A 144,179-nucleotide genomic window follows, 5' to 3' on the forward strand; every position below is an offset into this window, starting at 1 on the left:
AATAGCGCGATCGTGCGAATTATCGCTCCGTTTAAAAGTACCACTATTCAATGCGAACGATTAACGATAAAAATAGGTCCAGGTCTTATGAAGCAATCAACGATTTCTCGTTCGGTCGTTAATCGTTAACTGCATTTCAACCGAACAATTATAGTTTAGATTCAAACGATTTAACGATAATCTGAACGATAATCGTCCGGTGGAATAGGGCCCTAAGGCTGGTATTACACGAAGCGATTATCGTTCGAAAAATCGTTAAATAGTTCGGATTTGAACGATAATCGTTTCCTGTAATAGCAGGCAACGATTAAACGACCAACGAGAAATCGTTGATCGTTTAATAGGATCCGGACCTATTTTTATCGTTTGACTGTTCGCACATCGTTCGCACATCGTTCGGTGGAATAAGAATTCGCAGCTGAAATGTACGCAATACCGACGACTAAACGACCACAAGAACGATCATAAATAACGATCATCGTTCCATGTAATTGGGTGAACGATTTCGGGTCGTTTGCCTTGGCGGTCGTTTAAGATCGTTTATCAATAATCGCCGAAAAATTGCTTGGTGTAATAGTACCCTAATGCTAAGTTTACACGAGGCGATTATTGGCCCGATCGTGCGATCAACGATTTTTTTTATAACGATCAGCGTTTAGATGGAAAGATACATTGTACAGAAAATTTGTTTTGCGATCGTTTTGCGATCGCTTAACCCCTTAAGGTCCAAGCCAATTTTCGTTTTTGCGCTTTTGCTTTTTCCATTTTATGTTTAAAAGTCCATAGCGCTTGCATTTTTTCACCTAGAGACGTATATGAGCGCTTATTTTTTGCGAAACCAATTGTACTTTGCAATTACAGGCATAAATTTTCCATAAAATATGTTGTGAAACCGGAAAAAAATCATTTGCGCTGTCAAATTGAAAAAAAAAACGAAATTGTTTTGATTTCGGAGAGTTTTGCATTTACGCCGTCCGTCCTATGGTAAAACTGACTTGTTATGCATGTTCCTCAAGTCGTTACGATTACTATGATATATAATATGTATAACTTATATTGTATCTGATGGCCTGTAAAAAATTCAAACCATTGTTACCAAATATACGTGCCTTACAATCTCTCCATTCCCAGGCTTATAGCGCTTTTATCCTTTGGTCTATGGGGCTGTGTCAGGTGTCATTTTTTGCACCATGATGCGTTCTTTCTACCGGTACCTTGATTGAGCATATACGACTTTTTGATCGCTTTTTATTACATTTTTTCTGGATTTGATGCGACCAAAAATGCGCAATTTTGCACTTTGGGATTTTTTTGCGCTGACGCCATTTACCGTGCGAGATCAGGAATGTGATTAATTAATAGTTCGGGCGATTACGTGTGCGGCGATACTAAATATGTTTATTTATTTGTTTATTTATTAATTTATATTTATAAAATGGGAAAAGGGGGGTGATTTGGACTTTTATTAGGGGAGGGGACTTTTTTTTTACATGGACTAGAAGCCCCCCTGGGGGACTTGTATATACACAGCACTGATCACCCTGGGGGACTTGTATATACACAGCACTGATCACCCTGGGGGACTTGTATATACACAGCACTGATCCCCCTGGGGGACTTGTATATACACAGCACTGATCCCCCTGGGGTACTTGTATATATACAGCACTGATCCCCCTGGGGGACTTGTATATACACAGCACTGATCCCCCTGGGGGACTTGTATATACACAGCACTGATCACCCTGGGGGACTTGTATATACACAGCACTGATCCCCCTGGGGGACTTGTATATACATAGCACTGATCACCCTGGGGGACTTGTATATACACAGCACTGATCACCCTGGGGGACTTGTATATACACAGCACTGATCACCCTGGGGGACTTGTATATACACAGCACTGATCACCCTGGGAAACTTGTATATACACAGCACTGATCCCCCTGGGGGACTTGTATATACATAGCACTGATCTCTCATAGAGATCAATGCTGTGTATATACACAGCAAAGATCCATTAGATCGGTCATAGATTGCTATGGCCTGCTGCAGGCCATAGCAATCTATTGCCGAGCCGGGATCAGCGTCATTCCGACGCTGAGGCCCGGCACGGGCAGAAGAAGATCCGACCCACTAGACACCAGGGATGTTGTGCATAAAGCACTTCAATGCAGCTGTCAGGTTTGACAGCTGCATTGAAGTGCTTAATTAGCCGGCGCGGCAACGGGACCCGCGCCGGCTAACAGAGGCACTGCCCGGCTGCACGTGTCAGCCGGGATCAGCGCCGTTCAGAGCGCTCTGAACACCCCCCGCGGCGCCATGACGTATCAGATACGTCATGGGTCGCTAAGGGGTTAAGCCTATCTCACGCAGAGGTAAAATCAGTGAACGACTGTTTACACGGAACGATCGGCAAATTTTTTGCGAACGACGATTTCAGAACATGTTAAAAGATCAAAATGAACGAATTATCGATCGTTCGCCGCGTTTACACGTACGATTATCGTTCAAATTCGATCGTTATCGCGAAAATTCGCCCGATAATCGTTCCGTGTAAACGTAGCATAAGACCTGGCCTGGACCTATTTTTATCGTTGCTCGTTCGCAAAACGTTTGCAAATCGTTCGCATTGAATAAGACATTGTTCGGTCGTTCGCAATAGATACGAACGCAATAGAGAATAAATAACGAAGAAAAATGATCGCAAATACGATCATAAGTAACGATTATCGTTCCATGGAAATGAGTGAACGTTTTCAGTTCTTTCGCAATAGCGGACGTTTGAGATTGTTAATCGTTAACGATTATGCAAACGATAATCGTCCGGTGGAATAGGGCCCTTTGAATAGCGATGAGTGAATCATTAGGGCAGGTTCAGACTACTGAATTCTCGCCAATAAATTCCGCTGAATTCTGTTGCCCGTACGCGCTCACGGCCGCGCGCTCTCCTTGTCACTGTAAGCTCTATCCTGAGGGCGACTCACGTAATACCCGGTTTTACCTATTGGTTAAAATATAACTTTTATTCTTCAGTTTAAAAGGTAAAGAAACGAAAAAATTCACCTTAATGTGCAGTTTTAAAATATTGCTGCCTCTAGTAACACTATGCAAAGAACGGCCGACACTGTCACTGCTAATGGTTGGTCTCCGGTATTGTTAGACTTGCCGACTTCCCCGGGGTATATAGTGTGAGAAGTGCGATTCCTGTATACTCCTATGCTGTCGGAGCTATACTCTGAGCCCAGCCGGGGTATATAGTGTGAGAAGTGCGATTCCTGTATACTCCTGTGCTGTCGGGGCTATACTCTGAGCCCAGCCGGGGTATATAGTGTGAGAAGTGCGATTCCTGTATACTCCTATGCTGTCGGAGCTATACTCTGAGCCCGGCCGGGGTATATAGTGTGAGAAGTGCGATTCCTGTATACTCCTGTGCTGTCGGAGCTATACTCTGAGCCCAGCCGGGGTATATAGTGTGAGAAGTGCGATTCCTGTATACTCCTGTGCTGTCGGAGCTATACTCTGAGCCCAGCCGGGTATATAGTGTGAGAAGTGCGATTCCTGTATACTCCTGTGCTGTCGGAGCTATACTCTGAGCCCGGCCGGGGTATATAGTGTGAGAAGTGCGATTCCTATATACTCCTATGCTGTCGGAGCTATACTCTGAGCCCGGCCGGGGTATATAGTGTGAGAAGTGCGATTCCTGTATACTCCTGTGCTGTCGGAGCTATACTCTGAGCCCAGCCGGGGTATATAGTGTGAGAAGTGCGATTCCTGTATACTCCTATGCTGTCGGAGCTATACTCTGAGCCCGGCCGGGGTATATACTGTGAGAAGTGCGATTCCTGTATACTCCTATGCTGTCGGAGCTATACTCTGAGCCCAGCCGGGTATATAGTGTGAGAAGTGCGATTCCTGTATACTCCTGTGCTGTCGGAGCTATACTCTGAGCCCAGCCGGGGTATATAGTGTGATAAGTGCGATTCCTGTATACTCCTGTGCTGTCGGACCTATACATCTGAGCCCAGCCGGGGTATATAGTGTGAGAAGTGCGATTCCTGTATACTCCTATGCTTGTCGGAGCTATACTCTGAGCCCAGCCGGGGTATATAAGTGTGAGAAGTGTGATTCCTGTATACCTCCTGTGCTGTCGGAGCGTATACTCTGAGCTCCGGCCGGGTATATAGTGTGAGAAGTGCGATTCCTATATACTCCTATGCTGTCGGAGCTATACTCTGAGCCCAGCCGGGTATATAGTGTGAGAAGTGCTGATTCCTGTATACTCCTATGCTGTCGGAGCTATACTCTGAGCCCGGCCTGGGGTATATAGTGTGAGAAGTGCGATTCCTGTATACTCCTATGCTGTCGGAGCTCTACTCTGAGCCCAGCCGGGGGTATATAGTGTGAGAAGTGCGATCCTGTATACTCCTGTGCTGTCGGAGCTATACTCTAGCCAGCCGGGGTATATAGTGGATAAGTGCGATTCCTGGTAATGACTCCTGTGCTGTCGGACCTATACTCTGAGCCCAGCCGGGGTATATAGTGTGAGAAGTGCGATTCCTGTATACTCCTATGCTGTCGGAGCTATACTCTGAGCCGGCCGGGGTATATAGTGTGAGAAAGTGCGATTCCTGTATACTCCTGTGCTGTCAGGAGCTATACTCTGAGCCCAGCCCGGGGTATATAGTGTGAGAAGTGCGATTCCTGTATACTCCTCTGCTGTCGGAGCTATACACTGAGCCCGGCCGGGGTATATAGTGTGAGAAGTACGATTCCTGTATACTCCTGTGCTGTCGGAGCTATACTCTGAGCCCAGCCGGGGTATATAGTGTGAGAAGTGCGATTCCTGTATACTCCTATGCTGTCGGAGCTATACTCTGAGCCCGGCCGGGGTATATAGTGTGAGAAGTGCGATTCCTGTATACTCCTGTGCTGTCGGAGCTATACTCTGAGCCCAGCCGGGGTATATAGTGTGAGAAGTGCGATTCCTGTATACTCCTATGCTGTCGGAGCTATACTCTGAGCCCGGCCGGGGTATATAGTGTGAGAAGTACGATTCCTGTATACTCCTATGCTGTCGGAGCTATACTCTGAGCCCAGCCGGGGTATATAGTGTGAGAAGTGCGATTCCTGTATACTCCTGTGCTGTCGGAGCTATACTCTGAGCCCAGCCGGGGTATATAGTGTGAGAAGTGCGATTCCTGTATACTCCTGTGCTGTCGGAGCTATACTCTGAGCCCGGCCGGGGTATATAGTGTGAGAAGTACGATTCCTGTATACTCCTGTGCTGTCGGGGCAATACTCTGAGCCCGGCTGGGGTATATAGTGTGAGAAGTGCGATTCCTGTATACTCCTATGCTGTCGGAGCTATACTCTGAGCCCAGCCGGGGTATATAGTGTGAGAAGTGCGATTCCTGTATACTCCTATGCTGTCGGGGCTATACTCTGAGCCCGGCCGGGGTATATAGTGTGAGAAGTGCGATTCCTGTATACTCCTGTGCTGTCGGAGCTATACTCTGAGCCCAGCCGGGTATATAGTGTGAGAAGTGCGATTCCTGTATACTCCTATGCTGTCGGAGCTATACACTGAGCCCAGCCGGGGTATATAGTGTGAGAAGTACGATTCCTGTATACTCCTATGCTGTCGGAGCTATACACTGAGCCCAGCCGGGGTATATAGTGTGAGAAGTACGATTCCTGTATACTCCTGTGCTGTCGGAGCTATACTCTGAGCCCAGCCGGGGTATATAGTGTGAGAAGTGCGATTCCTGTATACTCCTATGCTGTCGGAGCTATACTCTGAGCCCGGCCGGGGTATATAGTGTGAGAAGTGCGATTCCTGTATACTCCTATGCTGTCGGAGCTATACTCTGATCCCAGCCGGGGTATATAGTGTGAGAAGTACGATTCCTGTATACTCCTATGCTGTCGGAGCTATACTCTGAGCCCAGCCGGGGTATATAGTGTGAGAAGTGCGATTCCTGTATACTCCTGTGCTGTCGGAGCTATACACTGAGCCCAGCCGGGGTATATAGTGTGAGAAGTGCGATTCCTGTATACTCCTGTGCTGTCGGAGCTATACTCTGAGCCCGGCCGGGTATATAGTGTGAGAAGTGCGATTCCTGTATACTCCTGTGCTGTCGGAGCTATACTCTGAGCCCGGCCGGGGTATATAGTGTGAGAAGTGCGATTCCTGTATACTCCTATGCTGTCGGAGCTATACTCTGAGCCCAGCCGGGGTATATAGTGTGAGAAGTGCGATTCCTGTATACTCCTGTGCTGTCGGAGCTATACTCTGAGCCCAGCCGGGGTATATAGTGTGAGAAGTGCGATTCCTGTATACTCCTATGCTGTCGGAGCTATACTCTGAGCCCAGCCGGGGTATATAGTGTGAGAAGTGCGATTCCTGTATACTCCTGTGCTGTCGGAGCTATACTCTGAGCCCGGCCGGGGTATATAGTGTGAGAAGTGCGATTCCTGTATACTCCTGTGCTGTCGGAGCTATACTCTGAGCCCGGCCGGGTATATAGTGTGAGAAGTGCGATTCCTGTATACTCCTGTGCTGTCGGAGCTATACTCTGAGCCCGGCCGGGGTATATAGTGTGAGAAGTGCGATTCCTGTATACTCCTATGCTGTCGGAGCTATACTCTGAGCCCGCCCGGGGTATATAGTGTGAGAAGTGCGATTCCTGTATACTCCTATGCTGTCGGAGCTATACTCTGAGCCCAGCCGGGGTATATAGTGTGAGAAGTGCGATTCCTGTATACTCCTATGCTGTCGGAGCTATACTCTGAGCCCAGCCGGGGTATATAGTGTGAGAAGTGCGATTCCTGTATACTCCTGTGCTGTCGGAGCTATACTCTGAGCCCAGCCGGGGTATATAGTGTGAGAAGTGCGATTCCTGTACGCTCCTATGCTGTCGGAGCTATACTCTGAGCCCGGCCGGGGTATATAGTGTGAGAAGTGCGATTCCTGTATACTCCTGTGCTGTCGGAGCTATACTCTGAGCCCAGCCGGGGTATATAGTGTGAGAAGTGCGATTCCTGTATACTCCTATGCTGTCGGAGCTATACTCTGAGCCCGGCCGGGGTATATAGTGTGAGAAGTGCGATTCCTGTATACTCCTGTGCTGTCGGAGCTATACTCTGAGCCCAGCCGGGGTATATAGTGTGAGAAGTGCGATTCCTGTATACTCCTGTGCTGTCGGAGCTATACTCTGAGCCCGGCCGGGGTATATAGTGTGAGAAGTGCGATTCCTGTATACTCCTGTGCTGTCGGAGCTATACTCTGAGCCCAGCCGGGGTATATAGTGTGAGAAGTGCGATTCCTGTATACTCCTGTGCTGTCGGAGCTATACTCTGAGCCCAGCCGGGGTATATAGTGTGAGAAGTACGATTCCTGTATACTCCTGTGCTGTCGGAGCTATACTCTGAGCCCAGCCGGGGTATATAGTGTGAGAAGTGCGATTCCTGTATACTCCTATGCTGTCGGAGCTATACTCTGAGCCCGGCCGGGGATATAGTGTGAGAAGTGCGATTCCTGTATACTCCTATGCTGTCGGAGCTATACTCTGAGCCCAGCCGGGGTATATAGTGTGAGAAGTGCGATTCCTGTATACTCCTATGCTGTCGGAGCTATACTCTGAGCCCAGCCGGGTATATAGTGTGAGAAGTGCGATTCCTGTATACTCCTGTGCTGTCGGAGCTATACTCTGAGCCCAGCTGGGGTATATAGTGTGAGAAGTGCGATTCCTGTATACTCCTGTGCTGTCGGAGCTATACTCTGAGCCCAGCCGGGGTATATAGTGTGAGAAGTGCGATTCCTGTATACTCCTATGCTGTCGGAGCTATACTCTGAGCCCAGCCGGGGTATATAGTGTGAGAAGTGCGATTCCTGTATACTCCTATGCTGTCGGAGCTATACTCTGAGCCCAGCCGGGTATATAGTGTGAGAAGTGCGATTCCTGTATACTCCTGTGCTGTCGGAGCTATACTCTGAGCCCAGCCGGGGTATATAGTGTGAGAAGTGCGATTCCTGTATACTCCTGTGCTGTCGGAGCTATACTCTGAGCCCAGCCGGGTATATAGTGTGAGAAGTACGATTCCTGTATACTCCTATGCTGTCGGAGCTATACTCTGAGCCCGGCCGGGGTATATAGTGTGAGAAGTGCGATTCCTGTATACTCCTGTGCTGTCGGAGCTATACTCTGAGCCCAGCCGGGGTATATAGTGTGAGAAGTGCGATTCCTGTATACTCCTATGCTGTCGGAGCTATACTCTGAGCCCAGCCGGGGTATATAGTGTGAGAAGTGCGATTCCTGTATACTCCTGTGCTGTCGGAGCTATACTCTGAGCCCGGCCGGGGTATATAGTGTGAGAAGTGCGATTCCTGTATACTCCTATGCTGTCGGAGCTATACTCTGAGCCCAGCCGGGGTATATAGTGTGAGAAGTGCGATTCCTGTATACTCCTGTGCTGTCGGAGCTATACTCTGAGCCCAGCCGGGGTATATAGTGTGAGAAGTGCGATTCCTGTATACTCCTATGCTGTCGGAGCTATACTCTGAGCCCAGCCGGGGTATATAGTGTGAGAAGTGCGATTCCTGTATACTCCTATGCTGTCGGGGCTATACTCTGAGCCCGGCCGGGGTATATAGTGTGAGAAGTGCGATTCCTGTATACTCCTGTGCTGTCGGAGCTATACTCTGAGCCCAGCCGGGGTATATAGTGTGAGAAGTGCGATTCCTGTATACTCCTGTGCTGTCGGAGCTATACTCTGAGCCCAGCCGGGGTATATAGTGTGAGAAGTGCGATTCCTGTATACTCCTATGCTGTCGGAGCTATACTCTGAGCCCAGCCGGGGTATATAGTGTGAGAAGTGCGATTCCTGTATACTCCTATGCTGTCGGAGCTATACTCTGAGCCCAGCCGGGGTATATAGTGTGAGAAGTGCGATTCCTGTATACTCCTGTGCTGTCGGAGCTATACTCTGAGCCCAGCCGGGGTATATAGTGTGAGAAGTGCGATTCCTGTATACTCCTATGCTGTCGGAGCTATACTCTGAGCCCAGCCGGGGTATATAGTGTGAGAAGTGCGATTCCTGTATACTCCTATGCTGTCGGAGCTATACTCTGAGCCCAGCCGGGGTATATAGTGTGAGAAGTGCGATTCCTGTATACTCCTATGCTGTCGGAGCTATACTCTGAGCCCAGCCGGGGTATATAGTGTGAGAAGTGCGATTCCTGTATACTCCTGTGCTGTCGGAGCTATACTCTGAGCCCGGCCGGGGTATATAGTGTGAGAAGTGCGATTCCTGTATACTCCTGTGCTGTCGGAGCTATACTCTGAGCCCAGCCGGGGTATATAGTGTGAGAAGTGCGATTCCTGTATACTCCTATACTGTCGGAGCTATACTCTGAGCCCAGCCGGGGTATATAGTGTGAGAAGTGCGATTCCTGTATACTCCTATGCTGTCGGAGCTATACTCTGAGCCCAGCTGGGGTATATAGTGTGAGAAGTGCGATTCCTGTATACTCCTATGCTGTCGGAGCTATACTCTGAGCCCGGCCGGGGTATATAGTGTGAGAAGTGCGATTCCTGTATACTCCTCTGCTGTCGGAGCTATACTCTGAGCCCAGCCGGGGTATATAGTGTGAGAAGTGCGATTCCTGTATACTCCTGTGCTGTCGGAGCTATACTCTGAGCCCGGCCGGGGTATATAGTGTGAGAAGTGCGATTCCTGTATACTCCTATGCTGTCGGAGCTATACTCTGAGCCCAGCCGGGGTATATAGTGTGAGAAGTGCGATTCCTGTATACTCCTGTGCTGTCGGAGCTATACTCTGAGCCCGGCCGGGGTATATAGTGTGAGAAGTGCGATTCCTGTATACTCCTGTGCTGTCGGAGCTATACTCTGAGCCCAGCCGGGGTATATAGTGTGAGAAGTGCGATTCCTGTATACTCCTATGCTGTCGGAGCTATACTCTGAGCCCAGCCGGGGTATATAGTGTGAGAAGTGCGATTCCTGTATACTCCTATGCTGTCGGAGCTATACTCTGATCCCAGCCGGGGTATATAGTGTGAGAAGTGCGATTCCTGTATACTCCTGTGCTGTCGGAGCTATACTCTGAGCCCGGCCGGGGTATATAGTGTGAGAAGTGCGATTCCTGTATACTCCTATGCTGTCGGAGCTATACTCTGAGCCCAGCCGGGGTATATAGTGTGAGAAGTGCGATTCCTGTATACTCCTATGCTGTCGGAGCTATACTCTGATCCAGCCGGGGTATATAGTGTGAGAAGTGCGATTCCTGTATACTCCTGTGCTGTCGGAGCTATACTCTGAGCCCGGCCGGGGTATATAGTGTGAGAAGTGCGATTCCTGTATACTCCTATGCTGTCGGAGCTATACTCTGAGCCCAGCCGGGGTATATAGTGTGAGAAGTGCGATTCCTGTATACTCCTGTGCTGTCGGAGCTATACTCTGAGCCCGGCCGGGGTATATAGTGTGAGAAGTGCGATTCCTGTATACTCCTCTGCTGTCGGAGCTATACTCTGAGCCCAGCCGGGGTATATAGTGTGAGAAGTGCGATTCCTGTATACTCCTGTGCTGTCGGAGCTATACTCTGAGCCCGGCCGGGGTATATAGTGTGAGAAGTGCGATTCCTGTATACTCCTATGCTGTCGGAGCTATACACTGAGCCCAGCCGGGGTATATAGTGTGAGAAGTACGATTCCTGTATACTCCTATGCTGTCGGAGCTATACTCTGAGCCCGGCCGGGGTATATAGTGTGAGAAGTGCGATTCCTGTATACTCCTATGCTGTCAGAGCTATACTCTGAGCCCGGCCGGGGTATATAGTGTGAGAAGTGCGATTCCTGTATACTCCTATGCTGTCGGGGCTATACTCTGAGCCCGGCCGGGGTATATAGTGTGAGAAGTGCGATTCCTGTATACTCCTGTGCTGTCGGAGCTATACTCTGATCCCAGCCGGGGTATATAGTGTGAGAAGTGCGATTCCTGTATACTCCTATGCTGTCGGAGCTATACTCTGAGCCCAGCTGGGGTATATAGTGTGAGAAGTGCGATTCCTGTATACTCCTATGCTGTCGGAGCTATACTCTGAGCCCGGCCGGGGTATATAGTGTGAGAAGTGCGATTCCTGTATACTCCTGTGCTGTCGGAGCTATACTCTGAGCCCGGCCGGGGTATATAGTGTGAGAAGTGCGATTCCTGTATACTCCTGTGCTGTCGGAAGCTATACTCTGAGCCCAGCCGGGTATATAGTGTGAGAAGTGCGATTCCTGTATACTCCTGTGCTGTCGGAGCTATACTCTGAGCCCAGCCGGGGTATATAGTGTGAGAAGTGCGATTCCTGTATACTCCTATGCTGTCGGAGCTATACTCTGAGCCCAGCCGGGGTATATAGTGTGAGAAGTGCGATTCCTGTATACTCCTGTGCTGTCGGAGCTATACTCTGAGCCCAGCCGGGGTATATAGTGTGAGAAGTGCGATTCCTGTATACTCCTATGCTGTCGGAGCTATACTCTGAGCCCAGCCGGGGTATATAGTGTGAGAAGTGCGATTCCTGTATACTCCTATGCTGTCGGAGCTATACTCTGAGCCCAGCCGGGGTATATAGTGTGAGAAGTGCGATTCCTGTATACTCCTCTGCTGTCGGAGCTATACTCTGAGCCCAGCCGGGGTATATAGTGTGAGAAGTGCGATTCCTGTATACTCCTGTGCTGTCGGAGCTATACTCTGAGCCCAGCCGGGGTATATAGTGTGAGAAGTGCGATTCCTGTATACTCCTGTGCTGTCGGTGCTATACTCTGATCCCAGCCGGGGTATATAGTGTGAGAAGTGCGATTCCTGTATACTCCTGTGCTGTCGGAGCTATACTCTGAGCCCAGCCGGGGTATATAGTGTGAGAAGTGCGATTCCTGTATACTCCTGTGCTGTCGGAGCTATACTCTGAGCCCAGCCGGGGTATATAGTGTGAGAAGTGCGATTCCTGTATACTCCTGTGCTGTCGGAGCTATACTCTGAGCCCAGCCGGGGTATATAGTGTGAGAAGTGCGATTCCTGTATACTCCTATGCTGTCGGAGCCTATACTCTGAGCCCAGCCGGGGTATATAGTGTGAGAAGTACGATTCCTGTATACTCCTGTGCTGTCGGAGCTATACTCTGAGCCCAGCCGGGGTATATAGTGTGAGAAGTGCGATTCCTGTATACTCCTATGCTGTCGGAGCTATACTCTGAGCCCAGCCGGGTATATAGTGTGAGAAGTGCGATTCCTGTATACTCCTATGCTGTCGGAGCTATACTCTGAGCCCGGCCGGGGTATATAGTGTGAGAAGTGCGATTCCTGTATACTCCTATGCTGTCGGAGCTATACTCTGAGCCCAGCCGGGGTATATAGTGTGAGAAGTGCGATTCCTGTATACTCCTATGCTGTCGGAGCTATACTCTGAGCCCGGACGGGTATATAGTGTGAGAAGTGCGATTCCTGTATACTCCTATGCTGTCGGAGCTATACTCTGAGCCCGGCCGGGGTATATAGTGTGAGAAGTGCGATTCCTGTATACTCCTGTGCTGTCGGGGCAATACTCTGAGCCCGGCTGGGGTATATAGTGTGAGAAGTGCGATTCCTGTATACTCCTATGCTGTCGGAGCTATACTCTGAGCCCAACGGGGTATATAGTGTGAGAAGTGCGATTCCTGTATACTCCTATGCTGTCGGAGCTATACTCTGAGCCCAGCCGGGGTATATAGTGTGAGAAGTGCGATTCCTGTATACTCCTGTGCTGTCGGAGCTATACTCTGAGCCCAGCCGGGGTATATAGTGTGAGAAGTGCGATTCCTGTATACTCCTATGCTGTCGGAGCTATACTCTGAGCCCAGCCGGGGTATATAGTGTGAGAAGTGCGATTCCTGTATACTCCTGTGCTGTCGGAGCTATACTCTGAGCCCAGCCGGGGTATATAGTGTGAGAAGTGCGATTCCTGTATACTCCTATGCTGTCGGAGCTATACTCTGAGCCCAGCCGGGTATATAGTGTGAGAAGTGCGATTCCTGTATACTCCTATGCTGTCGGAGCTATACTCTGAGCCCGGCCGGGTATATAGTGTGAGAAGTGCGATTCCTGTATACTCCTATGCTGTCGGAGCTATACTCTGAGCCCAGCCGGGTATATAGTGTGAGAAGTGCGATTCCTGTATACTCCTGTGCTGTCGGAGCTATACTCTGAGCCCGGCCGGGGTATATAGTGTGAGAAGTGCGATTCCTGTATACTCCTATGCTGTCGGAGCTATACTCTGAGCCCAGCCGGGGTATATAGTGTGAGAAGTGCGATTCCTGTATACTCCTGTGCTGTCGGAGCTATACTCTGAGCCCGGCCGGGGTATATAGTGTGAGAAGTGCGATTCCTGTATACTCCTGTGCTGTCGGAGCTATACTCTGAGCCCAGCCGGGGTATATACTGTGAGAAGTGCGATTCCTGTATACTCCTATGCTGTCGGAGCTATACTCTGAGCCCAGCCGGGGTATATAGTGTGAGAAGTGCGATTCCTGTATACTCCTGTGCTGTCGGAGCTATACTCTGAGCCCAGCCGGGGTATATAGTGTGAGAAGTGCGATTCCTGTATACTCCTATGCTGTCGGAGCTATACTCTGAGCCCGGCCGGGGTATATACTGTGAGAAGTGCGATTCCTGTATACTCCTGTGCTGTCGGAGCTATACTCTGAGCCCGGCCGGGGTATATAGTGTGAGAAGTGCGATTCCTGTATACTCCTATGCTGTCGGAGCTATACTCTGAGCCCAGCCGGGGTATATAGTGTGAGAAGTGCGATTCCTGTATACTCCTGTGCTGTCGGAGCTATACTCTGAGCCCGGCCGGGGTATATAGTGTGAGAAGTGCGATTCCTGTATACTCCTATGCTGTCGGAGCTATACTCTGAGCCCAGCCGGGTATATAGTGTGAGAAGTGCGATTCCTGTATACTCCTATGCTGTCGGAGCTATACTCTGAGCCCAGCCGGGTATATAGTGTGAGAAGTGCGATTCCTGTATACTCCTATGCTGTCGGAGCTATACTCTGAGCCCAGCCGGGGTATATAGTGTGAGAAGTGCGATTCCTGTATACTCCTGTGCTGTCGGAGCTATACTCTGAGCCCGGCCGGGGTATATAGTGTGAGAAGTGCGATTCCTGTATACTCCTGTGCTGTCGGAGCTATACTCTGAGCCCAGCCGGGGTATATAGTGTGAGAAGTGCGATTCCTGTATACTCCTATGCTGTCGGAGCTATACTCTGAGCCCAGCCGGGGTATATAGTGTGAGAAGTGCGATTCCTGTATACTCCTATGCTGTCGGAGCTATACTCTGAGCCCAGCCGGGTATATAGTGTGAGAAGTGCGATTCCTGTATACTCCTGTGCTGTCGGAGCTATACTCTGAGCCCAGCCGGGTATATAGTGTGAGAAGTGCGATTCCTGTATACTCCTGTGCTGTCGGAGCTATACTCTGAGCCCAGCCGGGTATATAGTGTGAGAAGTGCGATTCCTGTATACTCCTATGCTGTCGGAGCTATACTCTGAGCCCGGCCGGGGTATATAGTGTGAGAAGTGCGATTCCTGTATACTCCTGTGCTGTCGGAGCTATACTCTGAGCCCAGCCGGGGTATATACTGTGAGAAGTGCGATTCCTGTATACTCCTCTGCTGTCGGAGCTATACTCTGAGCCCAGCCGGGGTATATAGTGTGAGAAGTGCGATTCCTGTATACTCCTGTGCTGTCGGAGCTATACTCTGAGCCCGGCCGGGGTATATAGTGTGAGAAGTGCGATTCCTGTATACTCCTATGCTGTCGGAGCTATACTCTGAGCCCAGCCGGGGTATATAGTGTGAGAAGTGCGATTCCTGTATACTCCTGTGCTGTCGGAGCTATACTCTGAGCCCAGCCGGGGTATATAGTGTGAGAAGTGCGATTCCTGTATACTCCTATGCTGTCGGAGCTATACTCTGAGCCCAGCCGGGGTATATAGTGTGAGAAGTGCGATTCCTGTATACTCCTATGCTGTCGGGGCTATACTCTGAGCCCGGCCGGGGTATATAGTGTGAGAAGTGCGATTCCTGTATACTCCTGTGCTGTCGGAGCTATACTCTGAGCCCAGCCGGGGTATATAGTGTGAGAAGTGCGATTCCTGTATACTCCTGTGCTGTCGGAGCTATACTCTGAGCCCAGCCGGGGTATATAGTGTGAGAAGTGCGATTCCTGTATACTCCTATGCTGTCGGAGCTATACTCTGAGCCCGGCCGGGGTATATAGTGTGAGAAGTGCGATTCCTGTATACTCCTATGCTGTCGGAGCTATACTCTGAGCCCAGCCGGGGTATATAGTGTGAGAAGTGCGATTCCTGTATACTCCTGTGCTGTCGGAGCTATACTCTGAGCCCAGCCGGGGTATATAGTGTGAGAAGTGCGATTCCTGTATACTCCTATGCTGTCGGAGCTATACTCTGAGCCCAGCCGGGGTATATAGTGTGAGAAGTGCGATTCCTGTATACTCCTATGCTGTCGGAGCTATACTCTGAGCCCAGCCGGGGTATATAGTGTGAGAAGTGCGATTCCTGTATACTCCTATGCTGTCGGAGCTATACTCTGAGCCCAGCCGGGGTATATAGTGTGAGAAGTGCGATTCCTGTATACTCCTGTGCTGTCGGAGCTATACTCTGAGCCCGGCCGGGGGTATATAGTGTGAGAAGTGCGATTCCTGTATACTCCTGTGCTGTCGGAGCTATACTCTGAGCCCAGCCGGGGTATATAGTGTGAGAAGTGCGATTCCTGTATACTCCTATACTGTCGGAGCTATACTCTGAGCCCAGCCGGGGTATATAGTGTGAGAAGTGCGATTCCTGTATACTCCTATGCTGTCGGAGCTATACTCTGAGCCCAGCCGGGGTATATAGTGTGAGAAGTGCGATTCCTGTATACTCCTATGCTGTCGGAGCTATACTCTGAGCCCGGCCGGGGTATATAGTGTGAGAAGTGCGATTCCTGTATACTCCTCTGCTGTCGGAGCTATACTCTGAGCCCAGCCGGGGTATATAGTGTGAGAAGTGCGATTCCTGTATACTCCTGTGCTGTCGGAGCTATACTCTGAGCCCGGCCGGGGTATATAGTGTGAGAAGTGCGATTCCTGTATACTCCTATGCTGTCGGAGCTATACTCTGAGCCCAGCCGGGGTATATAGTGTGAGAAGTGCGATTCCTGTATACTCCTGTGCTGTCGGAGCTATACTCTGAGCCCGGCCGGGGTATATAGTGTGAGAAGTGCGATTCCTGTATACTCCTGTGCTGTCGGAGCTATACTCTGAGCCCAGCCGGGGTATATAGTGTGAGAAGTGCGATTCCTGTATACTCCTATGCTGTCGGAGCTATACTCTGAGCCCAGCCGGGGTATATAGTGTGAGAAGTGCGATTCCTGTATACTCCTATGCTGTCGGAGCTATACTCTGATCCCAGCCGGGGTATATAGTGTGAGAAGTGCGATTCCTGTATACTCCTGTGCTGTCGGAGCTATACTCTGAGCCCGGCCGGGGTATATAGTGTGAGAAGTGCGATTCCTGTATACTCCTATGCTGTCGGAGCTATACTCTGAGCCCAGCCGGGGTATATAGTGTGAGAAGTGCGATTCCTGTATACTCCTATGCTGTCGGAGCTATACTCTGATCCCAGCCGGGGTATATAGTGTGAGAAGTGCGATTCCTGTATACTCCTGTGCTGTCGGAGCTATACTCTGAGCCCGGCCGGGGTATATAGTGTGAGAAGTGCGATTCCTGTATACTCCTATGCTGTCGGAGCTATACTCTGAGCCCGGCCGGGGTATATAGTGTGAGAAGTGCGATTCCTGTATACTCCTGTGCTGTCGGAGCTATACTCTGAGCCCGGCCGGGGTATATAGTGTGAGAAGTGCGATTCCTGTATACTCCTATGCTGTCGGAGCTATACTCTGAGCCCAGCCGGGGTATATAGTGTGAGAAGTGCGATTCCTGTATACTCCTGTGCTGTCGGAGCTATACTCTGAGCCCGGCCGGGGTATATAGTGTGAGAAGTGCGATTCCTGTATACTCCTATGCTGTCGGAGCTATACACTGAGCCCAGCCGGGGTATATAGTGTGAGAAGTACGATTCCTGTATACTCCTATGCTGTCGGAGCTATACTCTGAGCCCGGCCGGGGTATATAGTGTGAGAAGTGCGATTCCTGTATACTCCTATGCTGTCAGAGCTATACTCTGAGCCCGGCCGGGGTATATAGTGTGAGAAGTGCGATTCCTGTATACTCCTATGCTGTCGGGGCTATACTCTGAGCCCGGCCGGGGTATATAGTGTGAGAAGTGCGATTCCTGTATACTCCTGTGCTGTCGGAGCTATACTCTGATCCCAGCCGGGGTATATAGTGTGAGAAGTGCGATTCCTGTATACTCCTATGCTGTCGGAGCTATACTCTGAGCCCAGCTGGGGTATATAGTGTGAGAAGTGCGATTCCTGTATACTCCTATGCTGTCGGAGCTATACTCTGAGCCCGGCCGGGGTATATAGTGTGAGAAGTGCGATTCCTGTATACTCCTGTGCTGTCGGAGCTATACTCTGAGCCCGGCCGGGGTATATAGTGTGAGAAGTGCGATTCCTGTATACTCCTGTGCTGTCGGAGCTATACTCTGAGCCCAGCCGGGTATATAGTGTGAGAAGTGCGATTCCTGTATACTCCTGTGCTGTCGGAGCTATACTCTGAGCCCAGCCGGGGTATATAGTGTGAGAAGTGCGATTCCTGTATACTCCTATGCTGTCGGAGCTATACTCTGAGCCCAGCCGGGGTATATAGTGTGAGAAGTGCGATTCCTGTATACTCCTGTGCTGTCGGAGCTATACTCTGAGCCCAGCCGGGGTATATAGTGTGAGAAGTGCGATTCCTGTATACTCCTATGCTGTCGGAGCTATACTCTGAGCCCAGCCGGGGTATATAGTGTGAGAAGTGCGATTCCTGTATACTCCTATGCTGTCGGAGCTATACTCTGAGCCCAGCCGGGGTATATAGTGTGAGAAGTGCGATTCCTGTATACTCCTCTGCTGTCGGAGCTATACTCTGAGCCCAGCCGGGGTATATAGTGTGAGAAGTGCGATTCCTGTATACTCCTGTGCTGTCGGAGCTATACTCTGAGCCCAGCCGGGGTATATAGTGTGAGAAGTGCGATTCCTGTATACTCCTGTGCTGTCGGAGCTATACTCTGAGCCCAGCCGGGGTATATAGTGTGAGAAGTGCGATTCCTGTATACTCCTGTGCTGTCGGAGCTATACTCTGAGCCCAGCCGGGGTATATAGTGTGATAAGTGCGATTCCTGTATACTCCTGTGCTGTCGGACCTATACTCTGAGCCCAGCCGGGGTATATAGTGTGAGAAGTGCGATTCCTGTATACTCCTGTGCTGTCGGAGCTATACTCTGAGCCCAGCCGGGGTATATAGTGTGAGAAGTGCGATTCCTGTATACTCCTATGCTGTCGGAGCTATACTCTGAGCCCAGCCGGGGTATATAGTGTGAGAAGTACGATTCCTGTATACTCCTGTGCTGTCGGAGCTATACTCTGAGCCCAGCCGGGGTATATAGTGTGAGAAGTGCGATTCCTGTATACTCCTATGCTGTCGGAGCTATACTCTGAGCCCAGCCGGGTATATAGTGTGAGAAGTGCGATTCCTGTATACTCCTATGCTGTCGGAGCTATACTCTGAGCCCGGCCGGGGTATATAGTGTGAGAAGTACGATTCCTGTATACTCCTATGCTGTCGGAGCTATACTCTGAGCCCAGCCGGGGTATATAGTGTGAGAAGTGCGATTCCTGTATACTCCTATGCTGTCGGAGCTATACTCTGAGCCCGGCCGGGGTATATAGTGTGAGAAGTGCGATTCCTGTATACTCCTATGCTGTCGGAGCTATACTCTGAGCCCGGCCGGGGTATATAGTGTGAGAAGTGCGATTCCTGTATACTCCTGTGCTGTCGGGGCAATACTCTGAGCCCGGCTGGGGTATATAGTGTGAGAAGTGCGATTCCTGTATACTCCTATGCTGTCGGAGCTATACTCTGAGCCCAGCCGGGGTATATAGTGTGAGAAGTGCGATTCCTGTATACTCCTATGCTGTCGGAGCTATACTCTGAGCCCAGCCGGGGTATATAGTGTGAGAAGTGCGATTCCTGTATACTCCTGTGCTGTCGGAGCTATACTCTGAGCCCAGCCGGGGTATATAGTGTGAGAAGTGCGATTCCTGTATACTCCTATGCTGTCGGAGCTATACTCTGAGCCCAGCCGGGGTATATAGTGTGAGAAGTGCGATTCCTGTATACTCCTCTGCTGTCGGAGCTATACTCTGATCCCAGCCGGGGTATATAGTGTGAGAAGTGCGATTCCTGTATACTCCTATGCTGTCGGAGCTATACTCTGAGCCCAGCCGGGGTATATAGTGTGAGAAGTGCGATTCCTGTATACTCCTATGCTGTCGGAAGCTATACTCTGAGCCCAGCCCGGGGTATATAGTGTGAGAAGTGCGATTCCTGTATACTCCTATGCTGTCGGAGCTATACTCTGAGCCCAGCCGGGGTATATAGTGTGAGAAGTGCGATTCCTGTATACTCCTGTGCTGTCGGAGCTATTACTCTGAGCCCGGCCGGGGTATATAGTGTGAGAAGTGCGATTCCTGTATACTCCTATGCCTGTCGGAGCTATACTCTGAGCCCAGCCGGGGTAATATAGTGTGAGAAGTGCGATTCCTGTATACTCCTGTGCTGTCGGAGCTATACTCTGAGCCCAGCCGGGGTATATAGTGTGAGAAGTGCGATTCCTGTATACTCCTGTGCTGTCGCGAGCTATACTCTGAGCCCAGCCGGGGTATATAGTGTGAGAAGTGCGAGTTCCTGTATACTCCTATGCTGTCGGAGCTATACTCTGAGCCCAGCCGGGGTATATAGTGTGAGAAGTGCGATTCCTGTATACTCCTGTGCTGTCGGAGCTATACTCTGAGCCAGCCGGGGTATATAGTGTGAGAAGTTGCGATTCCTGTATACTCCTATGCTGTCGGAGCTATACTCTGAGCCAGGCCGGGGTATATACTGTGAGAAGTGCGATTCCTGTATACTCCTGGGCTGTCGGAGCTATACTCTGAGCCCGGCCGGGTATATAGTGTGAGAAGTGCGATTCCTGTATACTCCTATGCTGTCGGAGCTATACTCTGAGCCCAGCCGGGGTATATAGTGTGAGAAGTCGATTCCTGTATACTCCTGTGCTGTCGGAGCTATACTCTGAGCCCGGCCGGGGTATATAGGTGTGGGAGAAGAGTGCGATTCCTGTATACTCCTATGCTGTCCGGAGCTATACTCTGAGCCCAGCCGGGTATATAGTGTGGAAGAAGTGCGATTCCCTGTATACTCCTATGCTGTCGGAGCTATACTCTGAGCCCAGCCGGGTATATAGTGTGAGAAGTGCGATTCCTGTATACTCCTATGCTGTCGGAGCTATACTCTGAGCCCAGCCGGGTATATAGTGTGAGAAGTGCGATTCCTGTATACTCCTGTGCTGTCGGGAGCTATACTCTGAGCCCAGCTGGGGTATATAGTGTGAGAAGTGCGATTCCTGTATACTCCTGTGCTGTCGGAGCTATACTCTGAGCCCAGCCGGGGTATATAGTGTGAGAAGTGCGATTCCTGTATACTCCTATGCTGTCGGAGCTATACTCTGAGCCCAGCCGGGGTATATAGTGTGAGAAGTGCGATTCCTGTATACTCCTATGCTGTCGGAGCTATACTCTGAGCCCGGCCGGGGTATATACTGTGAGAAGTGCGATTCCTGTATACTCCTGTGCTGTCGGAGCTATACTCTGAGCCCAGCCGGGTATATAGTGTGAGAAGTGCGATTCCTGTATACTCCTGTGCTGTCGGAGCTATACTCTGAGCCCAGCCGGGGTATATAGTGTGAGAAGTGCGATTCCTGTATACTCCTATGCTGTCGGAGCTATACTCTGAGCCCGGCCGGGGTATAGTGTGAGAAGTGCGATTCCTGTATACTCCTGTGCTGTCGGAGCTATACTCTGAGCCCAGCCGGGGTATATAGTGTGAGAAGTGCGATTCCTGTATACTCCTGTGCTGTCGGAGCTATACTCTGAGCCCAGCCGGGGTATATACTGTGAGAAGTGCGATTCCTGTATACTCCTGTGCTGTCGGAGCTATACTCTGAGCCCTGCCGGGGTTATATAGTGTGAGAAGTGCGATTCCTGTATACTCCTATGCTGTCGGAGCTATACTCTGAAGCCCAGCCGGGGTATATAGTGTGAGACAGTGCGATTCCTGTATACTCCTGTGCTGTCGGAGCTATACTCTGAGCCCGGCCGGGGTATATAGTGTGAGAAGTGCGATTCCTGTATACTCCTATGCTGTCGGAGCTATACTCTGAGCCCAGCCGGAGTATATAGTGTGAGAAGTACGATTCCTGTATACTCCTATGCTGTCGGAGCTATACTCTGAGCCCGGCCGGGGTATATAGTGTGAGAAGTGCGATTCCTGTATACTCCTGTGCTGTCGGAGCTATACTCTGAGCCCGGCCGGGGTATATAGTGTGAGAAGTGCGATTCCTGTATACTCCTGTGCTGTCGGAGCTATACTCTGAGCCCGGCCGGGTATATAGTGTGAGAAGTGCGATTCCTGTATACTCCTGTGGCTGTCGGAGCTATACTCTGAGCCCAGCGGGGTATATAGTGTGAGAAGTACGATTCCTGTATACTCCTATGCTGTCGGAGCTATACTCTGAGCCCAGCCGGGGTATATAGTGTGAGAAGTGCGATTCCTGTATACTCCTGTGCTGTCGGAGCTATACTCTGAGCCCGGCCGGGGTATATAGTGTGAGAAGTGCGATTCCTGTATACTCCTATGCTGTCGGAGCTATACTCTGAGCCCGGCCGGGGTATATAGTGTGAGAAGTGCGATTCCTGTATACTCCTATTATAAGTTATATTTTACCCAATAGGTAAGGGGGTATTACGTGGGTCGCCTCAGGGTAGAGCTTAGAGTAGAACTGTACCCCTATTAGGTTGGGATGGATCGCCCGCGCTCTCCTTGTCACGTCACTTCTTTTGGCGGATGGTGTCTATGGAGCCAGCGGCCGTGAGCGCGTACAGGCCACGGAATTTATCCGTGAGAAATCTATAGTGTGAAGCCGCCCCTAGAGAAGTGACGCTCGGCCATTGGCCAGTCAGCCGGCCGCCTATCCGCACCGCTCCATGCCGCCCCCCCCCTTCCGCTGCTTAGAGACCCACCGCCTCTCACCGGACCGCCTAGCACCACCATGGCACCCACAGGCCTACTAGAGCTTTATCCTACATTCACTCCTAAATGGCCTTCAAATTTAAAGGGGTAGTGCAGTGAAAACCGTGTCCCCTCATTCCCTCCCCACGATCTATCACTTCATAATATCTTCCCTGGTCCCGCTGGCTACTGGAAGTCACGAGCACTCGCCTCCATACCTCCCCAAGCTCTGCCTCTCTGTCCAGCCATGTCCGTCCTATTAGAACTGCAAGTCCCAGCACACCCGATGGTGATACACATGTCAGTCCAGTGTGTATGAGCATCGGCTCTGCTGGGACTTGCAGTTCTAATATTACTGACATGGCTGGACAGACAGCGACAGGGCAGGTCATACACTGGCCTGACATGTACCCCCTGCCGGCACCGCTGACAACCGAACCCCCGTATATACGATCACCTACCCGGTGTATACAGTCATCTACACCCCCCCCCCCCCGTGTATACAGTCATGTACGCCCCCCCCCCGTGTATACAGTCATGTACACCCCCCCCCCCCCCGTGTATACAGTCATCTACGCCCCCCCCCCCCCGTGTATACAGTCATCTACGCCCCCCCCCCCCCGTGTATACAGTCATGTACACCCCCCCCCGTGTATACAGTCATCTACACCCCCCCCCCCGTGTATACAGTCATGTACGCCCCCCCCCCGTGTATACAGTCATCTACGCCCCCCCCCCGTGTATACAGTCATGTACGCCCCCCCCCCGTGTATACATTCATCTACGCCCCCCCCCGTGTATACAGTCATGTACACCCCCCCCCCGTGTATACAGTCATCTACGCCCCCCTCCTTGTATACAGTCATCTACACCCCCCCCCCCGTGTATACAGTCATGTACGCCCCCCCCCGTGTATACAGTCATCTACGCCCCCCCCCCGTGTATACAGTCATGTACGCCCCCCCCCCCGTGTATACAGTCATCTACGCCCCCCCCCCGTGTATACAGTCATGTACACCCCCCCCCGTGTATACAGTCATCTACGCCCCCTCCTTGTATACAGTCATCTACGCCCCCCCCCCCGTGTATACAGTCATGTACACCCCCCCCCGTGTATACAGTCATGTACACCCCCCCCCCGTGTATACAGTCATGTACACCCCCCCCCGTGTATACAGTCATGTACACCCCCCCCCGTGTATACAGTCATGTACGCCCCCCCCCGTGTATACAGTCATGTACGCCCCCCCCCCCGTGTATACAGTCATGTACGCCCCCCCCGTGTATACAGTCATGTACACCCCCCCCCGTGTATACAGTCATCTACGCCCCCCCCCCCCGTGTATACAGTCATCTACACCCCCCCCCCCCCGTGTATACAGTCATCTACACCCCCCCCCCCCGTGTATACAGTCCATGTACGCCCCCCCCCCTGTGTATACAGTCATGTACACCCCCCCCTGTGTATACAGTCATGTACGCCCCCCCCCCCTGTGTATACAGTCATCTACACCCCCCCTGTATACAGTCATGTACGCCCCCCCCGTGTATACAGTCCATCTACGCCCCCCCCCTGTGTATACAGTCATGTACACCCCCCCTGTGTATACAGTCATGTACGCCCCCCCCCGTGTATACAGTCATGTACGCCCCCCCCCCGTGTATACAGTCATGTACGCCCCCCCCCCGTGTATACAGTCATGTACGCCCCCCCCCCGTGTATACAGTCATGTACGCCCCCCCCGTGTATACAGTCATGTACACCCCCCCCCGTGTATACAGTCATGTACGCCCCCCCCTGTGTATACAGTCATCTACACCCCCCCCCCCTGTGTATACAGTCATGTACACCCCCCCCTGTGTATACAGTCATGTACACCCCCCCCCTGTGTATACAGTCATCTACGCCCCCCCCCCCCGTGTATACAGTCATGTACACCCCCCCCCGTGTATACAGTCATGTACACCCCCCCCCCTGTGTATACAGTCATGTACACCCCCCCCCCTGTGTATACAGTCATCTACGCCCCCCCCTGTGTATACAGTCATGTACGCCCCCCCCCCATTGTGTACAGTCATGTACAGGGGGGGGGGGGGGGGGGGGGGGGGGGAGTACATGACTGACTCCAGAGTTACAGAGACAGCCTCCAGAGATCCAGAGTTACAGAGACAGCCTCCAGAGTTACAGAGACAGCCTCCAGAGATCCAGAGTTACAGAGACAGCCTCCAGAGATCCAGAGTTACAGAGACAGCCTCCAGAGATCCAGAGTTACAGAGACAGCCTCCAGAGATCCAGAGTTACAGAGACAGCCTCCAGAGATCCAGAGTTACAGAGACAGCCTCCAGAGATCCAGAGTTACAGAGACAGCCTCCAGAGATCCAGAGTTACAGAGACAGCCTCCAGAGATCCAGAGTTACAGAGACAGCCTCCACAGATCCAGAGTTACAGAGACAGCCTCCAGAGATCCAGTTACAGAAACAGCCTCCAGAGATCCAGAGTTACAGAGACAGCCTCCACAGATCCAGAGTTACAGAGACAGCCTCCACAGATCCAGAGTTACAGAGACAGCCTCCACAGATCCAGAGTTACAGAGACAGCCTCCACAGATCCAGAGTTACAGAGACAGCCTCCACAGATCCAGAGTTACAGACAGCCTCCACAGATCCAGAGTTACAGAGACAGCCTCCAGAGATCCAGAGTTACAGAGACAGCCTCCACAGATCCAGTTACAGAGACAGCCTCTAAAATCCAGTTACAGAGACAGCCTTCACAGATCCAGAGTTACAGAGACAGCCTCCAGAGTTACAGAGACAGCCTCCAGAGATCCAGAGTTACAGAGACAGCCTCTAGAGATTCAGAGTTACAGAGACAGCCTCCAGAGATCCAGAGTTACAGAGACAGCCTCCACAGATCCAGAGTTACAGAGACAGCCTCCAGAGATCCAGAGTTACAGAGACAGCCTCCACAGATCCAGAGTTACAGAGACAGCCTCCACAGATCCAGAGTTACAGAGACAGCCTCCACAGATCCAGAACTAGAAAAATTGTGTCATTTCCCAGCAAAGAAGCAAGGAATTAAACCTTTGACCATGTGTACACAACCCGGCTACCACCATCTTGTTTCCTGCCCCATTCACCTCCAATATATAGCCCCCCATGTCTCCGCCCCCACTCTCAGTAGTCCCGCCTACCACGTGTTACAGAGAACGTCACCGGCACATAGTACGCACAGAAATATCGCGAGAATAGTACGCATGCGCAGTTAATGGGGGCGGGTCTGTACGATTTGTATCTCGGTCATAACATGGCGCCGGGAGAATAGCGCGGAGAGCGGAGCAGCGGCGGCGGCGGCGGCCTGTCACCTGACTACCGGACCACCGGACTGTACGTCACCTCCCCGATATACCGGGAATTGTACCCTCCGTATACCCCTCACTGTACCCTCCGTGTACCCCTCACTGTACCCTCCGTGTACCCCTCACTGTACCCTCCGTGTACCCCTCACTGTACCCTCCGTATACCCCTCACTGTACCCTCCGTGTACCCCTCACTGTACCCTCCGTATACCCCTCACTGTACCCTCCGTATACCCCTCACTGTACCCTCCGTATACCCCTCACTGTACCCTCCGTATACCCCTCACTGTACCCTCCGTATACCCCTCACTGTACCCTCCGTATACCCCTCACTGTACCCTCCGTATACCCCTCACTGTACCCTCCGTATACCCCTCACTGTACCCTCCGTATACCCCTCACTGTACCCTCCGTATACCCCTCACTGTACCCTCCGTATACCCCTCACTGTACACTGTACCCTCCGTATACCCCTCACTGTACCTTCCGTATACCCCTCACTGTACACTGTACCCTCCGTATACCCCTCACTGTACACTGTACCCTCCGTATACCCCTCACTGTACCCTCCGTATACCCCTCACTGTACCCTCGGTATACCCCTCACTGTACCCTCCGTATACCCCTCACTGTACACTGTACCCTCCGTATACCCCTCACTGTACCCTCCGTATACCCCTCACTGTACCCTCGGTATACCCCTCACTGTACCCTCCGTGTACCCCTCACTGTACCCTCCGTATACCCCTCACTGTATCCTCCGTATACCCCTCACTGTACCCTCCGTATACCCCTCACTGTACCCTCCGTATACCCCTCACTGTACCCTCCGTATACCCCTCACTGTACCCTCCGTATACCCCTCACTGTACCCTCCGTATACCCCTCACTGTACCCTCCGTATACCCCTCACTGTACCCTCCGTATACCCCTCACTGTACCCTCCGTATACCCCTCACTGTACCCTCCGTATACCCCTCACTGTACCCTCCGTATACCCCTCACTGTACACTGTACCCCCCGTATACCCCTCACTGTACCCTCCGTATACCCCTCACTGTACCCTCCGTATACCCCTCACTGTACACTGTACCCTCCGTATACCCCTCACTGTACCCTCCGTATACCCCTCACTGTACCCTCCGTATACCCCTCACTGTACCCTCCGTATACCCCTCACTGTACCCTCCGTATACCCCTCACTTGTACCCTCCGTATACCCCTCACTGTACCCTCCGTATACCCCTCACTGTACCCTCCGTATACCCCTCACTGTACCCTCCGTATACCCCTCACTGTACCCTCCGTATACCCCTCACTGTACCCCTCCGTATACCCCTCACTGTACCCTCCGTATACCCCTCACTGTACACTGTACCCTCCGTATACCCCTCACTGTACCCTCCGTGTACCCCTCACTGTACCCTCCGTGTACCCCTCACTGTACACTGTACCCTCCGTATACCCCTCACTGTACCCTCCGTATACCCCTCACTGTACACTGTACCCTCCGTGTACCCCTCACTGTACACTGTACCCTCCGTATACCCCTCACTGTACCCTCCGTATACCCCTCACTGTACACTGTACCCCCCGTATACCCCTCACTGTACACTGTACCCTCCGTATACCCCTCACTGTACACTGTACCCTCCGTATACCCCTCACTGTACACTGTACCCTCCGTATACCCCTCACTGTACCCTCCGTATACCCCTCACTGTACACTGTACCCTCCGTATACCCCTCACTGTACACTGTACCCTCCGTATACCCCTCACTGTACACTGTACCCCCGGTATACCCCTCACTGTACACTGTACCCCCCGTATACCCCTCACTGTACCCTCCGTATACCCCTCACTGTACCCTCCGTATACCCCTCACTGTACCCTCCGTATACCCCTCACTGTACCCTCCGTATACCCCTCACTGTACCCTCCGTATACCCCTCACTGTACCCTCCGTATACCCCTCACTGTACCCTCCGTATACCCCTCACTGTACCCTCCGTATACCCCTCACTGTACCCTCGGTATACCCCTCACTGTACCCTCCGTGTACCCCTCACTGTACCCTCCGTGTACCCTCACTGTACCCTCCGTGTACCCCTCACTGTACCCTCCGTGTACCCCTCACTGTACCCTCCGTGTACCCCTCACTGTACCCTCCGTGTACCCCTCACTGTACCCTCCGTGTACCCCTCACTGTACCCTCCGTGTACCCCTCACTGTACCCTCCGTGTACCCTCACTGTACCCTCCGTGTACCCCTCACTGTACACTGTCCCCCCTCCGTGTACCCCTCACTGTACCCTCCGTGTACCCCTCACTGTACCCTCCGTGTACCCTCACTGTACACTGTCCCCCCTCCGTATACCCCTCACTGTACCTCCGTGTACCCCTCACTGTACCCTCCTATACCCCTCACTGTACACTGTACCCTCCGTATACCCCTCACTGTACCCTCCGTATACCCCTCACTGTACCCTCCGTGTACCCCTCACTGTACACTGTACCCTCCGTATACCCCTCACTGTACCCTCCGTGTACCCCTCACTGTACCCTCCGGTACCCCTCACTGTACACTGTACCCTCCGTATACCCTCACTGTACCCTCCGTATACCCCTCACTGTACACTGTACCCTCCGGTACCCCTCACTGTACACTGTACCCTCCGTATACCCCCTCACTGTACCCTCCGTATACCCCTCACTGTACACTGTACCCCCCGTATACCCTCACTGTACACTGTACCCTCCGTATACCCCTCACTGTACACTGTACCCTCCGTATACCCCTCACTGTACACTGTACCCTCCGTATACCCCTCACTGTAACCCTCCGTATACCCTCACTGTACACTGTACCCTCCGTATACCCCTCACTGTACACTGTACCCTCCGTATACCCCTCACTGTACACTGTACCCCCCGTATACCCCTCACTGTACACTGTACCCCCCGTATACCCCTCACTGTACCCTCCGTATACCCCTCACTGTACCCTCCGTATACCCCTCACTGTACCCTCCGTATACCCCTCACTGTACCCTCCGTATACCCCTCACTGTACCCTCCGTATACCCCTCACTGTACCCTCCGTATACCCCTCACTGTACCCTCCGTATACCCCTCACTGTACCCTCCGTATACCCCTCACTGTACCCTCCGTATACCCCTCACTGTACCCTCCGTATACCCCTCACTGTACCCTCCGTATACCCCTCACTGTACCCTCCGTGTACCCCTCACTGTACCCTCCGTGTACCCCTCACTGTACCCTCCGTGTACCCCTCACTGTACCCTCCGTGTACCCCTCACTGTACCCTCCGTGTACCCCTCACTGTACACTGTCCCCCCTCCGTGTACCCCTCACTGTACCCTCCGTGTACCCCTCACTGTACCCTCCGTGTACCCCTCACTGTACACTGTCCCCCCTCCGTATACCCCTCACTGTACCCTCCGTGTACCCCTCACTGTACCCCTCAGTATACCCCTCACTGTACCCTCCGTATACCCCTCACTGTACCCTCCGTATACCCCTCACTGTACCCTCCGTATACCCCTCACTGTCCCCTCCGTATACCCCTCACTGTACCCTCCGTATACCCCTCACTGTACCTCCGTATACCCCTCACTGTACCTCCGTGTACCCCTCACTGTACCCTCCGTATACCCTCACTGTACCCTCCGTGTACCCCTCACTGTACACTGTCCCCCCTCCGTATACCCCTCACTGTACCCTCGGTATACCCCTCACTGTACCCTCGGTATACCCCTCACTGTACCCTCGGTATAACCCTCACTGTACCTCGGTATACCCCTCACTGTACCTCCGTATACCCCTCACTGTACCTCTCCGTATACCCACTCACTGTACCTTCCGTATACCCCTCACTGTACCCTCGGTGTACCCCTCACTGTACCCTCGGTATACCCCTCACTGTACCCTCGGGATACCCCTCACTGTACCCTCGGTATACCCCTCACTGTACCCTCGGTATACCCTCACTGTAACCTCGGTATACCCCTCACTGTACCCTCGGTATACCCTCACTGTACCCTCGGTATACACCCTCACTGTACCCTCGGTATAACCCTCACTGTACCCTCGGTATACCCCTCACTGTACCCTCGGTATACCCCTCACTGTACCCTCGGTATACCCTCACTGTACCCTCGGTATACCCCTCACTGTACCCTCGTATACCCCTCACTGTACCCTCGGTATACCCCTCACTGTACCCTCGGTATACCCCTCACTGTACCCTCGGTATACCCCTCACTGTACCCTCGGTAATACCCCTCACTGTACCCTCGGTATAACCCTCACTTTTCTACCCTCGGTATACCCCTCACTTACCCCTCCGTATACCCCTCACTGTACCCTCCGTATACCCCTCACTGTACCCTCCGTATACCCCTCACTGTACACTGTACCTCCGTATACCCCTCACTGTACACTGTACCTCCGTATTCCCCTCACTGTACACTGTACCCTCCGTATACCCCTCACTGTACACTGTACCCTCCGGTATACCCCTCACTGTACCCCCCGTATACCCCTCACTGTACACGTTACCCCCCGTATACCCCTCACTGTACCCTCCGTATACCCCTCACTGTACCCTCCGTATACCCCTCACTGTACCCCCCCGTATACCCCTCACTGTACCCCTCACTGTACCCTCCGTATACCCCTCACTGTACCCCCCGTATACCCCTCACTGTACCCCCCGTATACCCTCACTGTACACTGTACCCTCCGTATACCCTCACTGTACCCTCGGTATACCCTCACTGTACCCTCGGTATACCCCTCACTGTACCCTCGGTATACCCCTCACTGTACCCTCGGTATACCCCTCACTGTACCCTCGGTATACCCCTCACTGTACCCTCGGTATACCCCTCACTGTACCCTCGGTATACCCCTCACTGTACCCTCGGTATACCCCTCACTGTACCCTCGGTATACCCCTCACTGTACCCTCGGTATACCCCTCACTGTACCCTCGGTATACCCCTCACTGTACCCTCGGTATACCCCTCACTGTACCCTCGGTATACCCCTCACTGTACCCTCGGTATACCCCTCACTGTACCCTCGGTATACCCCTCACTGTACCCTCGGTATACCCCTCACTGTACCCTCGGTATACCCCTCACTGTACCCTCGGTATACCCCTCACTGTACCCTCGGTATACCCCTCACTGTACCCTCGGTATACCCCTCACTGTACCCTCGGTATACCCCTCACTGTACCCTCGGTATACCCCTCACTGTACCCTCCGTATACCCCTCACTGTACCCTCCGTATACCCCTCACTGTACCCTCCGTATACCCCTCACTGTACCCTCCGTATACCCCTCACTGTACCCTCCGTATACCCCTCACTGTACCCTCCGTATACCCCTCACTGTACCCTCCGTATACCCCTCACTGTACCCTCCGTATACCCCTCACTGTACCCTCCGTATACCCCTCACTGTACACTGTACCCTCCGTATACCCCTCACTGTACCCTCCGTGTACCCCTCACTGTACCCTCCGTGTACCCCTCACTGTACACTGTACCCTCCGTATACCCCTCACTGTACCCTCCGTATACCCCTCACTGTACCCTCCGTATACCCCTCACTGTACCCTCCGTATACCCCTCACTGTACCCTCCGTATACCCCTCACTGTACCCTCGGTATACCCCTCACTGTACCCTCCGTATACCCCTCACTGTACCCTCCGTATACCCCTCACTGTACCCTCCGTATACCCCTCACTGTACCCTCCGTATACCCCTCACTGTACCCTCCGTGTACCCCTCACTGTACCCTCCGTGTACCCCTCACTGTACCCTCCGTGTACCCCTCACTGTACCCTCCGTGTACCCCTCACTGTACCCTCCGTGTACCCCTCACTGTACCCTCCGTGTACCCCTCACTGTACCCTCCGTGTACCCCTCACTGTACCCTCCGTGTACCCCTCACTGTACCCTCCGTGTACCCCTCACTGTACACTGTCCCCCCTCCGTGTACCCCTCACTGTACCCTCCGTGTACCCCTCACTGTACCCTCCGTGTACCCCTCACTGTACACTGTCCCCCCTCCGTATACCCCTCACTGTACCCTCCGTGTACCCCTCACTGTACCCTCCGTATACCCCTCACTGTACACTGTACCCTCCGTATACCCCTCACTGTACCCTCCGTGTACCCCTCACTGTACCCTCCGTGTACCCCTCACTGTACACTGTACCCTCCGTATACCCCTCACTGTACCCTCCGTGTACCCCTCACTGTACCCTCCGTGTACCCCTCACTGTACACTGTACCCTCCGTATACCCCTCACTGTACCCTCCGTATACCCCTCACTGTACACTGTACCCTCCGTGTACCCCTCACTGTACACTGTACCCTCCGTATACCCCTCACTGTACCCTCCGTATACCCCTCACTGTACACTGTACCCCCCGTATACCCCTCACTGTACACTGTACCCTCCGTATACCCCTCACTGTACACTGTACCCTCCGTATACCCCTCACTGTACACTGTACCCTCCGTATACCCCTCACTGTACCCTCCGTATACCCCTCACTGTACACTGTACCCTCCGTATACCCCTCACTGTACACTGTACCCTCCGTATACCCCTCACTGTACACTGTACCCCCCGTATACCCCTCACTGTACACTGTACCCCCCGTATACCCCTCACTGTACCCTCCGTATACCCCTCACTGTACCCTCCGTATACCCCTCACTGTACCCTCCGTATACCCCTCACTGTACCCTCCGTATACCCCTCACTGTACCCTCCGTATACCCCTCACTGTACCCTCCGTATACCCCTCACTGTACCCTCCGTATACCCCTCACTGTACCCTCCGTATACCCCTCACTGTACCCTCCGTATACCCCTCACTGTACCCTCCGTATACCCCTCACTGTACCCTCCGTATACCCCTCACTGTACCCTCCGTGTACCCCTCACTGTACCCTCCGTGTACCCCTCACTGTACCCTCCGTGTACCCCTCACTGTACCCTCCGTGTACCCCTCACTGTACCCTCCGTGTACCCCTCACTGTACACTGTCCCCCCTCCGTGTACCCCTCACTGTACCCTCCGTGTACCCCTCACTGTACCCTCCGTGTACCCCTCACTGTACACTGTCCCCCCTCCGTATACCCCTCACTGTACCCTCCGTGTACCCCTCACTGTACCCTCCGTATACCCCTCACTGTACCCTCCGTATACCCCTCACTGTACCCTCCGTATACCCCTCACTGTACCCTCCGTATACCCCTCACTGTACCCTCCGTATACCCCTCACTGTACCCTCCGTATACCCCTCACTGTACCCTCCGTGTACCCCTCACTGTACCCTCCGTATACCCCTCACTGTACCCTCCGTGTACCCCTCACTGTACACTGTCCCCCCTCCGTATACCCCTCACTGTACCCTCGGTATACCCCTCACTGTACCCTCGGTATACCCCTCACTGTACCCTCGGTATACCCCTCACTGTACCCTCGGTATACCCCTCACTGTACCCTCCGTATACCCCTCACTGTACCCTCCGTATACCCCTCACTGTACCTTCCGTATACCCCTCACTGTACCCTCGGTGTACCCCTCACTGTACCCTCGGTATACCCCTCACTGTACCCTCGGTATACCCCTCACTGTACCCTCGGTATACCCCTCACTGTACCCTCGGTATACCCCTCACTGTACCCTCGGTATACCCCTCACTGTACCCTCGGTATACCCCTCACTGTACCCTCGGTATACCCCTCACTGTACCCTCGGTATACCCCTCACTGTACCCTCGGTATACCCCTCACTGTACCCTCGGTATACCCCTCACTGTACCCTCGGTATACCCCTCACTGTACCCTCGGTATACCCCTCACTGTACCCTCGGTATACCCCTCACTGTACCCTCGGTATACCCCTCACTGTACCCTCGGTATACCCCTCACTGTACCCTCGGTATACCCCTCACTGTACCCTCGGTATACCCCTCACTGTACCCTCGGTATACCCCTCACTGTACCCTCGGTATACCCCTCACTGTACCCTCGGTATACCCCTCACTGTACCCTCCGTATACCCCTCACTGTACCCTCCGTATACCCCTCACTGTACCCTCCGTATACCCCTCACTGTACACTGTACCCTCCGTATACCCCTCACTGTACACTGTACCCTCCGTATACCCCTCACTGTACACTGTACCCTCCGTATACCCCTCACTGTACACTGTACCCTCCGTATACCCCTCACTGTACCCCCCGTATACCCCTCACTGTACACTGTACCCCCCGTATACCCCTCACTGTACCCTCCGTATACCCCTCACTGTACCCTCCGTATACCCCTCACTGTACCCTCCGTATACCCCTCACTGTACACTGTACCCTCCGTATACCCCTCACTGTACCCTCCGTATACCCCTCACTGTACCCCCCGTATACCCCTCACTGTACCCCCCGTATACCCCTCACTGTACACTGTACCCTCCGTATACCCCTCACTGTACCCTCGGTATACCCCTCACTGTACCCTCGGTATACCCCTCACTGTACCCTCGGTATACCCCTCACTGTACCCTCGGTATACCCCTCACTGTACCCTCGGTATACCCCTCACTGTACCCTCGGTATACCCCTCACTGTACCCTCGGTATACCCCTCACTGTACCCTCGGTATACCCCTCACTGTACCCTCGGTATACCCCTCACTGTACCCTCGGTATACCCCTCACTGTACCCTCGGTATACCCCTCACTGTACCCTCGGTATACCCCTCACTGTACCCTCGGTATACCCCTCACTGTACCCTCGGTATACCCCTCACTGTACCCTCGGTATACCCCTCACTGTACCCTCGGTATACCCCTCACTGTACCCTCGGTATACCCCTCACTGTACCCTCGGTATACCCCTCACTGTACCCTCGGTATACCCCTCACTGTACCCTCGGTATACCCCTCACTGTACCCTCGGTATACCCCTCACTGTACCCTCGGTATACCCCTCACTGTACCCTCGGTATACCCCTCACTGTACCCTCGGTATACCCCTCACTGTACCCTCGGTATACCCCTCACTGTACACTGTACCCTCCGTATACCCCTCACTGTACACTGTACCCTCCGTATACCCCTCACTGTACACTGTACCCTCCGTATACCCCTCACTGTACCCCCCGTATACCCCTCACTGTACACTGTACCCCCCGTATACCCCTCACTGTACCCTCCGTATACCCCTCACTGTACCCTCCGTATACCCCTCACTGTACCCTCCGTATACCCCTCACTGTACACTGTACCCTCCGTATACCCCTCACTGTACCCTCCGTATACCCCTCACTGTACCCCCCGTATACCCCTCACTGTACCCCCGTATACCCCTCACTGTACACTGTACCCCCCGTATACCCCTCACTGTACCCTCGGTATACCCCTCACTGTACCCTCGGTATACCCCTCACTGTACCCTCGGTATACCCCTCACTGTACCCTCGGTATACCCCTCACTGTACCCTCGGTATACCCCTCACTGTACCCTCGGTATACCCCTCACTGTACCCTCGGTATACCCCTCACTGTACCCTCGGTATACCCCTCACTGTACACTGTACCCTCCGTATACCCCTCACTGTACACTGTACCCTCCGTATACCCCTCACTGTACACTGTACCCTCCGTATACCCCTCACTGTACCCCCCGTATACCCCTCACTGTACACTGTACCCCCCGTATACCCCTCACTGTACCCTCCGTATACCCCTCACTGTACCCTCCGTATACCCCTCACTGTACCCTCCGTATACCCCTCACTGTACACTGTACCCTCCGTATACCCCTCACTGTACCCTCCGTATACCCCTCACTGTACCCCCCGTATACCCCTCACTGTACCCCCCGTATACCCCTCACTGTACACTGTACCCCCCGTATACCCCTCACTGTACCCTCCGTATACCCCTCACTGTACCCTCCGTATACCCCTCACTGTACCCTCCGTATACCCCTCACTGTACCCTCCGTATACCCCTCACTGTACCCTCCGTATACCCCTCACTGTACCCTCCGTATACCCCTCACTGTACCCTCCGTATACCCCTCACTGTACCCTCCGTATACCCCTCACTGTACCCTCCGTATACCCCTCACTGTACCCTCCGTATACCCCTCACTGTACCCTCCGTATACCCCTCACTGTACCCCCCGTATACCCCTCACTGTACCCTCGGTATACCCCTCACTGTACCCTCGGTATACCCCTCACTGTACCCTCGGTATACCCCTCACTGTACCCTCGGTATACCCCTCACTGTACCCTCGGTATACCCCTCACTGTACCCTCGGTATACCCCTCACTGTACCCTCGGTATACCCCTCACTGTACCCTCGGTATACCCCTCACTGTACCCTCGGTATACCCCTCACTGTACCCTCGGTATACCCCTCACTGTACCCTCGGTATACCCCTCACTGTACCCTCGGTATACCCCTCACTGTACCCTCGGTATACCCCTCACTGTACCCTCGGTATACCCCTCACTGTACCCTCGGTATACCCCTCACTGTACCCTCGGTATACCCCTCACTGTACCCTCGGTATACCCCTCACTGTACCCTCGGTATACCCCTCACTGTACCCTCGGTATACCCCTCACTGTACCCTCGGTATACCCCTCACTGTACCCTCGGTATACCCCTCACTGTACCCTCGGTATACCCCTCACTGTACCCTCGGTATACCCCTCACTGTACCCTCGGTATACCCCTCACTGTACCCTCGGTATACCCCTCACTGTACCCTCGGTATACCCCTCACTGTACCCTCGGTATACCCCTCACTGTACCCTCGGTATACCCCTCACTGTACCCTCGGTATACCCCTCACTGTACCCTCGGTATACCCCTCACTGTACCCTCGGTATACCCCTCACTGTACCCTCGGTATACCCCTCACTGTACCCTCGGTATACCCCTCACTGTACCCTCGGTATACCCCTCACTGTACCCTCGGTATACCCCTCACTGTACCCTCGGTATACCCCTCACTGTACCCTCGGTATACCCCTCACTGTACCCTCGGTATACCCCTCACTGTACCCTCGGTATACCCCTCACTGTACCCTCGGTATACCCCTCACTGTACCCTCGGTATACCCCTCACTGTACCCTCGGTATACCCCTCACTGTACCCTCGGTATACCCCTCACTGTACCCTCGGTATACCCCTCACTGTACCCTCGGTATACCCCTCACTGTACCCTCGGTATACCCCTCACTGTACCCTCGGTATACCCCTCACTGTACCCTCGGTATACCCCTCACTGTACCCTCGGTATACCCCTCACTGTACCCTCGGTATACTCCCTGCACTGTACCCTCGGTATACCCCTCACTGTACCCTCGGTATACCCCTCACTGTACCCTCGGTTATACCCCTCACTGTACCCTCGGTAATACCCCTCACTGTACCCTCCGTATACCCCTCACTGTACCCTCCGTATACCCCTCACTGTACCCTCCGTATACCCCTCACTGTAACACTGTACCCTCCCGATAACCCCTCATGTACACTGTACCCTCCGTATACCCCTCACTGTACACTGTACCCTCCGGTATACCCCTCACTGTACCCCCCGTATACCCCTCACTGTACACTGTACCCCCCGTATACCCCTCACTGTACCCTCCGTATACCCCTCACTGTACCCTCCGTATACCCCTCACTGTACCCTCCGTATACCCCTCACTGTACACTGTACCCTCCGTATACCCCTCACTGTACCCTCCGTATACCCCTCACTGTACCCCCCGTATACCCCTCACTGTACCCCCCGTATACCCCTCACTGTACACTGTACCCCCGTATACCCCTCACTGTACCCCCCGTATACCCCTCACTGTACCCTCCGTATACCCCTCACTGTACCCTCCGTATACCCCTCACTGTACCCTCCGTATACCCCTCACTGTACCCTCCGTATACCCCTCACTGTACCCTCCGTATACCCCTCACTGTACCCTCCGTATACCCCTCACTGTACCCTCCGTATACCCCTCACTGTACCCCCCGTATACCCCTCACTGTACCCCCCGTATACCCCTCACTGTACCCCCCGTATACCCCTCACTGTACCCCCCGTATACCCCTCACTGTACCCCCCGTATACCCCTCACTGTACCCCCCGTATACCCCTCACTGTACCCCCCGTATACCCCTCACTGTACCCTGTATACCCCTCACTGTACCCTCCGTATACCCCTCACTGTTCCCTCCGTATACCCCTCACTGTACCCCCCGTATACCCCTCACTGTACCCCCCGTATACCCCTCACTGTACCCCCCGTATACCCCTCACTGTACCCCCCGTATACCCCTCACTGTACCCCCCGTATACCCCTCACTGTACACTGTACCCTCCGTATACCCCTCACTGTACCCTCCGTATACCCCTCACTGTACCCTCCGTATACCCCTCACTGTACCCTCCGTATACCCCTCACTGTACCCTCCGTATACCCCTCACTGTACCCTCCGTATACCCCTCACTGTACACTGTACCCTCCGTATACCCCTCACTGTACACTGTACCCTCCGTATACCCCTCACTGTACCCTCCGTATACCCCTCACTGTACCCTCGGTATACCCCTCACTGTACCCTCGGTATACCCCTCACTGTACCCTCGGTATACCCCTCACTGTACCCTCGGTATACCCCTCACTGTACCCTCGGTATACCCCTCACTGTACCCTCCGTATACCCCTCACTGTACCCTCCGTATACCCCTCACTGTACCCTCCGTATACCCCTCACTGTACACTGTACCCTCCGTATACCCCTCACTGTACACTGTACCCTCCGTATACCCCTCACTGTACACTGTACCCTCCGTATACCCCTCACTGTACACTGTACCCTCCGTATACCCCTCACTGTACCCCCCGTATACCCCTCACTGTACACTGTACCCCCCGTATACCCCTCACTGTACCCTCCGTATACCCCTCACTGTACCCTCCGTATACCCCTCACTGTACCCTCCGTATACCCCTCACTGTACACTGTACCCTCCGTATACCCCTCACTGTACCCTCCGTATACCCCTCACTGTACCCCCCGTATACCCCTCACTGTACCCCCCGTATACCCCTCACTGTACACTGTACCCCCGTATACCCCTCACTGTACCCCCCGTATACCCCTCACTGTACCCTCCGTATACCCCTCACTGTACCCTCCGTATACCCCTCACTGTACCCTCCGTATACCCCTCACTGTACCCTCCGTATACCCCTCACTGTACCTCGTATACCCCTCACTGTAACCCTCCGTATAACCCCTCACTGTACCCTCCGTATATACCCCTCACTGTACCCTCCGTATACCCCTCACTGTACCCCCCGTATACCCCTCACTGTACCCCCCGTATACCCCTCACTGTACCCCCCGTATAACCCTCACTGTACCCCCCGTATACCCCTCACTGTACCCCCCCGTATACCCCTCACTGTACCCCCCGTATACCCCCACTGTACCCCCCGTATACCCCTCACTGTACCCCCCGTATACCCCTCACTGTACCCCCCGTATACCCCTCACTGTACCCCCCGTATACCCCTCACTGTACCCCCCGTATACCCCTCACTGTACCCCCCGTATACCCCTCACTGTACCCCCCGTATACCCCTCACTGTACCCCCCGTATACCCCTCACTGTACCCCCCGTATACCCCTCACTGTACCCCCCGTATACCCCTCACTGTACCCCCCGTATACCCCTCACTGTACCCCCCGTATACCCCTCACTGTACCCCCCGTATACCCCTCACTGTACCCCCCGTATACCCCTCACTGTACACTGTACCCTCCGTATACCCCTCACTGTACCCTCCGTATACCCCTCACTGTACCCTCCGTATACCCCTCACTGTACCCTCCGTATACCCCTCACTGTACCCTCCGTATACCCCTCACTGTACCCTCCGTATACCCCTCACTGTACACTGTACCCTCCGTATACCCCTCACTGTACCCTCCGTATACCCCTCACTGTACCCTCGGTATACCCCTCACTGTACCCTCGGTATACCCCTCACTGTACACTGTACCCTCCGTATACCCCTCACTGTACCCTCCGTATACCCCTCACTGTACCCTCCGTATACCCCGCACTGTACCCTCCGTATACCCCTCACTGTACCCTCCGTATACCCCTCACTGTACCCTCCGTATACCCCTCACTGTACCCTCCGTATACCCCTCACTGTACCCTCCGTATACCCCTCACTGTACCCTCCGGATACCCCTCACTGTACCCTCCGTATACCCTTCACTGTACCCTCCCGTATACCCCTCACTGTACCCTCCGTATACCCCTCACTGTACCCTCCGTATAGCCCCTCACTGTAACCCTCCGTATACCCCTCACTGTACCCTCCGTATACACCCTCACTGTACCCCTCTCGTATACCCCTCACTGTACCTCCTGTATACCCCTCACGGTACCCTCCGTATACCCCTCACTGTACCCTCCGTATACCCCTCACTGTACCCTCCGTATACCCCTCATGTACCCTCCGTATACCCCTCACTGTACCCTCCGTCTACCCCTCCCTGTACCCTCCGTTATACCCCGTCACTGTACCCCTCCGTGCATACCCCTCACCTGTACCCTCCGTGTACCACTCACTGTACCCTCCGTGTACCCCTCACTGTACCCTCCTTATACCCCTCACTGTACCCTCCGTTGTACCCCTCACTGTACCCTCCGTGTACCCCTCACTGTACCCTCCGTGTACCCCTCACTGTACCCTCCGTGTACCCTCACTGTACACTGTACCCCTCCTTGTACCCCTCACTTGTACACTGATACCCTCCTGTACCCCTCACTGTTCCACTGTACCCTCCGTGTACCCCTCACTGTACACTGTACCCTCCGTGTACCCCTCACTGTACACTGTACCCTCCGTGTACCCCTCACTGTACACTGTACCCTCCGTGTACCCCTCACTGTACACTGTACCCTCCGTGTACCCCTCACTGTACACTGTACCCTCCGTGTACCCCTCACTGTACCCTCCGTGTACCCCTCACTGTACACTGTACCCTCCGTGTACCCCTCACTGTACCCTCCGTGTACCCTCCGTGTACCCCTCACTGTACCCTCCGTGTACCCTCCGTGTACCCCTCACTGTACCCTCCGTGTACCCCTCACTGTACCCTCCGTGTACCCCTCACTGTACCCTCCGTGTACCCCTCACTGTACCCTCCGTGTACACCCTCACTGTACCCTCCTGTACCCCTACTGTACCCTCCGTGGTACCCCTCACTGTACCCTCGTGTACCCCTCACTGTACCCTCCGTGTACCCCTCACTGTACCCTCCGTGTACCCCTCACTGTACCCTCCGTGTACCCCTCACTGTACCCTCCGTGTACCCCTCACTGTACCCTCCGTGTACCCCTCACTGTACCCCTCCGTGTACCCCTCACTGTACCCTCCGGTGTACCCCTCACTGTACCCCTCCGTGTACCCCTCACTTACCCTCCGTGTACCCCTCACTGTCACCCTCCGTGTACCCTCACTGTACCCTCCGTGTACCCTCACTGTACCCTCCGTGTACCCCTCACTGTACCCTCCGTGTACCCCTCACTGTACCCTCCGTGTACCCCTCACTGTACCCTCCGTGTACCCCTCACTGTACCCTCCGTTTGTAACCTCACTGTACCCTCCGTGTACCCCTCACTGTACCCTCCCGTGTACCCCTCACTGTACCCCTCCGTTGTACCCCTCACTGTACCCTCCGTGTACCCCTCACTGTACCCTCCGTGTACCCCTCACTGTACCCTCCGTGTACCCCTCACTGTACCCCCGTGTTACCCCTCACTGTACCCTCCGTGTACCCCTCACTGTACCCTCCGTGTACCCCTCACTGTACCCTCCGTGTACCCCTCACTGTACCCTCCGTGTACCCCTCACTGTACACTGTACCCTCCGTGTACCCCTCACTGTACACTGTCCCCCCCCGTGTACCCCTCACTGTACACTGTCCCCCCCCGTGTACCCCTCACTGTACACTGTGTACCCCCCCGTGTACCCCTCACTGTACCCCCCGTGTACCCCTCACTGTACCCCCCGTGTACCCCTCACTGTACCCCCCGTGTACCCCTCACTGTACCCCCCGTGTACCCCTCACTGTACCCCCCCGTGTACCCCTCACTGTACCCCCCGTGTACCCCTCACTGTACCCCCGTCTATACCCCTCACTGTACCCCCCCGTGTACCCCTCACTGTACCCCCCGTGTACCCCTCACTGTACCCTCCGTGTACCCCTCACTGTACCCTCCGTGTACCCCTCACTGTACCCTCCGTGTACCCCTCACTGTACCCTCCGTGTACCCCTCACTGTACCCTCCGTGTACCCCTCACTGTACCCTCCGTGTACCCCTCACTGTACCCTCCGTGTACCCCTCACTGTACCCTCGGTGTACCCCTCACTGTACCCTCCGTGTACCCCTCACTGTACCCTCCGTGTACCCCTCACTGTACCCCTCCGTGTACCCCTCACTGTACCCTCCGTGTACCCCTCACTGTACCCTCGTGTACCCCTCACTGTACCCTCCGTGTACCCCTCACTGTACCCTCCGTGTACCCCTCACTGTACCCGTACCCCCACTACCCTCGTGTACCCCTCACTGGTACCCCTCACTGTACCGTGTAGCCCTCACTGTACCCTCCGTGTACCCCTCACTGTCCCCCCCCCGTGTACCCCTCACTGTACACTGTCCCCCCCCCGTGTACCCCTCACTGTACACTGTCCCCCCCCGTGTACCCCTCACTGTACACTGTCCCGTCCCCCCCCCCGTGTACCCCTCACTGTACACTGTCCCCCCCCCCCCCCCGTATACCCCTCACTGTACACTGTCCCCCCCCCCCCCCCCGTATACCCCTCACTGTACCCCCCGTATACCCCTCTCTGTATCCCCCCCCCCCCCCATATGTACATATGTTTATATGATGTGTCTCTTGTTGCAGCAGATGATGGAGGGACCCCCGAGCAGAGATCCTGATCGCCCAGCCCCCCCACTCACTACACCCCAGGGTGACTGGTTTAGACCTCCGGCTGCTAGAACATCCCCTGACAGAAAGGGAGCGACTAGTAAGCTTATTAGTCAATGTTCCCCCGACGCCACACAGTCCCCTACTAAGCTTGGAACACCCTGTGCAGCTGCCGGTGATGCCGCAGTCAACCTGACATATGACGGTGCAGCTGCCGGTCATACTGCGGTCGGCCTGACATGTGACAGTGCAGCTGGCGGTGATGCCGCGGTCAGCCTGACATGTGACGGTGCAGCTGCCGGTGATGCCGCGGTCAGCCTGACATGTGACGGTGCAGCTGCCGGTGATACAGCGGTCAGCCTGACATGTGGCGGTGATGCCGGGACGGTGGCAGGTGAGGCAGCTGTCTCTACCGGGTCCATGCCTGGGGGGTCCTCTCCAGGACGTGTCACTAGTGTCTGCTCTCTGCTTATACTGTAGGTGGACAGCTCCGCCAACAAATTGGAGATGTCCGCGGTGTGGGCATTCGCACTCCTCCAGAGGAAGATGATGCTGAGCTCTTCATCCCGCTAGGTGAGCGTCCACTCACATTCCTATCTGTTAAGGGGGTGGACTGGGGGAGTGTGTGTAAAGTCACTCCCTGGCGACAGCCCCCTCCTCCCTGGGGCGGCGGAGGTCGGGCCTCCCCCTCCTCCCTGGGGCAGCAGAGGTCGGGCCTCCTCCTCCCGGGGGCGGCGGAGGTTGGGCCCGCCCCTCCTCCTCCCGGGGGCGGCAGGGGTCGGGCCCGCCTCTCCTTCTCCTCCCAGGGGCGGCAGTGGTCGGGCCCGCCCCTCCTCTTCCTCCCGGGGGCGGCAGGGGTCGGGCCCGCCCCTCCTCCTCCTCCCGGGGGCTGCAGGGGTTGGGCCTGCCCCTCCTCCTCCCGGGGGCGGCAGGGGTCGGGCCCGCCTCTCCCTTGCGCTCCTAGGTATAACCCGGTCTGTTCCCATCCCTCTCCACGTTGCTTTCAGATGAAGAGGATTGGGGTGACGACCATAACAGGAGAAAGAAGAAGAAGCTTGTGTATAAGAGGAAGCAAGAGAAGGATGAGACCCCTGTGACATGTGACCTGGACCAGGATCTGGAGCGCGCCCTGGAGGACGGGGCCAAACAGCACAACCTGACTGCAGTCAATGTGCGCAATATCCTCCATGTAAGTGTCGGTAGCGGCAGGGGCAGGAACGGGGGTGGGGGATCTGCTGTAACCTGTGCCCATGTCTTACAGGAGGTCATCACCAATGAGCATGTTGTGGCCATGATGAAAGCCGCCATTGCTGAGACCGAAGGCCTGCCGCCATTTGTAAGTAATGACCCCCTCTCCCTAACCAGAGAGGAAGAGGGGGGGGGGGGTGGAAAGGAGGAGAGTGGTGTGGTGGTGGGGGAGAGGAAGGGGAGTAGAAGTGGTGGGGGAGAGGAAGGGGAGGAGTGGTGTGGTGGTGGGGGAGAGTAAAGGGAGGAGTGGTGTGGTGGTGGGGGAGAGGAAGGGGAGGAGTGGTGTGGTGGTGGTGGGGGAGAGGAAGGGGAGGAGTGGTGTGGTGGTGGTGGGGGAGAGGAAGGGGAGGAGTGGTGTGGTGGTGGGGGAGAGGAAGGGGAGGAGTGATGTGGTGGTGGTGGTGGGGGAGAGGAAGGGGAGGAGTGGTGTGGTGGTGGTGGGGGAGAGGAAGGGGAGGAGTGGTGTGGTGGTGGTGGGGGAGAGGAAGGGGAGGAGTGGTGTGGTGGTGGTGGGGGAGAGGAAGGGGAGGAGTGGTGTGGTGGTGGTGGGGGAGAGGAAGGGGAGGAGTGGTGTGGTGGTGGTGGGGGAGAGGAAGGGGAGGAGTGGTGTGGTGGTGGTGGGGGAGAGGAAGGGGAGGAGTGGTGTGGTGGTGGTGGGGGAGAGGAAGGGGAGGAGTGGTGTGGTGGTGGTGGGGGAGAGGAAGGGGAGGAGTGGTGTGGTGGTGGTGGGGGAGAGAAAGGGGAGGAGTGGTGTGGTGGTGGTGGGGGAGAGGAAGGGGAGGAGTGGTGTGGTGGTGGTGGGGGAGAGGAAGGGGAGGAGTGGTGTGGTGGTGGTGGGGGAGAGGAAGGGGAGGAGTGGTGTGGTGGTGGTGGGGGAGAGGAAGGGGAGGAGTGGTGTGGTGGTGGTGGGGGAGAGGAAGGGGAGGAGTGGTGTGGTGGTGGTGGGGGAGAGGAAGGGGAGGTGTGGTGTAACCCCTTCCCCACCGCACAATTGACCACCTGCTCTCTTATCTTAGGAGCCCAAGATGACTCGATCAAAGCTTAAAGAGGTGACGGAGAAAGGTGTGGTGAGTATCCGAGCGATATGGGGGGCGGCAGGTCGTGTGTATGGGGGGGGGGCGGCAGGTCGTGTGTATGGGGGGGGGCGGCAGGTCGTGTGTATGGGGGGGGGGGCGGCAGGTCGTGTGTATGGGGGGGGTGGCGGCAGGTCGTGTGTATGGGGGGGGTGGCGGCAGGTCGTGTGTATGGGGGGGGCGGCAGGTCGTGTGTATGGGGGGGTGGCGGCAGGTCGTGTGTATGGGGGGGGTGGCGGCAGGTCGTGTGTATGGGGGGGGGCGGCAGGTCGTGTGTATGGGGGGGGGCGGCAGGTCGTGTGTATGGGGGGGGGGCGGCAGGTCGTGTGTATGGGGGGGGGCGGCAGGTCGTGTGTATGGGGGGGGGCGGCAGGTCGTGTGTATGGGGGGGGGGGCGGCAGGTTGTGTGTATGGGGGGGGGGCGGCAGGTTGTGTGTATGGGGGGGGGCCGGCAGGTCGTGTGTATGGGGGGGGGGGGTGGCAGGTCGTGTGTATGGGGGGGGGGCGGCAGGTCGTGTGTATGGGGGGGGCGGCAGGTCGTGTGTATGGGGGGGGGGCGGCAGGTTGTGTGTATGGGGGGGGGCGGCAGGTTGTGTGTATGGGGGGGGGGGGGGCGTCAGGTCGTGTGTATGGGGGGGGGGGGGGTTCAGTACTGTCACTGACTCTCACTTGGTGCTTCCCCTCAGGTCATCCCTACCTGGAACCTGTCTCCAATCAAGAAGAGCAGCAAACAGCAGGTGCAAAACAATGGGGGTGGGGGAGGGGATATTTGGGGGGGCTGGTGTCTCTGTATAGGGGGGGGGCGGGCGGTGTCTCTGTATAGGGGGGGGCGGTGTCTCTGTATGGGGGGCCGGTCTCTGTATGGGGGGGGGGCGGTGCGTCTCTCTGTATAGGGGGGGGGCGGCGGTCTCTCTGTATGGAGGGGGGCGGTCTCTCTATAGGGGGGCGGTCTCTCTGTATAGGGGGGCGGCGGTGTCTCTGTATAGGGGGGGGGCGGTGTCTCTGTATAGGGGGGGCGGGCGGTGTCTCTGTATAGGGGGGGCGGTCTCTCTGTATGGAGGGGGGGCGGTCTCTCTATAGGGGGGCGGTCTCTCTGTATAGGGGGGGCGGCGGTGTCTCTGTATAGGGGGGGGCGGTGTCTCTGTATAGGGGGGGCGGGCGGTGTCTCTGTATAGGGGGGGCGGTCTCTCTGTATAGGGGGGGCGGTCTCTCTGTATAGGGGGGAGCGGCGGTCTCTCTGTATAGGGGGTGGGCGGTGTCTCTGTATAGGGGGGGCGGCGGTCTCTGTATAGTGGGGGTGTCTGTATAGGGGGGGCGGTGTCTCTGTATAGGGGGGCGGTGTCTCTGTATAGGGGGGGTGGTGTCTCTGTATAGGGGGGTCTCTCTGTATAGGGCGGTGTCTCTGTATAGGGGGGGCGGTGTCTCTGTATAGGGGGACCTTTGGCCTTCATGTACTACCACTCCCATCTTCCGGCAGGTGCCCCAGTTTGTGGACATTCCATTAGAAGAAGAGGATTCTTCAGATGAGGAATATCAGCCGGAAGAGGAGGAAGAAGATGAGACGGCGGAGGAGGTGAGTTCGGGGGAACCCTCCATGCGGGGGGCCCTCTGTGTGGTCGGGGGAACCCTCCATGCGGGGGGCCCTCTCTGAGGTGGGGCACTCTCCAGGTGGGGGGGGCTCTCTCTGAGGTGGGGCACTCTCCAGGTGGGGGGGGCTCTCTCTGAGGTGGGGCACTCTCCAGGCGGGGGCGCTCTCTCTGAGGTGGGGCACTCTCCAGGCGGGGGGGGGCCTCTCTGAGGTGGGCCACTCTCCAGGCGGGGGGGGGGGCTCTCTGAGGTGGGGCACTCTCCAGGCGGGGGGGCTCTCTCTGAGGTGGGGCACTCTCCAGGCAGGGGCGCTCTTTCTGAGGTGGGGCACTCTCCAGGCGGGGGCGCTCTTTCTGAGGTGGGGCACTCTCTAGGCAGGGGCGCTCTCTCGGCGCTGGGGGACAGGTTGCAGGTACTGACGCCCACTGATGTTCCCGCAGTCTCTGCTGGAGAGCGATGTGGAGAGCACGGTGTCCTCCCCTCGTGGTCCTAAACGTATGAGAGTCCATCAGGAGTCCCCGGGGGAGGAGTCCATGGAAGGCCAGCAGCAGGTAGGACCGTGGGGCTGTGTGTGGGGTAGGGGGTCACCTCAGGGGGGTATCCTCCACAACAGCTGCTGTTATGTGTCCATCCAGCAGGGGTCGCCGCAGGGAGCGGTCAGTCTGGAGTCTCTTCCCATGGGGCCCCCACCACCACCCAGGATAAAGGAGGACAGAGCCTTCATGGAGAAGCTGCATGCTGTGGATGAGGAGCTGCACAGTCACCTGGTCCCCATGGATTCCTTCCAGGTAAGCTCCGCCCCTCTAGTGTGCTCGCCCACTGGGTTGGCTCCTCCCCGCTGACGGATGACCCCTCCCCGCTGGTATATGATTGGCTCTTCTCCACCTGGCAGGCCTTAGATGAAAGCCTCATTGCCTTCCGCACTCGCTCTAAGAGACCCCTGAAGAACGTCCCCATCGGTAAACTAGAGGCGGAGCTTAAAGCCCCCGACATCACCCCCGACATGTACGAGGCCAACACCGCCGATGACGAGTACTGGAAGGACTGGCTGCGCGGCCTGATGCAGGACGACGTGGGCAACGAGGGTGAGTGCACTCAACGTCTCCGCACCTTGAGGGAGGTCGGCTCTCCCCTGCACCATGAGGGAGGTCGGCTCTCCTCTGCTCCATGAGGGAGGTCGGCTCTCCTCTGCACCATGAGGGAGGTCGGCTCTGCCCTGCACCATGAGGGAGGTCGGCTCTGCCCTGCACCATGAGGGAGGTCGGCTCTCCTCTGCTCCATGAGGGAGGTCGGCTCTGCCCTGCACCATGAGGGAGGTCGGCTCTGCCCTGCACCATGAGGGAGGTCGGCTCTGCCCTGCACCATGAGGGAGGTCGGCTCTGCCCTGCACCATGAGGGAGGTCGGCTCTCCTCTGCACCATGAGGGAGGTCGGCTCTCCTCTGCTCCATGAGGGAGGTCGGCTCTGCCCTGCACCATGAGGGAGGTCGGCTCTGCCCTGCACCATGAGGGAGGTCGGCTCTGCCCTGCACCATGAGGGAGGTCGGCTCTGCCCTGCACCATGAGGGAGGTCGGCTCTGCCCTGCACCATGAGGGAGGTCGGCTCTGCCCTGCACCATGAGGGAGGTCGGCTCTGCCCTGCACCATGATGGGTTACAGCTCCTCCCAGGGTGTTCTGGAACCTTCCTGTGGGGTCAGAGTTGTCACTCTGATAGCGCTCTGATGTCACCACTGATCTGTCATTGTAGATGAGGCTGAGGATGATGATGATGATGATCCCGAATACAACATACTGGAAGATTGGGATGAGCCGGACACGGAGGACCTGCGCAATGACAGAGCCGTGAGGATCACAAGTAAGTGGGGTCTCCGGGGGGGGGGGGGGATGTTAGATGGGGGGAGGTAGAGATGGCTTCACCTTGTCATGTCTAATCTGCAGAGAAGGAAGTGAACGAACTGATGGAGGAGCTGTTTGAGACGGTGAGTACGGCGGCCCCTACTCCCCCTGACCCTGCGGCGGCCCCTTCTCAGCCAATCATTGGCCGCTTCTCTCAGTTTCAGGATGAGATGGGGATCTCGCACTTGGAAGATGAAGGAGCGGATGATGAGGACAGTAACCTGGAGCTGCTGCCCGACTTCAACACCCCGCAGGCCATCAGGTGAGTGGCGACAGGGCCTCCTCTCTCTGGGGTGGCTACAGGCCCTCCTCTCTCTGGGGCGGCTACAGGGCCTCCTCTCTGCGGGGGCGGCTACAGGCCCTCCTCTCTGCGGGGGCGGCTACAGGCCCTCCTCTCTGCGGGGGCGGCTACAGGCCCTCCTCTCTGCGGGGGCGGCTACAGGCCCCTCCTCTCTGCGGGGGCGGCTACAGGCCCTCCTCTCTGCGGGGGCGGCTACAGGGCCTCCTCTCTGCTGGGGGCGGCTACAGGCCCTCCTCTCTGCGGGGGCGGCTACAGGCCCTCCTCTCTGCGGGGGCGGCTTACAGGCCCTCCTCTCTGCGGGGGCGGCTACAGGCCCTCCTCTCTGCGGGGGCGGCTACAGGCCCTCCTCTCTGCGGGGGCGGCTACAGGCCCTCCTCTCTGCGGGGGCGGCTACAGGCCCTCCTCTCTGCGGGGGCGGCTACAGGCCCTCCTCTCTGCGGGGGCGGCTACAGGCCCTCCTCTCTGCGGGGGCGGCTACAGGCCTCCTCTCTGCGGGGGCGGCTACAGGCCCTCCTCTCTGCGGGGGCGGCTTACAGGCCCTCCTCTCTGCGGGGGCGGCTACAGGCCCTCCTCTCTGCGGGGGCGGCTACAGGCCCTCCTCTCTGCGGGGGGCGGCTACAGGCCCTCCTCTCTGCGGGGGCGGCTACAGGCCCTCCTCTCTGCGGGGGCGGCTACAGGCCCTCCTCTCTGCGGGGGCGGCTACAGGGCCTCCTCTCTGCGGGGGCGGCTACAGGGCCTCCTCTCTATGGGGCGGGGCAGCTACAAGAATCGCTGCTACTGTTTGGGAAAGGAGGTAAAGAAAATTGGGGCACCGGCACCCCCTCTTCACAGGAGTTGTGTTGAGGTGGGGATGCCCACTGCTGCCCCCACATGGTCATTCTGGCCCCCCTTATCTCACCCGTTGCTGCCCTGCATGTACTGACCGCTGCCCCATCCTCCGGCAGGTTTGAGGAGCCCCTGGCCAATCTCCTGACAGAGCAGCATCGCACGGTGCGGGCACAGCTCGAGTACTTACGGATGAGGAAATCCCTTATGACCAAATCTGAAGAGGAGAAACTTCCTGCCAGAGAGTCGCAGCCCCCTGCCTCCCCCCCGAACACCAAGGTGCCCCCCATCATGAGTCTGGACTCTGCACAGAGAAAGAGGCTCCAGCAGCAGATGCAGCAGGTGAGTACGGCCTGGTCATGTGACCTCAGCCTGGCGACTCCGGCACGTAACATCTTGTCCTTATCTCCAGCACGTCCAGCTTTTGACTCAGCTCCATCTCCTGAGCTTCAGGAACCCCAAGCTGAGCACAGAGGCCGAAACCGCACACCTGTACCTGGTGAGCAGAACGGGGAGATGCAGATCGGGGGAGGGGGAATCTGAATGAGGAAGTGTGGGAGGAGATCTGTCAGGATGAGGAAGTGTGGGAGGAGATCTGTCAGGATGAGGAAGTGTGGGAGGAGATCTGTCAGGATGAGGAAGTGTGGGAGGAGATCTGTCAGGATGAGGAAGTGTGGGAGGAGATCTGTCAGGATGAGGAAGTGTGGGAGGAGATCTGTCAGGATGAGGAAGTGTGGGAGGAGATCTGTCAGGATGAGGAAGTGTGGGAGGAGATCTGTCAGGATGAGGAAGTGTGGGAGGAGATCTGTCAGGATGAGGAAGTGTGGGAGGAGATCTGTCAGGATGAGGAAGTGTGGGAGGAGATCTGTCAGGATGAGGAAGTGTGGGAGGAGATCTGTCAGGATGAGGAAGTGTGGGAGGAGATCTGTCAGGATGAGGAAGTGTGGGAGGAGATCTGTCAGGATGAGGAAGTGTGGGAGGAGATCTGTCAGGATGAGAAGTGTGGGAGGAGATCTGTCAGGATGAGGAAGTGTGGGAGGAGATCTGTCAGGATGAGGTGTGTGTGGGGGGAGAGATCTGTCAGGATGAGGAAGTGTGGGAGGAGATCTGTCAGGATGAGGAAGTGTGGGAGGAGATCTGTCAGGATGAGGAAGTGTGGGAGGAGATCTGTCAGGATGAGGAAGTGTGGGAGGAGATCTGTCAGGATGAGGTGTGTGTGGGGGGAGAGATCTGTCAGGATGAGGAAGTGTGGGAGGAGATCTGTCAGGATGAGGAGGTGTGTGTGTGGGGGGAGATCTGTCAGGATGAGGAGGTGTGTGTGTGGGGGGAGATCTGTCAGGATGAGGAGGTGTGTGTGTGGGGGGAGATCTGTCAGGATGAGGAAGTGTGGGAGGAGATCTGTCAGGATGAGGAGGTGTGTGTGTGTGGGGGGGGGGGATCTGTCAGGATGAGGAGGTGTGTGTGTGTGGGGGGAGATCTGTCAGGATGAGGAGGTGTGTGTGTGTGGGGGAGATCTGTCAGGATGAGGAGGTGTGTGTGTGTGGGGGGGGATATGTCAGGATGAGGAGGTGTGTGTGTGGGGGAGATCTGTCAGGATGAGGAGGTGTGTGTGTGTGGGGGGGGATATGTCAGGATGAGGAGGTGTGTGTGTGTGGGGGGATCTGTCAGGATGAGGAGGTGTGTGTGGGGGGGGATCTGTCAGGATGAGGAGGTGTGTGTGTGTGGGGGGGGATCTGTCAGGATGAGGAGGTGTGTGTGTGTGTGGGGGGATCTGTCAGGATGAGGAGGTGTGTGTGTGTGGGGGGATCTGTCAGGATGAGGAGGTGTGTGTGTGTGGGGGGAGGGGGGATCTGTCAGGATGAGGAGGTGTGTGTGTGTGTGTGTGGGATCTGTCAGGATGAGGAGCGGTGTGTGTGTGGGGGGGATCTGTCAGGATGAGGAGGTGTGTGTGTGTGGGGGGGGATCTGTCAGGATGAGGAGGTGTGTGTGTGTGTGTGTGTGGGGGGATCTGTCAGGATGAGGAGGTGTGTGTGTGTGTGTGGGGGATCTGTCAGGATGAGGAGGTGTGTGTGTGTGTGGGGGATCTGTCAGGATGAGGAGGTGTGTGTGTGGGGGGGGATCTGTCAGGATGAGGAGGTGTGTGTGTGTGTGTGTGTGTGGGGGGATTCTGTCAGGATGAGGAGGTGTGTGTATGTGTGTGTGTGTGTGGGGGGGGATCTGTCAGGATGAGGAGGTGTGTGTGTGTGGGGGGAGATCTGTCAGGATGAGGAGGTGTGTGTGTGTGTGGGGGAGATCTGTCAGGATGAGGAGGTGTGTGTGTGTGGGGGGGGGATATGTCAGGATGAGGAGGTGTGTGTGTGGGGGGAGATCTGTCAGGATGAGGAGGTGTGTGTGTGTGGGGGGGGGATATGTCAGGATGAGGAGGTGTGTGTGTGTGGGGGGGATCTGTCAGGATGAGGAGGTGTGTGTGGGGGGGGATCTGTCAGGATGAGGAGGTGTGTGTGTGGGGGGGGATCTGTCAGGATGAGGAGGTGTGTGTGTGGGGGGGGATCTGTCAGGATGAGGAGGTGTGTGTGTGTGGGGGGGATCTGTCAGGATGAGGAGGTGTGTGTGTGTGGGGGGAGGGGGGATCTGTCAGGATGAGGAGGTGTGTGTGTGTGGGGGGATCTGTCAGGATGAGGAGGTGTGTGTGTGTGTGGGGGGATCTGTCAGGATGAGGAGGTGTGTGTGTGGGGGGGATCTGTCAGGATGAGGAGGTGTGTGTGTGTGTGTGTGTGGGGGGATCTGTCAGGATGAGGAGGTGTGTGTGTATGTGTGTGTGTGTGTGGGGGGGGGATCTGTCAGGATGAGGAGGTGTGTGTGTGGGGGGGATCTGTCAGGATGAGGAGGTGTGTGTGTGGGGGGGATCTGTCAGGATGAGGAGGTGTGTGTGTGTGTGTGTGTGGGGGGGATCTATCAGGATGAGGAGGTGTGTGTGTGTGTGGGGGATCTGTCAGGATGAGGAGGTGTGTGTGTGTGGGGGGGATCTGTCAGGATGAGGAGGTGTGTGTGTGTGGGGGGGGATCTGTCAGGATGAGGAGGTGTGTGTGGGGGGGATCTGTCAGGATGAGGAGGTGTGTGTGTGTGGGGGGGAGATCTGTCAGGATGAGGAGGTGTGTGTGTGGGGGGGGGATCTGTCAGGATGAGGAGGTGTGTGTGTGTGCGGGGGGGATCTGTCAGGATGAGGAGGTGTGTGTGTGTGCGGGGGGGATCTGTCAGGATGAGGAGGTGTGTGTGTGGGGGGGGGATCTGTCAGGATGAGGAGGTGTGTGTGTGGGGGGGGGGGATCTGTCAGGATGAGGAGGTGTGTGTGTGTGGGGGGGGATCTGTCAGGATGAGGAGGTGTGTGTGTGTGTGGGGGGGGATCTGTCAGGATGAGGAGGTGTGTGTGTGTGGGGGGGGATCTGTCAGGATGAGGAGGTGTGTGTGGGGGGGGATCTGTCAGGATGAGGAGGTGTGTGTGTGTGGGGGGGAGATCTGTCAGGATGAGGAGGTGTGTGTGTGGGGGGATCTGTCAGGATGAGGAGGTGTGTGTGTGTGCGGGGGGGGATCTGTCAGGATGAGGAGGTGTGTGTGTGTGCGGGGGGGATCTGTCAGGATGAGGAGGTGTGTGTGTGGGGGGGGGATCTGTCAGGATGAGGAGGTGTGTGTGTGGGGGGGGGGATCTGTCAGGATGAGGAGGTGTGTGTGTGTGTGTGTGTGGGGGGGATCTGTCAGGATGAGGAGGTGTGTGTGTGCTGGGGGGGATCTGTCAGGATGAGGAGGTGTGTGTGTGGGGGGGGATCTGTCAGGATGAGGAGGTGTGTGTGTGCTGGGGGAGATCTGTCAGGATGAGGAGGTGTGTGTGTGGGGGGGGATCTGTCAGGATGAGGAGGTGTGTGTGTGTGTGGGGGGGGGATCTGTCAGGATGAGGAGGTGTGTGTGTGTGGGGGGGGATCTGTCAGGATGAGGAGGTGTGTGTGGGGGGGATCTGTCAGGATGAGGAGGTGTGTGTGGGGGGGGGGGGATCTGTCAGGATGAGGAGGTGTGTGTGTGTGTGTGGGGGGGATCTGTCAGGATGAGGAGGTGTGTGTGTGTGGGGGGGGATCTGTCAGGATGAGGAGGTGTGTGTGTGGGGGATCTGTCAGGATGAGGAGGTGTGTGTGTGCTGGGGGAGATCTGTCAGGATGAGGAGGTGTGTGTGTGTGGGGGGGATCTGTCAGGATGAGGAGGTGTGGAATGAGATTCCGATGAGGAAGTGGGGGAGGAGATCTTTCCTTCTATATGGTCTTTGCAGGTTGGGGTCATGTTGGGGGTCCACCTGCTCAGGGGAAGGGGGGTGGTTAGGAGACTGCGGTGCTGACGGATCTTCTCTTCTCTCAGGCTGAACTCTCAACCTTTGCAGAAAGCTCTGCCCTGACCCACGGCTCCCTGATCCCCGGCTTCCAGAGCACGTTCCAGGCCTGTAACCTAAAGGAGGCGCTAGAGCTCATCCCACTGGTCCACAGCCAAGTGACAGAAGATGTGGAGCCCCCCAAGCCAACGAGAAAGAGTGGTACGATGGTGGGGGGGGTTAGGGACCTCTGTATAGAGCGACTTGCATCACCTGCAGACAGCTTGAGGTCCGAGATCTCTGCTGTCTGTCAGTGAATGGAGTCAGGTGTTCACAGCTGAGGATTTGTTACAGTGAACACAATTCTGAAATCATATAATGGCAATGATGGGTTCTGCAGAGAACTTTCCATAACAGAGGTGTTCCCCTCGTCAGTGATGCGGGGTCCCCCCATGATGCTGACCTCTGGGTTCTGTCTGTGCAGCCAATGACGTCCCCAGCCTGCCCAAACATCTGGCCTGGATCCTGGCCACCCGCCCCGTCTTCATGTATCCTGAGCTGCTTCCTGTGTGTGCCATGAAGCCCAGAGGACCCCAAGATAGAGTGTTCTTCACCAAGGCCGAGGACAAGTAAGTAGCCTGCCTCTTCCTCCGTCCCTTCCTCCCTGCTGCCGTGACCTCCCTCCTCCTGTCGTCCTGCCCTGACCTCCCTCCTCCTGTCGTCCTGCCCTGACCTCCCTCCTCCTGCCCTGACTGTCCTTCTGCCCTGACCTCCCTCCTCCTGTCCTCCTGCCCTGCCCTCCCTCCTCCTGCCCTCCCTCCTCCTGCCCTCCCTCCTCCTGCCCTCCCTCCTCCTGCCCTCCTGCCCTCCTGCCCTCCCTCCTCCTGCCCTCCTGCCCTCCCTCCTCCTGCCCTCCTGTCGTCCTGCCCTGACCTCCCTCCTGCCCTGACCTCCCTCCTCCTGTCCTCCTGCCCTGACCTCCCTCCTGCCGCCCTCCTGCCCTGACCTCCCTCCTCCTGTCCTCCCTCCTCCTGTCCTCCTGCCCTGACCTCCCTCCTCCTGTCCTCCTGCCCTGACCTCCCTCCTCCTGCCCTCCTGTCCTGACCTCCCTCCTCCTGTCCTCCTGCCCTGACCTCCCTCCTCCTGACCTCCTGCCCTGACCTCCCTCCTCCTGCCCTCCTGTCGTCCTGCCCTGACCTCCCTCCTCCTGCCCTGACCTCCTGCCCTCCTGTCCTCCTGCCCTGACCTCTGCCCTCCTGCCCTGACCTCCCTCCTCCTGTCCTCCTGCCCTGACCTCCCTCCTCCTGCCCTGACCTCCCGCCCTCCTGTCCTCCTGCCCTGACCTCTGCCCTCCTGCCCTGACCTCCTGCCCTGACCTCCCTCCTCCTGCCCTCCTGTCCTCCTGCCCTGACCTCCCTCCTCCTGCCCTTACTGTCCTCCTGCCCTGACCTCCCTTCTCCTGTCGCCCTGCCCTGACCTCCCTCCTCCTGTCGTCCTGCCCTGACCGCCCTCCTCCTGTCGTCCTGCCCTGACCTCCCTCCTCCTTCCTCCCCTCCAGCCCTGACCACCACCACCTCCTCCTCCCCTCCAGCCCTGACCACCACCACCTCCTCCTCCCCTCCAGCCCTGACCACCACCACCTCCTCCCCTCCAGCCCTGACCACCACCACCTCCTCCCCTCCAGCCCTGACCACCACCACCACCACCACCTCCTCCTCCCCTCCAGCCCTGACCACCACCACCTCCTCCTCCCCTCCAGCCCTGACCACCACCACCACCTCCTCCTCCTCCCCTCCAGCCCTGACCACCACCACCACCTCCTCCTCCCCTCCAGCCCTGACCACCACCACCACCTCCTCCTCCCCTCCAGCCCTGACCACCACCACCTCCTCCTCCCCTCCAGCCCTGACCACCACCACCACCTCCTCCTCCCCTCCAGCCCTGACCACCACCACCACCTCCTCCTCCCCTCCAGCCCTGACCACCACCACCTCCTCCTCCCCTCCAGCCCTGACCACCACCACCACCACCTCCTCCCCTCCAGCCCTGACCACCACCACCACCACCTCCTCCCCTCCAGCCCTGACCACCACCACCACCACCACCTCCTCCCCTCCAGCCCTGACCACCACCACCACCACCTCCTCCCCTCCAGCCCTGACCACCACCACCACCACCTCCTCCCCTCCAGCCCTGACCACCATCACCACCGCCTCCTCCCCTCCAGCCCTGACCACCACCACCACCACCGCCTCCTCCCCTCCAGCCCTGACCACCACCACCACCGCCTCCTCCCCTCCAGCCCTGACCACCACCACCACCTCCTCCCCTCCAGCCCTGACCACCACCACCACCACCTCCTCCCCTCCAGCCCTGACCACCACCACCACCTCCTCCCCTCCAGCCCTGACCACCACCACCTCCTCCCCTCCAGCCCTGACCACCACCACCTCCTCCCCTCCAGCCCTGACCACCACCACCTCCTCCCCTCCAGCCCTGACCACCACCACCACCACCTCCTCCCCTCCAGCCCTGACCACCACCACCACCACCTCCTCCCCTCCAGCCCTGACCACCACCACCTCCTCCCCTCCAGCCCTGACCACCACCACCACCTCCTCCCCTCCAGCCCTGACCACCACCACCACCACCACCTCCTCCCCTCCAGCCCTGACCACCACCACCACCACCTCCTCCCCTCCAGCCCTGACCACCACCACCACCGCCTCCTCCCCTCCAGCCCTGACCACCACCACCACCACCTCCTCCCCTCCAGCCCTGACCACCACCACCACCTCCTCCCCTCCAGCCCTGACCACCACCACCACCACCTCCTCCCCTCCAGCCCTGACCACCACCGCCTCCTCCCCTCCAGCCCTGACCACCACCACCTCCTCCCCTCCAGCCCTGACCACCACCACCACCACCTCCTCCCCTCCAGCCCTGACCACCACCACCACCACCTCCTCCCCTCCAGCCCTGACCACCACCTCCTCCCCTCCAGCCCTGACCACCACCACCACCACCACCTCCTCCCCTCCAGCCCTGACCACCACCACCACCACCTCCTCCCCTCCAGCCCTGACCACCACCACCACCACCTCCTCCCCTCCAGCCCTGACCACCACCTCCTCCCCTCCAGCCCTGACCACCACCACCACCACCACCTCCTCCCCTCCAGCCCTGACCACCACCACCACCACCTCCTCCCCTCCAGCCCTGACCACCACCACCACCGCCTCCTCCCCTCCAGCCCTGACCACCACCACCACCACCACCTCCTCCCCTCCAGCCCTGACCACCACCACCACCTCCTCCCCTCCAGCCCTGACCACCACCACCACCACCTCCTCCCCTCCAGCCCTGACCACCACCGCCTCCTCCCCTCCAGCCCTGACCACCACCACCTCCTCCCCTCCAGCCCTGACCACCACCACCACCACCTCCTCCCCTCCAGCCCTGACCACCACCACCACCACCTCCTCCCCTCCAGCCCTGACCACCACCTCCTCCCCTCCAGCCCTGACCACCACCACCTCCTCCCCTCCAGCCCTGACCACCACCACCAACTCCTCCCCTCCAGCCCTGACCACCACCACCACCTCCTCCCCTCCAGCCCTGACCACCACCACCACCTCCTCCCCTCCAGCCCTGACCACCACCACCACCTCCTCCCCTCCAGCCCTGACCACCACCACCACCTCCTCCCCTCCAGCCCTGACCACCACCACCTCCTCCCCTCCAGCCCTGACCACCACCACCTCCTCCCCTCCAGCCCTGACCACCACCACCTCCTCCCCTCCAGCCCTGACCACCACCTCCTCCTCCCCTCCAGCCCTGACCACCACCACCTCCTCCCCTCCAGCCCTGACCACCACCACCTCCTCCCCTCCAGCCCTGACCACCACCACCTCCTCCCCTCCAGCCCTGACCACCACCGCCTCCCTGCCCACGCCCTCTCTGCTGCCATCTTCTCACTTGCTTCCTGTTAGTTTACTTGCTTTAGGGCTGAAACATTTTGAGGGCATTGAATACTCCAAGCAGTTGATCAGCAAATACTTACTGACCGCCAAGACGGCACAGCAACTGACGGTACGGATCAAGAACCTGACCATGAAGAAGGTTCCAGACAACATCATCAAGGTGGGTCCTGGCTGGGGAGGATGGGCGGTGCCGCCCTGCAAGTCGCACTCCTCACACTCCGTCCTTCTTTATGTCAGTTTTACAGGAGAACTAAGACGTTGCCATCACTGGGCAGGTGCTGTGAAGACATCCTGCCCCATGACGCCCGCCCCCCGGTGGAGAGGGAGAAGCATCGGCTCCCATTCTGGATCAAGGTATGTAACTGCGTGTGGTTTCCGTGATGCGATGTGGTGCTGCTACCAAGCGTGACTCCTGTATCCCCTCCCCCACAGGCCAGCCTCAGCAGCATAGAAGCCGAAATGAAGAAATGTGGCGACTCCAGATACCCCTTGATCCTCCCACTAGGAGTTTCGCTTACCCTCAAGCCCCTCCCCCGACGATTCTACTCCAAGTCCTGGCGTCAGAGGAGAAGTGCGCTGAAACCGCTACTGATCCGGCCAGTGGCCAAGTCCCCCGCTCCGCAGAGCGTTCCCATCAGGATCCTGGGGCAGGTTCCACCACTCATTCAGCCGGCGGCGATGGCCATGCAAGGGATCATCAACATCCAGCCGGTCAGCGTGCCGGCAGCAGGGCGTAAAGCCCAACCAATTCCATGCGGATCTGCCTCCTTTAATAGGAGACCCTTAAAGATGTCTGCCCACCCTGCAGCCGCCATCCTCCCCCAGACGCAGGTGGTATTGCCAGCTGTAGCTGCCCCCAGGGCCAGGAAATCCCTTATTTGTGCTCTACCTAAAAGAAAGGCGGAGGCCAAGACCTTGGGGAGCAGAGCGACTCCCACCATCCACTCCGCTCCCGTCCTCCTAGCCGTTCCACATGGAGCTTTAAAACTGGTGAGTCTGGGTCCAGGGTGTGGGGTCCTCCAGCCACTGTGTAATGGAGGTGCTGTGCCCATGACAACTGTGCTTCTCAATCCGGGCCACGCACCCCTCAACCAAACTCACACCCCACCACCGTGCCCCCAGACACCTGCGTCACCACAACCTCACGTCAGCGGCCAGAAGAGTGAGGAGGAGCGGGTGGCCATCACCGTAAAGGAAGAAGGAGGTGACAGCTGGTCAGGAGGAGAGGAGGCCGCACTGCAGGGGAGGGGGGATGAGCATGTGACCCCCAAAAAGGAGGAGTCTGATGCCACCCACCAGGGTCTGTCATCTGTTCCTCTCCAGACTTTAGCTGCTGCTTCTCCAGTCTCAAAGACTGAAGACCCCAGAGAAGTGCAGGAGCCAGAGGAGGTAAACCATGCGCCAAATCCTGAAGCCGGAGGGGACTCCCCGGAAAAAGCCACCCCCACCACCTCCTCCTCTACAGACGGAGACATGGAGGTTAGCAGCCCCCCCGGGGCTCAGAGAGACTCCTCCAGCCCTATGGACGGCCAAGATCTGGGCAACGACAAGGACGTCCCGGAAGAGGAGGAGGATGAAGACTTTGATGACCTGACCCAGGATGAGGATGAGATGTCCTCCGAGGAGTCTGTGCTGTCCGTGCCGGAGCTACAGGTGAGGGTGTGGGGGGTACTACAACTCCCAGCCTGCTGGAGAGCATGGTTGTGGGTTCAGGCAGTGATGGTGGTGCTGTGCTCTCTGCTGCCAGGAGACCATGGAGAAGCTGACGTGGCTGGCCTCCGAGAGACGCCTAAGCCAGGAGGGAGACTCCGAGGACAACTCCCAGGAGGAGAACTCTGAACCTGAGGAGGAGGAGGAGGGTGCCGACGCAACGGCTCACAAGCCTGAGGAGATGGCGGATGAAGCTGAAGACCGGAAGCGTCTGAGCAGTCATCACCGCGTACCCTCACCTGCCCCGATGAAAGCCAACATGGCCCCTGCAGGTAGGTGGTATACAGAGCTGTGCCCGCCTGTCAGCCTCCCACCCCAGCTGCATGGTTACATATCCACTGGCTTCTTCCCAGCAGAGCGCCGACGTGGGGGTAACAAGGGGCAAAACTCACACAAAGTTCGGAGCAGGAGGGGCCGCGCACGCACCAGCAAAGACGCCTCCAAATTACTACTGCTTTACGATGAGAAGATCCTGAGCAAGGACCCGCTCCGTGAGCAGAAGGACATGGCCTTCGCTCAGGCCTACCTGAACAGGGTGAGTACTGCCTCAACGCCTCCCCCCTCCCGTACTGCCCCGAGCCTCAACGCCTCTCCTCTCCCGTACTGCCCCGAGCCTCAACGCCTCTCCTCTCCCATACTGCCCCGAGCCTCAACGCCTCTCCTCTCCCGTACTGCCCCGAGCCTCAACGCCTCCCCCCTCCCGTACTGCCCCGAGCCTCAACGCCTCTCCTCTCCCATACTGCCCCGAGCCTCCCCCTCCCTTATTGCCTGAGCCCCCCCTCCCGTACTGCCCCGAGCCTCAACGCCTCTCCTCTCCCGTACTGCCCCGAGCCTCAACGCCTCCCCCCCTCCCGTACTGCCCCGAGCCTCAACGCCTCTCCTCTCCCGTACTGCCCCGAGCCTCCCCCTCCCTTACTGCCTGAGCCCCCCCTCCCGTACTGCCCCGAGCCTCAACGCCTCTCCTCTCCCATACTGCCCCGAGCCTCAACGCCTCTCCTCTCCCATACTGCCCCGAGCCTCAACGCCTCCCCCCGCCCGTACTGCCCCGAGCCTCAACGCCTCTCCTCTCCCATACTGCCCCGAGCCTCCCCCTCCCTTACTGCCTGAGCCCCCCTCCCGTACTGCCCCGAGCCTCAACGCCTCTCCTCTCCCGTACTGCCCCGAGCCTCAACGCCGCCCCCCTCCCGTACTGCCCCGAGCCTCAACGCCTCTCCTCTCCCATACTGCCCCGAGCCTCCCCCCTCCCTTACTGCCTGAGCCCCCCCTCCCGTACTGCCCCGAGCCTCAACGCCTCCCGTACTGCCCCGAGCCTCAACGCCTCCCCCCTCCCGTACTGCCCCGAGCCTCAACGCCTCTCCTCTCCCATACTGCCCCGAGCCTCCCCCTCCCTTATTGCCTGAGCCCCCCCTCCCGTACTGCCCCGAGCCTCAACGCCTCTCCTCTCCCGTACTGCCCCGAGCCTCAACGCCGCCCCCCTCCCCGTACTGCCCCGAGCCTCAACGCCTCTCCTCTCCCATACTGCCCCGAGCCTCAACGCCTCCCCCCTCCCGTACTGCCCCGAGCCTCAACGCCTCTCCTCTCCCATACTGCCCCGAGCCTCAACGCCTCTCCTCTCCCATACTGCCCCGAGCCTCAACGCCTCCCCCTCCCGTACTGCCCCGAGCCTCAACGCCTCTCCTCTCCCATACTGCCCCGAGCCTCCCCCTCCCTTACTGCCTGAGCCCCCCCCTCCCGTACTGCCCCGAGCCTCAACGCCTCTCCTCTCCCGTACTGCCCCGAGCCTCAACGCCTCCCCCCTCCCGTACTGCCCCGAGCCTCAACGCCTCCCCCCTCCCGTACTGCCCCGAGCCTCAACGCCTCTCCTCTCCCGTACTGCCCCGAGCCTCAACGCCTCCCCCCTCCCGTACTGCCCCGAGCCTCAACGCCTCTCCTCTCCCATACTGCCCCGAGCCTCCCCCTCCCTTACTGCCTGAGCCCCCCCTCCCGTACTGCCCCGAGCCTCAACGCCTCTCCTCTCCCATACTGCCCCGAGCCTCCCCCTCCCTTACTGCCTGAGCCCCCCCCTCCCGTACTGCCCCGAGCCTCAACGCCTCTCCTCTCCCGTACTGCCCCGAGCCTCAACGCCTCCCCCCTCCCGTACTGCCCCGAGCCTCAACACCTCTCCTCTCCCATACTGCCCCGAGCCTCAACGCCTTCCGTACTGCCCCGAGCCTCAACGCCTCTCCTCTCTCGTACTGCCCCGAGCCTCAACGCCTCTCCTCTCCCGTACTGCCCCGAGCCTCAACGCCTCTCCTCTCCCATACTGCCCCGAGCCTCCCCCTCCCGTACTGCCCCGAGCCTCAACGCCTCTCCTCTCCCATACTGCCCCGAGCCTCAACGCCTCTCCTCTCCCATACTGCCCCGAGCCTCAACGCCTCTCCTCTCCCATACTGCCCCGAGCCTCAACGCCTCCCCCCTCCCGTACTGCCCCGAGCCTCAACGCCTCCCCCCTCCCGTACTGCCCCGAGCCTCAACGCCTCTCCTCTCCCGTACTGCCCCGAGCCTCAACGCCTCTCCTCTCCCGTACTGCCCCGAGCCTCAACGCCTCTCCTCTCCCGTACTGCCCCGAGCCTCAACGCCTCTCCTCTCCCATACTGCCCCGAGCCTCAACGCCTCTCCTCTCCCATACTGCCCCGAGCCTCAACGCCTCCCCCCTCCCGTACTGCCCCGAGCCTCAACGCCTCTCCTCTCCCATACTGCCCCGAGCCTCCCCCTCCCTTACTGCCTGAGCCCCCCCCTCCCGTACTGCCCCCGAGCCTCAACGCCTCTCCTCTCCCGTACTGCCCCGAGCCTCAACGCCTCCCCCCTCCCGTACTGCCCCGAGCCTCAACGCCTCTCCTCTCCCATACTGCCCCGAGCCTCAACGCCTCTCCTCTCCCGTACTGCCCCGAGCCTCAACACCTCTCCTCTCCCGTACTGCCCCGAGCCTCAACGCCTTCCGTACTGCCCCGAGCATCAACGCCTCTCCTCTCTCGTACTGCCCCGAGCCTCAACGCCTCTCCTCTCCCGTACTGCCCCGAGCCTCAACGCCTCTCCTCTCCCATACTGCCCCGAGCCTCAACGCCTCTCCTCTCCCATACTGCCCCGAGCCTCAACGCCTCCCCCCTCCCGTACTGCCCCGAGCCTCAACGCCTCTCCTCTCCCATACTGCCCCGAGCCTCCCCCTCCCTTACTGCCTGAGCCCCCCCTCCCGTACTGCCCCGAGCCTCAACGCCTCTCCTCTCCCGTACTGCCCCGAGCCTCAACGCCTCCCCCCTCCCGTACTGCCCCGAGCCTCAACGCCTCTCCTCTCCCATACTGCCCCGAGCCTCCCCCTCCCTTACTGCCTGAGCCCCCCCTCCCGTACTGCCCCGAGCCTCAACGCCTCTCCTCTCCCATACTGCCCCGAGCCTCCCCCTCCCTTACTGCCTGAGCCCCCCCTCCCGTACTGCCCCGAGCCTCAACGCCTCTCCTCTCCCGTACTGCCCCGAGCCTCAACGCCTCCCCCCTCCCGTACTGCCCCGAGCCTCAACGCCTCTCCTCTCCCGTACTGCCCCGAGCCTCAACGCCTCCCCCCTCCCGTACTGCCCCAAGCCTCAACGCCTCTCCTCTCCCGTACTGCCCCGAGCCTCAACGCCTCTCCTCTCCCGTACTGCCCCGAGCCTCAACGCCTCTCCTCTCCCGTACTGCCCCGAGCCTCAACGCCTCTCCTCTCCCATACTGCCCCGAGCCTCCCCCTCCCTTACTGCCTGAGCCCCCCTCCCGTACTGCCCCGAGCCTCAACGCCTCCCCCCTCCCGTACTGCCCCGAGCCTCAACGCCTCTCCTCTCCCGTACTGCCCCGAGCCTCAACGCCTCCCCCCTCCCGTACTGCCCCGAGCCTCAACGCCTCTCCTCTCCCGTACTGCCCCGAGCCTCAACGCCTCTCCTCTCCCGTACTGCCCCGAGCCTCAACGCCTCTCCTCTCCCGTACTGCCCCGAGCCTCAACGCCTTTCCTCTCCCGTACTGCCCCGAGCCTCAACGCCTCTCCTCTCCCGTACTGCCCCGAGCCTCAACGCCTCTCCTCTCCCGTACTGCCCCGAGCCCCCCCGTACTGCCCGAGCCCCGCCCCCCTCCCGTACTGTCCGAGCCTCAATGCCTCCCCTCTCCCATACTGCCCCGAGCCTCAACGCCTCCCCTCTCCCATACTGCCCCGAGCCTCAACGCCTCCCCTCTCCCATACTGCCCCGAGCCTCAACGCCTCCCCTCTCCCCCGTACTGCCCGAGCCCCGCCCCCTCCCTTACTGTCCGAGCCTCAACGCCTCCCCTCTCCCGTACTGCCCGAGCCCCCCCCCCCCGTACTGCCCGAGCCCCGCCCCCTCCCGTACTGTCTGAGCCTCAACGCCTCCCCCCTCCCATACTGCCCTGAGCCCTTAACTCCTCCCATACTGCCCTGAGCCGTACAGCCTGGCCCGGAGCTGCCTGACTCCCCCACCCGCCCTCTCCCGCTCCAGGTCCGCGAGGCTTTGCAGTCGGCCCCCGGCACCTACCAGCAGTTCCTCAACCTCATCTATCAATTTGAGAGTAAAGGAGGCGGCAGGACGGCGGTGGATCTGTATAAGAGTCTGCGGCTGATCCTACAGCAATGGCCTCAGCTCCTCAAGGACTTCGCTGCTTTCCTGCTCCCAGAGCAAGCACTGGAGTGCGGACTGGTGAGTGATACTGGGAGGACTGGAGTGCGGACTGGTGAGTGATACTGGGAGGACTGGAGTGCGGACTGGTGAGTGATACTGGGGGCACTGGAGTGCGGACTGGTGAGTGATACTGGGGGCACTGGAGTGCGGACTGGTGAGTGATACTGGGGGGACTGGAGTGCGGACTGGTGAGTGATACTGGGGGGACTGGAGTGCGGACTGGTGAGTGATACTGGGAGGACTGGAGTGCGGACTGGTGAGTGATACTGGGAGGACTGGAGTGCGGACTGGTGAGTGATACTGGGAGGACTGGAGTGCGGACTGGTGAGTGATACTGGGAGGACTGGAGTGCGGACTGGTGAGTGATACTGGGGGGACTGGAGTGCGGACTGGTGAGTGATACTGGGGGGGGGGGGGGACTGGAGTGTGGACTGGTGTATTGGGGGGGGCAGATATTACACTGTGCTGTATTGGGGGGCAGATATTACACACGGAGCTGTATTGGGGGGCAGATATTACACACGGAGCTGTATTGGGGGGCAGATATTACACACGGAGCTGTATTGGGGGGCAGATATTACACAGGGTGCTGTATTGGGGGGCAGATATTACACACGGAGCTGTATTGGGGGGCAGATATTACACAGGGTGCTGTATTGGGGGGCAGATATTACACACGGAGCTGTATTGGGGGGCAGATATTACACACGGAGCTGTATTGGGGGGCAGATATTACACACGGAGCTGTATTGGGGGGCAGATATTACACAGGGTGCTGTATTGGGGGGCAGATATTACACTGTGCTGTATTGGGGGGCAGATATTACACAGGGTGCTGTATTGGGGGGCAGATATTACACAGGGTGCTGTATTGGGGGGCAGATATTACACAGGGTGCTGTATTGGGGGGCAGATATTACACACGGAGCTGTATTGGGGGGCAGATATTTCACAGGGTGCTGTATTGGGGGGCAGATATTACACAGGGTGCTGTATTGGGGGGCAGATATTACACAGGGAGCTGTATTGGGGGGCAGATATTACACACGGAGCTGTATTGGGGGGCAGATATTACACACGGAGCTGTATTGGGGGCAGATATTACACAGGGTGCTGTATTGGGGGGGCAGATATTACACAGGGTGCTGTATTGGGGGGCAGATATTACACAGGGTGCTGTATTGGGGGGCAGATATTACACAGGGTGCTGTATTTGGGGGGTAGATATTACACAGGGTGCTGTATTTGGGGGGCAGATATTACACTGTGCTGTATTGGGGGGCAGATATTACACAGGGTGCTGTATTGGGGGGCAGATATTACACAGGGTGCTGTATTTGGGGGGCAGATATTACACAGGGTGCTGTATTGGGTGGCAGATATTTCACAGGATGCTGTATTGGGGGGCAGATATTACACAGGGTGCTGTATTTGGGGGGTAGATATTACACAGGGTGCTGTATTGGGGGGCAGATATTACACAGGGTGCTGTATTGGGGGGCAGATATTACACAGGGTGCTGTATTTGGGGGGCAGATATTACACAGGGTGCTGTATTGGGTGGCAGATATTTCACAGGATGCTGTATTGGGGGGCAGATATTACACAGGGTGCTGTATTTGGGGGGCAGATATTACACTGTGCTGTATTGGGGGGCAGATATTACACAGGGTGCTGTATTGGGGGGCAGATATTACACAGGGTGCTGTATTTGGGGGGCAGATATTACACAGGGTGCTGTATTGGGTGGCAGATATTTCACAGGATGCTGTATTGGGGGGCAGATATTACACAGGGTGCTGTATTTGGGGGGTAGATATTACACAGGGTGCTGTATTGGGGGGCAGATATTACACAGGGTGCTGTATTTGGGGGGCAGATATTACACAGGGTGCTGTATTTGGGGGCTTTGCTGCTAATCAGATATAACCCCGCCCCCTTCCCCCCAGTTTGAGGAGCAGCAGGCCTTCGATAAGAGCCGCAGGTTTCTCCGCCAGCTGGAGATCTGTTTCCAGGACAACCCGGCGCAACATCACAAGATCATTAGATTGCTGCAGAGCTGTGCGGAGTGCCCCCTGCAGGAGGTGGCCAAGGTACGCCTCTCCAACCCCCCCCTCCTTGCCTCTTTCTCACCTCACCCCCCCCCCCCCTTGCCTCTTTCTGACCTCACCTCCGCCTCTTTCTGACCTCACCTCCGCCTCTTTCTCACCTCTTCTCCCCCCGCCTCTTTCTCACCTCACCTCCCCCCACGCCGCCTCTTTCTGACCTCACCTCCGCCTCTTTCTCACCTCACCTCCGCCTCTTTCTCACCTCTTCTCCCCCCGCCTCTTTCTCACCTCACCTCCCCCCACGCCGCCTCTTTCTGACTCCCCCCCAACCCCCCCTCGCCTCTTTCTCACCTCACCTCCCCCCACCCTCGCCTCTTTCTGACCTCACCTCCCCCCACCCTCGCCTCTTTCTGACCTCACCTCCCCCCACCCTCGTCTCTTTCTGACCTCCCCACCCCCGCCTCTTTCTGACCTCCCCACCCCCGCCTCTTTCTGACCTCCCCACCCCCGCCTTTCTGACTTTCCCCACCCCCGCCTCTTTCTGACTTCTTCTCCCCCCGCCTCTTTCTGACCTCCCCTCCCCCCCACCCCGCCTCTTTCTGACCTCACCTCCTCCCACCCTCGCCTCTTTCTGACCTCCCCTCCCCCCACCCCGCCTCTTTCTGACCTCCCCTCCCCCCACCCCGCCTCTTTCTGACCTCACCTCCTCCCACCCTCGCCTCTTTCTGACCTCGCCTCCCCCCACCCCCGCCTCTTCCTGCTCCCGGTCACTCTGGATCCTGCCCTTACAGCTGAAGACACAGATGTGGCAGCTGCTGAAGGGTCACACGCACCTCCAGGAAGAGTTCTCCCTTTTCTTTGACCAGCTGAGGCCTCCCCCCAGCCGCATGGAGGACTTTGAGGTGATGAACTGGACTGAGGACAAGGAATACACGGTAAGCGCAGAGGAGGGGGAGCTGGGGGTGGGATATGGGGGGAAGATACTTCATGCTTTCTCTGCCGTTCCCGTAGTTCGATGGCTTTGAGGAGGTGACGATCCCGGATGTGGAGGAGGAGGAGGAGCAGAGTAAGGTGGTCGCACCGCAGAGGAGTAAGCGGAGGAAAGATGCTCATCATGGGGCAGATAAGGTGAGGCTGGGGCAGTTGTGCTGGTTGGTTGGGGGTGTTTGTCCTAGATTTGGCCCTTCCCTCATAATGGTCTGTTGCCTGCAGGATGCTGATTGGCTGGACGGGGGGAAAGATTGTTCATGTTCTTGTCATGATGTGGGGGTGGAGCAGCGGATAAAGCGCTGTAAGCGGAGGATGTGCGCTCAGTGCACCAGTAAGGTCAGTGGGTAGGTGGGGGGTCTTGTGGGTAGGTGGGGGGTCTCATGCAGGAGGGGGAGCGTGGGGTCTTGTGGGTAGGCGGGGGTCTCATGCAGGAGGGGGAGCGTGGGGTCTCGTGGGTAGGTGGGGGGTCTCATGCAGGAGGGGGAGCGTGGGGTCTTGTGGGTAGGCGGGGGTCTCATGCAGGAGGGGGAGCGTGGGGTCTTGTGGGTAGGCGGGGGGTCTCATGCAGGAGGGGGAGCGTGGGGTCTTGTGGGTAGGTGGGGGGGTCTCATGCAGGAGGGGGAGCGTGGGGTCTTGTGGGTAGGTGGGGGGGTCTCATGCAGGAGGGGGAGCGTGGGGTCTTGTGGGTAGGCGGGGGTCTCATGCAGGAGGGGGAGCGTGGGGTCTTGTGGGTAGGTGGGGGGTCTCATGCAGGAGGGGGAGCGTGGGGTCTCATGCAGGAGGGGGAGCGTGGGGTCTTGTGGGTAGGCGGGGGTCTCATGCAGGAGGGGGAGTGTGGGGTCTTGTGGGTAGGCGGGGGTCTCATGCAGGAGGGGGAGCGTGGGGTCTTGTGGGTAGGCGGGGGTCTCATGCAGGAGGGGAAGTGTGGGGTCTTGTGGGTAGGTGGGGGGGTCTCATGCAGGAGGGGGAGTGTGGGGTCTTGTGGGTAGGCGGGGGTCTCATGCAGGAGGGGAAGTGTGGGGTCTTGTGGGTAGGCGGGGGTCTCATGCAGGAGGGGGAGTGTGGGGTCTTGTGGGTAGGCGGGGGTCTCATGCAGGAGGGGGAGCGTGGGGTTTCATGCAGGAGGGGGAGCGTGGGGTTTCGTGGGTAGGCGGGGGTCTCATGCAGGAGGGGGAGTGTGGGGTCTTGTGGGTAGGCGGGGGGTCTCATGCAGGAGGGGGAGTGTGGGGTCTTGTGGGTAGGTGGGGGGTCTCATGCAGGAGGGGGAGTGTGGGGTCTTGTGGGTAGGCGGGGGTCTCATGCAGGAGGGGGAGCGTGGGGTTTCATGCAGGAGGGGGAGCGTGGGGTTTCGTGGGTAGGCGGGGGTCTCATGCAGGAGGGGGAGTGTGGGGTCTTGTGGGTAGGCGGGGGGTCTCATGCAGGAGGGGGAGTGTGGGGTCTTGTGGGTAGGTGGGGGGTCTCATGCAGGAGGGGGAGTGTGGGGTCTTGTGGGTAGGTGGGGGGTCTCATGCAGGAGGGGGAGTGTGGGGTCTTGTGGGTAGGCGGGGGTCTCATGCAGGAGGGGAAGTGTGGGGTCTTGTGGGTAGGCGGGGGTCTCATGCAGGAGGGGGAGCGTGGGGTTTCATGCAGGAGGGGGAGCGTGGGGTTTCGTGGGTAGGCGGGGGTCTCATGCAGGAGGGGGAGTGTGGGGTCTTGTGGGTAGGCGGGGGTCTCATGCAGGAGGGGAAGTGTGGGGTCTTGTGGGTAGGTGGGGGGTCTCATGCAGGAGGGGGAGTGTGGGGTCTTGTGGGTAGGCGGGGGTCTCATGCAGGAGGGGAAGTGTGGGGTCTTGTGGGTAGGCGGGGGGTCTCATGCAGGAGGGGGAGTGTGGGGTCTTGTGGGTAGGCGGGGGTCTCATGCAGGAGGGGGAGCGTGGGGTCTTGTGGGTAGGTGGGGGGTCTCATGCAGGAGGGGGAGCGTGGGGTCTTGTGGGTAGGCGGGGGTCTCATGCAGGAGGGGGAGCGTGGGGTCTTGTGGGTAGGCGGGGGTCTCATGCAGGAGGGGGAGTGTGGGGTCTTGTGGGTAGGCGGGGGTCTCATGCAGGAGGGGAAGTGTGGGGTCTTGTGGGTAGGCGGGGGTCTCATGCAGGAGGGGGAGCGTGGGGTTTCATGCAGGAGGGGGAGCGTGGGGTCTTGTGGGTAGGCGGGGGTCTCATGCAGGAGGGGAAGTGTGGGGTCTTGTGGGTAGGCGGGGGTCTCATGCAGGAGGGGGAGTGTGGGGTCTTGTGGGTAGGCGGGGGTCTCATGCAGGAGGGGGAGCGTGGGGTCTTGTGGGTAGGCGGGGGTCTCATGCAGGAGGGGGAGCGTGGGGTCTTGTGGGTAGGCGGAGGTCTCATGCAGGAGGGGGAGCGTGGGGTCTTGTGGGTAGGCGGGGGTCTCATGCAGGAGGGGGAGTGTGGGGTCTTGTGGGTAGGCGGAGGCCTCATTCTTCTTTTCTCACAGGGTTGTGACAGTCGATCTCAGAGGTCTGGTGATCCGGTGGGGGTCTCCACCATAAAGGACACAGGTTAGCTGGGTAATTTGTTTCGGGGGGGCGCTTCTCTTCGCTGGGGTCTTATTACTGAATATTGCTTTGTGTCTGGTGCAGGGGACAGCCGGCTGCCTCTTCTGAAGAGTTTGGGTTCTGATGAGCGGTCAGGGGCCCGGGCTCCCCCGAGCAGCAGTGTGGCAGGGCAGAGACCCCGCTCTGGGGCAGACACTGCAAAAGTGAGGCACCGAGGCGCCTCCTCCCGGGGAGGTAGGAGGTTGCACTGTGTGACCTCAGTGGGGGATGGTAAGATACTAGGCTGCCCCTCCGAGCCACAGGTTACAGAGCAGCCTGATTCTCCAGGAAGGAGGTCTCCTCCATGTTCTCCACCCACAACCTCCTCTGCCCTCCATGTAAACCCCGCCCCCGAGGACCCAGCCCTACTTCAGGATGCAGAACGGGATGAGCAGACGCTAACAATGTGCGCCAAGAACATCAAACTCAGCTCCAGCGGAGAGAAGGTGGTTGTGTGGACCAGGTAGGTGCCCCACCTCAACAGAACCCCCCCTCTACAGTACACCTGAATAGTGTCTAGCCTCATCTGTCGTTTCTCATTCACAGAGAAGCTGACCGTGTGATTCTGACCATGTGTCAGGAGTGGGGGGCACATGACGACACGTTCACCGCCATCTCCACCCAGCTCAGTAACAAGAGCCCTGCAGAGGTGAGACCCCCGCACAACGCTGAGCCTTAATTGGCTCTTCACAAGGATTTCCAAAAAGTGTAACTACTCAGGTTTTAGCTGCTTTATTTAAGAGTCTGGGGGTATATACACTGGGGGGGGGGGGGGGGAGGTGAGTATTGTCTCCACATGTGGCCTGTCCGGCACGCTTCGCACCTTACATCTTCTCTCTCCGGCAGGTTTCGCAGCGATTTCGAGAGCTGGTTCACCTTTTCCAGACGGCTTGCGTCACCAGCTCTGATGATGAGGAGGAGGGGATGGAGAATGCATCCGAGGAGGAGGAGGAGGATTAGTCACTGTCGTCACTCTCACCCCCCTCCCGGTAGCAGTGCGCCAGGCTCCGCACCTCTTCTATGGCTTCTCGGAAGTCGTCGGGCTCCACAGCAGCGGTGGAGAAGTTTAGCCAGTGGCGCATGTCTACCTTACTAACCTCAGCACAGAGGTCGCGGAGTGTCTGCCCCAGAGCGCCGGAGGTCTGCAGAGCGGATAGGACCGGGATCTGACCTATGGCTGAGGGATAGCAGTGGTTACTGTACAGGATGCCCCTTTCCCCCCCCATTGTTATGTCTAAGCACAGCGCACTTTCTGTACATGAAGGGGGAGGGGCAATAAACTTCATTGTTTATTTTAAATAAAATATGAGATGTTTGTGGACGTGGTGGGTCGTGTGTGCGCTGGCTAAACCAATCCCCCAAACATGGATGTCTCACCTGTTGCGGTGGTCCAGGACTCCGCTGCTGTAAAACCGTCCGTAGTCACATAAGGCGAGAAGAACTGAGGGAAGGAGGGTCCCAGGGTGCAGGGGGTCTTCACAAGGTGAGCCATGCTGGAGGAGGAAACAACAGCCGGAAGTGGTGTCACAGACAGTCCATGCCGAAACATGGGGGGGGGGGCAGGTGGGCACATACCTGAGGGTGCGGGGGCAGAGCTCCTGCAGGTAGCGCTGCAGAACTTGTTCTCCGTTCTCACACATGTAAAGGAAAGATTGCGGCTGCGTCCCAACAGGAAGGTCACTGAGGATACAAGAAAGGGGTCATGACTGGACATGGCGCCCCTGCGGTGTGGGAGGAGTCTGGAGAACCACACCCACAGTCACCTGGTGTGCTGCTGCTCTGGGATTCCTCTCAGGACCACAGACTGGGTGAAGGCAGCTGTGGCATCAGGACATGGTGACACAGAGCGCCAGGGGGCGGAGCTCAGGTGAGGAAGCAACGCATCAGGTAGAGACATGGTGGGCTCCAATGGAAACGGCACCGAACAGGCGGCTGAAAGCATCTGAGGAAAGAGCCAGACGTGAACCACGGGGGGAGGCGTCAAAATGGAGGCCCCAGGACATGAGCCGCAGCAACCTACCTTCCTCCCGCCAAATGTCAGCGCCTCTGCAAAGTGCAACATGGAGAGACCGGAGGACGACATCCGATACGGAGTGGTCACTGCATTTAGAGCCACCGCCAGGACTGCACTACTGTGATACTGAACCCCGGCCTGAAAAACACAGGAGGAGGCGCGCACTGTAACAGGAAGGAGGGCAGGGGGCACACTGTAACAGGAGGAGGGGAGGGGGCGCACTGTAACAGTAGGAGGGGAGGAGCAGCGCACTGTAACAGGAGGAGGGGAGGGGGCGCACTGTAACAGTAGGAGGGGAGAAGGCGCGCACTGTAACAGTAGGAGGGGAGAAGGCGCGCACTGTAACAGGAGGAGGGGAGGAGCAGCGCACTGTAACAGGAGGAGGGGAGGAGCAGTGCACTAACAGGAAGGAGGGGAGGGGGCGCACTGTAACAGGAGTGAGGGGAGGAGCAGCGCACTGTAACAGGAGGGGAGAAGGCGCGCACTGTAACAGGAGGAGGGGAGGAGGCGCGCACTGTAACAGGAGGAGGAGAGGAGCAGTGCACTAACAGGAAGGAGGGGAGGAGCAGCGCACTGTAACAGGAGGAGGCGCGCACTGTAACAGGAGGAGAGGAGGAGGAGCAGCGCACTGTACCAGGAGGAGGAGGGCAGGGGGCGCACTGTAACAGTAGGAGGGGAGGAGCAGCGCACTGTAACAGGAGGAGGGGAGGGGGCGCACTGTAACAGGAGGAGGGGAGGAGCAGCGCACTGTAACAGGAGGAGGGGAGGAGCAGCGCACTGTAACAGGAGGAGGGGAGGGGGCGCACTGTAACAGGAGGAGGGGAGGAGCAGCGCACTGTAACAGGAGGAGGGGAGGAGCAGCGCACTGTAACAGGAGGAGGGGAGAAGGCGCGCACTGTAACAGGAGGAGGGGAGGAGGCGCGCACTGTAACAGGAGGAGGAGAGGAGCAGTGCACTAACAGGAAGGAGGGGAGGGGGCGCACTGTAACAGTAGGAGGGGAGGAGCAGCGCACTGTAACAGGAGGAGGGGAAGAGGCGCGCACTGTAACAGGAGGAGAGGAGAGGAGGAGGAGCAGCGCACTGTACCAGGAGGAGGAGGGCAGGGGGCGCACTGTAACAGTAGGAGGGGAGGAGCAGCGCACTGTAACAGGAGGAGGGGAGGAGGCGCGCACTGTAACAGGAGGAGGGGGCGCGCACTGTAACAGGAGGAGGAGGAGGGCAGGGGGCGCACTGTAACAGTAGGAGGGGAGGAGGCAGCACACTGTAACAGGAGGAGGGGAGGAGCAGCGCACTGTAACAGGAGGAGGGGAGGGGGCGCACTGTAACAGGAGGAGGGGAGGGGGCGCACTGTAACAGGAGGAGGGGAGAAGCAGCGCACTGTAACAGGAGGAGGGGAGGAGCAGCGCACTGTAACAGGAGGAGGGGAGGGGGCGCACTGTAACAGGAGGAGGGGAGGGGGCGCACTGTAACAGGAGGAGGGGAGGAGCAGCGCACTGTAACAGGAGGAGGGGAGGAGGCGCGCACTGTAACAGGAGGAGGGGAGGAGGCGCGCACTGTAACAGGAGGAGGGGGAGGGGGCGCGCACTGTACCAGGAGGAGGAGGGCAGGGGGCGCACTGTAACAGTAGGAGGGGAGGGGGCTCACTGTAACAGGAGGAGGGGAGGAGCAGCGCACTGTAACAGGAGGAGGGGAGGGGGCGCACTGTAACAGGAGGAGGGGAGGAGCAGCACACTGTAACAGTAGGAGGGGAGGAGCAGCGCACTAACAGGGAAGAGGGGAGGAGCAGCACACTGTAACAGTAGGAGGGGAGGAGCAGCACACTAACAGGAGGAGGGCAGGAGGCATGCACTGTAACGGGGAGGAGGGGAGCGGCCGTGCACTGTAACAGGAGGAGGGGAGGAGCAGCACACTGTAACAGTAGGAGGGGAGGAGCAGCGCACTAACAGGGAAGAGGGGAGGAGCAGCACACTGTAACAGTAGGAGGGGAGGAGCAGCACACTAACAGGAGGAGGGCAGGAGGCATGCACTGTAACGGGGAGGAGCGGCCGTGCACTGTAACAGGAGGAGGGGAGGAGCAGCACACTGTAACAGTAGGAGGGGAGGAGCAGCGCACTAACAGGGAAGAGGGGAGGAGCAGCACACTGTAACAGTAGGAGGGGAGGAGCAGCGCACTAACAGGGAAGAGGGGAGGAGCAGCACACTGTAACAGTAGGAGGGGAGGAGCAGCACACTAACAGGAGGAGGGCAGGAGGCGTGCACTGTAACGGGGAGGAGGGGCCGTGCACTGTAACAGGAGGAGGGGAAAAGCCGCACACTAACAGGAGGAGGGGAGGAGAGGAGCCGTGTTCTGTAACAGGAGGAGGGGAGCCATGTACTGTAACAAGGAGGGGGCGTGCTGTAACAGAAGGAGGAGGGGTGAGGAGCCGCACTCTGAGAAGGGGGTGTATACTTGCTTACATTGTACAGCAGCTGGGGGAATGCTGCAGGGGGCCCCGGTCTCCGGCCCAGGCTGGATACAACAGACAGGGGGCAGAAGAGGGAGCTATGACTGCTGAGGGGCCCCAGGGCCAGGAGACAGTTCATAAGCTGGTACACCGCCTTACATGGGTCCTAGAACGGAAAGAAATGAGTGATGGGGAAGAAAGGAGGACCCGGGGCCACACTATGCCGTTATACCCCTTCCCCCTCACCCTTTCTCCTGATGGAGCAGGACATGCGCCGAAGCTCAAAATTCCCCGACCGGGATACTCGTCATGTAACAGCTCCGCCATCCGGACCCCCACCCCAGAGAAGCCATTGTGGAGGTCACACAGGATGTGAAAGCCCTGAAATACAGCAAGAGGAGGGGTCAGTAAGGTAGCCCAATCCCCCCCCCCCCCCCCCCGCCATCACAACCCTCCCCTAGGACCTGTAAGTAGTCACACTCCTCAGTGAAGAAGTGAAGTCTGTCTTCTATCTCTTCGAGTTGTGTCTTGAAGACAACGTCCCCCTGGCTGAAGGAGTCCAGTCCGTCCATATCCCTATATGATGTGAGCATGCAGGTGTATGAGACAGCCATCCTGCCCCTCCCCCAGCCTCACCTGCGTCCTCCACTCACCCACCATAGCTGTGACTGCTCACAAGGTGAACCGATTTAGGATGAAACTGTGTCTGGAGAAAGTCCGACCAAACCGAACCGGTCATCTCTGTGCTGCCAGGTGGGGGCGCTGTCTCTGGTAATGGAGAGAACAACAACATAGAACTGCAGGCAATCTGCCCTGCCCCCCACTGCCTGATCCTGTCCTTCCTCATCCACTACAGATTATCCTGATCTTCTCCTTCCTCATCCACCACAGGATAGCCTGATCCTCTCCTTCCTCATGCACCACAGGATAGCCTGATCCTCTCCTCCCTCATCCACTACAGGATAGCCTGATCCTCTCCTTCCTCATCCACTACAGATTAGCCTGATCCTCTCCTTCCTCATCCACTACAGATTAGCCTGATCCTCTCCTTCCTCATCCACTACAGATTAGCCTGATCCTCTCCTTCCTCATCCACCACAGGATAGCCTGGTCTCTCCTTCCTCATCCACCACAGGATAGCCTGATCCTCTCCTTCCTCATCCACCACAGGATAGCCTGATCCTCTCCTTCCTCATCCACCACAGGATAGCCTGATCCTCTCCTCCCTCATCCACCACAGGATAGCCTGATCCTCTCCTTCCTCATCCACTACAGGAAAGCCTGATCCTCTCCTCCCTCATCCACTACAGGATAGCCTGATCCTCTCCTTCCTCATCCACTACAGATTAGCCTGCTCCTCTCCTTCCTCATCCACCACAGGATAGCCTGGTCTCTCCTTCCTCATCCACCACAGGATAGCCTGATCCTCTCCTTCCTCATCCACCACAGGATAGCCTGATCCTCTCCTCCCTCATCCACCACAGGATAGCCTGATCCTCTCCTCCCTCATCCACTACAGGATAGCCTGATCCTCTCCTTCCTCATCCACTACAGATTAGCCTGATCCTCTCCTCCCTCATCCACCACAGGATAGCCTGATCCTCTCCTCCCTCATCCACCACAGGATAGCCTGATCCTCTCCTTCCTCATCCACTACAGGATAGCCTGATCCTCTCCATCCTCATCCACTACAGGATAGCCTGATCCTCTCCATCCTCATCCACTACAGGATAGCCTGATCCTCTCCTTTCTCATCCACCACAGGATAGCCTGATCCTCTCCTTCCTCATCCACTACAGATTAGTCTGATCCTCTCCTTCCTCATCCACTACAGATTAGCCTGATCCTGTCCTTCCTCATCCACTACAGATTACCCTGCTCCTCTCCTTCCTCATCCACCACAGGATAGCCTGATCCTCTCCTTCCTCATCCACTACAGATTACCCTGCTCCTCTCCTTCCTCATCCACCACAGGATAGCCTGATCCTCTCCTTCCTCATCCACCACTGGATAGCCTGATCCTCTCCTTCCTCATCCACTCCAGGATAGCCTGATCCTCTCCATCTTCATCCACTACAGGATAGCCTGATCCTCTCCTTCCTAATCCACTACAAATTAGCCTGATCCTCTCCTTCCTCATCCACCACAGGATAGCCTGATCCTCTCCTTCCTCATCCACTACAGATTAGTCTGATCCTCTCCTTCCTCATCCACTACAGATTAGCCTGATCCTGTCCTTCCTCATCCACTACAGATTACCCTGCTCCTCTCCTTCCTCATCCACCACAGGATAGCCTGATCCTCTCCTTCCTCATCCACCACTGGATAGCCTGATCCTCTCCTTCCTCATCCACCACTGGATAGCCTGATCCTCTCCTTCCTCATCCACTACAGGATAGCCTGATCCTCTCCATCCTCATCCACTACAGGATAGCCTGATCCTCTCCATCCTCATCCACTACAGGATAGCCTGATCCTCTCCTTTCTCATCCACCACAGGATAGCCTGATCCTCTCCTTCCTCATCCACTACAGATTAGTCTGATCCTCTCCTTCCTCATCCACTACAGATTAGTCTGATCCTCTCCTTCCTCATCCACTACAGATTACCCTGCTCCTGTCCTTCCTCATCCACTACAGATTAGCCTGATCTTCTCCTTCCTCATCCACCACAGGATAGCCTGATCCTCTCCTCCCTCATCCACTACAGATTAGCCTGATCCTCTCCTTCCTCATCCACTACAGATTAGCCTGATCCTCTCCTTCCTCATCCACTACAGATTAGCCTGATCCTCTCCTCCCTCATCCACTACAGATTAGCCTGATCCTCTCCTTCCTCATCCACTACAGATTAGCCTGATCCTCTCCTTCCTCATCCACTACAGATTAGCCTGATCCTCTCCTTCCTCATCCACTCCAGGATAGCCTGATCTTCTCCATCTTCATCCACTACAGCAGGGGTACTCAACAACTTTTAGTGAAGGTCCACTTACCGGGGTCTATTGTCAGGTGAAGGTCCGAGCTGAACATCAGTAGGAAACGTGTTTTGTTACTTTGTCACAAACGTTCAACTATTTATATACAGAATTGCTGCTTATTAGCGGGAAAACTGGCATTTTTTTCTCTCTCACCAGGCCTTTGATATTAGGTACAAAGGGGGTGACTGCCCTTGTAGTATATAGCCCCCCTGTTGCTCCCCCAGTAGTGTATAGCCCCCCCTGTGTGCTCTCCCTCAGTAGTATATAGCCCCCTGTTGCTCCCCCAGTAGTATATAGCCCCCTGTGAGCTCCCCCCAGTAGTATATAGCCTCCCCGTGCGCTCTCCCCCTGTAGAATATAGCCCCCTGTGAGCTCCCCCCAGTAGTATATAGCCCCCCTGTGCGCTCTCCCCCTGTAGTATATAGCCCCCTGTGCACTGTCCCCCAGTAGTATATAGCCCCCCTGTGAGCTCCCCCAGTAGTATATAGCCCCCCTGTGCTCTCCCCCTGTAGTATATAGCCCCCTGTGAGCTCCCCCCAGTAGTATATAGCCCCTGTGAACTCCCCCCAAGTAGTATATAGCCCCCCTGTGAGCTCCACCCTGTAGTATATAGCCCTCTGTGAGCTCCCCTGTAGTATATAGCCCCCCCGTGCGCTGTCCCCCTGTAGTATATAGCCCCCCCGTGCGCTGTCCCCCTGTAGTATATAGCCCCCTGTGAGCTCCCCCCAGTAGTATATAGCGCCCCTGTGCTCTCCCCCCAGTAGTATATAGCCCCCTGTGAGGTCCCCCCCAGTAGTATATAGCCCCCCTTGTGCTTTCCCCCTGTAGTATATAGCCCCTGTGAGGTCCCCCCTGTAGTATATAACTCCCTGTGCGCTCCCCCCAGTAGTATATAGCCCCCTCAGTAGTATATAGCCCCCTGTGAGGTGCCCCCTGTAGTATATAGCCCCCTGTGCGCTCCCCCCAGTAGTATATAGCCCCCTCAGTAGTATATAGCCCCCTGTGAGGTGCCCCCTGTAGTATATAGCCCCCTGTGCGCTCCCCCCAGTAGTATATAGCCCCCTCAGTAGTATATAGCCCCCTGTGAGGTCCCCCCTGTAGTATATAGTCCACCTGTGCGCTCTCCCCTTGTAGATGCCCCCCAGACAGAAAAAAAAAAAATAACAAAAACAACTCACCTAGCATCTCGTTCCCCGCTGCGGCTGTCTTCGTCTCTTCCCGTCGGTCCGGCCCCCGGCTGATACGCGCTCTGTAGGGATGTCCCGGGGATTCCCCAGCAGAGCGCGCATCAGTGACCTCAGCGTACGCCGCCGGTCTGCACTTCCGGGAAGGACAGGCCGGCAGCGTACACTGAGGTCTGTGGTGCGCGCTCTGCTGGGGAATCCCCGGGACATCCCCAGAGAGCGCGTATCAGCCGGGGGCCGGACCGACACTGCCCCCAGCCCCACAGGCGTACTGACATCTAAGGACAGTACGCCTATGGGGCGGGAGGCAGTGCGGTGGGGAGCGGGACAGACCGGATCAGGGGCGGTTAGGAGGTCTGACCAGGGGTCCGGACAGCTGGCCTCCGCGGTCCGGGTTCGGACCGCGGTCCGCCAGTTGAGGGCCCCTGCACTACAGGATAGCCTGATCCTCTCCTTCCTAATACACTACAAATTAGCCTGATCCTCTCCTTCCTCATCCACCACAGGATAGCCTGATCCTCTCCATCCTCATCCACTACAGGATAGCCTGATCCTCTCCTTTCTCATCCACCACAGGATAGCCTGATCCTCTCCTTCCTCATCCACTACAGATTAGTCTGATCCTCTCCTTCCTCATCCACCACAGGATAGCCTGATCCTCTCCTTCCTCATCCACTACAGATTACCATGCTCCTCTCCTTCCTCATCCACTGCAGGATAGCCTGATCCTCTCCATCTTCATCCACTACAGGATAGCCTGATCCTCTCCATCTTCATCCACTACAGGATAGCCTGATCCTCTCCTCCCTCATCCACTACAGATTAGCCTGATCCTCTCCTTCCTCATCCACTGCAGGATAGCCTGATCCTCTCCATCTTCATCCACTACAGGATAGCCTGATCCTCTCCTTCCTCATCCACTACAAATTAGCCTGATCCTCTCCTTCCTCATCCACCACAGGATAGCCTGATCCTCTCCTCCCTCATCCACTACAGATTAGCCTGATCCTCTCCTTCCTCATCCACTGCAGGATAGCCTGATCCTCTCCATCTTCATCCACTACAGGATAGCCTGATCCTCTCCTTCCTCATCCACCACTGGATAGCCTGATCCTCTCCTTCCTCATCCACCACAGGATAGCCTGATCCTCTCCTCCCTCATCCACTACAGATTAGCCTGATCCTCTCCATCTTCATCCACTACAGGATAGCCTGATCCTCTCCTTCCTCATCCACTACAAATTAGCCTGATCCTCTCCTCCCTCATCCACTACAGATTAGCCTGATCCTCTCCTTCCTCATCCACTACAGGATAGCCTGATCCTCTCCTTCCTCATCCACTACAGATTACCCTGATCCTCTCCTTCCTCATCCACTACAGGATAGCCTGATCTTGTCCTCTGCTTCTCATCCATCACATGTTTAGTTTAATATAGAGCAGGGCACAGAATGATTATATGTCCTCTGTTGATTATCTGGCTCCGTTATATCACAGTTGTGGTGATCATCATTTCCTCCCCCCCCCCCCCTAGCACAATATGACATGGGGATTGCCCTCAACGCAGAGCGGCAGGTACAAGGAGGATACTGGGAAATAAACGCCTCACAGAGAAGGAGCCTTCCTCCATATGTCCCAGCCTCGCTACTCACCTCCATCATGGCCGGGTGATAGGGCCCCATCTTCTCCCTGATACAAGACACAAGACTCCAGGTTACTCAGAAACCAGCCTGCCCCCACTACACAACCAAGCCTGGAGAAGAGCCCCCTTATGTTACCTGCAGGGTGCCGGGGTCTTCTCTGTGAACGCTTACATTTCCTTTCCTGTAACAGCAGACAATAAAACAGTATCATCTGAACAAGAAAACACTACAGCAGTACCACAAAGGTGCCATACTGATAGAGTGGACGTAGTATCCTCATCACAGTGTCAGGCAATGGGGAGAGTAGGAAGCGCTTAAGACAGATCCGGGCTGTGTGCAGGACTGGTATCTAAAGGGGCACACCGAATCTCACCAGGCTGGAACACTGTGCCGTGTGCGTCTGTCCTCGTATACAGAGCTTTCATCTCTCAGCAATCGGACGCTCCCTAAAACACACAATATAGTCATACAGTAAGCAGACAAAAAGCTACGCTTCAAGGAATATATTCAAGAGAAAGAAGGAGGCTAAACCTCCAATAATACAGTAAAAAGGAGGAGGATACAGCTGTGGTAATATAGTAACTAGGAAGGAGGAGGAAGATACAGCTGTGGTAATATAGTAACTAGGCAGGAGGAGGAGGATACAGCTGTGGTAATATAGTAACTAGGAAGGAGGAGGAGGATACAGCTGTGGTAATATAGTAACTAGGCAGGAGGAGGATACAGCTGTGGTAATATAGTAACTAGGAAGGAGGAGGAAGATACAGCTGTGGTAATATAGTAACTAGGCAGGAGGAGGAGGATACAGCTGTGGTAATATAGTAACTAGGAAGGAGGAGGAGGATACAGCTGTGGTAATATAGTAACTAGGCAGGATGGGGTGGATACAGCTGTGGTAATATAGTAACTAGGCAGGATGGGGAGGATACAGCTGTGGTAATATAGTAACTAGGAAGGAGGAGGATACAGCTGTGGTAATATAGTAACTAGGCAGGAGGAGGATACAGCTGTGGTAATATAGTAACTAGGCAGGAGGAGGAGGATACAGCTGTGGTAATATAGTAACTAGGCAGGAGGAGGAGGATACAGCTGTGGTAATATAGTAACTAGGAAGGAGGAGGAGGATACAGCTGTGGTAATATAGTAACTAGGCAGGAGGGGGAGGATACAGCTGTGGTAATATAGTAACTAGGAAGGAGGAGGATACAGCTGTGGTAATATAGTAACTAGGCAGGATGGGGAGGATACAGAGGTGGTAATATAGTAACTAGGAAGGAGGAGGATACAGCTGTGGTAATATAGTAACTAGGAAGGAGGAGGATACAGCTGTGGTAATATAGTAACAAGGAAGGAGGAGGATACAGCTGTGGTAATATAGTAACTACGCAGGATGGGGAGGATACAGCTGTGGTAATATAGTAACTAGGAAGGAGGAGGATACAGCTGTGGTAATATAGTAACTAGGAAGGAGGAGGATACAGTTGTGGTAATATAGTAACTAGGCAGGAGGAGGAGGATACAGCTGTGGTAATATAGTAACTACGCAGGAGGAGGATACAGCTGTGGTAATATAGTAACTACGCAGGATGGGGAGGATACAGCTGTGGTAATATAGTAACTAGGAAGGAGGAGGATACAGTTGTGGTAATATAGTAACTAGGCAGGAGGAGGAGGATACAACTGTGGTAATATAGTAACTAGGCAGGAGGAGGAGGATACAGCTGTGGTAATATAGTAACTACGCAGGAGGAGGATACAGCTGTGGTAATATAGTAACTACGCAGGATGGGGAGGATACAGCTGTGGTAATATAGTAACTAGGAAGGAGGAGGATACAGTTGTGGTAATATAGTAACTAGGCAGGAGGAGGAGGATACAACTGTGGTAATATAGTAACTAGGCAGGAGGAGGAGGATACAGTTGTGGTAATATAGTAACTAGGAAGGAGGAGGAGGAGGATACAGCTGTGGTAATATAGTAACTAGGCAGGAGGGGGAGGATACAGCTGTGGTAATATAGTAACTAGGCAGGAGGAGGAGGATACAGTTGTGGTAATATAGTAACTAGGAAGGAGGAGGAGGATACAGCTGTGGTAATATAGTAACTAGGAAGGAGGAGGATGCAGCTGTGGTAATATAGTAACTAGGATGGGGAGGATACAGCTGTGGTAATATAGTAACTAGGAAGGAGGAGGATACAGCTGTGGTAATATAGTAACTAGGCAGGAGGAGGAGGATACAGCTGTGGTAATATAGTAACTAGGAAGGAGGAGGAGGATACAGCTGTGGTAATATAGTAACTAGGAAGGAGGAGGATACAGCTGTGGTAATATAGTAACTAGGCAGGAGGAGGAGGATACAGCTGTGGTAATATAGTAACTAGGAAGGAGGAGGAGGATACAGCTGTGGTAATATAGTAACTAGGAAGGAGGAGGATACAGCTGTGGTAATATAGTAACTAGGCAGGAGGAGGAGGATACAGCTGTGGTAATATAGTAACTAGGCAGGATGGGGAGGATACAGAGGTGGTAATATAGTAACTAGGAAGGAGGAGGAGGATACAGCTGTGGTAATATAGTAACTAGGCAGGAGGAGGATACAGCTGTGGTAATATAGTAACTAGGCAGGAGGAGGAGGAGGATACAGCTGTGGTAATATAGTAACTAGGCAGGAGGAGGATACAGCTGTGGTAATATAGTAACTAGGAAGGAGGAGGATACAGCTGTGGTAATATAGTAACTAGGCAGGAGGAGGAGGATACAGCTGTGGTAATATAGTAACTAGGCAGGAGGAGGAGGATACAGCTGTGGTAATATAGTAACTAGGCAGGAGGAGGAGGATACAGCTGTGGTAATATAGTAACTAGGCAGGAGGAGGAGGATACAGCTGTGGTAATATAGTAACTAGGCAGGAGGAGGATACAGCTGTGGTAATATAGTAACTAGGCAGGAGGAGGAGGATACAGCTGTGGTAATATAGTAACTAGGAAGGAGGAGGAGGATACAGCTGTGGTAATATAGTAACTAGGCAGGAGGAGGAGGATACAGCTGTGGTTATATAGTAACTAGGCAGGAGGAGGAGGATACAGCTGTGGTAATATAGTAACTAGGCAGGATGGGGAGGATACAGAGGTGGTAATATAGTAACTAGGAAGGAGGAGGAGGATACAGCTGTGGTAATATAGTAACTAGGCAGGAGGAGGAGGATACAGCTGTGGTAATATAGTAACTAGGCAGGAGGAGGATACAGCTGTGGTAATATAGTAACTAGGAAGGAGGAGGAGGATACAGCTGTGGTAATATAGTAACTAGGCAGGAAGGAGGAGGATACAGCTGTGGTAATATAGTAACTAGGCAGGATAGGGAGGATACAGCTGTGGTAATATAGTAACTAGGAAGGAGGAGGAGGATACAGCTGTGGTAATATAGTAACTATGCAGGATGGGGAGGATACAGCTGTGGTAATATAGTAACTAGGCAGGATGGGGAGGATACAGCTGTGGTAATATAGTAACTAAGCAGGAGGAGGAAGATACAGCTGTGGTAATATAGTAACTAGGCAGGAGGAGGATACAGCTGTGGTAATATAGTAACTAGGCAGGAGGAGGAGGATACAGCTGTGGTAATATACTAACTAGGCAGGAGGAGGATACAGCTGTGGTAATATAGTAACTAGGCAGGAGGAGGAGGATACAGCTGTGGTAATATAGTAACTAGGAAGGAGGAGGAAGATACAGCTGTGGTAATATAGTAACTAGGCCGGAGGGGGAGGATACAGCTGTGGTAATATAGTAACTAGGCAGGAGGAGGAGGATACAGCTGTGGTAATATAGTAACTAGGAAGGAGGAGGATACAGCTGTGGTAATATAGTAACTAGGAAGGAGGAGGATACAGTTGTGGTAATATAGTAACTAGGCAGGAGGAGGAGGATACAGCTGTGGTAATATAGTAACTAGGCAGGAGGAGGAGGATACAGTTGTGGTAATATAGTAACTAGGAAGGAGGAGGAGGAGGATACAGCTGTGGTAATATAGTAACTAGGCAGGGGGGGGAGGATACAGCTGTGGTAATATAGTAACTAGGCAGGAGGAGGAGGATACAGTTGTGGTAATATAGTAACTAGGAAGGAGGAGGAGGATACAGCTGTGGTAATATAGTAACTAGGAAGGAGGAGGATGCAGCTGTGGTAATATAGTAACTAGGATGGGGAGGATACAGCTGTGGTAATATAGTAACTAGGAAGGAGGAGGATACAGCTGTGGTAATATAGTAACTAGGAAGGAGGAGGAGGATACAGCTGTGGTAATATAGTAACTAGGCAGGAGGGGGAGGATACAGCTGTGGTAATATAGTAACTAGGCAGGAGGAGGAGGATACAGCTGTGGTAATATAGTAACTAGGCAGGAGGGGGAGGATACAGCTGTGGTAATATAGTAACTAGGCAGGAGGAGGAGGATACAGAGGTGGTAATATAGTAACTAGGCAGGAGGAGGATACAGCTGTGGTAATATAGTAACTAGGCAGGAGGAGGAGGATACAGCTGTGGTAATATAGTAACTAGGCAGGAGGAGGAGGATACAGCTGTGGTAATATAGTAACTAGGCAGGATGGGGAGGATACAGAGGTGGTAATATAGTAACTAGGAAGGAGGAGGAGGATACAGCTGTGGTAATATAGTAACTAGGCAGGAGGAGGATACAGCTGTGGTAATATAGTAACTAGGCAGGAGGAGGAGGAGGATACAGCTGTGGTAATATAGTAACTAGGAAGGAGGAGGATACAGCTGTGGTAATATAGTAACTAGGCAGGAGGAGGAGGATACAGCTGTGGTAATATAGTAACTAGGCAGGAGGAGGAGGATACAGCTGTGGTAATATAGTAACTAGGCAGGAGGAGGAGGATACAGCTGTGGTAATATAGTAACTAGGCAGGAGGAGGAGGATACAGCTGTGGTAATATAGTAACTAGGCAGGAGGAGGATACAGCTGTGGTAATATAGTAACTAGGCAGGAGGAGGAGGATACAGCTGTGGTAATATAGTAACTAGGAAGGAGGAGGAGGATACAGCTGTGGTAATATAGTAACTAGGAAGGAGGAGGAGGATACAGCTGTGGTAATATAGTAACTAGGCAGGAGGAGGAGGATACAGCTGTGGTTATATAGTAACTAGGCAGGAGGAGGAGGATACAGCTGTGGTAATATAGTAACTAGGCAGGATGGGGAGGATACAGCTGTGGTAATATAGTAACTAGGCAGGATGGGGAGGATACAGAGGTGGTAATATAGTAACTAGGAAGGAGGAGGAGGATACAGCTGTGGTAATATAGTAACTAGGCAGGATGGGGAGGATACAGCTGTGGTAATATAGTAACTAGGAAGGAGGAGGAGGATACAGCTGTGGTAATATAGTAACTAGGCAGGATGGGGAGGATACAGCTGTGGTAATATAGTAACTAGGCAGGATGGGGAGGATACAGCTGTGGTAATATAGTAACTAGGCAGGATGGGGAGGATACAGCTGTGGTAATATAGTAACTAGGCAGGAGGAGGAGGATACAGCTGTGGTAATATAGTAACTAGGCAGGAGGAGGAGGATACAGCTGTGGTAATATAGTAACTAGGCAGGAGGAGGAGGAGGATACAGCTGTGGTAATATAGTAACTAGGAAGGAGGAGGAGGATACAGCTGTGGTAATATAGTAACTAGGCAGGAGGAGGAGGATACAGCTGTGGTAATATAGTAACTAGGAAGGAGGAGGAAGATACAGCTGTGGTAATATAGTAACTAGGCAGGATGGGGAGGATACAGCTGTGGTAATATAGTAACTAGGCAGGAGGAGGAGGATACAGCTGTGGTAATATAGTAACTAGGCAGGATGGGGAGGATACAGCTGTGGTAATATAGTAACTAGGCAGGATGGGGAGGATACAGAGGTGGTAATATAGTAACTAGGAAGGAGGAGGAGGATACAGCTGTGGTAATATAGTAACTAGGCAGGAGGGGGAGGATACAGCTGTGGTAATATAGTAACTAGGCAGGAGGAGGATACAGCTGTGGTAATATAGTAACTAGGAAGGAGGAGGAGGATACAGCTGTGGTAATATAGTAACTAGGCAGGAAGGAGGAGGATACAGCTGTGGTAATATAGTAACTAGGCAGGATAGGGAGGATACAGCTGTGGTAATATAGTAACTAGGCAGGATGAGGAGGATACAGCTGTGGTAATATAGTAACTAGGAAGGAGGAGGATACAGTTGTGGTAATATAGTAACTAGGAAGGAGGAGGAGGATACAGCTGTGGTAATATAGTAACTATGCAGGATGGGGAGGATACAGCTGTGGTAATATAGTAACTAGGCAGGATGGGGAGGATACAGCTGTGGTAATATAGTAACTAGGCAGGAGGAGGAGGATACAGCTGTGGTAATATAGTAACTAGGAAGGAGGAGGAGGATACAGCTGTGGTAATATAGTAACTAGGAAGGAGGAGGATGCAGCTGTGGTAATATAGTAACTAGGCAGTATGGGGAGGATACAGCTGTGGTAATATAGTAACTAGGCAGGAGGAGGAGGATACAGCTGTGGTAATATAGTAACTAGGAAGGAGGAGGAGGATACAGCTGTGGTAATATAGTAACTAAGCAGGAGGAGGAAGATACAGCTGTGGTAATATAGTAACTAGGCAGGAGGAGGATACAGCTGTGGTAATATAGTAACTAGGCAGGAGGAGGAGGATACAGCTGTGGTAATATACTAACTAGGCAGGAGGAGGATACAGCTGTGGTAATATAGTAACTAGGCAGGAGGAGGAGGATACAGCTGTGGTAATATAGTAACTAGGAAGGAGGAGGAAGATACAGCTGTGGTAATATAGTAACTAGGCCGGAGGGGGAGGATACAGCTGTGGTAATATAGTAACTAGGCAGGAGAAGGAGGATACAGCTGTGGTAATATAGTAACTAGGAAGGAGGAGGATACAGCTGTGGTAATATAGTAACTAGGAAGGAGGAGGATACAGTTGTGGTAATATAGTAACTAGGCAGGAGGAGGATACAGCTGTGGTAATATAGTAACTAGGCAGGATGGGGAGGATACAGCTGTGGTAATATAGTAACTAGGCAGGAGGAGGATACAGCTGTGGTAATATAGTAACTAGGAAGGAGGAGGAGGATACAGCTGTGGTAATATAGTAACTAGGCAGGAGGAGGAGGATACAGCTGTGGTAATATAGTAACTAGGCAGGAGGGGGAGGATACAGCTGTGGTAATATAGTAACTAGGCAGGAGGGGGAGGATACAGCTGTGGTAATATAGTAACTAGGCAGGAGGAGGAGGATACAGCTGTGGTAATATAGTAACTAGGCAGGAGGAGGATACAGCTGTGGTAATATAGTAACTAGGCAGGAGGGGGAGGATACAGCTGTGGTAATATAGTAACTAGGCAGGAGGGGGAGGATACAGCTGTGGTAATATAGTAACTAGGCAGGAGGGGGAGGATACAGCTGTGGTAATATAGTAACTAGGCAGGAGGAGGAGGATACAGCTGTGGTAATATAGTAACTAGGCAGGAGGGGGAGGATACAGCTGTGGTAATATAGTAACTAGGCAGGAGGGGGAGGATACAGCTGTGGTAATATAGTAACTAGGCAGGAGGAGGAGGATACAGCTGTGGTAATATAGTAACTAGGCAGGAGGGAGGATACAGCTGTGGTAATATAGTAACTAGGCAGGATGGGAGGATACAGCTGTGGTAATATAGTAACTAGGAAGGAGGAGGATACAGCTGTGGTAATATAGTAACTAGGCAGGAGGAGGAGGAGGATACAGCTGTGGTAATATAGTAACTAGGCAGGAGGAGGAGGAGGATACAGCTGTGGTAATATAGTAACTAGGCAGGAGGAGGAGGATACAGCTGTGGTAATATAGTAACTAGGAAGGAGGAGGAGGATACAGCTGTGGTAATATAGTAACTAGGCAGGAGGAGGATACAGCTGTGCTAATATAGTAACTAGGCAGGAGGAGGATACAGCTGTGGTAATATAGTAACTAGGCAGGAAGGAGGAGGATACAGCTGTGGTAATATAGTAACTAGGCAGGAGGAGGAGGATACAGCTGTGGTAATATAGTAACAAGGCAGGAGGAGGAGGATACAGCTGTGGTAATATAGTAACTAGGAAGGAGGAGGAGGATACAGCTGTGGTAATATAGTAACTAGGCAGGAGGAGGAGGATACAGCTGTGGTAATATAGTAACTAGGAAGGAGGAGGAGGATACAGCTGTGGTAATATAGTAACTAGGCAGGATGGGGAGGATACAGCTGTGGTAATATAGTAACTAGGCAGGAGGAGGAGGATACAGCTGTGGTAATATAGTAACTAGGCAGGAGGAGGATACAGTTGTGGTAATATAGTAACTAGGCAGGATGAGGAGGATACAGCTGTGGTAATATAGTAACTAGGAAGGAGGAGGATACAGTTGTGGTAATATAGTAACTAGGCAGGATGAGGAGGATACAGCTGTGGTAATATAGTAACTAGGAAGGAGGAGGATACAGCTGTGGTAATATAGTAACTAGGCAGGAGGAGGAGGATACAGCTGTGGTAATATAGTAACTAGGAAGGAGGAGGATACAGCTGTGGTAATATAGTAACTAGGAAGGAGGAGGATACAGCTGTGGTAATATAGTAACTAGGCAGGAGGAGGAGGATACAGCTGTGGTAATATAGTAACTAGGCAGGATGAGGAGGATACAGCTGTGGTAATATAGTAACTAGGAAGGAGGAGGATACAGTTGTGGTAATATAGTAACTAGGCAGGATGAGGAGGATACAGCTGAGGTAATATAGTAACTAGGAAGGAGGAGGATACAGCTGTGGTAATATAGTAACTAGGCAGGAGGAGGAGGATACAGCTGTGGTAATATAGTAACTAGGAAGGAGGAGGATACAGCTGTGGTAATATAGTAACTAGGAAGGAGGAGGATACAGCTGTGGTAATATAGTAACTAGGCAGGAGGAGGAGGATACAGCTGTGGTAATATAGTAACTAGGCAGGAGGAGGAGGATACAGCTGTGGTAATATAGTAACTAGGCAGGAGGAGGAGGATACAGCTGTGGTAATATAGTAACTAGGCAGGAGGAGGAGGATACAGCTGTGGTAATATAGTAACTAGGCAGGAGGAGGATACAGCTGTGGTAATATAGTAACTAGGCAGGATGGGGAGGATACAGCTGTGGTAATATAGTAACTAGGAAGGAGGAGGAGGATACAGCTGTGGTAATATAGTAACTAGGAAGGAGGAGGAGGATACAGCTGTGGTAATATAGTAACTAGGCAGGAGGAGGAGGATACAGGTGTGGTAATATAGTAACTAGGCAGGATGGGGAGGATACAGCTGTGGTAATATAGTAACTAGGCAGGATGGGGAGGATACAGCTGTGGTAATATAGTAACTAGGCAGGAGGAGGAGGATACAGCTGTGGTAATATAGTAACTAGGAAGGAGGAGGAGGATACAGCTGTGGTAATATAGTAACTAGGCAGGAGGGGGAGGATACAGCTGTGGTAATATAGTAACTAGGCAGGAGGAGGATACAGCTGTGGTAATATAGTAACTAGGCAGGATGAGGAGGATACAGCTGTGGTAATATAGTAACTAGGCAGGAGGAGGAGGAGGATACAGCTGTGGTAATATAGTAACTAGGAAGGAGGAGGATACAGCTGTGGTAATATAGTAACTAGGCAGGAGGAGGAGGAGGATACAGCTGTGGTAATATAGTAACTAGGAAGGAGGAGGATACAGCTGTGGTAATATAGTAACTAGGCAGGAGGAGGATACAGCTGTGGTAATATAGTAACTAGGAAGGAGGAGGAGGATACAGCTGTGGTAATATAGTAACTAGGCAGGATGGGGAGGATACAGCTGTGGTAATATAGTAACTAGGCAGGAGGAGGAGGATACAGCTGTGGTAATATAGTAACTAGGCAGGAGGGGGAGGATACAGCTGTGGTAATATAGTAACTAGGCAGGAGGAGGATACAGCTGTGGTAATATAGTAACTAGGAAGGAGGAGGAGGATACAGCGGAGGTTATATAGTAACTAGGAAGGATGGGGAGGATACAGCTGTGGTAATATAGTAACTAGGCAGGAGAAGGAGGAGGATACAGCTGTGGTAATATACTAAATAGGCAGGATGGGGAGGATACAGCTGTGGTAATATACTAAATAGGCAGGATGGGGAGGATACAGCTGTGGTAATATACTAAATAGGCAGGATGGGGAGGATACAGCTGTGGTAATATAGTAACTAGGCAGGAGGAGGATACAGCTGTGGTAATATAGTAACTAGGCAGGAGGAGGAGGATACAGCTGTGGTAATATAGTAACTAGGCAGGAGGAGGATACAGCTGTGGTTATATACTAAATAGGCAGGAGGGGGAGGATACAGCTGTGGTAATATAGTAACTAGGAAGGAGGAGGAGGATACAGCTGTGGTAATATAGTAACTAGGAAGGAGGAGGAGGAGGATACAGCTGTGGTAATATAGTAACTAGGCAGGAGGAGGAGGATACAGCTGTGGTAATATACTAAATAGGCAGTATGGGGAGGATACAGCTGTGGTAATGTACTAAATAGGCAGGAGGAGGAGGAGGATACAGCTGTGGTAATATAGTAACTAGGCAGGAGGAGGATACAGCTGTGGTAATATAGTAACTAGGAAGGATACAGAGGTGGTAATATAGTAACTAGGCAGGAGGAGGATACAGCTGTGGTAATATAGTAACTAGGCAGGAGGAGGATACAGCTGTGGTAATATAGTAACTAGGCAGGATGGGGAGGATACAGCTGTGGTAATATAGTAACTAGGCAGGATGGGGAGGATACAGCTGTGGTAATATAGTAACTAGGCAGGAGGAGGAGGATACAGCTGTGGTAATGTAGTAACTAGGAAGGAGGAGGATGCAGCTGTGGTAATATAGTAACTAGGAAGGATGGGGAGGATACAGCTGTGGTAATATAGTAACTAGGCAGGATGGGGAGGATACAGCTGTGGTAATATAGTAACTAGGCAGGAGGGGGAGGATACAGCTGTGGTAATATAGTAACTAGGCAGGAGGAGGAGGAAACAGCTGTGGTAATATAGTAACTAGGAAGGATGGGGAGGATACAGAGGTGGTAATATAGTAACTAGGATGGAGGAGGATACAGCTGTGGTAATATAGTAACTAGGAAGGAGGAGGAAGATACAGCTGTGGTAATATAGTAACTAGGAAGGAGGAGGAGGATACACCTGTGGTAATATAGTAACTAGGCAGGAGGAGGAGGAAACAGCTGTGGTAATATAGTAACTAGGAAGGAGGAGGAGGATACAGCTGTGGTAATATAGTAACTAGGCAGGATGGGGAGGATACAGAGGTGGTAATACAGTAACTAGGAAGGAGGAGGATACAGCTGTGGTAATATAGTAACTAGGAAGGAGGAGGAGGATACAGCTGTGGTAATATAGTAACTAGGCAGGAGGAGGAGGATACAGTTGTGGTAATATAGTAACTAGGCAGGATGGGGAGGATACAGCTGTGGTAATGTAGTAACTAGGCAGGAGGAGGAGGATACAGCTGTGGTAATATAGTAACTAGGAAGGAGGAGGAGGATACAGCTGTGGTAATATAGTAACTAGGCAGGATGGGGAGGATACAGAGGTGGTAATATAGTAACTAGGAAGGAGGAGGAGGATACAGCTGTGGTAATATAGTAACTAGGCAGGATGGGGAGGATACAGAGGTGGTAATATATTAACTAGGAAGGAGGAGGAGGAGGATACAGCTGTGGTAATATAGTAACTAGGCAGGATGGGGAGGATACAGCTGTGGTAATATAGTAACTAGGAAGGAGGAGGAGGATACAGCTGTGGTAATATAGTAACTAGGAAGGAGGAGGATACAGCTGTGGTAATATAGTAACTAGGAAGGAGGAGGAGGATACAGCTGTGGTAATATAGTAACTAGGAAGGAGGAGGAGGAGGATACAGCTGTGGTAATATAGTAACTAGGCAGGATGGGGAGGATACAGCTGTGGTAATATAGTAACTAGGAAGGAGGAGGAGGATACAGCTGTGGTAATATAGTAACTAGGAAGGAGGAGGAGGATACAGCTGTGGTAATATAGTAACTAGGCAGGATGGGGAGGATACAGCTGTGGTAATATAGTAACTAGGAAGGAGGAGGAGGATACAGCTGTGGTAATATAGTAACTAGGCAGGATGGGGAGGATACAGCTGTGGTAATATAGTAACTAGGAAGGAGGAGGATACAGCTGTGGTAATATAGTAACTAGGAAGGAGGAGGAGGATACAGCTGTGGTAATATAGTAACTAGGCAGGAGGAGGAGGATACAGCTGTGGTAATATAGTAACTAGGCAGGATGGGGAGGATACAGCTGTGGTAATGTAGTAACTAGGCAGGAGGAGGAGGATACAGCTGTGGTAATATAGTAACTAGGAAGGAGGAGGAGGATACAGCTGTGGTAATATAGTAACTAGGCAGGATGGGGAGGATACAGAGGTGGTAATATAGTAACTAGGAAGGAGGAGGAGGATACAGCTGTGGTAATATAGTAACTAGGCAGGATGGGGAGGAAACAGAGGTGGTAATATAGTAACTAGGAAGGAGGAGGAGGAGGATACAGCTGTGGTAATATAGTAACTAGGCAGGATGGGGAGGATACAGCTGTGGTAGTATACTAAATAGGCAGTATGGAGAGGATACAGCTGTGGTAATGTACTAAATAGGCAGGAGGAGGAGGAGGATACCACCCTGAACTCACAAAAGATGATGATGTCTAATAAATAACCACTAACCAGCTCACTGCGCCGGACAGGATATAGCTAACCATTTATGGAATAACCAATCACAGTATTACATGTATACTCTTTGTCACTTGAAACTCCACCTATAATGAAGGAACATATAATCAATGTGAAACTAAATAAAGGGGAGTATACTTCTATCTCAGCTGAGAGAGAAGGCAATACCGACTATTTGTGTCTGGTGTTTTCTCCTCGTCGCTAGCACTCAGCTTTATTCAATTTGGACAGGGATAGTCACTTGGGAATAAGGTGGATGAAAGGGTAAAATTCACCTTATCACCACCAATTTGTTATTAGTCAGGGCTGCATTCTATACACATGGCTGTGGCAGACACTCACCTTTTAGATCCAGTGCAATGAGGCGTGGGGTGTAAGTCTCAACCCCACGCAGGGTCACCCCTCGGCGGAAGAGGACGTCACTGCATATCTCACACTCCTGGCTCTGGGAAGACTCCGCCTCCTGTTATACAGAATTATATGTGAGATGCTCCGCCCAACTGATTCTCCACAACTAGTGACTACAACATGGTGAATAGATTTAGCATTTAACCCCTCCCCCAACATTCTTCTTGGCCCTTTATACCATCCTCTACCTCTAGGGGAACCCCTCCACTCTCCAATATCAAACTCCCAGAAATTACTGCTGCAAAGATTAAAGCCCCCCCTCCCCCTCTATGTCTGCACTGTGCAAAATACAAAGGGAGCAACAATGAAAAGGGTAACGGAGAGGATCCCACCACCACTCATCATACAGGAGATCCCACCACCACCGCTCCTCATCATCATACAGGAGATCCCACCACCTCTCCTCATCATACAGGAGATCCCACCACCACTCATCATACAGGAGATCCCACCACCACCGCTCATCATCATACAGGAGATCCCACCACCACCACTGCTCCTCATCATCATACAGGAGATCCCAACACCACCACCGCTCCTCATCATCATACAGGAGATCCCACCACCGCTCCTCATGATACAGGAGATCCCACCACCACCACCGCTCCTCATCATACAGGAGATCCCACCACCTCTCCTCATCATACAGGAGATCCCACCACCACCTCTCCTCATCATACAGGAGATCCCACCACCACCTCTCCTCATCATACAGGAGATCCCACCACCTCTCCTCATCATACAGGAGATCCCACCACCTCTCCTCATCATACAGGAGATCCCACCACCTCTCCTCATCATACAGGAGATCCCACCACCTCTCCTCATCATACAGGAGATCCCACCACCACCACCTCTCCTCATCATACAGGAGATCCCACCACCACCACCTCTCCTCATCATACAGGAGATCCCACCACCACCACCTCTCCTCATCATACAGGAGATCCCACCACCACCACCTCTCCTCATCATACAGGAGATCCCACCACCACCACCTCTCCTCATCATACAGGAGATCCCACCACCACCTCTCTTCATCATACAGGAGATCCCACCACCACCTCTCTTCATCATACAGGAGATCCCACCACCTCTCCTCATCATACAGGAGATCCCACCACTTCTCCTCATCATACAGGAGATCCCACCACCACCTCTCCTCATCATACAGGAGATCCCACCACCACCACCTCTCCTCATCATACAGGAGATCTCACCACCACCTCTCCTCATCATACAGGAGATCTCACCACCACCTCTCCTCATCATACAGGAGATCCCACCACTTCTCCTCATCATACAGGAGATCCCACCACCTCTCCTCATCATACAGGAGATCCCACCACCACCTCTCTTCATCATACAGGAGATCCCACCACCACCACCTCTCCTCATCATACAGGAGATCCCACCACCACCTCTCCTCATCATACAGGAGATCCCACCACCTCTCCTCATCATACAGGAGATCCCACCACCACCTCTCTTCATCATACAGGAGATCCCACCACCACCACCTCTCCTCATCATACAGGAGATCCCACCACCACCTCTCCTCATCATACAGGAGATCCCACCACCACCACCTCTCCTCATCATACAGGAGATCCCACCACCACTTCTCCTCCTCATACAGGAGATCCCACCACTTCTCCTCATCATACAGGAGATCCCACCACTTCTCCTCATCATATAGGAGATCCCACCACCACCACCTCTCCTCATCATACAGGAGATCCCACCACCACCTCTCCTCATCATACAGGAGATCCCACCACTTCTCCTCATCATACAGGAGATCCCACCACTTCTCCTCATCATACAGGAGATCCCACCACCACCACCTCTCCTCATCATACAGGAGATCCCACCACCACTTCTCCTCATCATACAGGAGATCCCACCACCTCTCCTCATCATACAGGAGATCCCACCACTTCTCCTCATCATACAGGAGATCCCACCACCTCTCCTCATCATACAGGAGATCCCACCACCACTCATCATACAGGAGATCCCACCACCTCTCCTCATCATACAGGAGATCCCACCACCTCTCCTCATCATACAGGAGATCCCACCACCACCACCTCTCCTCATCATACAAGAGATCCCACCACCACCTCTCCTCATCATACAGGAGATCCCACCACCTCTCCTCATCATACAGGAGATCCCACCACCTCTCCTCATCATACAGGAGATCCCACCACCTCTCCTCATCATACAGGAGATCCCACCACCTCTCCTCATCATACAGGAGATCCCACCACCTCTCCTCATCATACAGGAGATCCCAACCACCTCTCCTCATCATACAGGAGATCCCACCACCTCTCCTCATCATACAGGAGATCCCACCACCTCTCCTCATCATACAGGAGATCCCACCACCTCTCCTCATCATACAGGAGATCCCACCACCTCTCCTCATCATACAGGAGATCCCACCACCTCTCCTCATCATACAGGAGATCCCACCACCACCACCTCTCCTCATCATACAGGAGATCCCACCACCACCTCTCCTCATCATACAGGAGATCCCACCACCTCTCCTCATCATACAGGAGATCCCACCACCACCACCTCTCCTCATCATACAGGAGATCCCACCACCACCTCTCCTCATCATACAGGAGATCCCACCACCTCTCCTCATCATACAGGAGATCCCACCACCACCACCTCTCCTCATCATACAGGAGATCCCACCACCACCTCTCTTCATCATACAGGAGATCCCACCACCACCTCTCTTCATCATACAGGAGATCCCACCACCACCACCTCTCCTCATCATACAGGAGATCCCACCACCTCTCCTCATCATACAGGAGATCCCACCACCACCTCTCCTCATCATACAGGAGATCCCACCACCACCTCTCCTCATCATACAGGAGATCCCACACCTCTCCTCATCATACAGGAGATCCCACCACCACCTCTCCTCATCATACAGGAGATCCCACCCACCACCTCTCTTCATCATACAGGAGATCCCACCACCACCACCTCTCCTCATCATACAGGAGATCCCACCACCTCTCCTCATCATACAGGAGATCCCACCACCACCTCTCCTCATCATACAGGAGATCCCACCACCACCTCTCCTCATCATACAGGAGATCCCACCACCACCTCTCCTCATCATACAGGAGATCCCACCACCACCTCTCCTCATCATACAGGAGATCCCACCACCACCTCTCCTCATCATACAGAGATCCCACCACCACCTCTCCTCATCACTCAGCTGCTCCCACCACCTCTCCTCATCATACAGGAGATCCCACCACCACCTCTCCTCATCATACAGGAGATCCCACCACCACCACCTCTCCTCATCATACAGGAGATCCCACCACCTCTCCTCATCATACAGGAGATCCCACCACCACCACCTCTCCTCATCATACAGGAGATCCCACCACCTCTCCTCATCATACAGGAGATCCCACCACCACTCTCCTCATATACAGGAGATCCCCACCACCCACCTCTCCTCATCATACAGGAGATCCACACCCACCTCTCCCATCATACAGGAGATCCCCAACCCCACCTCCCACTCATCATACAGGAGATCCCACACCACCACCTCTCCTCATCATACAGGAGATCCCACCACCACCACCTCTCCTCATCATACAGGAGATCCCACCACCTCTCCTCATCATACAGGAGATCCCACACCACCCACCTCTCCTCATCATACAGGAGATCACCAACCACCTCTCCTCATCATACAGGAGATCCCACCACCTCTCCTCATCATACAGGAGATCCCACCACACCACTCTTCCTCATCATACAGGAGATCCACCACCACCACTCTCCTCATATACAGGAGATGACCCACACTTCTCCTCATCATACAGGAGATCCCACCACCTTCTCCTCATCATACAGGAGATCCCACCACCTCTCCTCATCATACAGGAGATCCCACCACCACCTCTCCTCATCATACAGGAGATCCCACCACCTCTCCTCATCATACAGGAGATCCCACCACCACCTCTCCTCATCATACAGGAGATCCAACCACCACCTCTCCTCATCATACAGGAGATCCCACCACCACCTCTCCTCATCATACAGGAGATCCCACCACCTCTCCTCATCATACAGGAGATCCCACCACCACCTCTCCTCATCATACAGGAGATCCCACCACCGCTCCTCATCATACAGGAGATCCCACCACCACCACCTCTCCTCATCATACAGGAGATCCCACCACTTCTCCTCATCATACAGGAGATCCCACCACTTCTCCTCATCATACAGGAGATCCCACCACCACTCATCATACAGGAGATCCCACCACCTCTCCTCATCATACAGGAGATCCCACCACCACCACCGCTCCTCATCATACAGGAGATCCCACCACCACCACCTCCCCTCATCATACAGGAGATCCCACCACCACCTCTCCTCATCATACAGGAGATCCCACCACCACCACCTCTCCTCATCATACAGGAGATCCCACCACCACCTCTCCTCATCATACAGGAGATCCCACCACTTCTCCTCATCATACAGGAGATCCCACCACCTCTCTCATCATACAGGAGATCCCACCACCTCTCCTCATCATACAGGATGATCCCCACCACCACCTTCCTCATCATACAGGAGATCCCCACCACCTCTCCTCATCATACAGGAGAGTCCCACCACCACTCCATCATACAGGAGATCCCACCACCTCTCCTCATCATACAGAGATCCCACCACCACCACCGCTCCTCATCATACATGAGACCCACCACCACCTCTCCTCATCATACAGGAGATCCCACCACCTCTGCTTCACATCATACAGGGAGATTCCCGACCACCTCTCCTTCATCATACAGGAGGATCCCACCACCTCTCCTCATCATACAGGAGATCCCACAACCTCATTCCTCATCTACAGGAGATCCCACCACCTTCCCTCATCATACAGGAGATCCCACACACCTCTCCTCATCATACAGGAGATCCACCACCACCACCTCTCCTCATCATACAGGAGATCCCACCACCACCACCTCTCCTCATCATACAGGAGATCCCACCACCTCTCCTCATCATACAGGAGATCCCACCACCTCTCCTCATCATACAGGAGATCCCACCACCTCTCCTCATCATACAGGAGATCCCACCACCACCTCTCCTCATCATACAGGAGATCCCACCACCACCTCTCCTCATCATACAGGAGATCCCACCACCACCTCTCCTCATCATACAGGAGATCCCACCACCTCTCCTTATCATACAGGAGATCCCACCACCACCTCTCCTCATCATACAGGAGATCCCACCACCACCACCACCACCTCTCCTCATCATACAGGAGATCCCACCACCTCTCCTCATCATACAGGAGATCCCACCACTTCTCCTCATCATACAGGAGATCCCACCACCACCACCTCTCCTCATCATACAGGAGATCCCACCACCACCTCTCATCATCATACAGGAGATCCCACCACCACCTCTCCTCATCATACAGGAGATCCCACCACCACCACCTCTCCTCATCATACAGGAGATCCCACCACCTCTCCTCATCATACAGGAGATCCCACCACCACCTCTCCTCATCATACAGGAGATCCCACCACCACCTCTCCTCATCATACAGGAGATCCCACCACCTCTCCTCATCATACAGGAGATCCCACCACCACCTCTCCTCATCATACAGGAGATCCCACCACCACCTCTCTTCATCATACAGGAGATCCCACCACCACCACCTCTCCTCATCATACAGGAGATCCCACCACCTCTCCTCATCATACAGGAGATCCCACCACCACCTCTCCTCATCATACAGGAGATCCCACCACCACCTCTCCTCATCATACAGGAGATCCCACCACCACCTCTCCTCATCATACAGGAGATCCCACCACCACCTCTCCTCATCATACAGGAGATCCCACCACCACCTCTCCTCATCATACAGGAGATCCCACCACCACCTCTCCTCATCATACAGGAGATCCCACCACCACCTCTCCTCATCATACAGGAGATCCCACCACCTCTCCTCATCATACAGGAGATCCCACCACCACCTCTCCTCATCATACAGGAGATCCCACCACCACCACCTCTCCTCATCATACAGGAGATCCCACCACCTCTCCTCATCATACAGGAGATCCCACCACCACCACCTCTCCTCATCATACAGGAGATCCCACCACCTCTCCTCATCATACAGGAGATCCCACCACCACCTCTCCTCATCATACAGGAGATCCCACCACCACCTCTCCTCATCATACAGGAGATCCCACCACCACCTCTCCTCATCATACAGGAGATCCCACCACCACCACCTCCCCTCATCATACAGGAGATCCCACCACCACCACCTCCCCTCATCATACAGGAGATCCCACCACCACCACCTCTCCTCATCATACAGGAGATCCCACCACCACCACCTCTCCTCATCATACAGGAGATCCCACCACCTCTCCTCATCATACAGGAGATCCCACCACCACCACCTCTCCTCATCATACAGGAGATCCCACCACCTCTCCTCATCATACAGGAGATCCCACCACCTCTCCTCATCATACAGGAGATCCCACCACCTCTCCTCATCATACAGGAGATCCCACCACTTCTCCTCATCATACAGGAGATCCCACCACTTCTCCTCATCATACAGGAGATCCCACCACCTCTCCTCATCATACAGGAGATCCCACCACCACCACCTCTCCTCATCATACAGGAGATCCCACCACCACCACCTCTCCTCATCATACAGGAGATCCCACCACCACCACCTCTCCTCATCATACAGGAGATCCCACCACCTCTCCTCATCATACAGGAGATCCCACCACCACCTCTCCTCATCATACAGGAGATCCAACCACCACCTCTCCTCATCATACAGGAGATCCCACCACCACCTCTCCTCATCATACAGGAGATCCCACCACCTCTCCTCATCATACAGGAGATCCCACCACCACCACCTCTCCTCATCATACAGGAGATCCCACCACCTCTCCTCATCATACAGGAGATCCCACCATCCATTATAGACGGCTCCTCCTCACCTGCAGGTTCCACCAGTGCGCCCCCACGTGGTTAGCATAGTGTCCCAGCTGCAGTGTCACCACCTCCCCGCACCGCCCGGCCATGTGTCCCCCTCACTGTCTGCACCGAGGACAAGGCCGCAGAACGTAACCATGACAGCCGGGCCGCCTCACCCCTAATTGGCGAGCGTCGCGTCAATCATGCGTACGTAACCCCGCCTACACGCTGTTCCGTGACGTCGCAGTTCATAGCGCACGCGCATTTCCCGCTTAGTTAGTGTCGCCGCACAGGAGCAGGACGCCATGTTACTGGTTATCATAGAGCGGTGAAAGTAGATGAATCTGCGCATGTCAGGCGGCATCATCCTCCTACAGCAAGAAGAGACATGACACGCCCCCAATAGTATGCAGGAGCCCCCTCCCATAGTAATACAGAAGGGGACCCCAGACCGGACCCCCAAATACAAGAGACCCCAGACCGGACCCCCAAATACTAGAGACCCCAGACCGGACCCCGAGATACTAGAGACCCCATACCGGACCCCGAGATACTAGAGACCCCAGACCGGACCCCGAGATACTAGAGACCCCAGACCGGACCCCAAAATACAAGAGACTCCAGACCGGACCCCCAAATACTAGAGACCCCAGACCGGACCCCCAAATACTAGAGACCCCAGACCGGACCCCAAAATACAAGAGACTCCAGACCGGACCCCCAAATACTAGAGACCCCAGACCGGACCCCCAAATACTAGAGACCCCAGACCGGACCCCCAGATACTAGAGACCCCAGACCGGACCCCCAAATACAAGAGACCCCAGACCGGACCCCCAAATACAAGAGACCCCAGACCGGACCCCCAAATACTAGAGACCCCAGACCGGACCCCGAGATACTAGAGACCCCAGACCGGACCCCAAAATACAAGAGACTCCAGACCGGACCCCCAAATACTAGAGACCCCAGACCGGACCCCAAAATACAAGAGACTCCAGACCGGACCCCCAAATACTAGAGACCCCAGACCGGACCCCCAAATACTAGAGACCCCAGACCGGACCCCCAAATACTAGAGACCCCAGACCGGACCCCCAGATACTAGAGACCCCAGACCGGACCCCAAATACTAGAGACCCCAGACCGGACCCCCAAATACAAGAGACCCCAGACCGGACCCCAAAATACTAGAGACCCCAGACCGGACCCCCAAATACTGGAGACCCCATACCGGACCCCCAAATACTAGAGACCCCAGACCGGACCCCAAAATACAAGAGACTCCAGACCGGACCCCCAAATACTAGAGACCCCAGACCGGACCCCCAAATACTAGAGACCCCCATACCGGACCCCCAGATACTAGAGACCCCAGACCGGACCCCCAAATACAAGAGACCCCAGACCGGACCCCCAAATACAAGAGACCCCAGACCGGACCCCCAAATACTAGAGACCCATACCGGACCCCGAAATACAAGAGACCCCAGACCGGACGACAAAATACAAGAGACTCCAGACCGGACCCCCAAATACTAGAGACCCCATACCGGACCCCCAGATACTAGAGACCCCAGACCGGACCCCAAAATACTAGAGACCCCAGACCGGACCCCCAAATACTAGAGACCCCAGACCGGACCCACAAATACTAGAGACCCCAGACCAGACCCCCAGATACTAGAGACCCCAGACCGGACCCCAAAATTCAAGAGACCCCAGACCGGACCCCCAAATACTAGAGACCCCAGACCGGACCCCCAAATACTAGAGACCCCAGACCGGACCCACAAATACTAGAGACCCCATACCGGACCCCTAGATACTAGAGACCCCAGACCGGACCCCCAAATACTAGAGACCCCAGACCGGACCCCCAGATACTAGAGACCCCAGACCGGACCCACAAATACTAGAGACCCCAGACCGGACCCCCAGATACTAGAGACCCCAGACCGGACCCCAAAATACAAGAGACCCCAGACCGGACCCCCAAATACTCAAAAATACACGCCAATACTCAATACTCAAATACACGCCAAAATACTAGAGACCCCAGATACTAGATACCCCAGACCGGACCCCAAAATACTACAGACCCCAGACCCACCCCAAAATACTAGAGACCCTGAGACTGGACCCCAAAATACTAGAGACCCTGAGACTGGACCCCAAAATACTAGAGACACCAGACCGGACCCTAAAATACTAGAGACCCCAGACCGGACCCTAAAATACTAGAGACCCCAGACCGGACCCCAAAATACTAGAGACCCCAGACCGGACCCCAAAATACTAGAGACCCCAGATACTAGAGACCCCAGACCGGACCCCAAAATACTACAGACCCCAGACCCACCCCAAAATACTAGAGACCTCAGACCGGACCCCAAAATGCTAGAGACCCCAGATACTAGAGACCCCAGACCGGACCCCAAAATACTAGAGACCCCAGACCGGACCCCCAAATACTAGAGACCCCAGACCGGACCCCAAAATACAAGAGACTCCAGACCGGACCCCCAAATACTAGAGACCCCAGACCGGACCCCCAAATACTAGAGACCCCATACCGGACCCCCAGATACTAGAGACCCCAGACCGGACCCCCAAATACAAGAGACCCCAGACCGGACCCCCAAATACAAGAGACCCCAGACCGGACCCCCAAATACTAGAGACCCATACCGGACCCCGAAATACAAGAGACCCCAGACCGGACGACAAAATACAAGAGACTCCAGACCGGACCCCCAAATACTAGAGACCCCAGACCGGACCCCCAAATACTAGAGACCCCAGACCGGACCCACAAATACTAGAGACCCCATACCGGACCCCCAGATACTAGAGACCCCAGACCGGACCCACAAATACTAGAGACCCCAGACCGGACCCCCAAATACTAGAGACCCCAGACCGGACCCACAAATACTAGAGACCCCAGACCAGACCCCCAGATACTAGAGACCCCAGACCGGACCCCAAAATTCAAGAGACCCCAGACCGGACCCCCAAATACTAGAGACCCCAGACCGGACCCCCAAATACTAGAGACCCCAGACCGGACCCACAAATACTAGAGACCCCATACCGGACCCCTAGATACTAGAGACCCCAGACCGGACCCACAAATACTAGAGACCCCAGACCGGACCCCCAGATACTAGAGACCCCAGACCGGACCCACAAATACTAGAGACCCCAGACCGGACCCCCAGATACTAGAGACCCCAGACCGGACCCCAAAATACAAGAGACCCCAGACCGGACCCCCAAATACTCAAAAATACACGCCAATACTCAATACTCAAATACACGCCAAAATACTAGAGACCCCAGATACTAGATACCCCAGACCGGACCCCAAAATACTACAGACCCCAGATACTAGATACCCCAGACCCACCCCAAAATACTAGAGACCCTGAGACTGGACCCCAAAATACTAGAGACCCTGAGACTGGACCCCAAAATACTAGAGACACCAGACCGGACCCTAAAATACTAGAGACCCCAGACCGGACCCCAAAATACTAGAGACCCCAGATACTAGAGACCCCAGACCGGACCCCAAAATACTAGAGACCCCAGATACTAGAGACCCCAGACCGGACCCCAAAATACTAGAGACCCCAGATACTAGAGACCCCAGACCGGACCCCAAAATACTAGAGACCCCAGACCGGACCCCAAAATATTAGAGACCCCAGACCGAACCCCAAAATACTAGTGACCCCAGACCAGACCCCAAACCGCCAAATCCAAGAGACCCCAAACCAGACCCCCAGATACTAAAGACCCCAGACCGGATCCCCAGACACTAGAGACCCTAGACTGGACCCCCAAATATCAGAGACCCCAGACCAAACCCCAAATACTAGAGACCCCAGACCCCCAGATACTAGAGACCCCAGACCGGACCCCCAGATACTAGAGTCCCCAGACCGGATCCCAAATACTAGAGACCCCAGACTGGACCCTCAGATACTAGAGACTAGTGATGAGCGAATAGTGAAATATTCCATACTTCGAAAATCGATTCGAATAGATCCTGATATTCAACTATTTGAACAAATATCGAATCCTATTATAGTCTATGGGAGAAAAATCCTTGGGACCTAGAAATCAATATCTGACCACTAGGAGGCGACCAAGTGCCCAATGAAACCTCAGGAAATGATGGCGACACCTATGGGACAGCAGGGGACGCATGCCTGGGTGTATATAGGACAGCAGGGGAAGCATGCCTGGGTACATATAGGACAGCGGGGGAAGCATGCCTGGGTACATATAGGACAGCGGGGGAAGCATGCCTGGGTGTATATAGGACAGCAGGGGAAGCATGCCTGGGTACATATAGGACAGCAGGGGAAGCATGCCTGGGTGTATATAGGACAGCAGGGGAAGCATGCCTGGGTGTATATAGGACAGCAGGGGAAGCATGCCTGGGTACATATAGGACAGCAGGGGAAGCATGCCTGGGTACATATAGGACAGCAGAGGAAGCATGCCTGGGTGTATATAGGACAGCAGGGGAAGCATGCCTGGGTACATATAGGACAGCAGGGGAAGCATGCCTGGGTACATATAGGACAGCAGGGGAAGCATGCCTGGGTGTATATAGGACAGCAGGGGAAGCATGCCCGGGTGTATATAGGACAGCAGGGGAAGCATGCCTGGGTACATATAGGACAGCGGGGGAAGCATGCCTGGGTACATATAGGACAGCAGGGGAAGCATGCCTGGGTACATATAGGACAGCAGGGGAAGCGTGCCTGGGTACATATAGGACAGCGGGGAAGCATGCCTGGGTGTATATAGGACAGCAGGGGAAGCATGCCTGGGTGTATATAGGACAGCAGGGGAAGCATGCCTGGGTACATATAGGACAGCAGGGGAAGCATGCCTGGGTGTATATAGGACAGCGGAGGAAGCATGCCTGGGTACATATAGGACAGCAGGGGAAGCATGCCTGGGTACATATAGGACAGCAGGGGAAGCATGCCTGGGTACATATAGGACAGCAGGGGGAAGCATGCCTGGGTGTATATATGACAGCAGGGGAAGCATGCCTGGGTACATATAGGACAGCAGGGGGAAGCATGCCTGGGTGTATATATGACAGCAGGGGAAGCATGCCTGGGTACATATAGGACGGCAGGGGAAGCATGCCTGGGTACATATAGGACAGCAGGGGAAGCATGCCTGGGTACATATAGGACAGCAGGGGGAAGCATGCCTGGGTGTATATAGGACAGCAGGGGGAAGCATGCCTGGGTGTATATAGGACAGCAGGGGAAGCACGCCTTGGGTACATATAGGACAGCAGGGGAAGCATGCCCGGGTACATATAGGACAGCAGGGGAAGCATGCCCGGGTACATATAGGACAGCAGGGGAAGCATGCCTGGGTACATATAGGACAGCAGGGGAAGCATGCCTGGGTACATATAGGACAGCAGGGGGAAGCATGCCTGGGTGTATATAGGACAGCAGGGGAAGCACGCCTGGGTGTATATAGGACAGCGGGGGAAGCATGCCTGGGTGTATATAGGACAGCGGGGGAAGCATGCCTGGGTACATATAGGACAGCGGGGGAAGCATGCCTGGGTGTATATAGGACAGCAGGGGAAGCACGCCTGGGTGTATATAGGACAGCGGGGGAAGCATGCCTGGGTGTATATAGGACAGCGGGGGAAGCATGCCTGGGTACATATAGGACAGCGGGGGAAGCATGCCTGGGTACATATAGGACAGCAGGGGAAGCATGCCTGGGTGTATATAGGACAGCAGGGGAAGCATGCCTGGGTGTATATAGGACAGCAGGGGAAGCATGCCTGGGTGTATATAGGACAGCAGGGGAAGCATGCCTGGGTGTATATAGGACAGCAGGGGAAGCATGCCTGGGTACATATAGGACAGCAGGGGAAGCATGCCTGGGTGTATATAGGACAGCAGGGGAAGCATGCCTGGGTGTATATAGGACAGCAGGGGAAGCATGCCTGGGTACATATAGGACAGCAGGGGAAGCATGCCTGGGTGTATATAGGACAGCAGGGGAAGCATGCCTGGGTACATATAGGACAGCGGGGGAAGCATGCCTGGGTGTATATAGGACAGCAGGGGAAGCATGCCTGGGTACATATAGGACAGCAGGGGAAGCATGCCTGGGTACATATAGGACAGCAGGGGAAGCATGCCTGGGTGTATATAGGAGAGCAGGGGAAGCATGCCTGGGTACATATAGGACAGCAGGGGAAGCATGCCTGGGTACATATAGGACAGCAGGGGGAAGCATGCCTGGGTACATATAGGACAGCAGGGGAAGCATGCCTGGGTGTATATAAGACAGCAGGGGAAGCATGCCTGGGTACATATAGGACAGCAGGGGAAGCATGCCTGGGTACATATAGGACAGCAGGGGAGGCATGCCTGGGTGTATATAGGACAGCAGGGGAAGCATGCCTGGGTGTATATAGGACAGCAGGGGAAGCATGCCTGGGTACATATAGGACAGCAGGGGAAGCATGCCTGGGTACATATAGGACAGCAGGGGAAGCATGCCTGGGTACATATAGGACAGCAGGGGAAGCATGCCTGGGTGTATATAGGACAGCGGGGGAAGCATGCCTGGGTACATATAGGACAGCAGGGGAAGCATGCCTGGGTACATATAGGACAGCGGGGGGAAGCATGCCTGGGTACATATAGGACAGCAGGGGAAGCATGCCTGGGTACATATAGGACAGCAGGGGAAGCATGCCTGGGTACATATAGGACAGCAGGGGAAGCATGCCTGGGTGTATATAGGACAGCAGGGGAAGCATGCCTGGGTGTATATAGGACAGCAGGGGAAGCATGCCTGGGTACATATAGGACAGCAGGGGAAGCATGCCTGGGTGTATATAGGACAGCAGGGGAAGCATGCCTGGGTACATATAGGACAGCAGGGGAAGCATGCCTGGGTGTATATAGGACAGCAGGGGAAGCATGCCTGGGTGTATATAGGACAGCAGGGGAAGCATGCCTGGGTACATATAGGACAGCAGGGGAAGCGTGCCTGGGTGTATATAGGACAGCAGGGGAAGCACGCCTGGGTGTATATAGGACAGCAGGGGAAGCATGCCTGGGTACATATAGGACAGCAGGGGAAGCATGCCTGGGTACATATAGGACAGCAGGGGAAGCATGCCTGGGTACATATAGGACAGCAGGGGAAGCATGCCTGGGTACATATAGGACAGCAGGGGAAGCATGCCTGGGTGTATATAGGACAGCAGGGGAAGCATGCCTGGGTGTATATAGGACAGCAGGGGAAGCATGCCTGGGTACATATAGGACAGCAGGGGAAGCATGCCTGGGTGTATATAGGACAGCAGGGGAAGCATGCCTGGGTACATATAGGACAGCAGGGGAAGCATGCCTGGGTGTATATAGGACAGCAGGGGAAGCATGCCTGGGTACATATAGGACAGCGGGGGAAGCATGCCCGGGTACATATAGGACAGCGGGGGAAGCATGCCTGGGTGTATATAGGACAGCAGGGGAAGCATGCCTGGGTACATATAGGACAGCAGGGGAAGCATGCCTGGGTACATATAGGACAGCAGGGGAAGCATGCCTGGGTGTATATAGGACAGCAGGGGAAGCATGCCTGGGTACATATAGGACAGCAGGGGAAGCATGCCTGGGTACATATAGGACAGCAGGGGAAGCATGCCAGGGTACATATAGGACAGCAGGGGAAGCATGCCTGGGTACATATAGGACAGCAGGGGAAGCATGCCTGGGTACATATAGGATAGCAGGGGAAGCATGCCTGGGTGTATATAGTACAGCAGGGGAAGCATGCCTGGGTGTATATAGGACAGCAGGGGAAGCATGCCTGGGTACATATAGGATAGCAGGGGAAGCATGCCTGGGTGTATATAGTACAGCAGGGGAAGCATGCCTGGGTACATATAGGACAGCAGGGGAAGCATGCCAGGGTACATATAGGACAGCAGGGGAAGCATGCCTGGGTACATATAGGACGGCAGGGGAAGCATGCCTGGGTACATATAGGATAGCAGGGGAAGCATGCCTGGGTGTATATAGGACAGCAGGGGAGGCATGCCTGGGTGTATATAGGACAGCGGGGGAAGCATGCCTGGGTGTATATAGGACAGCAGGGGAAGCATGCCTGGGTACATAAAGGACAGCAGGGGAAGCATGCCTGAGTGTATATAGGACAGCAGGGGAAGCATGCCTGGGTGTATATAGGACAGCAGGGGAAGCATGCCTGGGTGTATATAGGACAGCAGGGGAAGCATGCCTGGGTGTATATATGACAGCAGGGGAAGCATGCCTGGGTACATATAGGACAGCAGGGGAAGCATGCCTGGGTACATATAGGACAGCAGGGGAAGCATGCCTGGGTACATATAGGACAGCAGGGGAGGCATGCCTGGGTGTATATAGGACAGCAGGGGAAGCATGCCTGGGTGTATATAGGACAGCGGGGGAAGCATGCCTGGGTGTATATAGGACAGCGGGGGAAGCATGCCTGGGTGTATATAGGACAGCGGGGGAAGCATGCCTGGGTGTATATAGGACAGCAGGGGAAGCATGCCTGGGTACATATAGGACAGCAGGGGAAGCATGCCTGGGTACATATAGGACAGCAGGGGAAGCATGCCTGGGTACATATAGGACAGCAGGGGAAGCATGCCTGGGTACATATAGGGCAGCAGGGGAAGCATGCCTGGGTACATATAGGACAGCAGGGGAAGCATGCCTGGGTGTATATAGGACAGCAGGGGAAGCATGCCTGGGTATATATAGGACAGCAGGGGAAGCATGCCCGGGTACATATAGGACAGCAGGGGAAGCATGCCTGGGTACATATAGGACAGCAGGGGAAGCATGCCTGGGTACATATAGGACAGCGGGGGAAGCATGCCTGGGTATATATAGGACAGCAGGGGAAGCATGCCCGGGTGTATATAGGACAGCAGGGGAAGCATGCCTGGGTACATATAGGACAGCAGGGGAAGCATGCCTGGGTACATATAGGACAGCAGGGGAAGCATGCCTGGGTGTATATAGGACAGCAGGGGAAGCATGCCTGGGTACATATAGGACAGCGGGGGAAGCATGCCTGGGTGTATATAGGACAGCGGGGGAAGCATGCCTGGGTACATATAGGACAGCAGGGGAAGCATGCCTGGGTGTATATAGGACAGCAGGGGAAGCATGCCTGGGTATATATAGGACAGCAGGGGAAGCATGCCTGGGTACATATAGGACAGCGGGGGAAGCATGCCTGGGTGTATATAGGACAGGAGGGGAAGCATGCCTGGGTGTATATAGGACAGCAGGGGAAGCATGCCTGGGTACATATAGGACAGCAGGGGAAGCATGCCTGGGTACATATAGGACAGCGGGGGAAGCATGCCTGGGTACATATAGGACAGCAGGGGAAGCATGCCTGGGTACATATAGGACAGCAGGGGGAAGCATGCCTGGGTACATATAGGACAGCAGGGGAAGCATGCCTGTGTGTATATAGGACAGCAGGGGAAGCATGCCTGGGTGTATATAGGACAGCAGGGGAAGCATGCCCGGGTGTATATAGGACAGCAGGGGAAGCATGCCTGGGTACATATAGGACAGCGGGGGAAGCATGCCTGGGTGTATATAGGACAGGAGGGGAAGCATGCCTGGGTGTATATAGGACAGCAGGGGAAGCATGCCTGGGTACATATAGGACAGCAGGGGAAGCATGCCTGGGTACATATAGGACAGCGGGGGAAGCATGCCTGGGTGTATATAGGACAGCAGGGGAAGCATGCCTGGGTACATATAGGACAGCAGGGGAAGCATGCCTGGGTACATATAGGACAGCAGGGGAAGCATGCCTGGGTACATATAGGACAGCAGGGGAAGCATGCCTGGGTACATATAGGACAGCAGGGGAAGCATGCCTGGGTACATATAGGACAGCAGGGGGAAGCATGCCTGGGTACATATAGGACAGCAGGGGAAGCATGCCTGTGTGTATATAGGACAGCAGGGGAAGCATGCCTGGGTGTATATAGGACAGCAGGGGAAGCATGCCTGGGTGTATATAGGACAGCAGGGGAAGCATGCCTGAGTGTATATAGGACAGTAGGGGGGGGGATAGTGATAGACAGTAGTATAGGGGGGGGATAGTGATAGACAGTAGTATAAGGGGGGGATAGTGATAGACAGTAGTATAAGGGGGGGATAGTGATAGACAGTAGTATAGGGGGGGGATAGTGATAGACAGTAGTATAAGGGGGGATAGTGATAGACAGTAGTATAAGGGGGGGGATAGTGATAGACAGTAGTATAAGGGGGGATAGTGATAGACAGTAGTATAAGGGGGGATAGTGATAGACAGTAGTATAAGGGGGGATAGTGATAGACAGTAGTATAAGGGGGGATAGTGATAGACAGTAGTATAAGGGGGGGATAGTGATAGACAGTAGTATAAGGGGGGGGATAGTGATAGACAGTAGTATAAGGGGGGATAGTGATAGACAGTAGTATAAGGGGGGGATAGTGATAGACAGTAGTATAAGGGGGGATAGTGATAGACAGTAGTATAAGGGGGGGGGGATAGTGATAGACAGTAGTATAAGGGGGGATAGTGATAGACAGTAGTATAAGGGGGGGATAGTGATAGACAGTAGTATAAGGGGGGATAGTGATAGACAGTAGTATAAGGGGGGATAGTGATAGACAGTAGTATAAGGGGGGGATAGTGATAGACAGTAGTATAAGGGGGGATAGTGATAGACAGTAGTATAAGGGGGGGGGATAGTGATAGACAGTAGTATAAGGGGGGGATAGTGATAGACAGTAGTATAAGGGGGGATAGTGATAGACAGTAGTATAAGGGGGGATAGTGATAGACAGTAGTATAAGGGGGGGGGGGATAGTGATAGACAGTAGTATAAGGGGGGCATTGATAGACAGTAGTATAAGGGGGGGATAGTGATAGACAGTAGTATAAGGGGGGGATAGTGATAGACAGTAGTATAAGGGGGGGATAGTGATAGACAGTAGTATAAGGGGGGATAGTGATAGACAGTAGTATAAGGGGGGATAGTGATAGACAGTAGTATAAGGGGGGGATAGTGATAGACAGTAGTATAAGGGGGGGATAGTGATAGACAGTAGTATAAGGGGGGGATAGTGATAGACAGTAGTATAAGGGGGGGATAGTGATAGACAGTAGTATAAGGGGGGGGGATAGTGATAGACAGTAGTATAAGGGGGATAGTGATAGACAGTAGTATAAGGGGGGGATAGTGATAGACAGTAGTATAAGGGGGGACAGTGATAGACGGTAGTATAAGGGGGGATAGTGATAGACAGTAGTATAAGGGGGGATAGTGATAGACAGTAGTATAAGGGGGGATAGTGATAGACAGTAGTATAAGGGGGGATAGTGATAGACAGTAGTATAAAGGGGGGGATAGTGATAGACAGTAGTATAAGGGGGGGATAGTGATAGACAGTAGTATAAGGGGGGATAGTGATAGACAGTAGTATAAGGGGGGATAGTGATAGACAGTAGTATAAGGGGGGGATAGTGATAGACAGTAGTATAAGGGGGGGATAAGGGGCATGATAGACAGTAGTATAAGGGGGGGATAGTGATAGACAGTAGTATAAGGGGGGGGGATAGTGATAGACAGTAGTATAAGGGGGGATAGTGATAGACAGTAGTATAAGGGGGGGGGGATAGTGATAGACAGTAGTATAAGGGGGGGATAGTGATAGACAGTAGTATAAGGGGGGGATAGTGATAGACAGTAGTATAAGGGGGGATAGTGATAGACAGTAGTATAAGGGGGGGATAGTGATAGACAGTAGTATAAGGGGGGATAGTGATAGGACAGTAGTATAAGGGGGGATAGTGATAGACCAGTAGTATAAGGGGGGGGATAGTAATAGACAGTAGTATAAGGGGGGGATAGTGATAGACAGTAGTATAAGGGGGGATAGTGATAGACAGTAGTATAAGGGGGGATAGTGATAGACAGTAGTATAAGGGGGGATAGTGATAGACAGTAGTATAAGGGGGGATAGTGATAGACAGTAGTATAAGGGGGGATAGTGATAGACAGTAGTATAAGGGGGGATAGTGATAGACAGTAGTATAAGGGGGGGATAGTGATAGACAGTAGTATAAGGGGGGGGATAGTGATAGACAGTAGTATAAGGGGGGGATAGTGATAGACAGTAGTATAAGGGGGGGGATAGTGATAGACAGTAGTATAAGGGGGGGATAGTGATAGACAGTAGTATAAGGGGGGGATAGTGATAGACAGTAGTATAAGGGGGGGGATAGTGATAGACAGTAGTATAATGGGGGATAGTGATAGACAGTAGTATAAGGGGGGGATAGTGATAGACAGTAGTATAAGGGGGGATAGTGATAGACAGTAGTATAAGGGGGGATAGTGGATAGACAGTAGTATAAGGGGGGGATAGTGATAGACAGTAGTATAAGGGGGGTTTAGTGATAGACAGTAGTATAAGGGGGGATAGTGATAGACAGTAGTATAAGGGGGGGATAGTGATAGACAGTAGTATAAGGGGGGGGATAGTGATAGACAGTAGTATAAGGGGGGGATATTGATAGACAGTAGTATAAGGGGGGGGGATAGTGATAGACAGTAGTATAAAGGGGGGGATAGTGATAGACAGTAGTATAAGGGGGGGGGATAGTGATAGACAGTAGTATAAGGGGGGATAGTGATAGACAGTAGTATAAGGGGGGGGATAGTGATAGACAGTAGTATAAGGGGGGGGATAGTGATAGACAGTAGTATAAGGGGGGGATAGTGATAGACAGTAGTATAAGGGGGATAGTGATAGACAGTAGTATAAGGGGGGGATAGTGATAGACAGTAGTATAAGGGGGGGATAGTGATAGACAGTAGTATAAGGGGGGATAGTGATAGACAGTAGTATAAGGGGGGATAGTGATAGACAGTAGTATAAGGGGGATAGTGATAGACAGTAGTATAAGGGGGGGATAGTGATAGACAGTAGTATAAGGGGGGATAGTGATAGACAGTAGTATAAGGGGGGGGATAGTGATAGACAGTAGTATAAGGGGGGGGGGATAGTGATAGACAGTAGTATAAGGGGGGGGGATAGTGATAGACAGTAGTATAAGGGGGGGGGATAGTGATAGACAGTAGTATAAGGGGGGATAGTGATAGACAGTAGTATAAGGGGGGGGGGATAGTGATAGACAGTAGTATAAGGGGGGATAGTGATAGACAGTAGTATAAGGGGGGGATAGTGATAGACAGTAGTATAAGGGGGGGGATAGTGATAGACAGTAGTATAAGGGGGGGATAGTGATAGACAGTAGTATAAGGGGGGATAGTGATAGACAGTAGTATAAGGGGGGATAGTGATAGACAGTAGTATAAGGGGGGATAGTGATAGACAGTAGTATAAGGGGGGGATAGTGATAGACAGTAGTATAAGGGGGGGGATAGTGATAGACAGTAGTATAAGGGGGGGGATAGTGATAGACAGTAGTATAAGGGGGGATAGTGATAGACAGTAGTATAAGGGGGGGGATAGTGATAGACAGTAGTATAAGGGGGGGATAGTGATAGACAGTAGTATAAGGGGGGGATAGTGATAGACAGTAGTATAAGGGGGGGGGATAGTGATAGACAGTAGTATAAGGGGGGGATAGTGATAGACAGTAGTATAAGGGGGGATAGTGATAGACAGTAGTATAAGGGGGGATAGTGATAGACAGTAGTATAAGGGGGGATAGTGATAGACAGTAGTATAAGGGGGGATAGTGATAGACAGTAGTATAAGGGGGGATAGTGATAGACAGTAGTATAAGGGGGGGATAGTGATAGACAGTAGTATAAGGGGGGGGGATAGTGATAGACAGTAGTATAAGGGGGGGTAGTGATAGACAGTAGTATAAGGGGGGGGGATAGTAATAGACAGTAGTATAAGGGGGGGATAGTGATAGACAGTAGTATAAGGGGGGATAGTGATAGACAGTAGTATAAGGGGGGATAGTGATAGACAGTAGTATAAGGGGGGGGATAGTGATAGACAGTAGTATAAGGGGGGGATAGTGATAGACAGTAGTATAAGGGGGGGATAGTGATAGACAGTAGTATAAGGGGGGCATTGATAGACAGTAGTATAAGGGGGGATAGTGATAGACAGTAGTATAAGGGGGGATAGTGATAGACAGTAGTATAAGGGGGGATAGTGATAGACAGTAGTATAAGGGGGGGTAGTGATAGACAGTAGTATAAGGGGGGATAGTGATAGACAGTAGTATAAGGGGGGATAGTGATAGACAGTAGTATAAGGGGGGATAGTGATAGACAGTAGTATAAGGGGGGATAGTGATAGACAGTAGTATAAGGGGGGGATAGTGATAGACAGTAGTATAAGGGGGGGGGGGATAGTGATAGACAGTAGTATAAGGGGGGGATAGTGATAGACAGTAGTATAAGGGGGGATAGTGATAGACAGTAGTATAAGGGGGGATAGTGATAGACAGTAGTATAAGGGGGGATAGTGATAGACAGTAGTATAAGGGGGGATAGTGATAGACAGTAGTATAAGGGGGGGGGGATAGTGATAGACAGTAGTATAAGGGGGGGATAGTGATAGACAGTAGTATAAGGGGGGATAGTGATAGACAGTAGTATAAGGGGGGGGATAGTGATAGACAGTAGTATAAGGGGGGGATAGTGATAGACAGTAGTATAAGGGGGGGATAGTGATAGACAGTAGTATAAGGGGGGATAGTGATAGACAGTAGTATAAGGGGGGATAGTGATAGACAGTAGTATAAGGGGGGATAGTGATAGACAGTAGTATAAGGGGGGGATAGTGATAGACAGTAGTCTAAGGGGGCGGATAGTGATAGAAGTAGTATAAGGGGGATCGTGATAGACAGTAGTATAAGGGGGGGGGGATAGTGATAGACAGTAGTATAAGGGGGGGGATAGTGATAGACAGTAGTATAAGGGGGGGATAGTGATAGACAGTAGTATAAGGGGGGATAGTGATAGACAGTAGTATAAGGGGGGGGGATAGTGATAGACAGTAGTATAAGGGGGGGATAGTGATAGACAGTAGTATAAGGGGGGGATAGTGATAGACCAGTAGTATAAGGGGGGGATATGTGATAGACAGTAGTATAAGGGGGGATAGTGATAGACAGTAGTATAAGGGGGCATTGATAGACAGTAGTATAAGGGGGGATAGTGATAGACAGTAGTTAAGGGGGGGGTGATAGTGATAGACCAGTAGTATAAGGGGGGGATAGTGATAGACAGTAGTATAAGGGGGGGGGATAGTGATAGACAGTAGTATAAGGGGGGCATTGATAGACAGTAGTATAATATGGAGTCACTTGCTGTACTCTGATGCAAGATGTCGGAGGGCCTCCTGCTCCAACATGGTGCCCCCATCCTATACCACTCCCAGATTCTGGTCTGTAATGGTCCTGATGTATTGACCTCTCTCAGGTCTTGTAATTGTGGTTTTGTTTGGACAGGAAACAGCAGGAAACATTCTAAGTTCAGCTGTCATTTTTTTCGTGATCCATTGTATCAAATTCCCTGTTTAATGTATATGATACAATGTTTTGACCACTTATCCAGTAAAGCTAAATCATTGTCATATTACACACCTGTAACCAGTCTCTGCTCAGAATACACACTATTAACCACAACCCCCGATATATATCCTTCACCAGCCACAAATCTACTCAACTATCCAGAGATTTAGCCAAATTTTCTCAAATTCAGTGATTTAAACTAACTTGATGCTTATAGATATTTTTCCAGGAGAAAGAACAACGCGTCTTCGAGGAACATCCAGATGTTATACCCATCCCAGATGTTGAAGAAGCAACTGCAACTATGTATGCTGATTTCCCAGTCTCAGATGATTCCAAAGAATCCAAAAGCCTGAAGTCAATGAACAAAGAAGCGCAGCCACCCCCATATATCTCATATTAGACAAGATTAGACCAGAATTGGACTTTTGACTTTTATTTGTATAAGCCCCTTAAGAGGTAGCCTACCTGCTAGAGATGGGTTGTCCCTAATGTGATGAAGACCTCAGAGCACACACACTGTGGGGCAGATTGTTAGCCTTCTGACCTAGCAATAAAGGTCATTTGCTTTTGATAATGGCTTCAAAGTGGGGACTGATAAGGATGTGATATTCTGTATATATAGTGCAGCCATTACAATATGGCGCTGACCTTCTAAACAAGTAGAGATATTTACACTCCTTATAGCTTACGTTAGTCACACTAGTGCTACGTAACTAACTTCTATTGTACCTCAGCCAATAAAGTACTGACACCAGCCTTAGTAGAAGTATACACGCCCCCAGGGTATATAAACTGGCCGCCATCTGCGAATAAAGGAGATCCATCTTAACCATCATTGTGTCAGGGTGTTTGATTCTCAGTGCGCACTATAAACTTATAACTTATAATTTGGAGCAGACAGTCAATATGACAGCACTCCTTATGTGCATCCATAACACATTAACCCCATGAGTGTGCTGCCGTAGGACGACGAGGAAATTAATATATATATATATATATATATATATATATATATATATATATATATATATACACACACACTCACCGGCCACTTTATTAGGTACACCATGCTAGTAACGGGTTGGACCCCCTTTTGCCCTCAGAACTGCCCCAATTCTTGGTGGCATAGATACAACAAGGTGCTGGAAGCTTCCTCAGAGATTTTGGTCCATAGTGACATGATGACATCACACAGTTGCCGCAGATTTGTCGGCTGCACATCCATGATGCCAATCTCCCGCTCCACCACATCCCAAAGATGCTCTATTGGATTGAGATCTGGTGACTGTGGAGGCCATTGGAGTACAGTGACCTCATTGTCATGTTCAAGAAACCAGTCTGAGATGATTCTAGCTTTATGACATGGCGCATTATCCTGCTGAAAGTCGCCATCAGATGTTGGGTCCATTGTGGTCATAAAGGGATGGACATGGTCAGCAACAATACTCAGGTAGGCTGTGGCGTTGCAACCATGCTCAATTGGTACCAAGGGGCCCAAGAGTGCCAAGAAAATATTCCCCACACCATGACACCACCACCACCAGCCTGAACCGCTGATACAAGGCAGGATGGATCCATGCTTTCATGTTGTTGGCGCCAAATTCTGACCCTACCATCCGAATGTCGCAGCAGAAATCGAGACTCATCAGACCAGGCAACGTTTTTCCAATCTTCTACTGTCCAATTTTGATGAGCTTGTGCAAATTGTAGAAAAAAAAAAGGAAAAAAAAAAAAAATTTGGTCAGCTCTCCTAGAACACTGTTCACACTAGGCAGGAGCACGTTGCCATGGCTGAAATTGCAAACACACAAAAACACAGAAAATAGGATTAGTCCTTACCGGTAAGCCGGTTTCTTCGAACCTTCACGACGGCACCATAGGAGGATGGGTTGTACCCTAGGGACAGGAAAAAGCACGAGAGGTTAAAAGCCCCTCCCCTTCCCTCCAGCACCAGTGTCTTTATAACAGTACCTTAGCACCACGTGAGTATCATACATTATATATATAATACTAGGGAGGGTAACTGGTGCCGTCGTGAAGGTTCGAAGAAACCGGCTTACCGGTAAGGACTAATCCTATTTTCTCTCCTCACCTTCACGACGGCACCATAGGAGTAATACCAACAATTACCTTTAGGGAGGGACTACAGCCTGAAGAACCCTGCGTCCGAAGGACAGGTCTTCGTTACTTTGTAGTTGTAGCCGGTAGTGTTTCATAAACGTGTGAGGAGACGACCATGTCGCTGCTCTGCAGATCTGTTCTATAGAGACAGATGCTCTTTCAGCCCAGGTGGTTGATACTGATCTTGTAGAATGGGCTCGTATATTAATAGGAGATGGAAGATTCTGCGATTGGTATGCCTGTATAATGGCGCTCCTTATCCATCTTGCAATGGTACTTTTGGATGACTTCTTCCCCTTATTTCTCCCCTGAAATTGTAGGAAGAGATTTTCGTCTATCCGCCATGGGGCGGTTGTCTCAATATATTTCAGGACTATTCTTCTGACATCTAATGTCGGAAATTTCCTCTCTAAGTGATTTTCGGGGTTTGGACAAAAAGAGGGGAGTATGACGTCCTGGGACTTGTGGAAGTTGGAAACCACTTTAGGTAGAAAAGAGGGATCGGTCTTCAGAACTATCCGATCCTCTGAGATCGTACAATAAGGTTGTCGTGTAGTCAAAGCCTGTATTTCGCCTATTCTTCTAGCTGAACAGATAGCTACGAGGAAGACGGTTTTGTAGGAGAGGAACTTCAGATTTGTCTCATCTAAGGGTTCAAATGGGGTTCCTGTAAGTCCTTCCAATACGACGTTTAGATCCAGGGCCGGACTGGGACTGAAAAGCAGCCCTGGCAAACACCCCACCAGCCCACATACAAGTCTCCCTGCACCCATTGCACCAACTGTGCCATGTAGAAAATTTTTCAGATATAATCAGATACCAGGTGTGCGCAGTATTATCACCCTACAGACTATATAAGAGTATACAGATGTGATCAGAAACAAAATACTGAACAATTATAGATTATCTGTTTGCTCTCCTGTCATCTGTCTTATAATTCATACTAATAAAAGCCACAGTATTCTGCCCTGTAAAGTATTCTTTAGGAAAAGCAGAGCCCCAGGAGAGTTTCATCTTATGGCCATGTTCACGCAACATATGTTTAGCATAAATCACAAATTGCAACAACGGCCGTGATTTATGCGAAAACATACTTTGTGTTGGAATGAATAGAATGCTGGCCGGAGCATATACACACATTGAATAGCGGCCACATGCCAGTTCACACAATGGAGCGTGCGGCTCTGGCTGCATGCTTCATTGTGTGCAGCGGTGAATTGGGATGTGGGGCACATGGGTGCCCCCGCATCTGAATTCACCAGAAATGAAGATCAGCAGTAACACCGGCCGTTCTGTGACCCGCCCAGATTACAGAATGGCCGGTGTTATACCATGTGTGAACATGGCCTAAAGTTACACTACTGAAATAATTCAGGGGCATCTTTCCTCCCTACCTTTGTATTGTGCAGTTCCCCTGTTTTTCTTCCTGGAAATGGTTTCCTGGTCCCCAATACACTGACCCATCCAATCATCACTGACAGTATCAGACTGTGGGGACACATCTTATTAAGCAGAGGATGTCAGTCAGGCCTGGGATACATAGAGTGTTATAGAATGTTCTATTCTTGTGTCACTCTCCATGTAGACCCGGCCTGAGAGAACAACACCAAGCTCTAATGTAGGACTCTCCAGAATTGTTACCTCATGGGGGGCACAGATATTCCCTATAACAGAGGTCAGGAGAGCGGAGAGCGGCCGGGGACTCACAGGTGACGTCTTCTCTCATCTGAGTCACTCTCCTATCCCAGATCATTAAGGAATGACCCCAGACCCCTAAAAAAATGAATATTGGCTGGTGTAAACTGCCCACAGCAACCAATCACAGCTCCTCTTACATTGTACCAGAGTTGAAAGCTGAGCTGTGATTGGCTGTTATGGGCAGTTTACACCAGTTGTATATTTACACCCTTTCATAAATCTTCCCCAATAACTACACAGTTTAACACCTCTTAACCCTATTCTTTATAGTGCACCAACTCCCTACCTGAGGTTGAAATGCACTATAAAGGATGGGGGGGAGCAAATAACACCGCCATACCATGACCTCATATTACCACCACCTAATGACTAACAGTCATACACTATATGCAGACCATGTATACCTCCATACAGTCAGCATATTACAGCACAGTTACAGTACATATATGCAGACCATGTATACCGCCATACAGTGAGCATATTACAGCACAGTTACAGTACACTATATACAGACCATGTATACCTCCATACAGTCAGCATATTACAGCACAGTTACAGTACATATATACAGACCATGTATACCTCCATACAGTCAGCATATTACAGCACAGTTACAGTACATATATGCAGACCATGTATACCTCCATACAGTCAGCATATTACAGCACAGTTACAGTACACTATATGCAGACCATGTATACCTCCATACAGTCAGCATATTACGGCACAGTTACAGTACATATATGCAGACCATGTATACCTCCATACAGTCAGCATATTACAGCACAGTTACAGTACATATATGCAGACCATGTATACCTCCATACAGTCAGCATATTACAGCACAGTTACAGTACACTATATGCAGACCATGTATACCTCCATACAGTCAGCATATTACAGCACAGTTACAGTACACTGTATGCAGACCATGTATACCTCCATACAGTCAGCATATTACAGCACAGTTACAGTACATATATGCAGACCATGTATACCTCCATACAGTCAGCATATTACAGCACAGTTACAGTACATATATGCAGACCATGTATACCTCCATACAGTCAGCATATTACAGCACAGTTACAGTACATATATGCAGACCATGTATACCTCCATACAGTCAGCATATTACAGCACAGTTACAGTACACTATATGCAGACCATGTATACCTCCATACAGTCAGCATATTACAGCACAGTTACAGTACACTGTATGCAGACCATGTATACCTCCATACAGTCAGCATATTACAGCAGTTACAGTACATATATGCAGACCATGTATACCTCCATACAGTCAGCATATTACAGCACAGTTACAGTACATATATGCAGACCATGTATACCGCCATACAGTCAGCATATTACAGCACAGTTACAGTACATATATGCAGACCATGTATACCTCCATACCGTCAGCATATTACAGCACAGTTACAGTACACTGTATGCAGACCATGTATACCTCCATACAGTCAGCATATTACAGCACAGTTACAGTACATATATGCAGACCATGTATACCTCCATACAGCCAGCATATTACAGCACAGTTACAGTACACTGTATGCAGACCATGTATACCGCCATACAGTCAGCATATTACAGCACAGTTACAGTACATATATGCAGACCATGTATACCGCCATACAGTCAGCATATTACAGCACAGTTACAGTACATATATGCAGACCATGTATACCTCCATACAGTCAGCATATTACAGCACAGTTACAGTACACTGTATGCAGACCATGTATACCTCCATACAGTCAGCATATTACGGCACAGTTACAGTACATATATGCAGACCATGTATACCTCCATACAGTCAGCATATTACAGCACAGTTACAGTACACTATATGCAGACCATGTATACCTCCATACAGTCAGCATATTACAGCACAGTTACAGTACATATATACAGACCATGTATACCTCCATACAGTCAGCATATTACAGCACAGTTACAGTACATATATACAGACCATGTATACCTCCATACAGTCAGCATATTACAGCACATACAGTACACTGTATGCAGACCATGTATACCTCCATACAGTCAGCATATTACGGCACAGTTACAGTACATATATGCAGACCATGTATACCTCCATACAGTCAGCATATTACAGCACAGTTACAGTACATATATGCAGACCATGTATACCTCCATACAGTCAGCATATTACGGCACAGTTACAGTACATATATGCAGACCATGTATACCTCCATACAGTCAGCATATTACAGCACAGTTACAGTACATATATGCAGACCATGTATACCTCCATACAGTCAGCATATTACGGCACAGTTACAGTACACTATATGCAGACCATGTATACCTCCATACAGTCAGCATATTACAGCACAGTTACAGTACATATATGCAGACCATGTATACCGCCATACAGTCAGCATATTACAGCACAGTTACAGTACACTATATGCAGACCATGTATACCTCCATACAGTCAGCATATTACAGCACAGTTACAGTACATATATGCAGACCATGTATACCTCCATACAGTCAGCATATTACAGCACAGTTACAGTACATATATGCAGACCATGTATACCTCCATACAGTCAGCATATTACAGCACAGTTACAGTACACTATATGCAGACCATGTATACCGCCATACAGTCAGCATATTACAGCAGTTACAGTACACTATATGCAGACCATGTATACCTCCATACAGTCAGCATATTACAGCACAGTTACAGTACACTGTATACAGACCATGTATACCTCCATACAGTCAGCATATTACAGCACAGTTACAGTACACTGTATGCAGACCATGTATACCTCCATACAGTCAGCATATTACAGCACAGTTACAGTACACTATATACAGACCATGTATACCTCCATACAGTCAGCATATTACGGCACAGTTACAGTACATATATGCAGACCATGTATACCGCCATACAGTCAGCATATTACAGCACAGTTACAGTACACTATATGCAGACCATGTATACCTCCATACAGTCAGCATATTACAGCACAGTTACAGTACACTATATGCAGACCATGTATACCTCCATACAGTCAGCATATTACGGCACAGTTACAGTACATATATGCAGACCATGTATACCTCCATACAGTCAGCATATTACAGCACAGTTACAGTACATATATGCAGACCATGTATACCTCCATACAGTCAGCATATTACGGCACAGTTACAGTACACTATATGCAGACCATGTATACCTCCATACAGTCAGCATATTACAGCACAGTTACAGTACATATATGCAGACCATGTATACCTCCATACAGTCAGCATATTACGGCACAGTTACAGTACACTATATGCAGACCATGTATACCTCCATACAGTCAGCATATTACAGCACAGTTACAGTACATATATGCAGACCATGTATACCGCCATACAGTCAGCATATTACAGCACAGTTACAGTACACTATATGCAGACCATGTATACCTCCATACAGTCAGCATATTACAGCACAGTTACAGTACATATATGCAGACCATGTATACCTCCATACAGCCAGCATATTACAGCACAGTTACAGTACACTGTATACAGACCATGTATACCTCCATACAGTCAGCATATTACAGCACAGTTACAGTACACTGTATGCAGACCATGTATACCTCCATACAGTCAGCATATTACGGCACAGTTACAGTACATATATGCAGACCATGTATACCGCCATACAGTCAGCATATTACAGCACAGTTACAGTACACTATATGCAGACCATGTATACCTCCATACAGTCAGCATATTACAGCACAGTTACAGTACATATATGCAGACCATGTATACCTCCATACAGCCAGCATATTACAGCACAGTTACAGTACACTGTATGCAGACCATGTATACCTCCATACAGTCAGCATATTACAGCACAGTTACAGTACATATATGCAGACCATGTATACCTCCATACAGTCAGCATATTACAGCACAGTTACAGTACACTGTATGCAGACCATGTATACCTCCATATAGTCAGCGTATTACAGCACAGTTACAGTACACTATATGCAGACCATGTATACCTCCATACAGTCAGCATATTACAGCACAGTTACAGTACACTGTATGCAGACCATGTATACCTCCATACAGTCAGCATATTACAGCACAGTTACAGTACACTATATACAGACCATGTATACCTCCATACAGTCAGCATATTACGGCACAGTTACAGTACATATATGCAGACCATGTATACCGCCATACAGTCAGCATATTACAGCACAGTTACAGTACACTATATGCAGACCATGTATACCTCCATACAGTCAGCATATTACAGCACAGTTACAGTACACTATATGCAGACCATGTATACCGCCATACAGTCAGCATATTACAGCACAGTTACAGTACATATATGCAGACCATGTATACCTCCATACAGTCAGCATATTACAGTACACTGTATGCAGACCATGTATACCTCCATACAGTCAGCATATTACAGCACAGTTACAGTACATATATACAGACCATGTATACCTCCATACAGTCAGCATATTACAGCACAGTTACAGTACACTATATACAGACCATGTATACCTCCATACAGTCAGCATATTACAGCACAGTTACAGTACACTATATACAGACCATGTATACCTCCATACAGTCAGCATATTACAGCACAGTTACAGTACATATATGCAGACCATGTATACCTCCATACAGTCAGCATATTACAGCACAGTTACAGTACACTATATACAGACCATGTATACCTCCATACAGTCAGCATATTACAGCACAGTTACAGTACATATATGCAGACCATGTATACCTCCATACAGTCAGCATATTACGGCACAGTTACAGTACACTATATGCAGACCATGTATACCTCCATACAGTCAGCATATTACAGCACAGTTACAGTACACTGTATGCAGACCATGTATACCTCCATACAGCCAGCATATTACAGCACAGTTACAGTACACTATATACAGACCATGTATACCACCATACAGTCAGCATATTACAGCACAGTTACAGTACATATATGCAGACCATGTATACCTCCATACAGTCAGCATATTACAGCACAGTTACAGTACACTATATGCAGACCATGTATACCTCCATACAGTCAGCATATTACAGCACAGTTACAGTACACTGTATGCAGACCATGTATACCTCCATACAGTCAGCATATTACAGCACAGTTACAGTACACTGTATGCAGACCATGTATACCTCCATACAGTCAGCATATTACAGCACAGTTACAGTACACTGTATGCAGACCATGTATACCTCCATACAGTCAGCATATTACAGCACAGTTACAGTACACTATATACAGACCATGTATACCGCCATACAGTCAGCATATTACAGCACAGTTACAGTACACTATATACAGACCATGTATACCGCCATACAGTCAGCATATTACGGCACAGTTACAGTACACTATATACAGACCATGTATACCTCCATACAGTCAGCATATTACAGCACAGTTACAGTACACTGTATGCAGACCATGTATACCTCCATACAGTCAGCATATTACAGCACAGTTACAGTACATATATGCAGACCATGTATACCACCATACAGTCAGCATATTACAGCACAGTTACAGTACATATATGCAGACCATGTATACCTCCATACAGTCAGCATATTACAGCACAGTTACAGTACATATATACAGACCATGTATACCTCCATACAGTCAGCATATTACAGCACAGTTACAGTACACTATATGCAGACCATGTATACCTCCATACAGTCAGCATATTACGGCACAGTTACAGTACACTGTATGCAGACCATGTATACCTCCATACAGTCAGCATATTACAGCACAGTTACAGTACATATATGCAGACCATGTATACCTCCATACAGTCAGCATATTACAGCACAGTTACAGTACATATATGCAGACCATGTATACCTCCATACAGTCAGCATATTACGGCACAGTTACAGTACATATATGCAGACCATGTATACCTCCATACAGTCAGCATATTACAGCACAGTTACAGTACACTGTATGCAGACCATGTATACCTCCATACAGTCAGCATATTACAGCACAGTTACAGTACATATATGCAGACCATGTATACCTCCATACAGTCAGCATATTACAGCACAGTTACAGTACACTGTATGCAGACCATGTATACCTCCATATAGTCAGCGTATTACAGCACAGTTACAGTACACTATATGCAGACCATGTATACCTCCATACAGTCAGCATATTACAGCAGTTACAGTACACTATATGCAGACCATGTATACCTCCATACAGTCAGCATATTACAGCACAGTTACAGTACATATATGCAGACCATGTATACCTCCATACAGTCAGTATATTACAGCACAGTTACAGTACACTGTATGCAGACCATGTATACCACCATACAGTCAGCATATTACAGCACAGTTACAGTACATATATGCAGACCATGTATACCTCCATACAGTCAGCATATTACAGCACAGTTACAGTACACTATATGCAGACCATGTATACCTCCATACAGTCAGCATATTACGGCACAGTTACAGTACACTGTATGCAGACCATGTATACCTCCATACAGTCAGCATATTACAGCACAGTTACAGTACATATATACAGACCATGTATACCTCCATACAGTCAGCATATTACAGCACAGTTACAGTACACTATATGCAGACCATGTATACCTCCATACAGTCAGCATATTACAGCACAGTTACAGTACATATATGCAGACCATGTATACCTCCATACAGTCAGCATATTACAGCACAGTTACAGTACATATATGCAGACCATGTATACCTCCATACAGTCAGCATATTACAGCACAGTTACAGTACATATATGCAGACCATGTATACCTCCATACAGTCAGCATATTACAGCACAGTTACAGTACACTATATACAGACCATGTATACCACCATACAGTCAGCATATTACAGCACAGTTACAGTACATATATGCAGACCATGTATACCTCCATACAGTCAGCATATTACAGCACAGTTACAGTACACTATATACAGACCATGTATACCACCATACAGTCAGCATATTACAGCACAGTTACAGTACACTATATGCAGACCATGTATACCTCCATACAGTCAGCATATTACAGCACAGTTACAGTACATATATGCAGACCATGTATACCTCCATACAGTCAGCATATTACAGCACAGTTACAGTACATATATGCAGACCATGTATACCGCCATACAGTCAGCATATTACAGCACAGTTACAGTACACTATATGCAGACCATGTATACCTCCATACAGTCAGCATATTACAGCACAGTTACAGTACATATATGCAGACCATGTATACCGCCATACAGTCAGCATATTACAGCACAGTTACAGTACACTATATGCAGACCATGTATACCTCCATACAGCCAGCATATTACAGCACAGTTACAGTACACTATATACAGACCATGTATACCTCCATACAGTCAGCATATTACAGCACAGTTACAGTACATATATGCAGACCATGTATACCTCCATACAGTCAGCATATTACAGCACAGTTACAGTACATATATGCAGACCATGTATACCTCCATACAGTCAGCATATTACAGCACAGTTACAGTACATATATGCAGACCATGTATACCGCCATACAGTCAGCATATTACAGCACAGTTACAGTACATATATGCAGACCATGTATACCGCCATACAGTCAGCATATTACAGCACAGTTACAGTACATATATGCAGACCATGTATACCGCCATACAGTCAGCATATTACAGCACAGTTACAGTACATATATGCAGACCATGTATACCTCCATACAGTCAGCATATTACAGCACAGTTACAGTACACTATATGCAGACCATGTATACCGCCATACAGTCAGCATATTACAGCACAGTTACAGTACACTATATACAGACCATGTATACCTCCATACAGTCAGCATATTACGGCACAGTTACAGTACACTATATGCAGACCATGTATACCTCCATACAGTCAGCATATTACAGCACAGTTACAGTACACTGTATGCAGACCATGTATACCGCCATACAGTCAGCATATTACAGCACAGTTACAGTACACTATATACAGACCATGTATACCTCCATACAGTCAGCATATTACAGCACAGTTACAGTACACTATATGCAGACCATGTATACCTCCATACAGTCAGCATATTACAGCACAGTTACAGTACACTATATGCAGACCATGTATACCTCCATACAGTCAGCATATTACAGCACAGTTACAGTACACTATATGCAGACCATGTATACCTCCATACAGTCAGCATATTACGGCACAGTTACAGTACATATATGCAGACCATGTATACCTCCATACAGTCAGCATATTACAGCACAGTTACAGTACACTATATGCAGACCATGTATACCTCCATACAGTCAGCATATTACAGCAGTTACAGTACACTATATGCAGACCATGTATACCTCCATACAGTCAGCATATTACAGCACAGTTACAGTACACTATATGCAGACCATGTATACCGCCATACAGTCAGCATATTACAGCAGTTACAGTACATATATACAGACCATGTATACCTCCATACAGTCAGCATATTACAGCACAGTTACAGTACACTATATGCAGACCATGTATACCACCATACAGTCAGCATATTACAGCACAGTTACAGTACACTATATGCAGACCATGTATACCGCCATACAGTCAGCATATTACAGCACAGTTACAGTACACTATATGCAGACCATGTATACCTCCATACAGTCAGCATATTACAGCACAGTTACAGTACATATATGCAGACCATGTATACCGCCATACAGTCAGCATATTACAGCACAGTTACAGTACATATATGCAGACCATGTATACCTCCATACAGTCAGCATATTACAGCACAGTTACAGTACATATATGCAGACCATGTATACCGCCATACAGTCAGCATATTACAGCACAGTTACAGTACATATATGCAGACCATGTATACCTCCATACAGTCAGCATATTACAGCACAGTTACAGTACACTATATGCAGACCATGTATACCTCCATACAGTCAGCATATTACAGCACAGTTACAGTACACTATATGCAGACCATGTATACCGCCATACAGTCAGCATATTACAGCACAGTTACAGTACACTATATGCAGACCATGTATACCACCATACAGTCAGCATATTACAGCACAGTTACAGTACATATATGCAGACCATGTATACCTCCATACAGTCAGCATATTACAGCACAGTTACAGTACACTATATGCAGACCATGTATACCGCCATACAGTCAGCATATTACAGCACAGTTACAGTACACTATATGCAGACCATGTATACCTCCATACAGTCAGCATATTACAGCACAGTTACAGTACACTATATGCAGACCATGTATACCTCCATACAGTCAGCATATTACAGCACAGTTACAGTACATATATGCAGACCATGTATACCTCCATACAGTCAGCATATTACAGCACAGTTACAGTACACTATATGCAGACCATGTATACCTCCATACAGTCAGCATATTACAGCACAGTTACAGTACACTATATGCAGACCATGTATACCTCCATACAGTCAGCATATTACAGCACAGTTACAGTACCTATATGCAGACCATGTATACCTCCATACAGTCAGCATATTACAGCACAGTTACAGTACACTATATGCAGACCATGTATACCTCCATACAGTCAGCATATTACAGCACAGTTACAGTACACTGTATGCAGACCATGTATACCTCCATACAGTCAGCATATTACAGCACAGTTACAGTACATATATGCAGACCATGTATACCTCCATACAGTCAGCATATTACAGCACAGTTACAGTACATATATGCAGACCATGTATACCTCCATACAGCCAGCATATTACAGCACAGTTACAGTACATATATGCAGACCATGTATACCGCCATACAGTCAGCATATTACGGCACAGTTACAGTACACTGTATGCAGACCATGTATACCTCCATACAGTCAGCATATTACAGCACAGTTACAGTACACTATATGCAGACCATGTATACCGCCATACAGTCAGCATATTACAGCACAGTTACAGTACATATATGCAGACCATGTATACCTCCATACAGTCAGCATATTACAGCACAGTTACAGTACACTATATGCAGACCATGTATACCTCCATACAGTCAGCATTACAGCACAGTTACAGTACACTATATGCAGACCATGTATACCTCCATACAGTCAGCATATTACGGCACAGTTACAGTACACTATATGCAGACCATGTATACCTCCATACAGTCAGCATATTACAGCACAGTTACAGTACACTATATGCAGACCATGTATACCTCCATACAGTCAGCATATTACAGCACAGTTACAGTACATATATGCAGACCATGTATACCTCCATACAGTCAGCATATTACAGCACAGTTACAGTACATATATACAGACCATGTATACCTCCATACAGTCAGCATATTACAGCACAGTTACAGTACACTATATGCAGACCATGTATACCGCCATACAGTCAGCATATTACAGCACAGTTACAGTACATATATGCAGACCATGTATACCTCCATACAGTCAGCATATTACAGCACAGATACAGTACATATATGCAGACCATGTATACCTCCATACAGTCAGCATATTACAGCACAGTTACAGTACACTATATACAGACCATGTATACCTCCATACAGTCAGCATATTACAGCACAGTTACAGTACACTGTATGCAGACCATGTATACCTCCATACAGTCAGCATATTACAGCACAGTTACAGTACATATATGCAGACCATGTATACCTCCATACAGTCAGCATATTACAGCACAGTTACAGTACACTATATGCAGACCATGTATACCGCCATACAGTCAGCATATTACAGCACAGTTACAGTACATATATGCAGACCATGTATACCTCCATACAGTCAGCATATTACGGCACAGTTACAGTACACTATATGCAGACCATGTATACCTCCATACAGTCAGCATATTACAGCACAGTTACAGTACACTATATACAGACCATGTATACCACCATACAGCCAGCATATTACAGCACAGTTACAGTACATATATACAGACCATGTATACCGCCATACAGTCAGCATATTACAGCACAGTTACAGTACACTGTATGCAGACCATGTATACCTCCATACAGTCAGCATATTACAGCACAGTTACAGTACACTATATACAGACCATGTATACCTCCATACAGTCAGCATATTACAGCACAGTTACAGTACACTGTATGCAGACCATGTATACCTCCATACAGTCAGCATATTACAGCACAGTTACAGTACACTATATGCAGACCATGTATACCTCCATACAGTCAGCATATTACAGCACAGTTACAGTACACTATATGCAGACCATGTATACCTCCATACAGTCAGCATATTACAGCACAGTTACAGTACACTATATGCAGACCATGTATACCTCCATACAGTCAGCATATTACAGCACAGTTACAGTACACTATATGCAAACCATGTATACCTCCATACAGTCAGCATATTACAGCACAGTTACAGTACATATATACAGACCATGTATACCTCCATACAGTCAGCATATTACAGCACAGTTACAGTACATATATGCAGACCATGTATACCTCCATACAGTCAGCATATTACAGCACAGTTACAGTACACTATATACAGACCATGTATACCGCCATACAGTCAGCATATTACAGCACAGTTACAGTACATATATGCAGACCATGTATACCTCCATACAGTCAGCATATTACAGCACAGTTACAGTACACTATATGCAAACCATGTATACCTCCATACAGTCAGCATATTACAGCACAGTTACAGTACATATATGCAGACCATGTATACCTCCATACAGTCAGCATATTACAGCACAGTTACAGTACACTATATGCAGACCATGTATACCTCCATACAGTCAGCATATTACAGCACAGTTACAGTACACTGTATGCAGACCATGTATACCTCCATACAGTCAGCATATTACAGCACAGTTACAGTACACTATATGCAGACCATGTATACCGCCATACAGTCAGCATATTACAGCACAGTTACAGTACACTGTATGCAGACCATGTATACCTCCATACAGTCAGCATATTACAGCACAGTTACAGTACATATATGCAGACCATGTATACCTCCATACAGTCAGCATATTACAGCACAGTTACAGTACATATATGCAGACCATGTATACCTCCATACAGTCAGCATATTACAGCACAGTTACAGTACACTCAGTGACTCACAGGGGACCTCTTCTCTGATTGGCGTCTTCCTCTTTGGTTGTTTTCCCCACTTGGCCCCGGCTGTCATGATGACGTCTTCTGGTCACCGCTCATCTCCACCGGATCTGTCAGACACACATCTTAGGCTCTGTTCATAACACCACCTGCCCACCTCTATACAAGCTGCCCATCCATAGTGCCCCAAATGGTTATAACGCCCCCTTCTGTAGCCCATGCAGTATTAAATCAACCTTAATTCCAGAGTGCTACTATAATAGTGTCCCAAATAGTATATCCCCCAATAGTGCCCCCTATAGTAGGTAATCCCCCCATATACTAGTTAAAGCCTCTTACCTGATGCTTGTACATCACATTGCTAAAGAAATCTGTACATTAGTATGTTAGGAGCCCTGTGGGCGTTCCTGGGCCCCACTGCACCATTTGCCCCTGCATGTTGCCTCCTACACTCATACGTAAGACTAATTTACAGATTAGGATTAAAGTTCAAAAAAACATTGTGATTTATCCAAGCATCGGAGGAGCGAAGCTGGGAAGAGGAGGTAAGGGGCTACCAGGAGCCATCAGCAGCTTCAATTACAGCAGTTTTCCTTTAATTTCAACTGGGCATCTTATAATAGTTTCCCCAATAGTAGGTAACTCCTCCTTGTACTGCCAGATATACTATTTACTCCCCCCAATAGTGCCCCTATAGTAGGTAACTTCCTCCCATCCTCTCTGACAGGGGCGTAACTAGGATTCATGGGGCCCCATAGCAAAAAAAAATATATGGGGGCCCCCCCCAACATGCTCACCAGTCCCGGCAATATGGTGCTGTCCCTCTTCGGCAGCTCTGAGACGCTGTCCCCTAGGATGGGGCTGGGTGAGGAGTAGCAGGTTAGGGTGAGTCCCTGCAGGTGTGGGGACCACTTTGAGTCCGGCGGGGGTGGGGGGTGTTTGACACTGGGGGCCGCTCATTATACCAACTACTATACAGGATGCTAGGAAAACTGAGAGACCCCATTATACAGGATGCCAGGGAAGCTGAGTGACCCCATTATACAGGATGCCAGGGAATCTGAGAGACCCCATTATACAGGATGCCAGGGAAGCTGAGTGACCCCATTATACAGGATGCCAGGGAATCTGAGAGACCCCATTATACAGGATGCCAGGGAAGCTGAGTGACCCCATTATACAGGATGCCAGGGAATCTGAGAGACCCCATTATACAGGATGCCAGGGAAGCTGAGTGACCCCATTATACAGGATGCCAGGGAAGCTGAGAGACCCCATTATACAGGATGCCAGGGAAGCGGAGTGACCCCATTATACAGGATGCCAGGGAGTCTGAGCCTGAGTGACCCCCATTATACAGGATGCCAGGGAGTCTGAGCCTGAGTGACCCCCATTATACAGGATGCCAGGGAAGCTGAGTGACCCCATTACACAGGATGCCAGGGAGGCTGAGAGACCCCATTATACAGGATGCCAGGAAAGCTGAGTGACCCCCATTATACAGGATGCCAGGGAAGCTGGTGACCCCATTATACAGGATGCCAGGGAAGCTGAGTGACCCCATTATACAGGATGCCAGGGAAGCTGAGTGACCCCATTATACAGGATGCCAGGGAAGCTGTGTGACCCCATTATACAGGATGCCAGGGAAGCTGAGTGACCCCATTATACAGGATGCCAGGGAAGCTGAGTGACCCCATTATACAGGATGCCAGGGAAGCTGAGTGACCCCATTATACAGGATGCCAGGGAAGCTGAGTGACCCCATTATACAGGATGCCAGGGAAGCTGAGAGACCCCTTATACAGGATGCCAGGGAAGCAGGGTGACCCCATTATACAGGATGCCAGGGAAGCGGAGTGACCCCATTATACAGGATGCCAGGGAGGCTGAGAGACCCCATTATACAGGATGCTGGGAAAGCTGGGTGACCCCATTATATAGGATGCCAGGGGAGCTGAGTGACCCCATTATACAGGATATAGGGAAGCTGGTGACCCCCATTATACAGGATGCCAGGGAAGCTGAGTGACCTCATTATACAGGATGCTAGAGAAGCTGAGTGACCCCATTATACAGGATGCCAGGGAAGCTGAGTGACCCCATTATACAGGATGCCAGGGAAGCTGGTGACCCCCATTATACAGGATGCCAGGGAAGCTGGTGACCCCATTATACAGGATGCTGGGAAAGCTGAGTGACCCCCATTATACAGGATGCCAGGGAAGCTGAGTGACCCCATTATACAGGATGCCAGGAAAGCTGGTGACCCCCATTATACAGGATGCCAGGGAAGCTGGTGACCCCCATTATACAGGATGCCAGGGAAGCTGGTGACCCCCATTATACAGGATGCCAGGGAAGCTGAGTGACCCCATTATACAGGATGCTAGGGAAGCTGAGTGACCACATTATACAGGATGCTGGGAAAGCTGAGTGACCCCATCATACAGGATGCCAGGGAAGCTGAGTGACCACATTATACAGGATGCCTGGGAAGCTGAGTGACCCCACTATACAGGATGCTGGGAAAGCTGAGTGACCCCATTATACAGGATGCTGGGAAAGCTGAGTGACCCCATCATACAGGATGCCAGGGAAGCTGAGAGACCCCTTATACAGGATGCCAGGGAAGCTGAGTGACCCCATTATACAGGATGAAAGGAAAGCTGGGTGACCCCATTATACAGGATACTGGGAAAGCTGAGTGACCCCATTATACAGGATGAAAGGAAAGCTGGGTGACCCCATTATACAGGATACTGGGAAAGCTGAGTGACCCCATTATACAGGATGCCAGGAAAGCTGAGTGACCCCATTATACAGGATGCCAGGGAAGCTGAGTGACCCCATTATACAGGATGCCAGGGAAGCTGAGTGACCCCCATTATACAGGATGCTGGGAAAGCTGAGTGACCCCATTATACAGGATGCTGGGAAAGCTGAGTGACCCCATTATACAGGATGCTGGGAAAGCTGAGTGACCCCATTATACAGGATGCTGGGAAAGCTGAGTGACCCCATTATACATCATACTAGGGAGGCTGGTGACCTCATTATACATCATACTAGGGAGGCTGGTGACCCCATTATACATCATACTAGGGAGGCTGGTGACCCCATTATACTTACCACCCTTCCAGTTGTCCATGGCATCTTTCCTCCTCTGGCTCTGTGTACTCTGCTGGTGGGCATCGGGGGCGGAGCTTACCGCGGAGGGGGCGGGGCTTACCGGACATACCCGGGAGTCGGTACTATTGGCAACTATGGAGAGGGGTCGGGGACATAGCTCCCAGGCTGTGGCTCTCCTCTGGCTTAAGGATGCGCCCGATGCATGACGTCACTTGCCTGTGCCGGCCCGGGATGCTACTTTTCTCTCAGCACAGGGGGCCCTGTATGTATTCCCAGAGCGAGGCTGGGCCCAGCAGACAGCGCCACCCACTGCACACACAGAAGTGCAGTGATAAGTGTGTGACAGTTTGGTGTCCGGCAGCGGCCCTGACTCCGGCAACAGCCCGAAGAAGCTACTTAAGCAGCACCATTGCGGCGGCTTAATCAGCTGCTTTGGGCCGCTGTCGGACACCAAACTGTCACACACTGTCACAGCCCCGCGGCCCACAGACTGACAATCTGGGCAGCCCAGCGGGCATTTGCCCGATCTGCCAGATTGCCAGTCCGGGCCTGTTTAGATCCCAAGGTGGATGTATGTTTTGGACTGTTGGATTTATTCTCGAGGCAGCGCGAATAAATCTTTTTATCCAGCGGTGATTCGCTAAATCTATATCGTAGATCGCTGAGAGCGCAGAGACCTGGACCTTTAGTGTAGCGGGTTTGAGGCCCTTTGATAGCCCTGATTGCAAAAAGTCTAGTATTTGAGAAATATTGGGCTCTGCTGGAAAAGGAGGAGGGGTTCCACACCAGGAGGAAAAGACCTTCCATACCTTAAGGTAGATAGCTGCTGTTACCCTTTTCCTGCTTTTCATCAGAGTAGAGATTACGGTCTCTGATAATCCTCTGCTCCTTAACATTGACTCTTCAGGATCCAGGCAGATAGATGGAATTTCTGAGGTTCCGGGTGTACTATTGGGCCCTGGAACAGCAAGTCTGGAGACTGAGGGAGAAGGATTGGTTCTTCCAAGGTAGGGATTTTAGAAGTCCAAACCAACCTCTTCTGGGCCAATAGGGGACGATCAGTATTATTTTTAGGTTCCCTTCCCGTATCTTCTGGAGCACCCTGGGAATTAGTGGGATTGGTGGAAATCCGTAAGCCATCTTGAAGCACCATCTCTGTGTTAGTGCGTCTATTCCGGTAGGGTGATCTGCAGGATTCAGAGAGAAAAACTTTTCTGCTTTGCGATTCTGCCTGGTGGCAAACAGATCTATCTGTGGTTTGCCCCAGCGTTCCACCAGTTGAAGGAAGAGTTGGTTGTTTAGGCACCATTTGCCCGGGTGGATTTTGTTCCTGCTGAGAAAATCTGCCTGTATGTTGTCTATTCCTCTCAGGTGTGTAGCTGAAAGGGATAACAGATGAATCTCGGCCCAGGAGAATATTTGCTGAGAGATTTTCCATAACCTGTTGTTTTTTGCGCTGCCTTGATGTCGAAGGTGGGCTACCGTTGTCATATTGTCTGACAGGATATGCACGTGAGTCCCCTTTAAGATATCTAGAGCAGATATCAAGGATATCTGAACTGCTTTTAGTTCCTTCACATTTGAAGATTGTTTCAGGGTTTCTAGGTCCCATGCTCCCTGAAAGATCTTCGTTCCTACCTGAGCACCCCAACCCGACTGACTTGCGTCTGTCCTCATTACTTGTTTCGTTTGGGGGTTCCACTCTGTTCCCTTTTCCAGGTTTCGTCTTGTAAGCCACCAGCTCAGTGAAGACCTGACCTGGGGAGTAAGAGCAAAGGTCCTTTCGAGGCCCGTGGGTCTTTTGTCCCAAATTTTTAGTATCTGAGCCTGTAGGGATCTGGAGTGAGCTTGACTCCAGGGGACTGCCAGGATGCAAGCTGTCATAGACCCCAGTACAGACATTGCTTCCCTGACAGAAGGAAGTGTCCTTGTTTTGAATTTCTGAATTTTCTCCCTTAGTTTTACTATTTTTTCCTCTGGGAGAAACGACATTTGCAGGTCGGAATCCAGGAGGATCCCCAAAAAAACTTTCCGGGGGGATGGTATAAAATCCGACTTTTTTATATTTATGATCCACCCTAGGGACTGGAGTAGATTTTGGGTGGTCTCTAAATCTTGTAAGGTCTTCTCTTGCGACTCTGCTATTATTAGCAGATCGTCCAGATATGCCACCATGTTTATACCTTATGTGTAGGTGTGACACTACCTCTGACATGATGTGGCTGAAAATCCTGGGCGCCGATGATATCCCGAAGGGAAGGGCCCTGAACTGAAAGTGGCATATCTTTGTGTTTATTGTCAGTGCGAATCTCAGAAGCTTCTGAGATTGTGGGTGAATCGGCACATGATAATATGCGTCTTGGAGATCCAGAGAGATCATCCAGGCGTTCTTGGCTATGAGGGGAGTAGTAGATTTTATCGATTCCATCTTGAACTTTATATATTTTACATGTTTGTTCAGCGGTTCGAGATTTATTATCAGCCAGTATGTACCGTTTGGCTTTTTTACTAAAAAAAGGCTTGAGTAATGGCCTGATCCCCTTTCTTCTCGGGGAACAGGGGAAACAACCTTCATGCGGTGGAGATTGAGTACACTCGCCACCATCTCTGTTTGTAGGGGACCTGGAGACTGTCGGGAGATGACAAATCTTTCTGGGGGAGGGTAAGTTAGTTCTATTTGATACCCTTCTTTGATAATATTTAAGGTCCAGCTGTTGTCTGTGATATTGTTCCAGGCTTGTGAATATTCCGACAGTCTCCCCCCTACAGGACAAGCGTCATTGCTTATCCTGGGAGGCCTTGGGGCTGTAAAAAATATTTTTACCTTTGCCCCCTTTAGGATAACTCCAGCGACCCCCTTTACCTTTGCCCCTATAGGAGTCTTGGTATCTGGGTTTCTTAAATTGCTCTTTTCTCTGGGGAGTCTTACTCTCTGGAATGGCCTTCTTTTTATCTGCACTTTTCTCAATAATTGTATCTAAGGCAGAACCAAACACGTATTTCCCTTTAAAGGGGATCCCACATAGTTTAGCTTTGGATGTGGAGTCACCCGTCCAGTTCTTTAGCCAGAGGGCTCTACGTGCAGCGTTTGTCAAGGCCCCGTCTTTCGCAGCGAATCTTACCGATTCTGCCGTGGCGTCTGAAAGGAAAGCGGTTGCATCTTTTAGTAGTGGTAGAGAGCTAATGATTCTCTCCCTAGAGCAATCACTGTTTAGGTGTTCCTCTAGTTGTCCTATCCATTGGTGCAGGGCTCTTGCTACACATGTGGATGCGATATTGTTTTTAATAGAGTATGCCGCTGTCTCCCAGGATCTCCTGAGCAAACTCTCAGCTTTACGATCCATTGGGTCTTTAAGCTGTGAGGAATCCTCAAATGCCAGGAGGGTCTTTTTTGTCACCTTGGCCATTTGGGCATCAATCAATGGGATTTCTCCCCAATTCTCTGTATCTGTGTCACTAAATGGGAGACGTCTTTTGATCTCGCCCGGGATCTGTAATCTTTTCTCGGGGTCAGACCATTCATCCATAATTAGGGCTTGGAGTGTGTCATGTACAGGGAAGACCAATCTTATCTTTGGTCTAAGCCCCTGAAACATTTGGTCCTTTGCCGGTATTTCCTCTTGAATCTCCTCGAATCCAAGAGCACTCCTAACTGCTCTGAGAAGTGGCAGGGTATGATCAGAGGAAAACATATATTTTTTATGCTCCTCTTTATACTCGGTCTCATCTGACATCAGATCCAGGGACTCAGGGATCTGACCAGATTCACAGGATGAGTCTGAAGAGTGTCTCTTCCTTTTAGAAGAGGAAGCCACAGACATAGGTGACTCAGATTCAATGGAAGCCGGTGCTAGGGATACAGATTCCCTGGGCTGGGGAATAGCCGGGGAAGTATCCCTGATAATAGGTTCCACTGGCAGAGATGCCGGAGGAGCAATGGGCTGAGGCGCCGTAGAAGGTATCTCCTGAGCGGGTATAGTTGGCTCTCTGGCCAAGGACGCAGCTATTTCGTCCTTCATCATTTTCCTGATGTCTTCCAAGAAGGAAGATCTATCTTTAATAATGTCTCCAATACATCCTGCGCAGATGTTCTTTTTGTAGTTAGATGGGATCCTGCAGTTGCAGGATACACATAACTTTGCAGGTGTTTTACTTTTTATTTCTTTTTTCCCTGCAGAAGTAGATGCAGTAGATTCTTTAGACTCCTAAAATAAATGTGAGAGCCAAGAATCTATGTGAGTAGGATCTCATTATAAATCTCTCTATACACTCAGATATACGTGTCATAGCGTTATCCCCTGGTGACTAAGTGTAAACAGAAGTGAACCAGGTGATGTGTAGACCAGAACCCGAGTAGGCCCCATATGCAGAGTTGGCATTGGAAGCGTACTGGTATTGCAGAGATCGGCACACGGAAGCGTGACTGTAATATAGTTACTCACGGTTACCGCCGAGGTAGTCTTTTCTGAAGCGGAGGAATCCATCTTCATGCCGACGATTCGGTCCGCTCGCGCTGTCTTTTTAAAGATGGCGCTGGACCGGAAGTGCTATGACGCGCTTCCGGTGTGCGCACGGAATGTCGTCCAGCTGACGTATTTCCGGTTGAAGGCCGAGATTGCGGCCTACATCCGGAAGTCGCCGGACCTGCCTAGCAGTAGGAGAGTAGCCCGCCGGACCCCTCGCACTGCCGAATGCTGCTGCAGGCCGCCGCGCACCATACCTGATTCCGGGAGCGAGGTCTCTGAAGACGCCGGACCCTCAGGTAAAGGACGGGGGAGGAAGGAGACCGAAGGCCCCGATCGACCCCTCGCCTCTAACTCTTTCTTCTTGGGGGATCTCTCCTCATCATCACGCGGATCCCCCCCTCTCGTGTCTGCCCTAGCAGGACAGGAAAAAGCACTGGTGCTGGAGGGAAGGGGAGGGGCTTTTAACCTCTCGTGCTTTTTCCTGTCCCTAGGGTACAACCCATCCTCCTATGGTGCCGTCGTGAAGGTGAGGAGAGAAAAATGCAACAGCAAGATACAGACCCACCATAGACATGAAAATAATTAAAAGCAGCCCCCCCAACTGCACTCCACCTGTCTCACCCAGGTGATGCAATTATTTTTGCAGGTATTAGACGGATCTTGCATGCCCAGAGCATAGGCGTATTATACGCCATGGAGAGGCCATAGTGTACATAGAGTGTAGGGTCTGCCTCGATATGAGTCCACCTTATCGTGGTGAGGCAGTTTACGCTGTTTGCAAATAGTTGTGGGAATTTTTTGGGCAGTTGGGGGGGCTGCTTTTAATTATTTTCATGTCTATGGTGGGTCTGTATCTTGCTGTTGCGGTGAGCTGTTGCATTTTTCTGTGTTTTTGTGTGTTTGCAATTTCAGCCATGGCAACGTGCTCCTGCCTAGTGTGAACAGTGTTCTAGGAGAGCTGACCAATTTTTTTTTTTTTCCTTTTTTTTCTGTGTTCCAGTTGGGGGAGTGGCTGCCTCTATTTGGTCGTGCACATATATCACATATATCACATATCCAGCTGCTGCTGTGTTATCAGGGTTATACTGTTACTATACATTATATACCACATGCTGCTATACTGAACAGTAACTTATATATCACTTATCCAGCTGCTGTGTTATCAGGGTTATACAGTTACTATACATTATATACCACATGCTGCTATACTGTACAGTAACTTATATATCACATATCCAGCTGCTGCTGTGTTATCAGGGTTATACAGTTACTATACATTATATACCACATGCTGCTATACTGTACAGTAACTTATATATCACATATCCAGCTGCTGTGTTATCAGGGTTATACAGTTACTATACATTATATACCACATGCTGCTATACTGTACAGTAACATATATATCACATATCCAGCTGCTGCTGTGTTATCAGGGTTATACAGTTACTATACATTATATACCACATGCTGCTATACTGTACAGTAACTTATATATCACATATCCAGCTGCTGTGTAATCAGGGTTATACAGTTACTATACATTATACACCACATGCTGCTATACTGTACAGTAACTTATATATCACATATCCAGCTGCTGCTGTGTTATCAGGGTTATACAGTTACTATACATTATACACCACATGCTGCTATACTGTACAGTAACTTATATATCACATATCCAGCTGCTGCTGTGTTATCAGGGTTATACAGTTACTACACATTATATACCACATGCTGCTATACTGTACAGTAACTTATATATCACATATCCAGCTGCTGCTGTGTTATCAGGGTTATACAGTTACTATACATTATATACCACATGCTGCTATACTGAACAGTAACTTATATATCACTTATCCAGCTGCTGTGTTATCAGGGTTATACAGTTACTATACATTATATACCACATACTGATATACTGTACAGTAACTTATATATCACATATCCAGCTGCTGTGTTATCAGGGTTATACAGTTACTATACATTATATACCACATGCTGCTATACTGTACAGTAACTTATATATCACATATCCAGCTGCTGTGTTATCAGGGTTATACAGTTACTATACATTATACACCACATGCTGCTATACTGTACAGTAACTTATATATCACATATCCAGCTGCAGTGTTATCAGGGTTATACAGTTACTATACATTATACACCACATGCTGCTATACTGTACAGTAACTTATATATCACATATCCAGCTGCAGTGTTATCAGGGTTATACAGTTACTATACATTATACACCACATGCTGCTATACTGTACAGTAACTTATATATCACATATCCAGCTGCTGCAGTGTTATCAGGGTTATACAGTTACTATACATTATACACCAAATTCTGCTATACTGTACAGTAACTTATATATCACATATCCAGCTGCTGTGTTATCAGGGTTATACAGTTACTATACATTATATACCACATGCTGCTATACTGTACAGTAACTTATATATCACATATCCAGCTGATGCTGTGTTATCAGGGTTATACAGTTACTATACATTATACGCCACATGCTGCTATATTGTACAGTAACTTATATATCACATATCCAGCTGCTGTGTTATCAGGGTTATACAGTTACTATACATTATATATTACATGCTGCTATACTGTACAGTAACTTATATATCACATATTCAGCTGCTGCTGTGTTATCAGGGTTATACAGTTACTATACATTATACACCACATGCTGCTATACGGTACAGTAACTTATATATCACATATCCAGCTGCTGTGTTATCAGGGTTATACAGTTACTATACATTATACACCACATGCTGCTATACTGTACAGTAACTTATATATCACATATCCAGCTGCTGTGTTATCAGGGTTATACAGTTACTATACATTATATACCACATGCTGCTATACTGTACAGTAACTTATATATCACATATCCAGCTGCTGTGTTATCAGGGTTATACAGTTACTATACATTATACACCACATGCTGCTATACTGTACAGTAACTTATATATCACATATCCAGCTGCTGTGTTATCAGGGTTATACAGTTACTATACATGATATACCACATGCTGCTATACTGTACAGTAACTTATATATCACATACCCAGCTGCTGTGTTATCAGGGTTATACAGTTACTATACATTATACGCCACATGCTGCTATATTGTACAGTAACTTATATATCACATATCCAGCTGCTGTGTTATCAGGGTTATACAGTTACTATACATTATACACCACATGCTGATTGGCTGTACAGTAACATATATCACATATCCAGCTGCTGCTGTGTTATCAGGGTTATACAGTTACTATACATTATACACCACATGCTGCTATACTGTACAGTAACTTATATATCACATATCCAGCTGCTGTGTTATCAGGGTTATACAGTTACTATACATTATATACCACATGCTGCTATACTGTACAGTAACTTATATATCACATATCCAGCTGCTGTGTTATCAGGGTTATACAGTTACTATACATTATACACCACATGCTGCTATACTGTACAGTAACTTATATATCACATATCCAGCTGCTGTGTTATCAGGGTTATACAGTTACTATACATTATACACCACATGCTGCTATACTGTACAGTAACTTATATATCACATATCCAGCTGCTGCTGTGTTATCAGGGTTATACAGTTACTATATATTATACACCACATGCTGCTATACTGTACAGTAACTTATATATCACATATCCAGCTGCTGTGTTATCAGGGTTATACAGTTACTATACATTATATACCACATGCTGCTATACTGTACAGTAACTTATATATCACATATCCAGCTGCTGTGTTATCAGGGTTATACAGTTACTATACATTATACACCACATGCTGCTATACTGTACAGTAACTTATATATCACATATCCAGCTGCTGCTGTGTTATCAGGGTTATACAGTTACTATACATTATACACCACATGCTGCTATACTGTACAGTAACTTATATATCACATATCCAGCTGCTGTGTTATCAGGGTTATACAG

General features: G+C 52.6%; 2 protein-coding genes across 8 annotated transcripts; one reads left to right on the forward strand and one right to left on the reverse strand.

Moving 5' to 3' along the window:
• The first annotated feature begins 25,612 nt into the window (after positions 1 to 25,612).
• GON4L (gon-4 like) lies at positions 25,613 to 71,397 on the forward strand. 7 transcript variants are annotated; one of them, XM_069950714.1, is made up of 32 exons: positions 25,613 to 25,723; positions 42,771 to 43,188; positions 43,275 to 43,367; positions 43,802 to 43,983; positions 44,056 to 44,130; positions 45,059 to 45,109; positions 45,802 to 45,852; positions 46,593 to 46,688; positions 47,143 to 47,253; positions 47,338 to 47,490; positions 47,595 to 47,787; positions 48,449 to 48,556; positions 48,640 to 48,680; positions 48,756 to 48,859; positions 49,843 to 50,065; positions 50,136 to 50,222; positions 54,125 to 54,296; positions 54,559 to 54,703; positions 58,067 to 58,217; positions 58,295 to 58,411; positions 58,490 to 59,710; positions 59,805 to 60,039; positions 60,121 to 60,302; positions 64,279 to 64,476; positions 66,408 to 66,551; positions 67,298 to 67,441; positions 67,518 to 67,634; positions 67,719 to 67,832; positions 69,977 to 70,040; positions 70,122 to 70,539; positions 70,623 to 70,725; positions 70,923 to 71,397. In XM_069950714.1, exons 2-32 carry the CDS (start codon positions 42,774 to 42,776, stop codon positions 71,034 to 71,036), a joined length of 5,622 nt encoding a protein of 1,873 aa, XP_069806815.1. In that variant the 5' UTR covers positions 25,613 to 25,723; positions 42,771 to 42,773; the 3' UTR covers positions 71,037 to 71,397. The 7 variants fall into 7 exon arrangements, with proteins under 7 accessions (XP_069806815.1, XP_069806817.1, XP_069806819.1 ...); XM_069950716.1 differs by having other exon boundaries at positions 60,124 to 60,302; XM_069950718.1 differs by having other exon boundaries at positions 50,145 to 50,222.
• Positions 70,793 to 100,873, reverse strand: MSTO1 (misato mitochondrial distribution and morphology regulator 1). Its single transcript, XM_069950721.1, has 14 exons — positions 100,715 to 100,873; positions 93,540 to 93,660; positions 80,710 to 80,782; positions 80,472 to 80,517; positions 80,346 to 80,382; positions 75,188 to 75,302; positions 74,999 to 75,110; positions 74,781 to 74,915; positions 74,548 to 74,700; positions 72,097 to 72,228; positions 71,840 to 72,018; positions 71,652 to 71,756; positions 71,454 to 71,569; positions 70,793 to 71,253 (listed from the first exon to the last, which is right to left on the reverse strand). The coding sequence occupies exons 1-14, from the start codon at positions 100,796 to 100,798 to the stop codon at positions 71,033 to 71,035; spliced, it is 1,629 nt and encodes a 542-aa protein (XP_069806822.1). The 5' UTR covers positions 100,799 to 100,873; the 3' UTR covers positions 70,793 to 71,032.
• Between the last annotated feature and the right edge of the window lie 43,306 nt (positions 100,874 to 144,179).

Source organism: Dendropsophus ebraccatus, chromosome 13 (genome assembly GCF_027789765.1).
Source record: "Dendropsophus ebraccatus isolate aDenEbr1 chromosome 13, aDenEbr1.pat, whole genome shotgun sequence".
Lineage (NCBI taxonomy): Eukaryota > Metazoa > Chordata > Amphibia > Anura > Hylidae > Dendropsophus > Dendropsophus ebraccatus.

Coding starts and splice junctions, on each gene's coding strand:
- GON4L (XM_069950714.1), top strand. CDS start 42,774: ATGATGGAGGGACCCCCGAGCAGAGATCCTGATCGCCCAGCCCCCCCA. Junction 50,066..50,135: donor TCCAGCAGCAGATGCAGCAG/GTGAGTACGGCC, acceptor CCTTATCTCCAG/CACGTCCAGCTTTTGACTCA. Junction 66,552..67,297: donor CCCTGCAGGAGGTGGCCAAG/GTACGCCTCTCC, acceptor CTGCCCTTACAG/CTGAAGACACAGATGTGGCA.
- MSTO1 (XM_069950721.1), bottom strand. CDS start 100,798: ATGGCCGGGCGGTGCGGGGAGGTGGTGACACTGCAGCTGGGACACTAT. Junction 71,570..71,651: donor CTCTGCCCCCGCACCCTCAG/GTATGTGCCCAC, acceptor TTCCTCCTCCAG/CATGGCTCACCTTGTGAAGA. Junction 71,254..71,453: donor GTCCTGGACCACCGCAACAG/GTGAGACATCCA, acceptor GCTATCCCTCAG/CCATAGGTCAGATCCCGGTC.